This window comes from Aythya ferina (genome assembly GCF_964211825.1).
Source record: "Aythya ferina genome assembly, chromosome: 2".
Lineage (NCBI taxonomy): Eukaryota > Metazoa > Chordata > Aves > Anseriformes > Anatidae > Aythya > Aythya ferina.
Genome location: NC_140297.1, coordinates 37,449,144 through 37,568,876, shown reverse-complemented (window position 1 = coordinate 37,568,876; position 119,733 = coordinate 37,449,144). Strand labels below are relative to the sequence as shown.

Genomic DNA, 119,733 nt, shown 5'->3' with positions numbered 1-119,733 from the left:
ATTTAAGGCCTGAACGGAGAAGGGGAATGGCCAGGCCAGAGCTTAACTCCTCTACCTGCAAACCTGGCCAGCGGTGGAGGGGCTGGGCATGGGAGAGGCTGACAGGGAAATTTGGCTGTGGAGCCACCACCTCGATCTCAAGCTTGCAGGGAAGGGGCAGGACTTGTACCAACCTCTCCCAGCAAAGCCCCAGCTCCTCCGAGCACCCAGCCGTGTGGGCTGGTGAGTGCCCGTGAGGCGCTGCAGCACAGGCAGGTGGCCCTCTGGTGTTTTTACACGGGTTTTAATGCTTCCTTGAGCCCACAGAACCCACAGGTGTGGAGCAGTCGCAGGAGCTGCCTCTCGAAGGAGGGTTACGCTGGCAGGAGGAGCTGTGCGGGCTGGTGGCGCTCAGAGCGAGACAAGTGGCAGAGAGGGTGAGTTCAAAAGGAACAGACAACTAAAGAAATGTAAAGGCTGAATGAAGATGGAACGGAGGACTGGCTAAATTCAACGACGGATGGAAAAGGGATTGCTGAAACTATCCCTTGATTTTGAAATCACAGATATTGAAATTGATACAGTTGGATATTGAAACCAGCACCAGGGGGTCAGGAGAGAGGGGTTGAAGGTGGGCTGGAAGTCCAAAATGTTCAGGTGTCAAAATAGTTTTAGGTGAAGTTTAAGACAGGCCAAATGCACAGAAGTTGTATCTGGCGCTTCATCTTGTGTAATTGCTTCAATTGGTCTGTGTACGTGCAAACAGTTTCATTGAAATAATAGCGCACAGTTGCATTCACATACGCATGGAAAATGCTAGAAATGAAGCAGAAAACAATACACAATGTACATTGTTGGTTTTATTTTTTTCTTAATTTGCCTCCTAGATCACCCTCAGTTTCTGAGGTGAGCGTTTGGATGCCCTGCTTTTTCACTGTAGTTTCTGTGACTCGGTGCGTTTGCCTCAGGGAGCCAATTATAGGGCAGAACTAAAGCCCTTCCCGATTTTCATGCAGGATTTTCATCATCCTGTAACTGAAAAGCGTAAGAAGAGCAGATACTAATTTCTTGCCGATGAACGCTCCTCAAAGGCATGAAGAGTGCTGGCTAACAATGCCAACGCACCTATGAATTAAGAGTTGTATCCAAGGCTGTCAGTGGAAACGTGCTTCAGGATTTAAAAGGCTATCCTCGCAAAAGCCTTCATCAGCAGAAAGGTGCCTGTGGTGCTCAATGTGGCAGCTGACTCTAATCAGTACCTTACCTATACACTGAAGGGCTGGAAGAAAAGGCTTTCAATGTAAGTGCTTTCTTTTATTCCCTCTAAAAGCACCCTACTAACTAAAATGATGTAATAACTGAATAGTCACTATTTTCCAGTTAATTAATGCAAATCCAATCGGAATGCTTCATATTCGTTGTAGCAGACGAGCACACAGCACACTGCTAAAGTAAATGTCACAGGAGGACGAAAACGATTCAGCCCAATGAAGCTGTAACACCAGGTAACTCACAAACCAGCTCACGAAGTTTAAATCCAAGTGTGGAGATGAACACGTAGCTCATGCTACCACTTCTTCTCAGCAAAGAAGTAATCGTTAGTCTACTTTTTCTCCTAAGAAGTCTTTCCTTAGTTGATAGCACAAATATGAGCAGAATAAACATTTTCTCAAATGATATATTGCGATTTGACAGTGTGAAGAGAATGTTTCTCCAACTCAGTAGCTGCGGAACAGCAGGGGTTGCTTTCTGTTTCCTTCAGCCTAGAGTAGCATCACATTTATTTAATTATTTGTACAGCGTATGTTTATATAGGTTAATTAATTTTCCTTTTTTTTTTTCGTCCCGCATCAATTACGATGGAGTAGGATCCAATAAAAGGCTGTTAAGGTGAAACTGATGTTTCACTGCAAGACCATTAAAGAAGAGACTTCCAAAATATTCTTGTGTGTCAACAGGAAAGATGTATGGAGGCAGGGGGTGCTGACGTTTATTACCAATGTATGCACTATGGAGTTAAGATGTTCAGGGCCTTTTGGCAGGATAACTTCCAGGTGAGAAAAGGACTTCTTGTTCACAGTAACGGAGGTGACTGGTACGGCGGGGTGTGTGTGTGTGTGTCACCTTTTGCTGTAGAGGGGCACGTGGGTGAGTTTTTAATACCCCTGCACAAGCGTATGATTAGGGAGCCGTGTCTTTGCCCCACAGCTCTCTGTCTGAGTGTAACAGGGGATGACAGAAAGAGGTTAGAGGGAATGAGGATGATTACAGCAGCAAAGGGTTTTGAAATGCCTTTTGTAAAGTGGCCATTTTGGTGCGAGTGAGGAGTGGTTTATGAAAGATGTCATTTGGGCTGAAGAAAGCATGTGCATTAAGGGAAATAAAGGGTAAAGCAGTTTATAATACACTTAATAACTTCAAAGTCATAAAGAAAATGACATTTAAAGGTTTCTCAGAGTCTTTTTATCATTACACTGGTAAAACACAGAGGAACCTCGTCAGGTTTTTATTTTAGGGCACCGCACTTCCCAAGAGCCCCGTTTATTGCACTTTTCTAGGGAAAAACCCTGCTTCCTTCAAGCATCAAGCTCTGAGCTGTCAGTTGTGATCTTCATGAACACAAAACCCCTTGGTTTTATTCTTCGTGACAAGCACACTGTCCTATTTACATTCTGGAGTGACTGAACAGGGAACTGTTCCTTGAAATAGGGCTACTCGGGAAGAATCCTTCCCCTCATTTCAGCAGGAGGGAATCTGATGAGACATTCCCCCTGGGCTGCAGGGACTGCTGAGGGGAGAAGCAACTGCAGCAAGGGCTAGGAGGTTCCTCGTTCAGCTGTCTATTTGTTGAGGATGAGATGAATGCAGATGGGGCAGGAGGCATCCTACAACCTGTAAAATGTATCCGAGACTGATGAAAGAGGTTAACAGTGCCGAGACTCAGCTGAAACAATTTTTTGGGAGGAAAACTACAGCTGGGCTGATGACAGGCCTTTTTTCCCAAGCACTGGGAAGGGATCCTTGAAAAGTTGTTTGACACCAACAGTGCTGTGACAGGCTGAAAAGCAGCTGATGGGATCAGCATATTTGCAACCTCCCTTTAAGGCAAAGTACAGGGCTGTTGATGGCAGGAAACTTGCTGCGTTATCTATTGACCACTGCCTGAAACATTTAGCTCAAGAAAAAGAACCACTAACAAAGAGGAGGCCTCATCTGTTTCAGATTTTAAAATAATCCAATATCACTTAGTATTTGTAGTAATTTATATGTTCCATTTTGAGGTCTTCGGGTATAGACTGGGAATCTACCACTTAAGGACCTGAACTGTCTATACAGATAATAAATTCTCTCTCATTATAGCTTTTTAAATGATTATTTTCCACATTTTTATGATGAGATTTTCTACAAGTTGGGGGAGGGGGGGAACTTTGTTCAAGAAGGGCATAGCTCTCAGCTCCTAGTGGCACAGACACACCTTAAAAGAGCAAGGTTTCTAGAGACTTTTTTTCCCAACCAAACTGGGAATGTCCTGGAACCTTCTAAAACTCTACACTGAAGCAGGATTAAGCAGATTTCCTGCCTCAGCTGTTGCTGATTTTGCTGCTTTTGAGGACACGGCGCTTGCAAGCACCAGCTGGGTGGCCTCAGCACCAGCAAAGGGATGCAGGTTCACAGGAAGAGCTCTGTGCAGCTCTGTTGGGGCTCACAGATTTTTCACACACCAGTATTTTTAATGCGGGTCTGAATATGATTATGAAGAAAATGTCTCCTACTGTCAACACAGTTGACAGTGACCTAAGTAAACCACATGAAAGGGTTTGTTTATTTTTAAACAAGAATGGCCAGGTGTAGGAAGTCACAGTGCAGTACCTCTGCTTCTATACTGCTATTACTTTAATGTCTAGAACTGTGGAAGGGAGTGTGTTCACTCAGCAGCACAACAGTTCAGCAGTGCTTCGGAAGTCATGGCCTGAATTATTATTTATTATAAACTGATTGGGCACTGCTGCACAATCAGTTCTCTACAACTACGGAATTGGACACAGAGTCTTTTAAAATGTCACTAGTAAAACAAGTGCATAGAGTCAAAATATGCTGCTACCATAAGAAATAAACAAATCATCCACAAACCAGAACAGTTAATGTCTTTAATATAAAATCACTTTTTTTTTTTTTTTCCAAAAGCAGCAGCACTGTATTACAGTTGTATTATTGTTAAATTAAAAGAACACCATCATGATTGAAGACAGCTTCATTTATGAAGTGAAATCTCCCAAGTAATTCAAAGTCCGTTTTCTGTACATTTTACTACATCAAAAAACACTGAAAACAAATTATTTTCTCTTCACTACCACCATTTCTCAAAGAAAACACAGTTTGTAGGAACACCAATGTTGGACAGTAGTTTGGATACAGATTCTATCATTGGAGGTGGACCACAGATGTACCATAAAGTATCCTTAGATACATGTTTTTCTAGATCCTTTTCAGATATTCTTCCCTCTGATGAAAAAAAAAAAAGTAGGAAATGAGAACAGAGATATTTACTTATGTAGTAATATCAAAAAGAATGATGGTTGGGGGCATTTTAACCGCTTATTTCTTAAAAATGTCAGGCCCAGTTAAGGGTAATAGGTATCAAGTTTTGAGGCCTCCAAACCCATTTGTGCTTCTGGGAATCTAGATCAGTACTTCCAGCTTGGAATGCATGGGATATTAGTCACTGAACAGAAACATGGCTTACATGCAACTAAAAACCCCATATTAAGATGAAAAAAAAACACAGATAAGTATCTCTAAGACAAATACAACAGAAATGGAAACATGATGAAGTACCTCTTGCAAACAGTCATCTTATCCTTCATCAGTCCTGCCTTAAGCAAAGTAAATACTAGTTTCTGGAATAAATTTTCAGTGGGAAATACCAGTATGAAGTTTAGATTCAACAGAGGTGGTTCAGTAGAAAAGCAAACAAAAACTGCAAAAGTATAATTTTTCTCTGAAGCATAATATGTACACTGAAATTACTTGGGTTTAGCTTGCATCTCATTTTAAATCTTTAACTTTAAAAATACTAAATTACGTATGTAAACATACGCTGCTACTAGTTATGTTAAACTTCATCTCCAAGGAGGCAATCAGGCGCGGAGGAAGGGGCGCTGTGCGGTGCCGCGGTGCTTACCTGTGACGTGCGGCTGAAGCTCTTCGCAGATCTGCGAGCTCTGCTGGGTAACGTGGAAACGACACATGATCTTTCCAGGAAATGCATTCATCAAACCAAGAATATTTTTCTGTAATGTTAAACACACTTGCTTATACCACAGGCCATTAAATCAAAGCAGATGTACGCATACCGTCCCAGTGATTATTAGCCAGGACCAAGACTCTTGCTTTTCAGCACTGAGGACTCAGTGGGCTCCACTTCAAAGGACTGATCTGCACACGTACAGAGTTTCTGTACCTGGAATCTGGATATACTACCAGCTATGTTATTAGAGCTTTTCTCCTTTTTTACAACAGGTTGTAATTTCTAAGATTTGAATCTAACAACCAGGTATGTGCTTTCCAGGTTTCCTACAATTCCCATGTGGGTTTTCCATTTAAAACAAACAAAAGAAAACCACCATGCAGCAAGTGTTTATCATCCCTTAGATTTTTTTTTTTCAAGTCTCAGATGCTTTATCTGGTAAAATTACTAGGTCCTTTACTATTTCTTCTCCCCCACGTAAAACCAACTACAGTGTAATGCTAACACTATTTTTACCAGAGTAGAATCTCTGATTTTGAGTTCAGTAATTCACAGCTGTGGTAGTTAGCACCACAAACCTAGCGGCTTTGGTTCAATAACCAAACCAAACCAACAGAAACGTACAAACAAAAAACCCCTGTCAGTCAGATGCTATACTTAGTTCTGAAACTAAGACTAGTTTACGGTCTAGATTCTGTACCAACTGGGATTTTCATTGCTGGAATTGACACTGGAAATAGTTTATTTTCTGTGAATAGGTAAATTAGCTCATTTTGCTACGTGTTTCCTTACTAAGAACAGACTGCCATGGACTGCTTAGCAAAAAAAAAAAAAAAAAAAAGGCAGACATTTTATTCCCCAGCAAACCTGTTTCTGATTCCCTACAAAGACGTGGAATACAGAGCAGCACGTAAGGCACTGCTGTACACTGCTGCACAAGTACCTCTAATACTGGCCTGCCTGCACTGTTCTGAGTCCAACTCTAAACTTCTGTCCCCTTCATATGGAACTATGCACAATTTCATAGCACTTCTGGAACAAATCCTGTCCTGGGGAGTCAGAGTCCTAAGACCTACCCAGATGGCATGCCAAAACCGTTTTAAGGCAGGACTTAACCTGCTGAAATAATCCTGCAGTCATTCACAGCACCTACTTGTAAATCTACCACTCTGTAAATTCAGACACATGGGTAGTGGCAGGTATCACACACGTGTGGCATACAACACCAAAATAATTTCCTGTGCTATCCTGGGGCGAGGACAGGCTTGCTTTAACTGAGTGAAGGAGAATTTGAACAGCTCAGCAGGATCTTTGCAGCCTGGTAAGTCAGTGAAGCAGACAGCTGAGCCATACAGACCTAAGGGAAAACACCTATCCCAGCGTCCCAGCCACAATAAAGAAATAAGGATCACATTCAGCCCTAATGAAATGAGGAAACCCCAGCTGAACGGCATCCTGGAGTAGCAAAGTTAATATGCTGTTCTATTCTAAGATTGACTGCTTCCACCATTTTAAAGAATGAGATTTTCAAAAGCAGCGCGTATAGCTGTGAAACCAAAGCACATCCCAAACCAGTACTAACCAGTACAAACCAGTCACACTAGGCTGAAGGGATGAAGGACCACACAGAATGTACACTGCTGCAGGAAACAGATCCTCCAAGGCACCAGCAAAACCTGAGGAACTCCTCATGGCGATTTATATAGATGTATCTCACAACAACATAAAGACTCTAGTGATCCTATTCCCTCAATCACATACATAAAGACATACATAAAGCACAGACATAAAGAATTTTCTTATAAGTGCTCTGGAGGGACATGAAAAATGAAGGGAAAGATCTATTTTAAGCATTGCAACATATCATTGTGTTCTCTTCTGTTCCAGAAGCTCTAATACAGCTCTGCTGTCATAACACTACTGAACCGGAACCCAAGAAATGCTGGCTCCTGCGCTGAAAAATAGCGGGCAGGCTCAGAACAGGATGGGAGATTAGAAGGGCCAGATGGAAGAATAGATAGGTTCCAGTTTGTTATGCTGCTTCTAACAACAAACAAATGCCTCTTCAAGAAAGCAAACATCTTCGGGTCTCGAAATAAGGTAGGAGTACAGAGGAAAAACTCATGATGGATCCTATATACAATTTCAGGAGTCATCATAAATTTTCACCTTGATCTTGCAATCAAAAGCTTTCAGTTCTTCAAAGAAACCTAAATCATTAGGGATGCTTCATTACAGAAGCTGTGCTGACATGACCATAAAACACTGTCAGTAACCCTTAATGGCCAAGTGCGTGATAACTGATCTTAAACTGCTAAGGAAATGCTGATGAAGTACCGCTAGAAGCAGTTTTATGAGACCTGCTTATAAAATCCTTCATTCATACACCCACTAACTACTAATGTCGTATCAACAAAGGTTCCCTATGAGTTTGGAAAGTGTTTCCTTTTGATATAATTGCTCTTGCTAGTCTTTACGTTCAATTCAATCTGTTCTGCAATTACGTGGTTGTGCTATCACGATATATAGCAGTATGCATACTATTAGTGTGTCTGTACACAGATATGTTACCGTACGTGGAATCTCTGCTATGCTGTGATGCTCTTACAAGATTACAGCACACCGTAGACATGCAGGGCTAATCGATTGATCAGGGAAGTCGATGAAAGCAGGTATATGTTACAGCATCCAAAATTTGTACACCAGTGTAAGTAATTAAAACGCACATGGGATTTGAGGCAGGAAGTGATTTGGCCTCTGTTTGTATGGTGTCCTGCACAGAGGAGTTCTCTGTAATTTGGCAACGGAATGATACGCACACTAATAGCTGAATAGCTGAGTTCTATTTTTTTTAGTTGTTATTTACCTTAAATAAGAGTTCCTTTGTATTTTTTGCACTGTAGTACAGCTTCACCGTTCCCATTTTGTATTCGTTTCCTTTACCCTCTTGGTATCCATGAAGATCTGCTACATGCAGCAGTATAGAAAACAATGGGTTAATTCCAACACCCCCTGCTATCAGCACTAGTTTTACAGGGGAGTCACCAGGCTGAGGATCAAAGAAGAAATCACCTCCCACTCGCAGAGCCACTTCTGAGTCAACAGTACACTAGGATGGAAAAGAAGATATTTAATTTCAAAACCAAAAGCAAAAGCTGAAATTATTCTTCTTGTACCTCACCATCACAAGACTTGCTGAACTTCGGCTTTTTATTCTTAATGACCAATGAGGGAAAACTAACATATTTTAAAATAAATGCAGTTTCCAGTTAGCTGAAGTCATCTGTTACAGTGTCTCTAGAGATCAAGTTCTACTTTCAGAAGTTTCAGTCTTCTGCTGAGGCAGGATGGTGACTCCCCCTTCCCACCCACGTAAGAGGAATGATTCACCTGACGGCTTTTCAACAGCAGTATTTGGCTGTGAAAACCCGAGGTTAACATGCAAGGATCACAATTATACGCAATCCCAGTCTCATGTCAAAAAAGGCCTTGCTGTGAGGCCTCATAGCAAGTCAGAATGAGCTGCACAGACTCAAGGTTTTTCTTTCCCATTCCAAAAAATAAGAAACGACCCAGAAGTGATGTCAGTAGCCACACCATCTCCTGCAGGACCACTTCTGCATTTGCAGCTTCAGTGTTGCAGAAGAAAAGGGGGAAAATCTCTGTACGGAAAAAAATAATTTCTTACAGAAATTTGCCAAACATAGAAAACAAAAGTACAATAAATAAAACGTGGGTAAGTATCTTCGTGGTAAACTGGTACTGCTTCTCTATATGAAGAGTGAGAATGCAGTACAGAGGAGCCAGGTGAGTTCTCCCACATCTCCCTGTAAGTAAACAGAACCAACAGCAGCAGAAAACAGCGCTCGTTTCAGACAATATACAGGGTTTTAAAAATAAGGAGAGGTAAACAAAATGAGGCAGGAAAAAAGAGAGAAAAAGAAAAGTTGAAACATTAGAAGTGAATTATTTACAGAAAAAAGCACTTCCTCCAAAGAAATTGGGTATGATATTCTTTGTGGAAATAAGCATTTTTAGAGTGCAACAATCTCATTCCTGTCTGATCTAAACTGCCTTAGAGAAGCAAAGCACATTACACACGCATTGTTCTAAAATAAAAGGCTATATTTTCCAAAAGCTATAAGGTACACTGTATTGAAATTATTGATTTTATATTCAGAAATATTAAAAATTAAATGCCTCTGAACCCGTACTGGTCCCATGACATCTTTTACCCTGAGATATTAACTTCCTATATAAGTAACTTTTAAACAATTAAGTACCAGATTTTTTTCTCCCGCTATACAACCTTTTCAAACTCTAGGTTGATTTTTTATTTTTCTTTCTTAAGGAAAAAGCATGCACTTTTGTTTAGGTAGAAGAGTCAATACACACCCTGCAGGTTTTTCTTTAGCATCACGGGTGAACTAGCTTACCTTTTCACTAAAACTTTTCCTATAAATTCAACCAGAACATTCATCAGCAGCAAACTGAATTATGACATCAAAAATCCTAAAAGACAGTCTTCAGAGACTGGATATTGTGAACTTAGGCTCTCATTCTCTCTAAAGAGCATTACCAAAACAACAGGCAATTCTCTTTTAAGTACTACGTGGTCTTGCTGGTATGCCCACTACATTTCCTACAGAACACCTCAAAAAGGTTATTTTGGGTAAGTTCTGGTGGAGATGAGTTGATACGGCACCAGCTGAAATATTGTGGATGGCCTAGTACTGGATTAAGTACTAGGTGAGCATCACTTTGGATGTTTTCAACTCTAGTGAAGTTGCATTAATCTTTACTGTATCTGTTGTACGAGGAACAGTACTGTGGTATTTGTAAACCTGAAAGAATCTGTCAATTTAAATCCTGCGGCCGCATTTAAGCAATTTAAATACCAGACAGGAAATAGCAAATAGGACAGAGCACTGAAAAGCACAGAAGTTGCTAAGACGGATCATCAATGAAACAAGACCAGCAGTAGTGCTAGTACACTTCTTACTCAACAGGATAAACAGATGGACAAAACATTGCAGGAGGTCAATGCCAGACCTCACATTTAATATAGGAAACAAATCAAGTTTTAGATTATGTCAATACTACAAAAATACTGCATATTTAAAAGAACGCTATAGAAATGCTGGATCGCACTGCATAAATTACAAAGGAGCAAGAACCCTGTGATGAAGATTGCAGTATCATTAAGCCTACCAAACACAAGTTCCCTAAAATGATCACAATAACTAAATTACCGTATCAGTATCCTATTTCAGTTTCTCACCGAATAAAGGTTTTAACATTTATATTGTATTAAAAATGCTCAAACAAGTCAACAGGTGTTTTTCAGTAAATATAAGAAGTAGTCTAACACTCCCACCCTCCCCAACTGAGAAAAAGAAAATGAAAAACTAATGCTAAATGTCACAATCAACAGCTAATCTCGTTTACCTCAGTGTGAATCCAGTGAGCAGGAGGATGAGCAGTGTACTTAACTGCCAGTTCTAATATTCCTTCTCGTTCCAACAGACCAGGGCTTGAACACATTGAGAATCCCCCAACTACAGATACTCCAGGAATAAAGAAATCAACCCTAAAAAGTGATGAGAACCAAAAATTAAAACAAGCAAGCAAACAAACAAAACCAAAACATGGAAAAAGGTAGGCAAAACAGAAGTGCTGGCTTTATTTCTATTACCCAACCTTTACAAAGACATCTTCACTTCCACAACATAACTTTTCCAATAAGTAGACCTAATCTTGAGTAACACCATTTTCTTAGATTTATTGTCATCTGGAAACACGTCATCATCATTATTATACCAGCAGGTCTTTAACTGTTCTGCCTTGAGCGTTAGATGCAATGTCTTACAACAGACTAGAATGATAACTGTTTAAATAAATTAATTGCATATTAAAACAAAGCCAAAACACGATATGGCCTGACGGAGTAGCTTAAATTCCACTCTTTTCAGTGCCTTTGTTGCTCTCTTCGATTTTGAAACAAAGGAAGGGTGGGAAACTCATTTGGGAGAAATTTGAGGGTTTTGAATAAACATTTTTCTTTTCTTTGGAAGATGAAATATTTGAATTAAAAAAAAAAATAAAAATTCTTTATGTACACAGTCAGCTACTAGAATAAACAGCATTGCTTTACCTATTGAGCTGCAGTGCCCTCTGGTGGCAGATATCTTTTTTTCTGGTTGGTAGAAATTAGGACTGGAATAAGTAACAATTTCTTTCAAGCAAAAGTAAACCATGCATCAGTTGTTTCTACACACGAGCAGGTAACATATGGCCAACCGTTTGCAACACCAGCAATTAGAGAATACGGAAGGCAAGTCATTAAGCTGTAATTCATTTTCATAAATGCAAGGCTTCCGTGCTCAAATAGCATCTGAAAAAGTTTTACGTCAGTGTGTGAACTAACATTTAAACTCCTCCGGGTTGCCAAATCTTTAAATCCTTCAATTTTCTACAGCACATAACAATATCCTTGTATTTCAAAATAAAACTAATGTTCAAAGCCAATTGTGCTGCTCCGCTTAGGGAACAGCCACGCTGGTAAGCAGTGCCAAGTACTTCATCGTGATTACGCAATTCAAGCCTCAATTGAGCTGGCTCAGTATTAGTGAAGTGGGAATGCAACATGAAATGTAGACCAGTTTCCACTGCATGTTGTCTTTAAACAGAAAGGCTGTATTCTTCATGGAGAATTCAGAATCTTGAGGGGGGAGAGAAGTACTTCGAATAATTTACTACTGAATAGAAAATCTTGCCTGGTTGCTCCCTACAAAGCTTCAGCCTTCAAAGAAAAATATTCTTTTTCTCCTGCAGTATGCACAAAGTGCACAGTGCACAATAATATAGTGAAACAATTTCCTACTTTATGCTAATAAACTTGTTGACTTACAGAAGTATCTGACTGCACACGAAAGGCAAACAAACAACAAAACTTGCGAAGGCTGGCTGATCTGCAAAATCAGTCACTTCACTAATTTCGCTGTCCTCAGCTTCTGCAGGCCCACTGACTGGGGCTCAGCATCCCTGGCAGTAAGGATCTAGAGACAAGGAAGGACGATTCTCGTGTTGCAGCGCGTATCATATCAAAGAACACCTCAGTAAGCTACCAAAGCTCTTTACCACCCTCTGGTGGAAAATAATCTCACTATATAGATTAATGAGATGAATAAGAAATGACATTTATGCTGTAAAGTAACAATTTACATTCAAGTTATAATGTTCTCCTTGACCTATAAAGGGAGAAATTCGTCATGCCTGGTGGAGAAACTTAGATACAAAACCAAACATTGCTGTAAAGCCTAAACTGAAGGTAGTTCTTCCCTTCTATAGTACTAATGCAGGTGTGCTTTTCCTTCTATGTATTTCTTTCCCAATTACATCATGATGAAAGATTTCAGTGCCTAGGATACTATAATTTGTGGACTAGCTTGTATTTCTGATGACACGTCTCAGCTGTGCGTAGGGAGTGTAAGAGGACAGAAGAAATACTATCTGTGACAGCTTCGGTGAAAGGAACTGTAGAGAAAAGAGAAAAAAAACACAGCATTACAGCCTCACAAAAAGGAGAGGCTGAAAAAGATGCAACTCAGAGAAGACCTTAGGGCTGTTTTGCATTTCCTTCATTTTACAGGCTAAACGTTTACTAAGCCAAACGTTTAAGAAAAGAACAACCAATAGCAGTCGCTAATGGTTGCTGGAGATTAGAAACAAAACTATAAAGCTACTTCTTGTAGGTTATTTATAACACGCACATACCTCACCACATGTTTTAGGAAATCAAAACAGATAACAAGAAGTCTTTTCGTTATTACTTGAAGTCAGATGGAGACCAACGTCTACCAGCATGCTTGAAAAACAAATTAAGCTTTGCTTCTGAAAAACTGGGTGATTAAAACACTTTCAAAAATACCTATATTTTTTAGTGATAATCGTTGGCTGTAACATCTACAGCGAATTCTAACAAGTTAGCCTTTTCTACTCAGGAAATTGTGGTCTGGTATTTTGTATGGCTCATCAAAAAATGTTACCACGGTTTATAGCTACAAGTATAGAAAACTTGTTGTATCCCTTACAATAGCATTAGAACACTTTAAAGGAAGAAGAAAATGAAAAAGAGTAATTATAATTAAAGCTTTCAGTTTTCAGCAGGATAATTGCTACAGCATTTTTGGAGGGTAAATGCACTTTCTGAGTACTGGCAAGCAAGAATTTAATATGAGTCACTGCACATGTGCAAAAACTGCAGCAAATTACTCCACAAATACAAATTATTGCAATCAACATCTTGTGTTCTGGTTCTAAATTTAAAAGCCAGCATATTAACACTACAAGAGTAACATATGCTGTTAATACCCTCACAGCTATACTTTGATTCCAGCAAAACCACTTTCAGATGGCCTAAGCCAATAAAAAGTTTAAGAACCATTTAAATGACCGGTGCCAAAAGCAACTACTCATAGTTTTAAATTAAGAGAGAAAAACATTGATGAAGCGAAAGCATTTTTAATAAGAATGGAAGACAAACATGAAAATCCAGTATGTTCTGGGAGGGGAGGGGGGGAGATGGAGAACAACAAAAGCACTGCAAGGTTGCTTAAACAGGCAGCTAATTTTAAAGACTTAATAATTCCACATTATTTTCAAGTTTGCAGATACATAGTTCTGTATGAAACTGACTTAACAGGCTCTTCCTTTCAAAGAGGAAGCTTTGGGTGGAGGGAGAATAAAAGATACCAGGCAATTCTGATTTAATTATACAGTTAAAAACAAAAAATAAATAACTTGCAAAGCAGCAGCAGTCCCTGCTCCACTGTAAGAATGACTAGTAAATAAAAGCTGTAAAGACAACTTGCAGAATAAAGTGCAGGGTACTTCAAAGGCAGTTGAAATCAAAGATCTTTGCAAGTCCCTTCCAACTAAACAATTTGATTCTAAAGTTCTCTTGAAGAAATCTTGTAGCACATATAAACCAGAGACAAATAATGAAACAACCAGACTGAACATTTAAAATTAACATATTTAATAATGTTTTTAAAAAAAAAATACCAGCACTTTCTCAGCCCTTAATAATAAAACATCCTCTTATATAAACTACTGCATTTTTCCAAGGCACAATTATCAGAGGCCATTTACCATTTGTTATAGCGGACCTCTGCTAGTAATTTCCCCCTTAAATATCGGAAAATCTTACCACTGTCCTGCTTTGAAAGTAAAATCTTTATTTGCAATAGCCAAACGGAGTCTTTTGACTGTCTCTGATTCATTGGTGATTCCACACACTTTGGCTTGTGAAATTACCTACCAAAAGGAAGATAAGCCACTGTAAATAAGTTATGTCAACAGTATCTGCAGGGAAAGTAGTTCAGGATCTGTATAGGAGATATCTATCACTTCCCATTACTTGCAATAGTTAATTACCTAAAGCACCAACATTTTTGCACTGTGATAGAGAAACAAGAAGACATCGGCCTACAGAGTGAGCAGAGAAATAGTTTTCTACTTATAGACCACCACGTCTGTCACTTTTGTCAGGGTTCATCTAAGATTGCATATCAGCTTGTTTTACTTCAGCTACAGAGAAGCAGCTGCCAACTACCACTTTTCAGATTCTCTTGACACCTGCACAAAGCAAACCTGTATCTTTCCAGCAATGAAATAAAAAGATCTCTGATGTGAAGACTGACAAAGGAAACTTGCAAAATATCAGCTACTGTTGAAGTCACTGTCAGAATTTGGGATCTACATCTAGTTTTACTGAAGTAAAAAAAAAAAAAAAAAAAAAAAAAAAAAAAAAAAGAGCCTTGCATTACTCTATTTATACACGTACCCACTTGACCATGTGTGTCACCTGCGAACACAGGGAAACTGAGACACAAGCGTTCATTACTGGCTAATGTAAGAGTTTTTATTTTGCAACCAGATGGAAGGGGATGCACAAGTCATAGTTGTTTATCTGATACCACTTCTAAAGAATTAAAAACCAACCAACCAAACGCAACAACAAAAGACCAAATACAAATAATGAAAAATAGTGCATTTCTAAATGAAAAACAGATCTAGCAACAGAATCACTTGGGGAGGACTGCACCACATAACTTTAAACTCTTTGATGCCTGTAAGCGCAACATAGATTATCATCCCCTCCCTGCCCTTCTTCTTTGGATATTTCTGACTTTTAATTATCAATTTTTTTATCTCTACAACAGAAGTAGTACCCCACATATTGTCCAAACAGGCCAATACCATAACCCTATTAGAAAAAGCTAATGACAAATAAAATAATAAAATAATAAGTAAATACTAGTAATGCCACCACGACTTTATCATTTCTTATTTGTGTAAGACTAAATAGCAGAGGAAAGGGAAAAGGAGGAAAGAGAAAAGGAAAAGAAACTGTGTTAATTTGAAACACACGGCAGGAAATTAATTTCTTCATAAAGCAACATCTGAACACATCCGCTGTCCCACAAAACAGCAGGACATTTGCCAATTTAAAATAAAGTAGCATACGTTTCCTTTCCGTGTTAACAGATAGCATTAAATGGGAAAAGTGATCATTCTACATTAACAAGACAAAATGTCAAATACATGACTTAAATGGCTGTTTTAACGGGGAAACTCTAAGTGTAGGAAATGGTCTTTAAGTTTGCATCTTCTTTCTTCTCTTCTTTACTCTTTTGAGCACTCCCTAATTTGTTCTTTGGTCAATGCATCTGACAGGGCCCTGGAAACATAACTCATAATCAGAATAAAGTTATTACAAAAATGAAATTTGCCAGGGTGACCAAGGATGTTCAGCCAGTATTTCGGACCATCACAAGCATATCCGATCAGCCCTGAGCAAGGCGGCAGTGAGAGAGGAAGCCCCTAGACTTTGCCACTGTATTTCAAGAAAGTGTCAGGCACTTTTTCTTGCCCTTGCCCTTCGCATTACCACACTTCAGCAGGTGACACAGTGTGGCATGTACGTTAATACAACACAGACCTATAATTCTTTAATCTTTCTAAAGGATTGCGCTGGCCAAATAAGGCAATACAGGCCGAGAGCAGCAAACTGCTGATTACACGGAATTTCAAACCAAGTGAAGGATTTAAAATAAACTGATTTTAAAGTGGTCAGAAGAAAAGTAACAAAATATAAATCAAGCATTTTTAAAAAAGAAACAACATAATCCTCTAACACGCTGAGAATGTGTTAGCAGAACTGAGCTCTGCTCTTCCACCTAAGCCATACAGCTTCCTTCTTGCCCTCAGACCTTACACAGTTCTCTGCACCTACCCATTTGCTGTGCAGTAACAGAAAGCAGAGTGCCTCAACGCTGTCAGTGTGGAGAAGCATATGTATAAATGGTGGACATAGGTGTGCTTTCATTACCTATTATAGTCCGTATTTGATTAGAATTAAATTTCTTGTCTAACATGAAGTGAACAATTATGCATATTGACACTTTTTATTCCTTGTTATATTTCATCCATTCACGACAAAATCCACCCATTTTACAACAATATAAAATATGAAAAATGAGGGGAAAAAAGTGAAATATACTCTAGTAGAAGAGAAAGGGAATCCTAAGAATCAAAACCAATTATCCAATTTCTTCACATGAGACAAAAAAAGTTTCTAACACCCCAAAGAACAGAACACTAACCTCCTGGCGAAAATTGCTTGCTGTTCTCTCTAGATGATCCATTTTCCTTTTTGATTTTAGTGTGCTGCAACACAAAGCAAACAAATTGTCATTTTGACAACTACTACTGTCCCTCACTGACAGGAATTTCTGTTAACACAATGATTTGCCTGTGTAATCCAGCCTACGTTTCAGAAGACATAAGTCTAAGCAGGAATTAAATAGAAAAATATAATCAGGAGCTAGCTAAGTATTTACAGGTCTGTAATAACTTGTCGGCTTCATTTTGCAGTGTTATTGTGACGTTCTCCTTAAAAAAAAAAAAAAAAAAAAAAAAGTAGATGGATAACCTACCCATTCGCTGTGCAGTAACAGAAAGCAGAGTGCCTCAACACCGTCAGTGTGGAATGCGCAGGACAAATTCTGCTGGCACCTCTCAGGAGCTGAGGAATAGTCACACCCATGTGAATAGTGGCATGAGCCATGATGGCTGAGCTGTCTTCAGAATCTCCAGCTCCTGAAAAATCCATATAAATATTTGTTACGTGAAATACCCACTGTTTGACACTGCTTGCCCTCACCCTTTACTTCCAGGAAATGAGGAAGGCCAAAGCTCAGCTGGAGCTAAAATTAGCAACAGATGTACAAGGCAGCAAGAAGGAATTTTAGAAATACAAAAGTATAATAAAGAAGTGAAACTGCATCTGTGAATAGAACAGGAAGGCAACCCAGTCACAAATGATGCACAAAATGATGAAGACCCCCCTGTTTTCACCTCTGTCCTCACAGGCAGAGCCTGCAGCCAGACCTCTGCTTGTACCGGGAGTGTTCGGGACAGAGGGCAGGTAAGAGTGGGGCAGCAACAGTTTCAGGGACTGCTTAGGGGAGCTGGATGTATCCAAATGCACAAAGCCCGGCAGGATATAGTCAAGGGCACCATGAGACACAGAAGACATGCTTGTGAGACCCCGCCTGTCATCTGTGAAAGGCCACAGTTAACAGGGAAAGTCCTCACCTGACTAGGACAGGTGCGTGGCCATCTTTAAGAGGCAAGCAGCAGCGTCCGTGTCCAGTCAGTACCGCCTGTGTCACCCGAAAACTGCTCAGAGCTCGCCCTTTGGGAACCTGTGTGAAAGCCGGGAAAGAAATCAGGGCAATTGAACAGGGATGTACCAAGGGCAAATCCAGTTTGACAAAGCAGGCCGTCTCCTTGTGATGACGTGTGCTGGGGCAGCCAGGGGATGGCAGTGGACACAACGTGCTTCGACTTCCCTGGGGTTTCTGACACCACCTCCCACACCACAGCCATTAGGAACCAGAGGCTCGGTGGCCACTTGATGTTGTTACCTGCATCGAGAGCTTGGCTGATGGTGACAGAATGGATCGTGAGCAAACCTGTGGGTGATACCAAGTTACAGGGATGGCGTCCCTTCCCAGGGACACTGAGAAACTGGGCGACAGAAACCTCGTGAACTGAAGCGTGAAGGTCTGCACCTGGGGCTGGCCTAATCCCGCGCTGGCACCCAGCAGGACTTTGACCAGGTGACACCCAGCAGTCCCCCCGGCCAGCGTGTCTGTCACTCTAAGTGCTCGCACAGTATTTGTGTTTGAAAAAAAAAGGTTGGACAAACACTGGAAACGTATTACCTTTTCCCAGCCAGAATTTATTTTCTAACAGACATTTATAAACATTAAATAAAACCGCTTATGGGTTAAAAACACATACACATCTCCTATTTCCTGGTTAAGGGGCTGATGTAGAAATACACGTCAACGCAGCAAATCATACACCCTACAAAATACTTACACCTCTAAACAGTTAAGCGGCTCGAGGAGACTTAGCGCACACTCCTGTGGAGACACAGCGTGCATTTCAGAGCTGCGTACCAAAACGGAGTGTTGACAGAGAAATATGAGCTGACGTACAATTTCCAAAACAAGTCGGAAATATCCTTCACTCATCAAGTGTAGGAAAAGGTTCACATTGAGCCCAAAGACATTTCCCATTGCTTGTAAATCTGCCCTCGTTTTTCCTAAAACTGATTAGCATAATTCTCCACCATGTTACCCTCACCTAGCAAGTTATCATACTGGCTCTATGAAGCTGTCCCTTGTTTCTTTAAAACACTCTTGATCCGTTTCTTCCATTTAAATCCCCTTTTCCTGCATTCTTTTAAAGCATGTAATTTATTTTCAAACTGTTTGTTTCTCCTTTTGAATCCCTTTAAATGGCAATGATCCAGCTTGTTTAACTAATCAGGCCTATACGCCAGGCTTTCACAGGCAGCTGCATGGCTGGTCACTGGGCAATTTGTCCTGTTTGTAATCTCGTACAAATGGGAGGCAGAGCTTTGGTAAATGAGGCTGCTCAGAAACAGAATACATTTACTATAACTGCTTAAAATGCCCACTTCAAGCATAAGAAATACTTCCTGTCCGTAATTCGTAATAGCTTCTTAGCATTTAATTACACAGCAGCTTGCGACTTCTCAAAGCGGAATTATTAAAAACTCTTCCACCACCAGCAGGCAAAACTGCTGGAAAAAGTTTTTGCCGCAGCACACACTGAGTACTTTGTTGAACAAAGTATTTCTGTGGTGTCTACATGCAAACGTAGAAAAGGTATTGCTAAAGTATTACCATTCTTTAAGTAGTCTATCGGGCCAAAGTACACATCTCATGAAGAAATCACATCCCTCAACTGAGATCAGCACGTTCAGTTTGTAAACCCTGCTCAGAAAGCACTGAGTTACTCAAATCCACGAGATCAGCTTATGACCTAGAGTTGTTTAGGTACTGCAGCTTGCTTACATTCATCTGTATCTCCTTTTTCAGGCTTCCATGTGCTTTCTGATTCCTTTTTTCGAGCTTTTCACTCTATCACACTAATTAAAAGTGAAGTTTGAAAGAGGACATTTTTATGTAAGCAGTTTATTCCAATAGCTGGGACTTTAAATAAATCATCACAGAAAAAACTCCAATATTTTGCTTTGGAGGCCCAGAACTGAGAACGAAGATTAAATCATTTTTTTTTTTCTTTTGTAAAGCATCTCGCACCCTTCAAAACCTCTTCTGGGATTCACTGCTGCCAAGCACGGCGACACCTGCTGGTCCAACACGCGGCCTAAATTTAAAATCCAACAGGAAGATTCTCAACTGCTTGATTTACATCCTTGGTTTGACTTAATCGTTGTGCTGCTAGGGTTGGCAGGCCATTACAGCTAGCCCTATTTTGACAGCTGTTCATTTAGGATATAAACGTGTAGTTCTACGCGTTAAAAAAAATATACATTAAGAAATAAGTTTAAAAAAGAGTGGGAGTGCCCTAAACCCTTGACTCTTGAGCAGCAGCTCTCCCTCAGATTTGGCTGATCCCACCGCCGATCCCTTCCCAGCCCTACAAACCCCACTAAACCCGTTTGCGGCGGTCACCCCGCGGCTGTCAAACCCCGGAACCCCTCACAACGAGCCCCGGCCGTGCCCTCACGGACCGGGTCCCCCGGCTGTGACCCCCGCAGTGCTCGGCGAGCAGCCTGAGGGCGAGGACAAACCCGCAGCCCCGCGGGGAGCCTCCCCTCAGCCCCCTTAACGACCGTTACCGACCGTTACCGGCCCAACGGCCGCCCGCCGCGCGCGCCCCCCCCTCCCCAACGGCCGCCCCGCCGTGCCCTACCCGGCGCCGCGTCACGTGACGGGAGGGGCGGGAAGGAGAGGGGCGCAGGCGGGTTCTGCGCATGCGCAGCCGCTCCCTTTCCGCCCCGTCCCTCCCCGCCCGTTCCGGGCCGGGCGCCATGATGGCGGTGTTCCACGACGAGGTGGAGATCGAGGACTTCGAGTACGACGCCGAGAGCGGCACCTACAGCTACCCCTGCCCCTGCGGGGACCGCTTCCTCATCACGCGGGTAACGGCGGGGGGGCGGGGGGCTCACCCGTGAGGTGATTGGGGGGCTGTGAGGTGAGGGAGGGGTCCCTGGGAGGTTGGGGGGGAAGGGAGGGGTCCCTGGGTGAGGGGCGGCCGCTGTCTGAGCGTTTCCTGCCCCCGTTTCAGGAGGACCTGGAGAACGGCGAGGAGGTGGCCACCTGCCCCAGCTGCTCGCTCATCCTGCGCGTCATCTACGACCAGGTGGGTGCGGGAGGGCGGTCTGCGCCTCCACGCTTCGTGCTGCCTCAGCCAAGGGGGGGTTGGGGTTTGTTGTGGATTTTTTAAAGGCCTTGGGAAGCCTGGGGTGAGGCTGGCAGGGAGCTGGCTGAAGCATCCCTTCTGTTGTGGCTCCCTCTCCTGCGTTGTTTTCTTTCCTGGAGTCCGCCAGCTGCTGTGTCTGAGCTTTATATCGTGCCTGCTCTGGGTGAGCATGGGGCGAAACGTGGGCAAAACAGCCCCAGAGATGTTAAGATGTCTGTGACTCCAGCAGCACAGTCATCTAATTTAATTTTTACAAGTAGTAGGCATGCTACGGCTCTCATCTTCTGGGAGACAATTTGATGCCGTTTACATCCACACCAGAAAGCAAAATGGTGATCTGATGTCTTCTGGGGGAGAGGAGACGCAAAAATAACGAAATCCAACTAAAACTCTGCTTGCTGTCTCTAGGAACAGTTCATGCGTGATGAAGTCATTGCAGAACCTTTGGCAAACAAGGAACTGGTTAAGTGCTGACGAACGCGTCATGAACTGTTGCTGCTTTAGGATAAGAAATTATGGGAATGACAACTTCGGGAAGAGATGCGGTGCTCCGCCTGGAACTTCTTGCTGCTGTGAGAAATGAGTGCAATAAGTGGCTGTCATAATGACACGAATAAGAATTTTCTTGGACATGAACATGGATGGGTTTTGTTCTAAAATGTTGCACATTTTAAGAAAATAATAGCTGGGTTACATATTCTGGAAGACTTGGAATATGATCCGGATTGACTTCAAATCAGTATTCAGAAGCGTGCAGAGTGACAGTACAGTTGGATGTGGTAGAGAGCAGTGAGCATATGTGAGTGCAAAATGGCACAGAGAGATGAAATTTTGGGAGACAAGATGTAAAGGCCTGTGGGGCGTGGTGCCATACAGAGTTGCTGTGTTGGTGTGTCTCGGTGTCACCTAGGAAGTGGACCCTCATGCTTCCAGCCTGTGCTGAGCTTAGGAGGAACGGGAGGCCCAGAACCGCTGCTGCTGGTAAATTGTTTTCGCTACTGCAAGCGCAAAGAAGGCGCAGCACGTGGATTGAAGCAGATGTGTTTGATAAATTGCAGTTGCTTAGAAACAGCTTTGGTAGCTGTATTAGTGGGATATCTGAAATAATTATACACTTCTGGTGCATGAAATGAAACAAAAGGAGTCCAACTCTTCTACCCTTCAAAGCTAGTAATGTGCAAATGGACTTGAACTCACAACTGGATTTTAATATGCCCATATTTTCTCAGTGATTTGACTGTTACAGCAAATATAAAGCAGTCTGCAGTTCTCTGTCCCATTTATAGCAGTGCACTTCCTGAATTTTTCGGTCTCACTTTGTTCTGTCACTTCCCAGAGAAGAGATACCCACAGTTGGCTTGATTTATGAATAAAAAAGAATTTTAAGATAGAGTTGGAAGAGTATACTCTGAAAGTACCTTGATTCTAAGACTACTTCTTGTATTACAGGCCACTGTGTATAAGTATTTATTGAAAAGAATGATCATTCATGTGTTTTGTTGGATTTGACATCTGTGAAGTTAAATTTGGGGGGAAATATTTGTGCAGCGTTTATATAATTACTTCACTCCAGGCACTAGAGATAAACAAGTCTTACTGATGTCCTTCTTTTAATTATTTTTGTTCTTACAACGTTCTGTGAATGTTGGAAATGAACATTCGAGTTATTTAGAAACAAACAAACCCTACACCCTCTAGCTAGAAGTTTTGAAGGCACCGTGCACAACCCGAAGTGTTTTGATGCCGAAACCAGCAGGTGGCACTCGTGCCACTTAAATACCTGTGCTTCAGAAGATGCTGTGGTAACTGGTTAGCTATTTCTTAGCAAATATTTATTTCTACTGTTTATTTAAATAAAGATTCTTGAAATTGCACCAGTGGTTATAATGAGCTGTTGCTTATTCTGTTATTCTGTTTGTGCACCGGCCAGAATAGTTTCTGAAGGTGTTGAGCTGCTGCTGCAGTGCTTGTGGTTCTGAAATCTCTTCAGGTTAGTTAAAAAAAAGTGGTCAGGTTGTCAGTCCAGCAGTAGGTGCTACAAAGGAAATTTACAGGAACCCCATTTAAGCTCATATTCAGACTGCATAAATATCAGTTGTTTGTTTTTTTTCCGCCCAAGTCTTATAAATAAAATCATGCATTTTATTTCATCCAAAGTGATTCACGTAGGATATCTGAACGTGCATGCATTTTACAGAATTAATTTGGCCAGATTTCAAGGGGGGGTTCTTTTTTTAATGAAGGTAAGGCATTGCCATGAAGATATGTTTTTTGAAACTTAAGTAGAGAATTGCTTATATTCCACGTGGTCGAATTCCGACAAGGTTGTAAGGAAGTGTTTATCAGCTGCATCTTATTTGGATTGCGTTTATTTAATAATGCCACTTATGTATGTGCTATGGTTATGTTAGGTAGTACATATCAATGCTTCAGTCAACTATTTTGTCTCCCTTTTTCCTTTTCCAGAGCTTTTTCATAGGATAACAACAGCACAATATCATGTCTGACTTTGTTAGAGCAGGATGTGTCCACATTTGCCAGCAGAATTTGCTTTCAGCTTGGTTTCTTTGCAGTGTCTTAGAGATCTTGAGAGAACAGTTGCTGTCCTTGGGGGAGGAGGGAGGGAGAGACAAAGCAAAGAGGATGGATGATCTCTCTCCCCTCTTTGTTGCCTTTTAGGAGTCTGAGAAAGATGTTTAAAAAGTGTTGAGCCATTTCATTGCTTTCCCTTCTGTTCTGCAGAGAGGGGTGGAGTTCTGTAGCAGTGGAGTGGAGCCTTAATAAAAGCTCAGTGATGGTAACGTGCCCATTTTTGTGTTTTCCTAACTGGTAAGAAGCTTTTGACTCCGGCGATAGCAGATGACTTTTTTTTTTAATTCCTCTGTGCTGTGTAATTCCAAAACTGCAGGCAGGGCAATCTGAGTAACCCATCAGCAATGTTCCTGTCTTGCAATTCAGTCACAAGATTTCCTCATACCACCGTGGGCTCCTGCCCAGTGTGTAGGCCCCTTATCCATCCCTTGTGTGCTGCGTGCTCTTGGAAACCAAGGGCTCGCTTGTCTGCTGCAAAGACAGCTATGTGGGGCACAAAGAAGGCTTTGGCTGCTTGCTTGTCTCGGACAAGGAGATGGGTTGTGTAATTGATGAGGTCCTTGACTCTGCACAGAGGGGTCTGATGTATTTGATAAAGAACAGCATTGTGCGGACGTTAATGCAGACGCCGCTGGAGTAAGTCATGCTCACTGGGGGTTACAGAGGGTGGAAAAACTTGTGATCAGTTTCAGAGGGCCAAGCTCTGAAATTGCAAATGCCATCAGCGCTGTTACACACCACTAGGCTCCCATGTCGTATTGAAAACAAGCAATACCCTGTTGCCACAATGTTAAAGGAAGAAACAGGAAATAATTTGCTCTTTGTTAAGCTGAAGAGGCTCTGCTCCTCCAACAGTCAGGTTCTTGTTTGCATTTCAAAGAAACGAGCTGAGAAGGTCATGTACTGCTAACTCACTGTGCCTGTGTACCAGGCAGACACGATTAGTTCTCGATTAGTTCTGAATAGCTGCTCTGGCAGTCTGGGGAAAAGACCCTGGACCTCTAAGACCTGAGGTCTGTGGGTCGCCAATTACAGCTCTTGCACTCCCTCCCTGTGCCTGTGTGGCAGGGAAGTCGTGGTGACCTGAAGGGCTGTCAGGCAAATGCCTTGTCATTCCTTCCTGCCATCAAAATTTTTAATTTTGATTCTCAGCACCGCCAAAAAAAACTCATCTCCTTTGCAGAGCATCATGTGAGTGAATAAAGGGGATTGTGTGGACCAGCTGGTCTGTCCACCAAGCAGCAGATTCTGGTTAGTTTCAGATAAACCTTCAAGGTGTAAATTAAAGTGAGCTGACAGCTATGCATTGTCACTAGGAAAAGTAGTTTCCTCATATCCCATTTCCATCCCTCCTGCATTTGGGTGTAACATTCAGATCAACCTTGACTGCAGGGACAGGTATTTGTTACGCTGAAAGCTTAGTGGAGTGTTTTTATCAGAATACTTGAAGTAGTAACAAATGTTGGCCGTGAGTTTCTCGTGGATTCCTTTCTCTTTACAGTTAGCTAGGATATAGCTTTGATTCTGCTTCATGGTAATTTAAAACGCTAATTTCTTTGTGTCTCTCTGTGGTGGCCATGGCATAGAGGAGACAGGGAGGATCTGGGGGATCCTGTGTAACCCTGAGGATGCTGCAAGTGGTCAGACTGTTTGAGTGACGGTGGCAGCAGCTGAAAGAAGCTGTGCCAAGCTGGGAAGCAGCTTTTGGTGTCACATGCTGTCAGGGAGGAAATGGGGCAAAAGGGACTAGGGAAGAGGGTAAATGCTAACCAGGAGGGTAAATGCTTAAGACCTGTCATCACTCCTTCCTGCCCCTTTACAGCCCCGTTTCAATCTGTTTGCATCTCAGGTCAACTCTGCACAAATCTTGGCAGCTCGCCCGCCTGGTGCAGGCTTCTCACCGTGTCCTGGAAAATCATTGCTCTGCCACGAACCCTGCCACCGAGCAGTCACAGCAGAGAGTGGGTGGCTCTGGGGGCATGAGGCCAGCTGCCCCATCCACTGGTGCCTTTATGCAGCCAGCAGGCGGTGACCATAGCTCTGGGAAAAACCCAAAATCCAAAGAAAAACCCTGAACAGCAAAGTGGTATCATCTGCTTGAGGTTATGTGCCATGCCGTGCAAATCTAGCTCTTACAGCAGGTAAAGCAGAAAGTGGAGTTCTTTTGAGCTGTACCTGTGGGATTTTTCCACAGCCACAAGATCGATTGTGCTGTCCACCAGCACAATCTGAGGGAGACTGAGGGAGGCCCAGCCCCCTGAACACTCCTTGTTTCTTGTTTTCCACCCTCATTCTTGGCTTTCTTTTCCTTCCCTTGCTATAGAGAGGGAAGAAGCTCTGCTAGCACAAGGTGATGTGAGGGAACGATTCAAAATGTACGTGATAGTGGTGTCGGCAGCGGTGCGATTGAGAAGGAAAATGTTGGGACCCTCAAAGTCTCATAAAGACTTGTCAGGGGTTATTGTTGTGAAACATGTCTGAAAAGCAGCTAGACTGATTTCTGAGTGTGATAACCTTCTGTCTGCTTTCTTCCTTCCAGTGGAAAAGTAATATAAGGTGGATTCACAGAGCATTAATTTATTCATGAGTATTTGCCCTACATATGTTGTTAACTAAGCATCTTTTCTTTTTGCTTTTCTCTGTGTTTTCAGTTGTGCTTGCAGTTAGGTCATTGACATTGCTGAAACCAAGCTTTTGAAATCTGTGAGTTAGGCCCCTGTAAATTCTAAGTGAGGCTTAAAATCATAGTTTTAAAAATGTATTTTAAAGTAATTCTCAACTATTGAAACTTAGGGGTCGTGTTTTCATTTTGCTATCGTGATTTCCTCTTTTTGTTGTTGTTGTGTGGTGATGATTTTTTAATTTGAGGTCAAAGTTCAGGTTCTTGCCCGGCTGCTTGAGTGCAGCAGCTGTTCCTTTGGGGAAGGCTCCAGCTATTTCAAGTCTCAGGGTAAAATCAACAGGAGCTGTCCTCTAAGTCATTCCTGTGGTGCCCTCTTCAGGCTCTTTCTGTTCCTTTGGCAAATGATTTTGCTTTGGCCTCACAAATGCTGGACAGGTTAGTAACCACCTATTGACATGTTCCGTGTTTCGAGTAAAAGTTACTCTAGCCCAGTAGCTGTCTAAATAGCTGCAGCATTTCGGAGCTTGATGCAGTCCTACTGTGTTTAGTCCTATGTTTGTAGGACTTGTGTGTAGTCTTAACAGTATTTACACACAAGTTTGTTGATATAATCTTAGAAATAACAACTATTTCATGCTCTCTAGGAAAATAAAATACATTTATCAGGGAGGATTTTTTTTTTTAAGTACATTGACATAGTTACTGCCTAGCTGTTCTCATTTCTGCAGATCTCTGACCCGTTGCTGGGTCTGTCTGGGGAAATTCTGCACCCGTGCAAAGCCGATCCAATCATCTTATGGCATTTATTGTATCTCTCAGATAGTGCTGTACAGATCTCTGTACACTGTGGCAAAAAAATTATCATTTTGTGTCATTCCATACAGATTAGAACTGATACTGTGGCTTGTGGCAGATGTGAAGATTAAAGTTTGATTTAATTAAATATAGTGGAGAAAAAAAGTAGATAAATACGAACCCTAAGTTATCCTTTTTTTTCCCCTCTCATAATGATGGAATACCCTTGGCTTTGCTTTTTTATCATGCAGAGGCTTCTGTAACCCCCAGTGCATTGCACTGGCGTTAACACACTGGTGGATTCTGGTGTACACCCCAGAGGATCAGACTTTGAATTTAAATGCAAAATCAGGCTGGAGGCAGAGAGAAACCACCCATCGGAGTGCTGTTTCAGAGCCAGTGATGAAAATTTCTGTCCCAGGGGGTGAGGTGACGTGTGGTGCCAGCAGCAGTGGCTGTCCCAGGTCGAGGCATGGTGCTGCCTGGCCTGCTGTCCAGCCGCAGCACTGCCCTCAGCTAAGGAGGAGTCTAACAAGGAGCAGGGCCGGCATTTGGGGGTGCTTCCCCACAACACTGCCACACAGTTGGTAAGTTACGGGCTTCTTGAGCCTGATATACTAGTGGCACAGTCTCAGAAATAAGTATACCTTTAGCTAATCACTTGTTGAAGTTGTGTGACCATTTATAATCACTGCATCCCGTGAGAAGGAGTTACATGGTGTCAGTACACTCTGTTAGGAGAGCTGCCTCGTTCTGTTTGTGGTGAACCCCACAAATGAACCTTGCTGGTTCCATCAGCTCAGGTGGCCTTCCTGCTCCAGCTGGGGTGTCTTTCTGCTGCACTCCCCTCGCAGCAGCTGATGAAGGGGTGGAAGCTCCACGCATTCTGGTGGGACTTTCAGGCTGGTTAATGCTCCTCTCCTCCCAGCATTTAGCTGACTTTGTTTAATTTTGTAATTTGTTTACTTCCTTTCCGTGTGCTTTTTAATTAGCCATATTGCCTTTCTTATATGGCTTCTTTCTTTCTTCAAAGCCACATCTGTGTGCCTTTTGTATTTCCCAGCCTTTGCTGCAGTGACTTCCCTGATGGGTATCTGAACTTTCCAGGCAATAAAGCCCTTGGCTGGAGTGATGGTGTGTTTCAGGGTGAGATATCTTTTAAAGTTGAACACACTGCATTTACTTTAATCAAAGGAATGTGGATGCTGCCCAAGATGCACATTTAAAGTAGTGTCCTTTTTGAAAGGGTGAATAATTTTTCCATTCAAAGGCACTCTGACCTCGTGACTTTATTTTTTAATGCTGGTCTGGAAAAAAACAATCTTACCATGAATAAATAACAAAGGACGGATGCCACAGAGTGAATAATTCTTGCTCTTCCTTTTGAAGAAGGGGTTAATCGTAACTCAGCCTGTCTGCTCTGCCAGAACTACTCAAGATAAAGCTCTTTCTTGGAAGAATACCCTTAGGAAGTTGGTGACCTAGAATGAGCTTGGCACAGGATTGCCTTTTAGCCTGAACTGTGATACTCACTGTGCTGCTACAATCTCTGTACGCAGATAGTTTTCGACAGGCTGTGCAAACAGCCTGGGGTCAGAGCCTGCAGGCTGTCCTTGGGCAAGCAGAAGCTGCGGAAGGGGGAGCTCAGTCCCTGTGCTGTTGAGACAACCAGCAAAATTCCCAAACCCTGGTGTATAGGGCACAGGGGGGCACTTAGAGGCAAACACAGGTCCTCCTTATGGGGCGGTGAAAAGGGCATGGGAAGCAGCAGAGCAACAAACGGGGGTGATGTATGGAAGATGTGCAGCGGGAGAATTTAATCTAATGCCTATCAAACAGTCTGATCCTTGCAAATTTTTCCCCTCCTTATGGTTTTTTATGAGTCTAGGATTTTCCTAACTGAAGGAGAGGTCAGAGAAATCAGCAACCAGAGAGGATGTCAGCTTCCACGGCGTTTCAGACTGACGGACCCCTTCTCGAGGTACTACACGTCGCAGGATTTGATTGTGCTTTCTCGGCCAGAGAATTTCTGTCAGTACCTCTGCCAAGTGACGGATCTGGGAGGGTTTGCTGGCGTTCCAGGCCCGGCCGGCCTCTCCATTCAGCTGCCGGTCCCACACAGGCTGCAGCGAGGCCACCCAAACGCCGAGTTTCCACTGAGGCAGGCCAAGTTCCCCGCACTCTTCTTATTTTTGCAACTCTAGCAGGGGCCGTGTCCTTGGTTTCTTTCCATGCCAAATAAAGCGTCTGCACATTTTGTCTAGTTCGCTTTTGTGCCGCTGAGGCGTTTGTCCCAGGAACACCTGCAAAAATAGAGTTCTGAAGGCACGGATCCCTCTCCGACAGGTTAATCAACCCCGAGGAGTAAGAAATTATCCTGCTAGGTCTGTGAACGCAGTCGCAGGTTGCCTCGCAAGGGCAGCTTGTGGAGATGAAAGTGGCTGGGGGTAGCTTGAGCTGTAGGCACGCAGACAGCTCATATAAAATGCTTTCTGAAGGATGCTCTGGGGCAGATCCTGCCCCTCAGCACAGCGGCGTAAAGCTGGAGTAACCCAGGCTGCTTTGGTGAGGTTACCCCAGCTCTGCTCCCCTCTACAGCAGAACAGAATTCGAATGAATTACCCCTGAACGGAGAATAAAGGGCATGCACGGTAAATAATAAATTTCTGGGTTTTCTGCCCTCCACGGCTGCCTTTCATAAATATTTCAGGCTGCAGCTCATTTCTGCTTCGCTGGGTCAGCCATCAGCTCAGGCTGGGCAAGTGCATTTCAGCGTCACTTGTGTTTGAGGGCTTGGGGGGAGGCAGAAGCACAGAAAACTGATTTCTAGGAGAGGGAGACTCTGTCCTGCCCAGGGCCCTGTTTGAAGTACCCCAGGGCACTTTCTGAGGCTGTGCATGACCAGACGTGGCGTCTGTTTTATTTATCTCTTGCTGAACTGAGAAACAGGGAAGAGAGAGGGGAAGGAGCATTACAGTCACAAAAATTAGGCTGGTGCAGAAGTGTCAGCTGAGGTGTTTCAGCATTTCGGAAGCGAATAATTTGATTCTGAAGAAGTCAATTTAAAATATTCCAGTAGCTCTCACCCCATGCGGTCCCACCCTGCAGGCTGGCACTGGACAGCAATCTGTGAGGAGTTTGGGTTCCTCCAAAGCTTCATTTTTTGGGGGACTTTGGTTAATGAGAGATGAGGCTGGCTTCTTTTTTTTGTACATCACTGCTGAACTCTGTGCTACTCTGCGTCATTCAGCAGCTATTGCAGTCCTGTCAGGACATAAGACACCTGTCTTCACCACGCAGACTCTTTCTGGTGTTTTCCCCCAGGTGCAGCACGTTGTAATTCACTGCCTGTGACTGCCAAGAGATGACAATGCCAGGAGTGTCCGTAGTTCACAGTTACCTTGCTGGTGGAAATTCCTCCACTTTTTCTTTGTAGAGAGTTCAGCAGAAAGCAACCAGAGAGCTGAGAGGGATGAGCCTCTCCCGTAGGGCCGGGAGGAAACCTCGATTGTGGATTTTCACATATTTCCGAAACGTCCAGTCAGGCATTTCCTGGGGTACAGACAGCTCATGGTCTCGGTGGAACAAACGGCCACCTGCACATTGTCACAGCCTCAGCAATAACCTCCTCCATCCTGCCACTTCTGCTGCTGCTCTCCTGTGTTCTCCATTAGGTTTGTCTCTCTGCTGCCAAAAAAAGAAGGATGTGGCTCTCCTGGGTTCCTGCTGGAGGTAGACTTTGTCCTCGGCTAGGGTTTTACTCCTTTCACTGTTTATTTTTCAGGTGTGTTTAAAACATTTTTAATAACATAATTGCACTGATGAGACCTAGTACAGGAGCAGGGGTAAATAGCTCTTTCCCCTTGTGCAGCTTTATATTTTCTTGGGTTCGAGAGGGAAATCAGTGGCCTGGCAATTGGAGGGATGAGACGAGACACTTTGTGCTGTCACGGGTCAAAATGAGGGTTACCTGGAGGGAAAGGATTTCATTGTCTGCACTATATTTTCAGTATTAACCATGCCAAGAGTGTTCCTGCTGAGAAACAGAAAACTTAAAGCTGTCATCCACAGACTCACCTTGAAAACCCATATTGAAATATCAATAATTGAGGATAGCTGTTCGCTAAAAAGGTTACTGACAGGCAGTACTGATCACTGATAGCTGTAAGTGTATTTTATGCCTGCAGTATTTTCCTGGCAGACTTTATTCTTTTGCAGCATCCTGTATGAGAAAGGAGAAGATAAAATAACTTTTCCTGGAGAAGACCCAGAGTGTTAATTAAGGAAATGGCGCTTGGACATCCCTTCCTGACTGGCTGGAGTTCATAGGTATTTGATGTCTCGTCCTCTCGTGAAGAGCTTTCCAAGATGATTTTCTCTGCAAACACTTTTATATTTTTTTTTTCTGCCACTAGAGGTCCTAAAACCAATAAGGAGTGGAGGCACAACCTGTGTGCAGGTGGCACTGGAGCATTCTCAACAAGGTGGGCCTGAGAGCTGGGTCCGTGCCCATGTCGGCTGCTGGCGTGGGCGAGTGCTGCAGGCAGGCTGGAGGAGCTGTGGGCGTCTGACCGTGGGGCAGAGGGATGAGCTCAGCCTGCAGCCCAGAGCGATTTCGTGGTTCCTGCCACATCCCGGAGGAGCGGGAGGCAGGCTCTTCCTACGCTGCAGCCGTGCTCTGCCAATCTGTCACGCCACCCATGTGCGTCCCGTGGCGCCGTGTGCGTGACGGCAGCAGGGAGGGCTGAGCTGCGGAGGCAGGCCCCGAGGCTGCTCAAATTGAGCTGCTGAGGGAGATGGTAGGGAAACGCAGCAGGGAATCCACTGCCGAGGTGTTAAACAGCTGGGCAGCTGCCACCAGCTGAAACAGCTTCGAGGATTTGTTTCTGGGTCCTTAATCCCCAGCCTCCCAGTTTGCCCTCTCCCCTCCAGAGCTTGCTTTTGCAACCAGAGAGACAAAAATCACTCCAGGTGCCAGGGAGAGCAACAGAGAGAGCAAATGGCCCGAACACATGAAAACGTAGAGAAAAGCTTTTCCCTGCCAGGCATTGCAGTAGGGGCCAGGATTTGCAACATAAACCTTGGGCTGCTGCTGTTGTCGTGGCCGTGCTGGATTGCTCTGCCGCGCCGCGGTGCTGTAAAAAGAAATGGATGGAGGTACTTGGAAACTGGAATTGAATGCAGCTTTTCTCATTTTCAACTTCTCTCTCTTCTTTCTCCCTCCTAAGAAATGAATATTGATTTTCCTCCTTCTGCTGAGTCTGCAGTCTTTGCTAGCATTTAGTTGCTGTAAACACTCTCACTAGAGCTGGCTATGAAAGCGCCAGCAAACCAATCTTTATCGGAATTTGCCAGCTTGTTGAAAGCAAGACATCTCGGAGGCTGATGCTCTTTCTTGTGCCGGGACGACAAGGAGGCAGAGCCTGGCCCCTTGCCATGGGCAGCCCAGCCCTGCCACCTCCCTCACCGTGCCTCTGGGGAGAGCCCCAGCCCTGCTTCAGAGTAAAGGAAGCATCGCTTCTTGTTCCACACGGAGACCAAGCTGAACCCAGGAACCTCGGAAGTTCTGCAAAGAGGAATTCCCGTCCTCCGCGAAGCCTCAGCGTCATGTTACAACTTCTACTGCTGAATGCAAATGTACAAAACACTGTATTTTTCAGAAAGGGCTGTCATTTTCTAGTAATTGGCAAGTGATGGTCTCCTTGTACTTGTTTTGCTTATCGAGTTATTTTTCAGTGTCGAGGCCTATTTTGTTTCAGCCTCCCCTCTCACTGCCAATTTAAGAGTTGTTCCTGGCACCAGGGCCGCACGCGTGAGGCTGTTCCGACAGCGGGAACTGGAGCTGAAACAGCTCGCTGTTTGCCTGGAACTAAAAGTTATTTCCTTAGCATCAGCACCGCTCTCAGTTCTTGAGGTTGTTTGCGTGCCTGTCTACAGGGACACCACGGGTTGGCCGCGGCTTGCTCCTCTAGGAAAGTAACGTTTCCTTTGCTTCTGCAGGGAAAGGAATCAAGGCACGGGCATCAAGGCACGGCCTGTGGGCTTGCTGTGGCAGCGTGGGATAGACTGACCTGCAGGGGCTCCATCAGCGTCGCTGCTGCAGTCGGATAAGCAGTCAGCACGATTTGTTGACTGATCTGTAAGTTAAAACATCTCCTGGCACCGCCGATGACAAGTTTTCCACGGGTGTGACGTGTATGCAGATTAGGTAAGGAGACAAAAAGCCCGTGTTTCAGCTAGACAGCTTGGCCAGTGAAAATTTCTATGTGAGGCTTGTTTTTAATTGACTTGATGAGTTTTATGCATCTGCCCACTCGAAATATTCTGGTTATGAAACCGTCTCTTTGTTCGCTGCTTGGCTTTTGGTTTCGAAGCAGGCAAAGCAAGCAGCGTGTGCTAATGAAAAGGACACAGAAAGAGAGAGATGTTAATGCAACGTACTGCATTAAACATTTCGGTTTGCCTAGGGCTTTTCGACCACTTTTGGTTTGTTTAGTAATCCCAAACCATATGTATATAGAGTGATTGACAAGATCCATTGTGTTTGAAGCAGCTTCCCAATGGATTGAACGCAGATATAAATATCTGATGCTCAGAATCTTTAGAGATGAGCTCCTGATACATCAAAATAGCATTTGATTTTCTTTCATATCTGCTCTGAAATTTTTCTTGCAAATGTCAAATTAAAATGATGAAAAAGAGACTCTAAAAAAACCCAATGGTTTTAACTTCATAGGATCCTAACTTAAGAAGTTAAGAAAAAATGCTGCGAAAAACATAAAACCATAGAATCAGAAAAACCAAAGGATGTAATCCTTTGAAAATCATTTGTGCATATAACAACATAAAGGACATTATTAGATTAATTCTTATCTGTCTGTAAGACTGAGAGTGATAAATAAATGGCAAAGAATGGAGATTTGTTAGCAATCTTCTGAATAATTATACAAAGTAGGCTACAGTGTTTATATCTAATGCATATTTTAAAAAAACGATAGTTTTCATCATCTTCCGAATTTGTAACACAAACTACCTTCAATGTAAATAAACGTGATGGTATTATCAAAGGTCATGGACTTTACCAAAGGTCGTAGTGCAGCTATGTAGAAACCGAGTGATGGGTTCAGCCTTTAGGTTGGTCTGTGCATAAATTGGGGTCAAGCTGAAAAAAGAGAACCTTGCTAACCATCCTGACACCTGTATCTGTTTTCTGTCATCAAAATTCTGTTGTGTCTGATGCACAGTAACCCCAGCTGGGCAGCTGTTTTACAAAGTCCACCATTTGCAGCCAGAAAGACAGCAAAAATGCTGTGCCTGCTATCCAAAGCAGTGGAGCCAGATTGCTTTTGTGGTGCGCCTTTCCAAGCCACCTGGTGGAGAAACGGCCATGGGCTGGAGGCATTAGCCAATATTGTAGCATAGTAAAGAATAAAACCACAACATTTCACTGTGCACTGCTATACTTTATTGAGGGCTAAAGTGGTGCAGGTTGCATAGCTTAAAAATGTGAGCCAAGAAGTTACCGATATTTGCAAAACGCTCCTTTTTGACTCTTGTGTAAGACTCTCCAGTATGTTTAGAACCTGAATCAAACTGCTGGAGATAAAATGAGATACGAGGTGCAAAGGCAGAGACTGAAAGCTTTCACTCACATGTCACCATCCAGATGTCATGAGAAGAAATCTAGGCTGCTGCTGTTGCCTTGGTTGCCTCAGCATAGTCCCATTCCATTTTAGTAAGCAGCCAGTGTGACAGCTCAGCCAGGGTCTCTAAGGGAGGACCTGCAGGCACTTGCACATGGACTGGGAGATGCCCTGAACATTTCTGTACTGCAGGATTTAGCTTAAACCTTGCTCCAACCATCCCCGAAGTTCAAACTTTGGGTTAATGCACAGATTAAATGCTTTCATTCTCTTTCTCTGTCTCAGTGATGATGTCCTTACCCAACAGGACCAGCCCCAGACTGCTGCCACTACCGACTTCATCACTGGGCCTCGGTTTACAAGTTGAATAATACTTGAGGCCTTCATGTTCTTCCATTTCCAGTTAGCTGGAGGAGGAATAGACCAGGCTCTTTAGGAAGCGCTGTTAACCGTGAGGTGACCTGGTCTTTACTCTGACCTTTTAACTCGTCTTCATGGGTGGGTTTGGCTCCAAGCCTATGTTATGCCTGGGTTGCCAAATTCAAAGAAACAGGTGGAGTTGGAATAGAAGGTGTTTATTCGTGTTATGCTGGAATTCCTTTGCTTTTGCCTGAGGCTCTACTAGAGAGGTCTTCAGAGTTAACAAGGCTATTCCATTCTTGCCTGAAACATTTTGTTCTTACATTTCTCTCCTGTCGATTGGAATTAGAGGAACCAGAAATGTTGTGCCTGTCTAAATACAGAGCTAAAAGTAATTCCATGTTCTGTGATGCTTGAAGCATTTCTTTCTGCTTGTGTTGTGTGAAAGATACGCAAGAGTGTAGAAAAAAAACAAACTAGCACCCTTAGTAGAGACCCTTTATTGAGCTTTCTGTGAAACCTACACGAGAAAAAGGGTCTCGTTCATAGATGTGACAACAGGGGCAAAGTGTGCATCACCTCCGTGGGAAAGCAATCAACCAAATACAGGGCAGGCAGGAAGGAAACTAGGAAAAACAGGAGACAGGTGTTTTATTTTAGCATGTGTGCACCACAACAGGTAATGTTTATATCAGAGGGAAGGGCTCTGCACAGTATGGCCCACAGTCCTTGTCCCCTTGCTGTCCCCATGTGGAGGCCCCCTGGACCATGCTGTGGCTCCTTTCTGTCCTATGCTCTGGAGTTTAGTTCCCTTGGAAACCAAACACACATTTACACAGTTACTAAATGCAACAAGTATAATAACAATTATTCTTTAAATTGTACTGAGCTGTATATTTTCATTTTATTGTTGGAAAAGGTATTGTGTAACATATTATTCTATTGTACATATATCTACAGCAACCCTTATCTTCTAGGCTTTTATCATTATGCTAAAAAGCAGTATATGATGAGGATGTCCACATCTCTGAAGTTTTATTCCAAACTCTCCCTCTCTAAACAAAAATATTTTCATTCTCGGTGATAAATCCCACTTGTGATCAGTTCTAGTATTTGTATAAACATTTTTAAACGTGAAGCTAAATGCTGAAGGAATGATATTCCCAGTGCAGAGTCCAAAATAGAATAAATAATACATAACTTAAAAATCTGGCATACTTATAATTTAAAAAATAGAAAGGAATCACATTTCGTTAAAACATTTCAATCGCAGCTTTTCTGCAATTTTAGAAATTTTCTTTTCTCACCCTAGACTTGGGCAATGATCAGTGATCACTGTTGTTCTGGAAGAAGTTGTTCCCATCCTTGCAGCTGAAAATTGAAGCGTTTTCAAGAACGTCGCAGGAAAATTTGAATGGCACAGCAGTAAATGGTGTTAGGTTCTGATGCTATCAAAGGAGTGAGTGGTGACTAGGGTGATTGGAGTGATGCCCGAACATGGCGTGGAAACTGCAGAACTCAAACCAAACAGGGACCCGACCAAGAAATTTTTTGGACAACATAACATGGAATGCTGTTCATGTCTTCTATTAAAACTAATTCTATATGCTTGAAACAAATTTATTATGATTTACTAAGAGCCGGTGACTGGAATACTCTGGGCAGAGCATTCTGGTATTCTTTCCGTTGTCTGAAGCACACACATTATGCTGTACATTGTCCAAAAAAAGCTATTTTCTGTTGTGAAAGAAATATCAATAGCTAATTAGGTTTCATTAATGATACCCTCCCCCTTTAATAAATATTTGTGTTTGTGATTGGTTTATATTATAAATCAGGTGTGGAGCTGACCTGGGAAAACTCCCAGATCTTTGTTCTTCTGTCTTACAAGGCTCTTGGAAAGTGTCCTCATTGTTTAACTCCAAAATTGAAAGTGCCCGAACAAAATACTGATAGAAGTTTGCTCTGCTAGTGCACACTGAGGCCATTCTCATTACCTAACATGAGCTCCCGTTGACTTCTGCGAAAGAGAGGAGGTCAAAGGGGATGCAGGCTCTACAGCAGCTTGTTTAGAAGATTATGCATGTTACTGTCTTCTGAGGATTGGCGCGGAGACCCATGACAGCAAGAGTCTACAAATCTTGTTGGCTAAAACTGACAGTGTAAAAGACTTACTCAGTGTAGTAGGCAGCAAGCAAGTGGAAGCAGACACCAGTATTTTCTTCCTATGTAGCCATTGTTGAAACCTGTTGTTTCCCTCCATTTGCTCTCCCCAGCCATGTTTTTGTCACTGGAATAATAATGAGCTCATCCCACGGCTTTTCAAGAGCGAATGGATGCCACCGATTCTTTCCATTTCCAAATAAGCAGGGGAGCTGTTACTTTTCTCTCACATCTAATTCAGTCTTCTTCCATATTCCACAAAAGGTTCCTGAAGAGTTGTTCTTACGTTGCATGAACACTAAAAAAAATGTTGTTAATAATTCAGTCTCCTTCTCCCATCCAAATTAGACTCTGGACGAAGGACGTAAGGAAGGGTGTGCCAAATGCTGAAGACTGTTGGTATTCCAAATCAGTGAGAGCAGTTTGTGCCTAATTAAGTGCTAATTTATGCCCTGTGCTATCTCATGGAGGGTAGAAATTTGGCTCAGGATGGAAAATTCGTTTTTTAGCTGTTAAATATTAAAACATCTACTACTTTTATGCATACAAGACCTACTTTGTTTTATATGAATTGAGTGCACTGTACAACACGGTTAAATTCTCATCTTGATTTGGCTGATTTCCTCTTAGAGTTTGAAAAGTTTCACAAATATTCATTTTCCTGTATCCTCAGAAGTCACAAGAGTATGATAAAGACAAGTTCTCTGGCAGCCAATATTCCACGTTTCCTTCAAAGGGCAAACTCGACTGTCTTCTGCAATAGCAGAGTTGAGAATCCATTGATGCTCACAGTATCTTTATTCCTTGCTTCACAGAATAAATGGAAATTTTAGCTCAAGCTGAATAAACCAGGAACTGGCGGCAACTAGTTGAGCCAGGCTTTGAAGGAGAGACCTTCCTAACTTCCCTGTATGCTACAGCAAACACAAACATCTTTCTTTTCTGTGTCGGAAATGTATCTTGAATCCCGAAAGAGAAGTAATGCTAAATGTTGGTGACTTGATTTCCCCACAGACCTGTCAGTCATCTCTGACGTAGCCCATGGGAACGTTCAAATTGCCACAGCTGGTTTGCATTCTTGTTACATACACACAAAAACAAGTCCTCTTCGTCTTCACTCTTCACTGCCTCTATGCATTTGCCAGAAAGGACATGGACGATCAATCCATTCTACAAGATGAGAGAAGGGGAAAAAGAACGAATAAAAAAATAAGGTGAAAACTAGGCCATGTTTCTGAAACTTTTAATGTACAATAGGCCATCAATAATGACTTGTTGTTCAAAAAGGTATTGAACATGATGACTAAGTTTAGCTCTGAGCCCAGGACATTGCGAGAACACAATTCCTTTGGAAGCTGACAGGCTGCACAAGTGCAGAGCTCACTTTCTCTCTTTTCCAACGCTATTTGTTTCCTGTAGGTAACTGCTGTCAGCAGCACCAACTGCAGTATTGGAGGGCACCAAATTTCAAAAGGACCAGTGCTTCCCTTAGGAATCAAAGCATATTGCAGTAGGCACTGTACCCGAGGATTGCAGCCTGCCTATGACTACAGTAACCGCTATTTTCCCAGGCCGTCCAAGAGCATGACATCTTTCAGTCTTGCAGAGGAGTTCCTACTCTGTTGGGTGAAGTCCACTAAGTAATACTGAACTCTTCTAACAAGGGGTTTGTCCTTCAGCAATACAGGAGGAATTTTAATGATTCCCCTGCTCCCGAAGAGCTCTTATTTGGGAGAGTTCAGATTCACAGTGCCTTCCCCCATCCAAAAGAAGTGGGCAAGGATTTGTCCTGCTCTTACTTACACAACCTCTTACAATTCTGATTCTATTCTGATAAGGCCAGTAAATTAAACAGATAAAACGAGGGCATGTGAATTTAGGTAGGATTTCTGTACTTTGTATTTTTTTTTAAAAAATTGTTTTGCACAGGCAGTGTAAATGTGTAAACAGCATCCTAAATTTCCTGGGTGAAAATGGTTCAGAAATGAAAGTTGCCCTTCAAATATGTCACCCCTTCCCTGTGCATGCATGCTGTCAGGCACCCAGTGATGGCACAGGTGCCCTCAGCAGCCCTCCCCTCATGGCAGTGTTGGTACGGACCTCCTGGACGTCCCAGTGCTGCTGGCTGTTGCCTGTCTCCTTCGTACAGTTGTGAGGGACAACCTTCCCGTGGCTGACATCAAAGCAAAGCAGCGGAGCAGACCCAAGCCGGATTTCCTTCATGCTATTATATTCAAAGTGCTGGAAGAAAGAGGGTTTGTTTGAACAATGACAGAAGGGCATCCCGATGCATTTTTAAACGTTCATTCCAAAATTTCCCACTCATGTTTCTTAATATGCAACCCAAATATGAATGAAGGAGAACCAACAGGCCTGATCCTGCAAGGCAATCCCCCCAGCTAGTTTTGGCATAGCTACATACCTGAGACTATTTTTTTGAGGAAAGGCTTTGTGGGCTGTAATTATGCATAAAGTAAACCCATCCTACAAGAAAATGTCCTAGTTTAATAAATATTTGAACAGAAGGGAGTTTCTGAAATTGTCTGTACAGATTGCAGTTAAAAATGTGCCTGCAGCTACCCTGAGCCCAGTGTAAGCAGTGGAACTTGCTTGGGACTTAGAGTAAATATCTGCAGTCAGTCTGTACTGGCTTGACTTCTCTCAGTGCAAGAACTTGCTAGTCTAATGCCAGCTTGGGTACCTACATGAATTTTCTTCCTGTATTTGACTGCAGTTTAGACACTAGAACATGGGAGAAACCGCCCCTGTTACCAAATATACTAACAAATAACCACTTAACGATGTCTGCTGGAGCAAAGTGCAGGGACCAGGCCTCAGTGGAACGTGGAACATTGCCATTTTGCAAATGATAATCATCTGTACAAAGACGGGCAATGTTGCCTTAGCACACATATGGTATGTCAATATTTCCCCTAATGCCAACCCACCCATTTACACGTTGGAATCACTATTTTCTTAGCAGTTCCTTAAATCCTGTGCAGTACCCATATACTTGAGGTGTACGGTACCTGGCTGGGGCTGTCACTGCAAGGAGAGAGTTCGATGGAGCCGTCTGCAGTGGCCCTTCCAGGTCTGTAATCTGCACAGAAGCCAACACCAGTATTGTAAAGCTGTAAATAAATGTTTATACTGAAATAAAGCACAGTCAGATACAAAGAAAATATTCACCTAACTTTTTTTTTGGTGTGATTACATCCCCTTACAATAGGTGTTTTTGCCTGCAGTTCAAACAATGGATTTATTTTCTTTCAGACTAGATCTTGCATTTTGATCTTGCAAAGTGATCTGATAAACAAGGGAGAGTCTCACCAAAGGTCAGTGACACCCAATGAGTTTTGTTTAAGTTAGTTACCCACTTCTGGTTTTAACTATTACAATGGTTAAAAGAAATCAGCCAAAGCTACTTTTATGATAATGGCAAGTTGCACTTCATCATGAAATTGTACATGTAATGAGAAAAAAATCAAGTTGTTCCAGAGGGAAAAAACGTTTCCTTTGATCCACAATCAGTTATTATGCTCTTCTCAAGCAAACTTTGGTAATAAGGAACAGACAAAATAGTAAAAGGACACAGTAAAATCTGGCTACAGATACCAGGATGTGACTTAATCAGTAGGCCTTGTTTCCTGGTTGGGGGAAATCCCTTCCAGTAAGGCTGCCTGGAATGAATTCGTATTTTAATTGATTATAATTATTCTCTTACATGGTTTTAAAAATCGTTGAGAATGTCACCTCCTGTACACAGTCTGCCAAGTAAGTGCTATTTCTACCACCTCTGCCCTTGGGGTAAGTGCAGGACTGGAGAAATGCTGCTTTATCTCCTTGCACATAGATCATCATAGAGATATCTCACCTGCTGTTGCAGTTGCCATCCGTGTGAGGCAACACAGTTCTTTTTCTTTGCTAATAGCACCTAAAGAATCTAAGGTTAGGATCCTCTGATCAATGACACCAAACTGAGACAGAAAATCTGGGTTCATCTCCTGGCTGGAGTTCAAGGCTTATGTGAGAATTTGGACCAGCTGTTTGTCTCCTCAGTCCTTTTGCTTCTTGTTCCATTCTTGTTGTGTAGCCTGTTTGTATAATAAGCTTTTCAAAGTGGCAACAGCCACTTACCGTACACTCATCGAGTACCTAGGACACGGAAGCAATACAGGGATCTTTGATCAATACAAAAATAATAATCCTTTTTTTTTAGTGTATTTTCTCTTACTTTTCCAGAGAATCTTGGCGTGTCTTCAGTCTGGGAGAGTTCAGGATACACATTTGACAGAAACCACTGGAAATTTCTACAGCCCAATCTCTTCTGTAGCTGAAGACGCTCACTGCAGTCTGGCTTTTCTGCCTTCATGGAGAAAGCACAGGGCAAACAAGGTTAAGAGTGTATTTGTGTTAGAAATGATAGAAATGAAAATGACTGCACAGGAATTATTTCCACTGCCTCTCCTATCCTGCTTGTTATAGATACTGATACATATCTCTCAAGATCAAGCCCAGGAGGAGGACCAGCTGTACCCTTTCTCCAAATGTGTTAAAACAGCATTTACTCTGGTGTTGTGACAGAAGGTAATGTTTCAGAAATAGCACACACTGTGAAAATTAGTATTTCCTTTAAAATTATTATTATCCTGCAAGATAAGTCAGATCTTTTTAATTAAAAAAAGTCTGGGTCAAGTTTGATACTTGTTGTACTGAAATCAGTGGGACAGTATCAGATTGTCATTAAGTACAGAGCTTGACCCCCTCCCCCCCCCCCAAAAAAAAAAAAGATTAAAATTTGATTTCCTGACCTTTAAGAGTCCAAATTACCCAGTCATTGTCAGTCTTCCCTGATGAGAAAATGTAAATGAAAGGAGAATTTGGCCTAACATTAAGCCTATCGAATCATTACCTGGCAGTTGCTAAATGTAGTGGGTGAATGTGTTTTGTGGCTATAAAGGCATAGAAAACTTTCCTTTGATTTATGTCTTTTCTTAAGTTACATACACATGATTGTCACTCTTCACCCTCCTTAGTACCAACTCTTGTTCTGAAAAAAGACAGGTACCTTCAAACCTCATTGCAGCTATGGGCATCATTACTGCAAAGGCCTGAGGGTCTCAGTATGTGAGGTATGTAGCACCTGAAGACGGCCAACAGGATTCTGAAAACCTCCTAAGCAGGTAAGTGCCTAATCCTTTGGTTTCAAAACCATGCAAAGCACTTTTCTAAATCTCTTATTGCTCACATACTAAAACAAAACAAAACAACAACAAAAAAAAACCACACCACCTTTAAGAGTCTCCTCTTTCTTGCCAGCAATACATTTCCCCCTTCACATTTCTACATTTAAAAAAATGCAGTTTTAGATTCCAGGACAGTGGTGTGGATTCCTCTGTCAGAGATTAAAATTGGTAACATAAGCAAAGAATTGCCTGTAAGTAACTTTGCTCAGCTCAGTCATTTCTCAGCATCCATAAGAAAGAAAAAAAAGCCGTTGCCACATGGCTGAAAATCACTGACAAATAAAGAGCCTTGGAGATGAAGGGAGAGGTATTAGTTTCTAAAGATAGATATCAATCATGCCAGCCCCTGTAAGCTTCACAGGCAAACATCAACAGTTGCAGTATGTTAAAGAGAACCTTATAGTCTAATATCAGTCCTAGATTCAATAAGAGTAACAATGAACTTCAGCAATTCAGCACCACACAAGCCTGGCCCCGAGAGGTTTCCTTGGAACAGGAAAACAGAGGAGTAAAATGCTTCCCCTAAAAAGAGGCGTTCCTTGAGAGGCTCTGCTTTGGCTGAAGAAGGCAATGGTGGTAAATCTCATGTTGTCATACTAGTTTCAGCGTGCATTTGATGCTGAATAAACAACGTAAATATTGTAAAGAAAGTGATTATCCTTGTAAACCAAGCTGAAAGGAAACTGTGCTTGTAGGTTAAATAAACAAACCACACACAGACCAAAAAAAAAAAAAAAAAGGAGAAAAAGAGGTGGCGGCTGAAATTGTGGAGCCCGGCAAAGAACCTTATTCATCTATATTAATGCTCACGCCACAGGCATCCTGTGCAGGATGTAATTTCGACCGTAAAAGGGGAAGACTTATAAAGCAATCTAAACGGGGGTCATTTTTTATTTTCAGTAGTAGGCTCGCAGAGATTTTTGTAGTGGCCAATAGGTGGCTCCGCTCGCCCTTGCAGTGCAATAAATCCCCGCTGGGCTGATCTGCAGCTGTGGCAGCTGAGCGGCAATAATGTCATTGCTTGCTCGTGTCTTTTGAATAGCAACCCACTGCACTGACATACTGAAAATATTGGCTGTGAAAGAAAGGAACGGAGAAAAGGGCCTTTTATGTTATGGTGTGTTGAACAGAGATTGTAAAATAGGTCACTTGAAGGAGCATCATACTTAGGAGTACTAGAAGTACCCTGGCTTGAACAAACTCTCAGGCAAAAGGTCATTGTACTTATAGCTGGTAAACTGAATCATTGATGGCTGTAGTTTTTAGTTCAGAAAATTGCTTCTGAGTTGAAAAGAAAGGCCTTCAGGAAATAATTAAATGATTTAAGGAACTAACTGCCCATCTGAAAAGACCTGGCCTAGCATTCATTCTCCTGTTACATTGCTGTAAGCCTTGCAAGTCAACTGATGAAATCCTGGCCAGTGGAGTTAAAATATACTCCACAGACAAGAACGGAGAAGCTTTTTAAAAAAGAATAATGAAAGAGAATGTGTCTCAGGCTCTAGGATGAGCATAGCAGCTTGACTGGAGAGGCAGATCTGATGGAGCCTAAGGAGGTCAGACTAGGTGACAGGAGAAAAGCCACTCTGACACACAGCCCTTTTTGTCTCCCCACAGTAATGCAGCTCCTGCTGGATCTCCTTTCCTAGATGGTGCCCAGAGCTGCAATGCAGGCACACAGGACTGAAATGCAGGAGCAAAACTGAATGGGAAACTGCACACCCCTTACACATGCCATGCCTAGCCGTTTTCAGGGAATCTTTTCTCCTGAAAAGCATGGAGTTGGTCAATGAATAGGAAGGTGAATGACACTTTTTCATTCAAAACTCCTCACAAGTTTTTTCCATTTCCTCGTAGAAGAGGGTATTTTTACAAGAAAAGGTATGGGAGCTGAAGAATTCTGGAGAACTGCAGCAAATTAACAACTTTGCTGCCAAAGCTTTTAATACAGCACCCAGCAGTTTGTAACACGTGGGATATACAGTCCCTTGACTGACCCTGAATTACAGTGGATTACACAGTGGCATAAAAACAGGTATGGCTGTTCTGCAGTTGTTGGGCAGTGTGTAGCCTGCAGACATTTCAAGTGTGGCTGTATGCCAGGGCTGTGTCACACACCTGGCTGCAAGCCTGTCTCCGTGAGCAGGCTGCTGGCAATCCAAATCTCTGGAGGTTGGATTGCTGTCTTTGGGGCCTTCCTAATGAAAAAGTAACTTGTAAACAGTAGCTATGGTGAGAACTGAATTCCTCAGTTACAGATGGTTACTTCTGTCAATTTAGGAAGAAATTGCCTTTTCTGATGTTCCTGCAGTAGGAGAGACAACACAGCTTGCCACGTGCCAGTGAATGTTACTTGAATCACACGAGGAAGACTGTCAGCCATGAAGAATGAATCCTCTGGAAGGTCCCTTCAAGCACACAGTGCAACTGGGTTCCATTTCAGATGATCCCCCTGTACTATCAGTGGTGGAAAAGCAAACCACGACTTGTTGGGCAATCTAAAGAAGGAGTCATTTGGTGAAGGAGTCATACTCTATGAGATTTGACAGCTTCAGCAAAAACAGGTTTCTCTCTTTCTTTCTTGATGTAAGAGCTCTTGTACTTGGTAGGTTTTACAAAAAGAAAAACTATCCCTGGCACCTTGCCCATTGAATGTTTGACTGCACAGAGACACCCACGCTGCCATCCCACCCCTTTCACCTACCTCAACACACACTCCTACCCTCGTAAACAGACCGCTGCTGATGTCTTTACCTTGCTGATTAGGAAAGCCACTGTATCGTGCTTGTAGAAGTTCTCTTTGAAAGAGCCCAGCCAGGTCTCTGCTATTCGGATTTTGTTCCTCACAATGGCCTCGTCATAGGAGAACGCACGGGGGACGTGATTTCGATAGACATGTCCAACACGGGAGCATGGAATGATTTCTACAGAGCCACCGCAGAGCCAGGTCTGAAACACAGGTGAAGGAGCAAAAAGAGATCATCTTTTACTATCTTCTACATAGCTGGTAAAGCACAACTAGCAGCATTGAGTAATAGACCAGCAATTTTAAGAATGCAAAGCAAAATGAGAGTCACTCATTGAGTTAAATCCTGCTCTGGGCAGTGGCTGAATGTTAATTATCAGTTCAAAAGCAACTAAAAAGGGGAAGCTGCTTTACTACAGACTCCAGGAAATTCTAATCTGCGCATTGCTGGAAACAGATAGAGCATCATTATGTGCTTCTTCATACACTGTTCCCCACAGACACTGAGACACACAGATACTGGGCGAGATAGACCTTGGAGTAGAACCATTTATATGCTTTTATGTTCTCCTGTGCACAAACAGTGCAGTATAGTGAAGAGACCTGGGGGCACACCTTCTTTTGCCTTGGACATAAAAGACTCTGTACCCTTTGTGTCTGCATTTTCCATTGCTTTTTTAACATCAGTTACTCTTTGTATTGAGCAAAAACTAATGCACACAAATTAATATAAATGATTTGATATTTAAAGTACATATTGGCAAAGACATGAAAGCTACTCTTCCTTTGGTGCATGTTACATGTCAGAGTAGAAGAGGTGGATTTCAGAAGGTGCCTAAACCAGTGACTTTGTCCTCGGGCAGATACTCATCATAGGATCACAGGATTGTAGAACAGCTTGGGTTGGAGGGGACCTTGGAGTCTAATAATAGTGAAACTTCTTGTCCTGCCATAATGCTCCTAACCCACAGCAGCTGTGTATTCCTGTATAGTCCTGACAGATCATGGAGCATGGGGTAGAACTCTGCAAGTGAATTCTCCATACTTCAAGAAGTTCTGCACTTAATTGCTTTTATAAATCACTTCTTGCCTTTTCATTTAAGTCCCTTTCAAAACCCATTAGTTACCAGTGCTTGGTGTTTTAATTAAGGTTCTTACCCTTATAGATAGTTCTAGATTTTCTGCTCCCCACATGGTCATGTCAGAATCATAAGCTCCAGTGTTTTGGAAGTGATGTCGATCCATGGCAACTACTGCACCAGCTACCACAGGGCTCCTGGATAGAAAATAGTTTGGAAGTGAACAACTGTTTTGGGTAGATAATATGAAGGATGAAAACCCCATCATTTCTGTGATGGAGATAACATTGAAAAATGATTGAATGCCACCCCTTGTAATCTCAAGTTAAGTGTTTAACCAACCAAAATTAAGAACAACTGGAACTGAATTCTAGGATTTGCCTGGGGAAGAGGGCCAAGCACTTAGGTATTGAATAAGGCTCAGACCAGTGAGAAATGTAAACCATCCATGTACACCCAAAACAACAGACAAACATAATGATTAAGACATCTCTTTTAACTCTGTATGATCCATCTTCTGCTTTCCCTACAAATTTCAATATCTTGTCTGGTCGGGTTGTATACTAGTTGCTTCCAGTTGCATGGAAAACATTTGTCATGTTGGCAGTATGACTGCAGCCTACTTAGAATGAATGCTAAAGGCCAGATAAACTCAATGTAAACCAAAAACCTGTCTCTTCAAAACACATTAACGAAGCAAATGCAAATAACCATGTCTCACTTTCATTAGCTGGAAGCTTTCCCAAATTGTACAGTTTTGCTGTTGAGCTGAGTGGAGGCATATTGGCTAATGAACTGTTACCTGATAGGGCTGATGGGAGACTGTCGTACCTTCTCTTCACGCTCTGGCACTGGTTCCCAGTGAAAATCTAGTTTCCAATCAAAAACACCTCGATGCAGGCCCACAGAGTGATAGTACTGAAAGGTCTTCCAGTCTATGACATCTATGACAGGGGAGACGACACTGTTTCTGCAAAAGACCATATAATTTCTTTTCAAAGCCAAAGCATAAATTCAGTACTGTGTTAGTGAACAGTGGTTCTTCTTTTGATATTGTCAACACAAACACTCCTTTAGATATTGAGTGCCCTCGTTTTCCCTCCTGACAGAGCTCAGATGCTCAGTGCACGGGAATGCTGAGCCTGCAGTAACGATTCTAAAGATCAATAATTTATTGATAACCTATACATTACATTATCATTTTAAAGCTATTCAGGATTTTATTCTGAATTTACCATCAAAATTCTTCTAAAGCTCTTTCACACGGAGGTCTCAACCTCTGAGGTTATAGGATCTGTATGGATGCAAAGTTTACACTGAAAGATGATTCTGGGCTCACACACTTTATCATCCTTTGATTTTCCTCTAGATGTTCCACACTTCATGAGTTTGTCACTTCAGGACAATGAAGCATGAACTTACCCCTAGTTTGTTCTGCTGGTAGCTTTGCAAAAACATTTATCACTGCATTTGGAAAACAGTTTCTGTTTGTATTGCCTTCTACCCCACCTTAACGTGTTCTTGCAAACGCACTGAAGAAAAATAAGAAACATTCACTAGGAATTAAAGTACACTGAAAAAAATACTTTTATTCTTGAGTATCTATATAGGAAGTTATTCCAGAGTAGCTCTTTCCTTAGAAAATAGCTTCCTGTTGAAACAGAAAGAAATTAAATGGTCAGTTTTGGGGCGAAAAGTAAAAGGTTTTATCTCCCCTGTTTAAAGACATTCATGTTGGTCAGAGATTACTCTTGAGAGAAATATGTTTGAAACATACTCTAGCCGATGGAGGAAGGTCATCTCAGAATGTTTTCATGCAGTGGGCCATAGGTTCTCTTCCATGGCAGAGACCAGAACCAACTGAGGAAGCTGGCAGCCCTCAGTGATGTTCATGTAATCCTGTCATATCTTCTCTGCCTTTACAGTATCCTTAGTCTTTTTTTTTTTTCTCTTTTTTCTTTCTTTCTTTTTTTTTTTTTTTTTTTTTCCCAGTAACAGGGTGAGGGGAGCTCAACATTTTGGTTTATCGTAGTTGCTCTTTCCCATAGAGAATTTTCAAACCCCATGGAGAAAAAGAGATTAGTGATCTTCAGTGAATTGTATGAAAATGAACTGTGCAGAGGACAGCATTAAAATGATTCAGTTACTCCTTTGTCTCCTAATGTGAGCAGACTGCCCTGTGATGAGTTAAAGGCAGAAAGATTTAAAATAGAGAAGTGATTATATTTCTCCATTCGGGTATAAAACCAGGCCTTGCAATATGTTATTATAAGTGCTCTTAGAAACATGCATTGAGTTTATAAATAGATAGTACAATTTTATGGTCACCTGCAACATCTGTAGGTTTATACATCAAGGCAGTGATTTGCTGTCATTCTTCTGCAGGACTCAAGAAGAAATGCAAAGAAATGATCTTAAAAATAATAAAGCTGATATCCTTCCCTGACTCTCTTGATGAAAACCCAGTGATACAGTTTTGTATCCAGGACAGGAACAACCTGAAATCTCAAGCCAACAGGAGTCTTTCTAGTGAAAGCTGTATTTAACCTTTACTCACTAACAGCATGAAAAGGAATCTAACTACTTCTAAAAGTTACTAAAAGGTAGTGCTCTGTTGGACTCACACAAGCAGGTGGTTTTTTCTTTGACATGCTGAGAAAAATAGTGCTAACAATTTAAATGGATTTTCTAAGACTAAACTTCAAAAAATGAAAAATCACTATAATTTCTACAGCCTGCTGCATTCTCCAGTGCAGACATCACTGACAACTGTCTGGGTAGGAGTGTACTTGGAGCTGGATATTTCCCACCTCACTTTATTGCTCCTTGCTGAAATGCATATTATTGCTGCTTGTCTGTCCATTCCCGTCCAGACAGGACTGGGGAACTAATGACTCCAGGGTAGTTTATTTTACAGTTTCAGAGTCAAGTGGGAAAGATCAGGAGGGCATGCTTGAGTGGAAGCCAGCGCAGGCAATGTAGACTAAACCATTCAAAACCCTTGGCCATGAAGACTGGGCCACATGTGTGTAGCCACTATAGCTCAGGGAGATACAACGCAGATACTCGGAGCTATGCTCAGAAATATACTGGATCAGATATTCCAAGCATTTCAGATGATCCCACATTTTCATATCCAGCCATTTCAAACCCATCCTTCTTTTTGTATCCACCTTAAATTAGTTGCCACTTGAAAACTCCAAACCCCAACGATGCTTCTAGCATCGGTGCCATCGCTTACAAGTCGGCACCACAGGAACAGTTCCAGCTGAAAGAACACCTACTTTTTAATGCATGCTTTTACTTCACTTGTTTTGGGGCATGGTTATTCAATGTAATTCAAGAAGAATACCTGCACTGATGTCAGGGATTCTGATGGTTAGGAAACCAAGCAATTAGCCAAAATGTCTACAAATTATGGCATGGAAAATACAGTACCGGATAGGTCATATTCTTACCTGGGTGGATAAACTGGGTGATCTTTAAGGTCCCTTCCAACCTGAGCCATTCTATGATTCAATTATATCATTTTGCATTAGGGTTTTTTTTTAATAAAAGATCTACTTTCTGCACATTCAGTGATGGTTCCGTGTTTTGGTGGCTCTAAATGCAAATTTGCAGCAGAAGGTAATTGAAATTTGGAAGATGTTCTTAGCTATTCTTTTTTGTTTTTAACTGAGTAACTGGCAGACAGTCAGCAGCTTCTCGGCACTTTGAAATGAAACACACTGGCAAACTACTGTTAATTTTACTCTGTGGAATCCAAGGAAAAGAAAAAAACAGGAAACTCAAATACAACTGGCAGCAAGGCTTTGAACTGTTTGACTGTGGTGATACTAATTTGTGAATATTTCAAATGCTTGGAACACACAGGATCTACAAAAGGTCACAATTCCATGAAAAAGAGCAACCCAAACAAGAACAATTTCCTAGTTTGGGATTTCTCAACCAAATACGACTTAAATGAAATGCCTTCTCATGACCCTTTGCAGTCGCCATGGACATTATGTTCCTTTCTGTTTTTAGAATAAGTAACATGAGAAGAAGAGTTAATTAATACATCTGTTTTGAAGTTTTAGATATGATATTTTGAAAGTGTTTTTTATTGATTTATCTTTTTTTTTTTTTTTTTTTTTTTCTGGGAAGGGAACAGATTTTAATCTGTTTAAATCCTCCTTTAAATAAGGGGGATCAACAAAAGCAAACATGAAAATGCTGTGTTTTCCTCAACCAGTTTCAGAGTGGATCATTCCCTGCAAAAATAAAATAGCTCAGAAATCCAGGCAGCCTGAACTGTCTGGCTCTGCACATAGTCAAAGCTTCAGCAAGTAATTGAGAACACAAGCTTGTTCCACGGCACACTTAATTTTCCCTGAAATCACATTGCTTGCTGAAGTCTTCAGGGAAAAAAAGTAATTCTAAACACTTGAAATTTAGTGGGATTAATAAAAAGAGAAAATGTAGTGATCAGGAATGGTAAAGCTGTGGGATCCAGGATTGCTTACATATGGCCTCACAGACCAACTTCTGGCTGACCGAAAGCATAAGGACAATATCCTTGAACTGATGTACTACCTACATGCTAAGCACTAAGCATGTAATTCAAATCTCGGCTAGGCAGAGTCCTAAGAGAATGCTTTATAAAATATATACATATATATTTAAACCTGCTTTGTATGTTAAAATATTCAAATCTGTATGTGGGGTTCTGAAATCTGTAGGAGCTGCCAGTACCTTTTTACACTGGGCAGTCTGGGCACCGTGCTGCGAATCACGCCTAAACCTTTAAATCTTCATTGCTCCTACTTTTGCCAATAATGATTACTTTTGGCTTTAGATTCTCTTCAAGTTTCTTTACCTCATCTTCTTTAAAATAGGTCACCTGCTGATACTGATCAACTGTGAAAGATTGTCAACTGATAACGTATCTTCAGATAACATACCATGTAAGTGCAGAACTTTATCTTACTGAATTTGAAATTAGTGTTATCGACAAATGGATCAGGCTATAAAAAGATCAGGCAAAAAGAGAGGTCCCAGGAAGCAGGCTGCTGTATGTGAAGTATATGGAAGGTTTTCAAAACAAGGAAAGTAGCATGGAAATGCATGCTCAGATGCGTGACGGGGTTGCTTGTCCTCTGGATGGAGAACATAATGCTTCCCTAAGCCTGTAAGAAGGCAGAAACCAGATGGTTTATGGATGTGATAGCTTGAAAAGCTGGGGTGTGGGCCACAGAGAAGTGGAGAGTCTGGCAAAAAAAGATGATGGAGGTGTTCAGTGCAAAATATTTCCCTTCTCCCTTGTGCACTGCCATAAAACCAGCACCACTCAAATGTTTTGAACAGAACTCTGTATCTATTCCTGTATCTGCAGAGGCTCTGCTCACCTCCTGAGCTGATGAGATAGCTTTCCATTGCTGTGCTCATTTCTTATTCTGTTTAACAGCATCTAGTGACCTAGAATCATGGAGCTAAGTAGAGGCACTTTGAATTTTAGAAACCAAAGAGGCTTCTTTTAATAATACTAAAGGCTCCAGTTTGCTAACGTAATATTTGAGCTGTGGTACAGGGAGTGCACCAGAGGGCAACAGCCTTGGTGATGAGGAGCAGGGGAAAGGTCCTGAGGGCAAGCTACCCCTTTGCAAGCCATCTCTCTCTGCACCGTTATGGTGCCCATGCCTCTTTTAGAGCTGGAATTCCTTTCCAAGAATATAATCAAGCCTTATATTGCTTCCATGCAGTATTCTCAGGAATATGAATTTCAGGAACCACAATTTGAACCTTTTTTATTTATTTAAATCACCCTGCTGCAAGCAAGGAACCATACACTTCAGCGTGATGGTCACTATGTTTAGGTTAAAGCAACAACCTGTTCAGGGCTTTAGGCAGAGTTCACTGAATGCTCCCCCTGCCTTTCACTGCCCCTGGACTGAATAGCAGTTGTCTCCTGCAGTCTCCTGGAAAAGGCAAAAGCCTCAAAAGACGATTGTAATAATTGCACAGCGACATTCCTCCACACCATGCTGCTCACCTGGAATTAGGCTGGAACATAAACAGTTGTCAAACGAAATGATCTGTGGGGCATCTCATCTAGTTTTCTAATGTCACCCAGGTGACTGTGGTATTCATCCTTGGATAATCGAAATGTCAGGGGATGCTTTACAAACCGCTGAACCGTTCTCAGGTGATACACTAAGCTGATGCACAGCATCCCAGTCAATTTGTTAGGCTTGGTTCAAAGAACAGGTCCCAGGCAAGGTGTCCATAAATGCACATGTAATGATTTTAGAAAGACTTAATACTTCTTGGGAAAACAATTTTGATTGGGTTAATGAATAAAACCCTCATGCAGGGAGATGAAATGCAGTCACCCAGAGCAGTCAAATGTCTGACAGATATATCTGTACCTGTAAAAATGGGATAATATTTCTCATGTTTCTCTTGTCTGTTACTACTACAGGCTGCTCAAAACTGATGATATCTCCCTTTTGGTGAGTATGTTCAACCCGCAGCGGGGTCTCAGTTTGCCCAAGGATCTCTGTGCATCACTAAGATCATACTAATAGTGGTAGACCTGCTAAGGCATCCCAAAATCAGGCTTGTTCACAGCTTTCAAAGCTAAAATCTCTCTCCCGGCTCCCTTAAACTCTGGCAAAGGACTGAGATTTGGAAAGGTTGCATTTTTCCTTGCCAGCTAACAATTCACTCACTCTACATGATTAAGTGTTTTCCCATCCTGTCCCTGCAGCACAAGAGCGCAGGTAGCAGCTTGATTGGTACGTTAAGAAGAGGAATGGGGGTATTTCACTACTCACTATAAGCTTTTTTTCACTGTGCTTTCCTCATTTGGGCAGTCTTAGGGAGTGGACATGATTCAATTTAACAGCTCCTCGGCTGCTAAATGAAGCCAAGTTGCCTATGCTAGTGCTTTACATCTCCGTAGTGATCTCCATGCAAGCATTGCAAGCACTTTAGGAAAAATAATGAGTTAACTTCCTTATCAAGTCAGTGTTACTATCACCATTTTTCAGTTAGGGAAGCAGGGACAATGAGGGAAACTGACTGCCAGATGCCTTCGAGCATTTCTCTTCGTGCACAGGAATGAATGGAACAGGTTCCCCGCACTAGGGTGGCAGAACCTCCAGCAGCAGACACAGTGCCTGGTACGGCAAGCAGAAAGGGATGATTTAGCCCATACTATTACCCAAATGCCCTTCCACCTTTTCTCCATTAGTCCAATTAGCCATTTGCTAATTCAGTGTTAAATTCTATCCTCGTAGAGGGATGAATGAGCGTATGGGCCTTGCAGGGAAAAAGAATCCTTCTTCCTCAGCCCCTGGTGAAGGTGTTACAGAGATCTCAGAGCTCTGGTAGGCTCGGTGGTTTGGCATCCCCTTGGCAGGGAGAATTTTTGACAGTGAATCCCTACACTTGGAGACCTCTAGGTCCCAGCTGCTCTCACACCATTGCAATTCTCCTGAAGTAATACTTTATAGTTCTCCTTTAAGGCTTTTTGCAGCTCTTTTTGGTTTCAGCAATATAACCTTAAATAAGGACTGACCAACTGATACAAACAGGAGTTTTGCACAAACATCAACAGTTGGCTAGAGCTCAAGGCAGAAGAATCTGCATATTTTTAATAAGCCATCCATTAAGTCAGCAGACAAAAAAGAATCTGCTTTTCCAATGAGAATCTTTTAGAAGAGACGAGTCATGACATCCTAGGACTGCATTCCACTAGCTTGTAGTATTTTTCATGTTTTTGTATGAATGACGTAATCGTTTCTAAAAGCTCAAATTAATTCTCTTATGAGCAAACATAATCAGCCATAAAAGCAGTTTGTTCCAGTGCCTGGGAACAGCCTTTGAAGGTCTTTATTACTACTATTTAGTGGTCTGGTAAGACTTTTAAAGATATATTTTTCTTTTACCCCCTCAAGCAATTATTCATTTTTTCTCAAGTGGCTTATGGGTAATGATAGACAAGTTAATGTACAAACGTTTCTTTTAGAAAAGTCCCTTTAATAAAGGATTTACTTCCATGTAATTCTAGAACCATTTTCAGTGATTTACTTTCTTTGATGGACTTGGGTACTACACAGATGAGCTCAGCTGTACATTAGAGAGGAGGCCCAAGTACCTACCTAAACCTGAAACACTCAGAAAATATGAATCTGTACCTTTTCCTGTGAGTTTGGTGTCTGAAAATATATGAGATCAGCTAGAGCTGTCTAGGCTGCCCTTAAAGTCTTATTTTTCTGTGGAACAGAGATGGTGCAGGTGACATTGGTATGTAACCAAGCAGGCTCAGGAGGACAGAGTAATTTAAGGAAACTGTCCCATTTTATCCTTGGCTTCATGGCTGAGACAACTGAAAAGCAAAGATAACTGTGGAGTGCTGCAGTAGTTTCTCTGGTGGGCATTTCTCAATTTGCAAACGTCTTGAGACTGCAGCCCTTTTAATTCAGACCACCAGGAAGCCTTCTCATAGCTCTAACAATGGCTAGATGCAAACTCTGACAGTTTAGTGACTCTGGGTGTAAAATGAGGGTCATAGCTGCGTGACCTCTCCTGCTTCCCACATATCACGGTGACGTACGTGGTGTGAAAGTAGAAAATAAAAGCAATGTGACCCGCAGGAAGAAGGTAACCAAGCAAGGACGGAAAAAAATAAATCTAAGTGTTTCCAAGTACATCTCTTTCAGCAGAAATTAGAAAATGCAGAGAGCTGAGAAGTCACGAGGACAACGGTGTTGGACAAGACAATGTGTAAGGGTCCCCTCCAACCCAGACCATTGCGTGCTCCTACGGATCCCGAGGTTCTGTATTTACCGGTTGCTGGACAGCCGGGCCAGGAGGGGCTCCAGCCAGCCCTTCTGACACTCGCAGTGCGAATCCATGAAGACGAGCACGTCCCCAGTTGCCCGTGCAGCTCCCAGCATCCGACCTCGGATGACTCCAAGCCTCTTGTTGCTCCGGATCAGTTTCACGCCGTCCAGCTTGGAGATGTATTCACTCAGGGCTGACTTCAGGGGCCCTGTCATGAACAGAAAGGTCATTTTAGCTTTGATTCAAGCTCTTACAGGCAAACAACAGATAGTAGGAGATGTCAAATGTTTGCTGGTAAAATGTTTTGGGGGCATTTTTTTTTATATATGGCCAAGCAGGCCTTGTTCCAAATACTCCCACAGCAGCGTAATGTCAAAGAGAAGTAAAGACTAATGGAAATTGAGATTCACTAGGTGTGAAGCTATTCCTCTGGGAAACTTAATATCCTCCTCTCCTGTTTGCACCAAAAGGTGGATACTCTCATCATCTCATAAAAGGCACAGATCAGAGTGAGATACTACAGGTGTTTGGCTTCCCAAAGCACTTGGGATTACTTCAGCAATGTGGAGTTTTCCACTCCATGCTTCAGCCAAAGTCCACGTCTGGAAATTATTACGGCAGATCTGGTCCAGTGGGAAGATTTGCATACTGTGAACTTATTTTAAAGTAAGAAAGCTGAGAGTGATTGGAAGTGATAGGGAAAAAAAAAAAAAAAAAAAAAAAGGAAAAAAACCCAAACTATTTCAAAGTTGAAAGGCTAAGCTGGATTCAGGGGATGGAAGAGCAAAACCTGGCAGTCAGCTCATGGCTACACTTAGCTCTCTTGCGGGTCTCATTTGCCTTCTCCTCTCTTCATGCAGTTCTCGGAGGAGGACAGTTTCCTCCCTGCAGCTTTGGAAAGCAGAGCTCTCGTGCAGAGAAGTGTGGGCTACCTTGCTGGCTCAGGTCGTCTACTAGGATGATATCCTTGAGGGAGGCCTTGGGGGCTGTGTCCATAATGCTGTGCACCGTTCTCAGCAGGGTCGACCAGGCTTCGTCATGGAAACAGATGATGACACTAGCAGTAGGCAGGCTGGAGTCATATTCTTGCTGCAGGCACCTGCATGGGATCAAATGAGGGAGACACTAGAAACACTGGTACACCTGGCTGCTTCTTCCTCAGACCAGTTACAAGCTATAGCTTGGTCTTTGGGGATGGAAAGAAATTGAAGGTCTCAGCTCAGGAAGAAAAGGAAATATTAAAGTGTTCCAAGACTGGACCACAAGATAAAAATATGAGAATGACATTATAATAATTGAAATACAAATATAGGAATGTTTTGCTGTATTCTGGGGTTCTTCTGTTCTGGCTGAGGCAAGGAAAGAGAAACTGAAGACAACTACAGCAAAGCAGGGAGGGGGGATAAAGCAGATCAGTCATCCTCCCCCCACACCCCTTCCATATTTCTCCTATAACAGAGAAAAGAGCAAGTTGAAATGCAGTACCTTGGAGGCTAAGAAGTAAAATAACTCATCTGCACAACAGATAAGTGTCTCTGTGGCCTGCCTGACCAGGAGCATAGTGAATGAAGCCAGCATCTCATCCCGGTACACAAAAGAAGTGGACCCTTACGTAGGTAATGAAAACAAATACAGATACACTTCAGAAAGTAAATCCTATTTGCAGACTATAGAGCCTGTGCACCTTGCTCTTTCTGACCAAAATGGGTCACTGGTGAAAGAGACACCCAGGTGGGTGGATTATCCCTATGCCTTTTTCTGCTCTTTCCTTTACAAGCCAGGTACTGCTACAGTCTACAGCAAGAAACCTGGCCGCAAGGGGCTCGGTGTGGCATTGCTGGAGAGGCTGCAGAGCCCCAGCGGGGGCCCACAGCTCCCCAGCCTCTCCTGGTGCCAGGATTGCACCCATCACATCAAAACAACAAACACCAACGTGGCACAGAGTGAACGAGCTGGTGGTACGTGATTTTGGTTCCACGGTTGTTTGCTGATCCAGCTTTGTCCCGGGTGTCAGTTCATGAAAAGCCGTCGCACGAATCTGGCCCGTTGTTGTTTCAGCGTTCTCGTATCGCCAAGCAAATCATCGTCTAGATTTACAGTGCTCATTAAACAATTAGCTGCTCAGCTAGCTCAGCTGCAGCAGAAGCTCATGTAAGGGATATCATGTTAATAATTGCTGTGTTTATTGCCATTTTACTTAGTGCTTTCGTTCAGGGAGTGAGGCCCTATCATGGTAGACACCACCCAGGCACAAAGCTGCTTATCATTTAATAGCATCCACGGGCTGAATGATCTAATAACAAATACAAATAAATGAATACTACAGATACACTTCTGGGCATATCAATTTTAAACGGCCACAATACTTTTAATATTTTACGCTAATATCCTCTTTATGGAGAGAAACATTTTTCCTGATGATTTTTACATTGTAACTAATGTATTTTGTTCTCGTTTTACTAATCTTCTGTAATCAACAACACTGTTTCATTATTGCACATGGGAGACTTTGTCTATTTTTTAGCAGGATGGAGAGAAGGATGCTCTCATGACTTGGCAGTATCTGTCTTTTCAGGCAGAATAATCTGGAGATAATTAAGAAAAGCGAAGGTCTGATGCTGTCCTTTCACTAACAGGCAGCTTCCAGACAGGAATACACAACACAGCTATAACCACCTGTGCTTTCCACCATCATGCTGCAACGCTGTGTTGTTAGTATTGTGGCTGTAGCAAGAAAATCAGGCTGTTGTGGAATCTTAATTGGAAAATAATTGAAAATAACTGTACTTGAATATGTAGCCTAGGTGGCGAGTGCCTAGTTGCCATGGAGATTGGCAAAGGCTTGCAATGTGGGTATCTAATCTTCGGAAAAACGAGCAAGGGTACTGGTGCACAGAAATGCCTTCCCTGTAATTTGGAGCAGGTCCACAGGCTGTCTGTCAGAAATTGACATTTCAGAAAGTCAGGGCCGTGACTGGTATAAGACGTAGGGATTGAATCCAATTTGTGAAAAATAAGGAATTGTCACATGCAGCAAGGAACGGGAGAGCGATTCTGACAGAGCACAGGCTCTGCCAGCGAGGACTCCCACTCACCTGCAGGGAAATAGCTCATTGAGATTCAGCTCCCAGCTGCACTCCAGTGGAAGCTGCGCTTTTGTAACAAAACTTAAAATCTTTTCAGATACCTGTGTGTTTGCATTTTCCTGCATACGTACGGTTTGATGCTCAAGGCCAAGGGAGGAAAATGGACCTTTTTTTTTCTTCTTTTTTTTTTTTGCAGGCAGAATTCAAAGAAGATACATTGACAGGCTTACTTCAGGTCCACAGTCCCAGGAGGGTGTCAATGGCAGCTGGACAAACTGATAGCACCGTGAGGGATGAAAGTACCTTAGAGGATGAATTTTGGTGTGGGAGAACAACTCTGTAGCACAACAAGACAAGTTCTAAGGCTTTTTCACCTGGAGACCCTGGCTGTGTCAGAACAGTTACTCGAAGGAAATAGGACAAAACCAGGCACCTGGTTTGTCCACCGAGGTATTTTTTACTGCAGGATCAGTAAGACTGCTGGGAGAGATGCAGCTTTATGCATCTACTTTCTGAAAGGTAGCATAAAACATTCACCTGGAAAGGCATGCAAAGAGATGTGGGCTTTGTTAGAAGCTGCGGTCTGGTGAAAGAGGTCTGAGCTATCGCTTTCCAGCTGGGGAGGTTGGATCCAGGGCTGTCAAGGCAAAGCACAGCTAGCAGGCTCTGGTTTACTTCCATCAGAGCTCTGCACTCTTCGTATAAAAAGAAACTGTAGTTGTGCAGCTCAGTGCTCCAATGCAAAGCACAACAGACCTTTTTATGTGAATTTCTAAGGAAGAACGGCTAAGTATATCTTATGGCATTTACGTTACATCTTGCACTCTGGTTTAACAGTAAAAAGGCAGTATGTAAGTGTGAAGCCTGGCCAGCCTTATTTTACAGTATCCAGAAGTGCTTCACAATTAGTAGGCACAGTGTCTGCCCTGAAGGATTTGTCTTTTTAAGTGAAATGAGAGAAACTGAGTCTGTGCAGCTGACTTGCTGAAATTTCTCCAACTGGTTAGTGTCTCTCTGATAACTAATAATAGACATTATTACAAGCAACATGATTCAAGCAGAATAGGCTAATAGCCATTCTGATTCCTTACTGTTTCACTCTCCTTTTACATCAGTACGAAACAGAACTGGCACAGCTGTGAGTGAGGCCCCCAGAGTAAATTATGTCCAACAAATATCACTGTGGTTTGCATGCTGTGCCATGAAGGACAGGACTGGCTTAGAGGTAGACCTCTGCTGCAGGTTTATGATCTGGATTTAGATCTGAACAACTGCAAAGCCTCAGATGTTCAGATCTGTGGTTTCAATCTGGGCTTCTATAAGCTGTGGTGTTGATAGGTCCTTAGGCTGTCACTAGTCAGACAGGAAAACTCATCCAAGAGCTCTGAGACCATGGCTTAAACCTGAGTTGAGATTAATATTAGCTAAAACCACCTCTTGTTGGATGGCCCTTCAGCTGCCAAAGTAAAACTGTTTTTTGGCTTACATCACAGGCAGTAAAATAGGGTCATCATTCCTCCTTTGAACATTACATAGTTCAAAGAGCTGCCAGTGAAGCATGGTGAAAAATTACCGAAATAATATTAGCATATCATTATTCAATGGAATTATCCAAATTAACACTGAATCTAGTCAGTGAATGTAGAAAACAGTCCCTGCCTTTCATTTCTCTTTCCTTAAGATTGTGCTCTTAATTTAGCACCACCATCTGGTTTTAGACATGGGAAAATGACCGCTAGAAAAATGACTATATAAATTCTGTGCCTTAAAATGTTTTCTGGCACATCTTTCCATTGTGTCCTAGGGGAAGGCTGCAATAGCTTTTGTTACAGAAGGCAAGAAAGAAAGATAGCCACCTGCATCTTATTGCTTCTCCCGTGGGCAGGGGAGCACTGATATGCCTCAGCCCCTTTTAAAGTAGGGTGAACTGCTCCTCCTGGGCTGCAGGAATAACTGGCTCACAAGCCTCCAGGCTCCAGACACAGTATGTGGGGCTTCAAACACAACACGCGGGGCTTCAAACGCAACACGCGGGGCTTCAAATGCAATGCATGAGGCTTCAAATGCAACACACGGAGCTTCAAATGCAGGATGTGGAGCTTCAAACACAACACAGGGCATTCCAAATGCAACACGTAGGACTTCAGACACCAAGCTTCTTTGATGTGGCCTTGCAGCCTGGCTGCTGCTAGTTACGGTGCTGTTTGGCGAGCCCGGTCAGACGCCCTGCTCTGCACCTCCCTGCCTCCCTCCATGGTCTTTCTTCTCACAGAAGGACAAAATGGTTGAGGTTGCAGCTCGGCCGGCCCAAACCCCTGCTCAAGCAGGGTCACCTACAGCAGCTTGCCCAGGCCCGTGCCCAGACGGCTTCCCCAAGCGGGAAGGGGGCTGCTGGGCTCCGTGCCCCCCTCAGGGCGCTGCCCTTGCCCTCTCCTCACGGGGCCGGCCCGAGCCCTGCCCCGCGCCCTCCCCTCGGCACCTGCCGCGGCCGCAGCCCCCGCGGCCCCCAGCAGGCGGCGCTGCCGCCCGCCCGCCCCGCCTGAGGGGACGGGGACCGGGCGACGGGACCCGATAACGGGGACCCGATAACGGGAACCCGATAACGAGAACCCGATAACGAGAACCCGTAACAGCAAACATCGCCCGGAGCCCGTGCTCCTCTTTCAGAGCTGGCGTCCCCATAAAGCCGCACCGCCCCCCGACACCCACCCTGCCCCTGCGCCCCCATTTCTGCCCCCCGTCAGCCTCTCTCTCCCGGCTCCCGCTGCACCCAAAGCGAGGGGGCAGGTTGGTGAGGGAGACACGGGGCTCACAGGAGGAGAGAGGGGTTCACGGGGCTTTGGGGCAGCGCCAGGGGAAGGTGCGGGTGTTCTCCCCGAGATCAAATAGGCTGCTTTACTTACAACGGGTGTCGTACCTCAGGCAGCTCCCTGCGCAGAGACAGCCGCTCGCTGAGCGCTTCGTTGAAGCCGTGGGTCTCCAGGCCGAGTGGCTGCTGCCCCACGGCAGCCCCATGCCCGTCCTCCAAGGGAAGGGGTTCGAGCTGGGACTCCGGGTCCCCCTCCTTCGCCTCCGGCCGCCGGCTCTGCTGCTTCACCACGCGATAGCCCTTCCTGGCCTTGCTGTGGTTCCTTCGTCCCGCGGGCGACACGACGGCGGCGATCAGCTCGTCCTCCCGCAGGGAGATGAAAGGCGACAGCCCGTCCAAGGGGTAGTACTGCTGGCTCTCCTCCTGGGTGTCCAGCATCTCCTGGGGCTCCGCAAAGCCCATCTGATAGCCTTCCCGGGGGTTGAACTCCACCGGCTGGAAGGTCCCGTCCTTGCTCTGGTTGCTGGGCGGTGGATTCAGCGTTGTGACCATCAGCAGCAAAAAGCCCAGCATCAGCAGCAACAAGAGAAACTGCAGCTTACGTGATCCATATCTGCATTTCTTCCTCAAGAACATGCTGTTGGTGACAAAATGATACAGATGGTCATGTTAAACACCACTTGGATATCGCTCAGATTCCAGTCCTCGGGTTGCAGCAGAGCACTGGTTTTCACTATCTGCCAAGAGGATTTTCTGTTCCCCTCACATTTCACTGATGCCGTTTCATGCTCTCCTCTCTATTTACAGACAAAACAGAAAAAATGCCTATTAATATTGCACTTACTGTAGTAAAAGGCAGCATGGATCCAGCGAGATGAAGTAGATCCGTTATTATTCAGTCCCGGCTTAGTTAAGAAAGAGCATGTTTAGCTGATGAAAAAAGTAGCTAAAGTTTTGATTTTTTTCCCTTCTAAATTCTAAGTAAAAAGAAAATCCATTTCTAATAGCTTCCTTGCAGAGTATTTCCTGCTCCTTCAAAGTTTCCCGTTGCTGCCTGGTCTGATGTGCCTTATCTCTGAAAGCAGATCTGACAGCTTTCCCCCGTTCTGAGGCTTCGAGTTCGCTGTGATCAACAGATGAGAGAACTAGTCAGTCCCTGACTTTGTTTCACACATAACTACAGCACTCAGTCAGGAAGCACTTTGCCAGACATAATACAGAGCAATGTGTGCGTCTTTCTCTTGGTCCTAATGCCCTCACTGTTCTTGTCCTATCAAATCAAAACTTTGCAAAAGCTGTCAGAGGAGAAATATAAGAAGCAAAACGCCGTGTTATAAAACAAGTCAGGGCGTACCACGAATCACCCGACTTCTGAGTAACCTTATTAAGCTAAGAATGCTCAGAGTGAGAAGCAAGAATTTCATAAACTGAATAAAAGATGGAGTGCGCATGATTTATTTAGTGTTAGATTTATTCATATGGTAATGTGCTAGCTGGAGTATATGAGTATATTTCATCTGCAATAAATATTTACAGCTGTAGGGATTTTAACACTGACATAAGGATGCCAAATTATCACCTGGCAGACTGAAGTTGTCTCCTCATCCATAAATTTGGTGTTGCACGGGGAGCAGCACTTCAAGTTTTCAATAGTCCAGGAATAACATGTAGAAAGCCTGGGCTGGAACAACGACTACTGACACTGAGAGAGAACAACTTCTGTGAGTAAAAGGGGAGCTCAGTCTCTGAGGTCTGTTTGCTAATGCTGCTGGCAAGGGTGCTAGTGGGCACTGACTGTGGCATTTTTTTGCTGCAAGACAGATGATTGTCCAATGGGAAAAGGGTGAGACAGTCCACATGCTTCAGCATCACATGCCTCTTGGTCTGGCAGAGATCAAATATAGAAGACACTCAGGTGTTACCAACCTTTTTGATGCTGGGGACATAGGATTTTTTTTTTCTTTTTTCTTTCTCCTATATCCTGTAGCATTTGATGATCAAAAAGCTCCGACCTCCAGCTCTAGGAGGCATGTGACTACCGGAGAACTTCCATATTCACCTTTTGTTAAAAAGTAGATTTCTAGACGTTGTAGGTAAAAGAAAAACCTGAAGACATGAATGCAGTACACTTTAAAGGAAGCCAGGCATTCATTCTTTCTTTCCTTTTTGCCCATTACTTCCCTATAGCCTCTTTGCTTACTCCTATAAGTTCAGTCTATGGGTCCTGGTAAACAGCTTTCAAACAGCTAAAAAGGAAGGGACACCAACTTTTCAACTAAATTGGTTTCAAAAGGAGGGACTGGAGAGAGCACCTCATGGTTGCTGCAGGCACGTAGCATCTGGCACTTGTGTGTACTCCCCTGACTGTCTTATGCAGAATGCCTTGAACAAGTGAGACCAGTCTGCCGTGCCTTGGCACCTTGCCTACCTCAGCTGTTCTTAAAATGATATAACACTGCTATATCCTGGGTAGATGGAAGATTTAGCCAACATTTTGATACTTCACCATTGTGCATGCCTTCCCTTTTTAACTTAAATTCACAGAAAAGTAACATCCCAACCCACCTTCTGTCTTGAGAATATTGCTCTTTATCCTTCTTTCCTTAGGAAAAAAAAAAAAAAAGTGTTGATGTTTTCAATTCATTAGGGAAGCAGCACACATTTGCATTAAAAAAAATCTGAGTTCAAAAGCATTCATTTAAATAACAATACATGTCAGACATAGAAAGACAAAATGAAATGGAAATGAAGAGACCTGTCCGAGATATTCTGCAAAATCTGGCACCAGTGACTTGCAAAACGTGTGGTTTCACAGAGTACTAATACCAGGCAAATGGAAGAAAAGGAGAAACTTAAGGAAGATTGCGTGTGGAATAAATAGGAGAAAGTGGTATTTTTTTCTTCTTTTTTGATCTACCCAAGTATTTTGATTTAATTTAATTATTATTATTATTATTTTGCCTTGACTAAAATAGTAAAACAGGATGCTTTAGCAACGCTGATCAAGGTAACTCTAGCCTGCAGTGGTAACTGCTGTATAAATTCTGTCCTTGTGTGTTCTGTGTTGCTGAACAAATCCACCTGGGTCTCTTGTGCAACTGGGTTTCAGCTATAGATGAAACACAATTAACAAATTTACGGAAATATTTGCTCCTTTTGGGACAGAGCTGATCAGTAATGTTATCATTGAAATATATGCATATGGAACCTTACCTTTGAATATATCCTTACAATTTTAATGAAGAAGAAACGAACAACTGCAAACAATCGCAGATATTAGGTGTCTGGAGATTAGTCCAGTAAGATATATGTATAAAAGTATGAAATATCACATGGCACTGTTCCAGCAGACCTTACTCCCCATCCAGCATGGACTTCTCCATTGAAGCTTTCCCTCAGCCAGCCCTAACGCTGCAAGATGAGTCTTCCTAAACCATTACCTGTCAAGCAGTATGCCTTACCTCTTAAAAACAAGCCAGGACAGTCCTGTGGTTTCCTACTGCCAGCATACAGAAGAGAGATTGACTTTCCAATGCGTGAGGTTTTTAGTGTTTGGGAGGGTTTGTCTTGTTTCTGAATGGCACTTGAAGAACAGCATCACTTGCTTATCAGCTCCCCGCCTAGCAGTAATGAAATTCTTCACCTTCACTCTCTAAGTGCTGTTTCATACAGGTAGCCCACAAAATGGACTGCTCACGAAAGATGTTGTTGTCCTTGGACTGCTGTTGGTGCAGCAGACCTAGAGGCAGCCAGAGATAAACGCATTACAAGCTGTGCCAAATAGATCAGCAGCTGCTCAAGAAAGGGCCAGCCTCCAGCACCAATATTGACCAGTGCCAATATCAACCACTGCCAATATCGACCAGTGCCAATCTCATGTTGGTCGTCCTGCTGGTCAGTCAACCCATGCAGATGGTGAAAGGCTTCTCAGCAGTCCTGCTCAGGCAGACCCTGTTGCAGAAGGTATAGAAACCTTAAATACTAGGTCAAGTCATATCGACTCCTCTGTTCTCTAATGCTTGCTTGTGCCTCTGACTGGAAAGGAAGAAAACATTCACCATCCTTCACTGTTGCAAATTTTGCTCGCTAATTGATGAGAGCTAGGACATGAAATCAAATCTAGGTCTTGGTATTCATTTCAAACATATTAGGAGTATCCAGAGTAATAAGCCTTTCAGTCACTGTGGTGTAGCTCTTTGTACTTACCCTTTCCTCCCCACCTCATTTCTGTTTTGCAATTTTGTCCAAACTGTTCCCCATCACATACTTGTTAAATGTTACAGGACATGTTTTGTTATCCGTACGTGAAGAAACAACGCATACCTTCAATGTGCAGAGCCTGTGTTTAACTGCCAGGAAAATAACAAAGAACAAAACCAAGGCTGGATGGAAGAAAGAGCACGTGGACAGGTTGTTATTTACTCTTTAATAAACATCTTGGATTGATTTACACTCCAATGCCAAAAGCAGATGTGCCACCTTCCATTTAAAGACTCAACAAGTAACAGCACTCGTGGTTTCATGGCTGCGTGTATTATGTGCCACAGCTCTTCATGCATTTTAACAATAGCTTTATTTGTACAGATGTGAAGAAAGTCAGTGTATAAAATGTGACTGATTACTTGGTGCACAGGATTTGTGGGGGTTTTATAATCAAATTACTTTCCCTGTTCTTTCCAGGATACAATAATAAGTACATATTTTTAGATTATCTTAACGTATTCTCAGGTATTGCAGGTACTTTGAGTACTTGGCATTGTAACAAATATTGTTAGTTCAATGACATTTTCCAATAGCAAGTTAATAATGAATTTGAACAGGGTATTATGGAACTTGGTTTTAGAGGTTACCAAAGCTTGATAAAATCTCTTTGATCACTGGCAGGGATTTTGGCACTAGTGATGTGATTTATAGGATGTTTGCCAACCTGTCAGTGAAGGAAATGCAGCTGAAATTTCATTTTTACAGGATTTCTGCTCATAAATCATGTGACCGATGCAAAACTGAGCATGGAAGCCATTGACCTCTGCACTGCCTTGCAAAAGCAGTTGTGTGGACATGAAGGTCAGCAGCCCTTGATGGAAAGTTAAGGGAACCTATCACCGGAGTGACAGCTTCTGGATTTACTGCACCACAGCCACTGTGAATAGCTTACAGAACTTTATGGATCAATAGCAGGTACTCCCTGAGTGAAAGCTCACCTCTAACACTACCTCAGACAGTTACCAGCTATCTGTGAGGGGTCATCACTGGAGGGCTGAGACTTCTGATCATCATTAGCCCACCTAGAAATGATACATCCCAAGTACTGCAGGCAATGCCATCACAGCCTCCTGCCTGTTGTACTCAACTGCTGTTTATATCCTTAAGCTGGAGAGGGTTCTGTATACCTTCAACCCCCAGTTAACCCAAGATAACCTAAGTCCAGCTCTAAACTGGTTGGGACTGTGTTAGTGTCAACATTCCTTCAGTTGAAAATCATCCCATGTTGACCGTGAAATCTTACCCAACGTTAGTGGCTATGGGGCAGGTTTTTAGCTGGCTCTAAATTGTTGTATCTGTACAGGTACATGTATAAATGGAAATAAGGTGGTTTACGCTTTTGGAGTGGCTGGCCCAGCATCCTTGGTTTTAGAAGTAAAACAAATGAGGTAAGGGAATTGGATCCCTCACATAACATTAGCAATGTCAGTCAAGTTACATCAGGGATAACTTCAGCCCTAAAGGTGCAGGGTCACAATAAGGCAATCTCCATCATAAGATCCCCCTGAGAAACTCAAGCATCTCATCTGTGGTTAGGAAATGTACTTTATTTCTACAGAACAGGCCACGAAGCCACTCGTGAGCAGAGCATCTCTAGAGATTTGGGAGATATTACAGGAATAGAGAAAAAAGCCTTTTGCCTCACTACATGCTCTTTCCCTGGTGTGCAGCCCTAATTTCAGACCTACTCTATTTTTTTTTCTGTATATATGGAAGATCATACACGGCGTATGCTTCCCACAAGCTCTAAATGCAGACAGAATTTAAAAGTCACAATATTCATATGGAGAGGCTGTCCCCATAACAGCTATTTTTAGTTAAAATGGTGTTTAGACTATGTGAAAAAGAAAAAGCTTTAAATAGTCCTTCCACCTCCTTCTGACACACTGAAGTATCGAATGACTTGCAGTTACACAACTGATTGCACCTGTTTTAGTGCAATTGTCATCCACAACACCTAAGCTGGAAAATACCTTTATTATTATTATTATTATTATTATTATTATTATTATTATTATTATTATTATTATTTGTGTGTATTGGTAGAGTAAATAGCTGTTTTTCAGCTACCTACTGAATATTAGGAGTTTGATGAGTCAGGGAAATTAGCAGAGAGTATCATAGGTGTGAAAACCCTGAGGAGAAGACAATATTTAATGACAGCATGCAGAGCAAATGCTTTTGCTGATTCTGGGCTGAGTTAAAAGCTGAGTAAAGCCCAAGTTAAGTCACTGCAGGTGTACAGCTTAATGAACTGCACTTGGGCAGCAGGTGAGCATAAATGGAGAGCACAGAGGGCAGCTTTTGCAGTGCTGCTGCAAGGGAAGAGCTGGAATAAATGTAGGCTGGATGTATGAGGTAACGCTACAGTTGAAGATATTTTTCCATGCTTTAATTTTAATAAAAACTAGGAGGAAAAATTAGTGAGGAAAATACAGAGAAAATGGAAGTAAGCTATATTGATATTGAATGTGTGTATGTTGGGCCTGTGACTTCCCTCCATATCTTCTAGCCTGGACTTGTATTGATTAAATATTTAGAAAGCAGAACATGGAGAATATTTTTTTTCCAGCCTGTTGCCTCTATTTGTTTTGTTCTCTTTTTAGAAATGGAGTTTTAAAATACATCATACTTGTAAGAATTAATACTGAAGTTATGAAGCAATTCAGCTGTGTATGTGAAAGTGAACTTTCAGGATTAAAGGCCTGGGTGCTATTTATTTATTTGTCTTCTCCATTTAAGTGCAGCTCATGATGGGATAGGTAGTCTATAAGACTTGAAGCATTTTTAGTGATGTAGACCTTGAAATCTTTGTTTAAGAATCCAAAACAAACCCTGTGCTTTTCTTTACGTTAGTATTCATGTCGAGTGGATAGACTTCAAATGTGATGTATAATTAAAAAGTGAATCTGGGCTGTATGCCTCAGATGTTCTAGGTACGCTAGGTTTAGCCCAAAGATACGCACATGCACTGCCACTGATATCTGTGGGAGCTGTGTGTGGCCTGTGTTTAGGAGCAGGATTGAATTTAAGAGAAAGAAGGAAAATGTGTGTATGCGTAGAGAGCTCCAGTCTGTATATTTAATAATATAAACTTAAAATAATTATATCTGTAGATATAAAAAAGAAAACCCTTTTTGCTATAAGGGCATTTCAGCATGAGAAAGGGCTGCCCGGGGGGTTTTGCTGTCTCTGTCCTTGGAGGTCTTTGAGAACCAACTGGATAAAGCCCTGAATCAACCTGCTCTTGTTTTACTGCCCTGGTTTATTCAGTTCAACAAGGGAACTAAAGACAAGGTAAAACAACTACTGGAGATGCTTCCTTTCTTTTTGTGTTTGCTTGTTTTGTTTTAACCAAAAGAGGTTAAAAAATCTCCTACCTTCATCACTCTACCAGCCTAGAATTGACTTCTGTAGAGCTGAATTTACTACATGATTTTAATACTTGTAAAACTCCCCATTTATGTATTTATTTTTGGTAAGAGGTTAATGCTGATGCTTTGGAAAGTTGCTTGATAATGGCTGAAGCAATTCAAAGCAAATTCTTTGGCAGAAGCAAATCTACTTCCATGTTGTGTCAGTCACTGAGTCCTGGTTTGTTTTGGATCACCTATTTTCTCCTATCTTAAAATAAGATCTAATAACTTTTTTTTTTTTAATTTGCTGAGGGACATCAGATCCCTTTGTTCCTTTGTTTACTGTGTAATGAAAGTATCTTCACATTGGCAAGCCATTAAAAAGTATAACAGGATAGAAGGAAGCAGCATGACAGCTAGGATATGTGTTAAATTAACACATTTCTTATGCAAGTTTGTCTTTCTAAAGGAACCCTTCTGGGTGGAGGGAAAAGAGCATCCTCTTCCAAGTATAGCCTTTGAAGGAAGTGATGCATGGAGCAGCAACCAAAAAACCTCTTTCATGCCTACACTTCGGAGGAGTTTTGTGTGGTTTTATGAACTTTTTTTCCTATCTTTAACAGGAACTCTTAGGCAGGAGTGGGGGTTTTGGAAATTTATTTGTAAGAAATAGAAGTTTCAGAGAGAGAACTTGTGACAATGCTGACTTCTTGGCAGTTTAGGAAAGGGGCAGGTGTACTGGCATGTCCAGGCTGTGGTCATTTGACTGCCAGACAAGAAACAAAAAGAATAGACCTGAACAGTTTTTATTGCTTTGATTGCAAGCAAGACACTTCATTAGCAGACATGAAATTATCTTCTAAGACGTGCAAATATCACTCAGGTTGAATTGTCATTGACAGCCAAATGCTTGGAGGAGTCATGTTCATCAGATTCTGTGTTGTGCAGCTCAAAGCATGCTCAAAGTGAGATATGTGGCTGACTATTCCAGTTCACTTCCAGTGCTTGTGGCTGATGTATAATCCTTTTCCCCTTATTTAATAGTTGCATGTGGTGCAAGACAATCCTGATGCTTTTCACCAACTCTCTTCCTCTTCACGTGAGGTCTTGGTGTATTTTCTATTTAGGAGAAAGGTACTCTAGGTACAAACAGGACACTTTGTGAAGATGATTAGCAGCCATAGTCTGAGATGCCAGTTGGCTGGTTCATGCTCACAGAAACTGAAACAAATGATAGAGCTGTTAAATAGGAAGGAGGAAAAGTTCAGAAAAGTTTGCGGTTAATAATCTGAACAAGGCTTTTTTTGAGGTCCTTAAGTACTGCTCAGAAGTAATGCAATTGGCATTTATACAATGGAGCTTAAAAATGCTGAGCAGGCTATTTTAGAAGAGGAATACCCTTTTTAAAGGTGCTTATCTGGACTGCCTGATGTTTTTGAGGAGCCTGGTGATCACAGACTTGTATTGTGGTATGCTTGCAACCAGGTAGTAAAAACCTGGGATGTGCTTTGCTAATGTTTCTGTCCTTTGAAACCTCAAAGGAATAAACTTGTGTGAGTTTTGGTACTTCACCCAGTGACTGAGAGATTCTATACCAAAGGAAGAAGTTTACACTGCAGAAATCTTTCTTTTTTTAAAGGAATTCATCATGGCAGGGGTAGGTATTATAGGTGAAATTATCCTGGGAGACTTCTTTGATAGATAGTAAGAATTAGGCATTGCCGCATCCGAACCCAAATTCACCAGCCTATGGTCTGGACAGAGTCAAGATCAGCATCTGACTCTGAACCTGGGCTCCTGGATCATTTCCACCTATTAAAATGCTCCATCACTTCTAAGTTATGGTAAAGATGCAGTTCAGCACAGCTGTCTGGGTTATAGGAAGGCTGATCTATAGCCCTGAGGTATACAAGAAGCTGTATGTCAAGAGCTGGAAAAGTGGCCTACGATTTTAAAGAGGAGTGCTCCAAGCCAGAAAGTAAAGTGTGTTTGTGGGGGGGTGGGGAAGGGGTGCTGTTAGACTTCTGGAAACCATCACTCAGCAGGTACATGAGCAAAAATAACAAGTCTTTATAGCAGCTTTAATAAAGTGCACGTTATAGCACTTTTCATCTTCAAAGAGCGAACCAAATTTATTGTTGGTATAAACCCACTGGGACCCATGAAGTTAAAGATGGGGGTGCAGCTACCCCATTACTAATCAGGGTCACAGTTTCACAGGACTATTATTTTGTACCTTGTCAGTAACTATTACAAAATCTGTGAGGCTGCGGTACAAATTTAGCAGCAAAAGGCAGACTGAATCTTGTGACTGCAGGCTTAATGGCCATCATTAAGTATAATATATGCATAGCTGCAGTACACTTCTTTTGCCAAGTTTCTGGAAAGATCAGTTAAGCAACTGACTACAGGGGTGTAAAATTTATACTTCATCTCACTAATGACTATTTTTATTCCTACTGCACGCAGCGTGGAAGTCTGTAGATCATGTTAAGTACAAAGCTGCACCTCGCTGTTGTGCAGCATCACTTTCAGTGCATTCCTCGACAATATGGAAGCTGTCAAACCTTCAAGTTATGGAAAGCAAATCACTGGACATCATGCAGGCACCCAAAAAGCAGCATTGTGTTTACTCCTGTTCTATTAAAGCAGAGGCCTTGGGACACAAGGATACAAGCAAGCTGGCCTGTACAGTTCAGCACGGTACAGAGAACATTTCTTCCATGCTGCCTTAGTCATTTTACGGTGTGGAAAGGGCACAGGGCCAATAAGTGAGTCTAGCTTTCTGTTTGTTTTCCCCTTGGCCATACATAGTGGGAGTGCAAGCTAATGCATTTTGCTTGGCTCCTGCTAAGGAGTTCAAGGATCCCCTCTTTATCTGAACAAGCTTTGGCAAATCTTTGTCCTGCTTTTTTTTTTTTCTTTTTTTCATGGGGCTTTACACAGAACTCAATTCAGATTGCTAATGACTGGCAGACTAATGTGCTGGAGTTCCTCAGATGTGACTAATCTGTGTTACACCTTTTTTAAAGTAACACTAGCAAAGGAAAGGAATAAATTTATATTACGTGCTTAAATGCAATATGCAGAACAAGAACCATTCAAGATAGATGTGAATCCTATCTGCATAGTCTGCAGATAGGATTCTTTAAAAGAAGTATTGGTCTCATTTCATGTGACACAAATGAGTTCCTGGTGGAAAAAGTATTACCCATATGAAAGTAGCAGGTCAGTGTAGGACTTTCAGCAAATACTGTGCAGTTCCACCTTAATGACAGAGTTGTGTGGTTAAGACTGGATTCCAGCCTTATCTTTCAAATTACATTTTAGAGTATAATTCCCAAAAATATGGGTGGCCATTGTCCAGCATGGAAAAAATTTATTCCTAAAAATAAATATCAGCTTGCACATATTTCCTAAATGCTTAAAATGCTTTGATTTAACCTACTTTGTAAGTATAATGTGCCAAATTTTTGTCTCTATACTGTAATTTGTCTCTGCACTTAGGCTCTTTGGTTTCTATGAAATGATCATCTGTTCTTGGCATATAAACATTGCAAAGAAGTAACCAGGAAACCATATGGGTATTATGATAACCACGGAGTAAGCAACCAGGAATTCCTTTGGAAGTTGTACAGACTATGCTGTTAATTGTCGTACTGTAAACAACACCAGAGCGTATGTCTTGTGGTACTGTCTATGCATGGAGGGATGTAGAGGGAGTCAGCAAATGCCTGGAAAGTTGCCTTGGAGAGGTGTAGCTAATGGTGACAATGCCCTGGAAACTGCATGAAGTGGGACAGGAGGAGGTATGGATTCCTCCTGGTTTTGCCATTGCTGGCAGATTGCTTACCTTGGTTCCTATGTGTCTGTCTGTTTAGATTCCCACCTTCCCCAGGTGGAAGCTGTTACATCAACTATTCCTACAGCACTTCTGCAATGTCAGCCTAACTTTAATGGCAGCCATGTAAACCCTGCAGTTAGTATGGACAGCAAATTGAGGAAATGCTTAAGTTCAGGGGGAGCTGGTCTCTGCTCAGATCAGAATATCATGTCACACAACACACAGTAGTGTAGTATTGGATATATTTCTAGCTGTAATGAGGATATTTCACAAAGCTGGAAGAGTACCCCAATAGCTGCACGTAGCTGGAACTGAGTGGTGTAAGCACCTGTTGCTCTGAGAGCCAGTTTTCTTATAAGTGGAAAACTTATTGGCAAAATTGTCTTATTCCTGCAAACAATCAGAGGACTGCACAGTTTGTTCCCCTCTCCTTCTGCAGACAGCAATCACCACCACAGGACTGTCATTTCCACTGTCTCCTAACAGACTTCTGTATCTGTTTGCTAGTCCCACACCACCCTCTGTTTTCACTGAACCCAAAACAAATCTGCACATTTCCAGGCTACCTCAGCTGCTCCATGCTTCTGGCGTGATGCAGAGAGATGAGATCTGAGGTATGTGAGGATCTTGCCTTTGTCTCCAAATATTAAATGTTTGGCATGGAAAAAGTGTCTGACCTGACGAAGATGCCAGCCTTCAAACCAGGATATGAGCTTGAGTGTTGGCAATAAATAATACTGGATATTTTGCAGTTGTTGATTCATGGGCTGCCTGCTAGCCCAAGAGACAGCTATTCATAGACTGAGGGATCGCAGCCCATGCCTGGAGGGGTGTGCACCCATGGCACATCTGCCTCTGTGGCTTGTGCTCTGTGTTGAACCTGTGATAGTGGAAATATGAGATGCATGCACTATTGCTCAATTATTGCTTAGTGCCAAGGGAGGACTGAGGCAGAAAAATGAGTCAGAAACAAAGAAATAAACAGCCGTAAATTTCCTTGGCTGGACCTGGTACCTCAGTTGACAGGAGGGGAGTGTTCAGTGGCAGGATGCCAGGCCCAGCATCTGAGGCCTACAGCTGTGGTGATGTGGCAAATGGGAAACACAGCTTATGTTTGTGGTGACAGCTCTTTAGGCTCATGGACACAGATTCTTGTTTACTTTTGGGTGGGGACAGTGTGAAAAGTGAGGGGCAAATGGCTTGAATCCTGGTAAGTGTTGTCACTACTGGTGCCCTATATTGGCTGCACATCTCATTGAAATGCTCTATGCCCATATTGCCTTATGCTCCTTAGATACCCTTATCATCCTCTGCCATCCTGGACTTGCTCTATTTCCTTTATCTCAGGCCAACAACCTGCACATGGCTGCATGATTTGCCTCTTGTTACCCACAGTTGCTCCATCCATGCAGGTAGCAGTGAGGCAGTGCAAGCAGTAGCTGGTGTGCCTCAGCAGCATGTGATGTATTGGCTTATCAGACAGCTGGGGATGTGATTCCTGCCTGGCCTCTCGTGGGACATGCCTCGATGCAGCACGGATCTGAAAGCTGGAGAATCCAGTGCCCTCTGTACAGCTGAACATCCTCAGCCGTGTGTAAAAGCAGGCTGCTCCTGGTGCAGATGGAAAGGAGATGTGGAGCTTTGGGGTAGGCCTCTCCTGGTGGGGTCAGCGGCGTGGCTGGCTGGACTAGGCAGAATTAGTGTGAGCTTTTATTATTTTTTCCCGCTCTGCCTAAAGGTGGCCTGCTTTCCCGTGTTAAGTATGTGTATCAGAGATTGCAGTGGTTGGGAAGGAGGGTGGCCTGTAAGGAATGGCTTTTCCAAAACCTGCATGGGGCTAGAGATTTGAGGTGTGCCTTGTGTTATGCACAAGGGTTTCTGTTGTAGCCACAGTGCTGAGATTATGGTCACTTAACGTGTGTCTCCAGACAGCTGTTCAGTGCATCGGTGTTGGTGGAGAGCCATGGGCTGAGTGTTTCTGTTAACATGAAGCCTTTGGTGTTTCTGCTCAGACAGACCAAGCTGTTCATACATAACAATATTGTTATTACCCAGTAGCTACCTGCCCATACCTTGTCTGAACAGTGCTGACAGCTGATAACCATTCAGTTTCTCTTCAAACTCTTTCTTGTCAATTGATAACTTACTAATGGGTAAAACTTACTGTTCTGAAGTGCAAAGCAGCTTTTCTGGGAGCCACCACTATCTCCTTGTAAAGAACACCAAAGGCTCAAGCAGATGTGACTAAATTGTATATAACCCACAAATCTGAAGTCCAGAATCATTGAAGCAAATACTTTCTGAAGTGGTACTTATGACCTCAGAGTTGCACTGTTTGTAATTCTTCTTAAAAAGAGAAAAGGGTGGTGTGGGGGAAGCAACCAGTTCTGAAGCTTTTTCTATTCTAACAATGAGTAATGAGCTAGAGGAGCATGTGTTTCATGGTATATGTTCTGTTTGCTCAGATGTATTAAAGTGCTTGTGGAGTTCATCTAGTGGCAAATTAAGTTAACACAAACCTATAATGGAAATGAAAGATCTCTTACTGTGACAGAAATTCCTCCTTGCAGGGAGGTTTTATCTGGAAATTCTTGTTTCAAACAAACACCAAACTCCCTGCAAACAATCACCATATTGCTTCATTTGTTTCCCCACTTGTGTTCAGTAAGGGTTCAGTCCAAATCTCACCTAGGTGAATCTCTGGAAGTGTTTCTGTTGATTTCAGTGGATGTGAGAACTGGTTTCTACCTGGGAACTCTAAGGCTCCAGCCAAATCATGTTCTGGGCATCATTACAGGCTCATCTGCCAGGCAAAATATACCTTTGTCTTCTGCTTGTGCCAAGCTCATCTCAGTCTTTTTTTTTTTTTTCCTGCCTTGAATAAATGCCTGAATTCTAATGGTGCTCTTCCTAGAGCAGAAGACTATCACCATCTCTCTGAAATGCTCTTTGACTGCTTGGGTCTTGTCATGGGTACATACAGAATCATTCCCAGACCCTGAGAGGTCTTGTAGGTCCTGATTAGACCCAGGGCTTTATTTTGTGTATTTACAGTTCTAATGAAAATGGTTCTTACACTGTACAGTTTTGTAATGTTTTGCACGAAGCTGTAAGAGCAGTACTTCTTATCCCCACATCAAAATATAAGCAAGTCTTTGCCCATGTTGTTCTTGAAGTGAAGACGGGCTTGTTTACCTCAGCAGATCTGTTGTTGCAAGAAATCTTGCCAAGTTTTGAAGACTTCTAAGTCCAAAATAATTAAGATCTGCTTTTTTAATAATTAAGACCAAGACCTAAGTCCAAAATTCTGGTTCAGTCCTGGTCTAAGCTTTGACTGATTCTCTCTGACTGTAATGAAAGACTGGATTTAGAGCATCAGCTAGGTCTTAAAGGCACAGTCTTCTATACTTGCTAGGGACTTGCCTAAGCTTGGGGATACCCACACTCTCTAATCTTTTAGATCAATTAGTTTGTCTGGTTCCTACCCAAATCTGAGAGATGTTTGCTTGGGCATACAGTTCTTAGCCTTGTTTCTTCTGCAGGCTTTGAAAGAGTTGAGAATACTCAAGTCTGGCTCCTCTGTGCTCCCATGTGCTGTACCATGGATTTTGTTTGCTTCTTAGGTGAAGTTTCCTGTTTCAGACTGGGGAATCTTCAAGTTTCTCAACCAAGTATGGAGTGAGAGAGGATTAGAAAGAATGACTATAGTTCAGGTTTAAGTCTCTGTATAATTCTCTGTAGGTTTGAGAAAAATATTCAATATGAAATTGTCACTAGAGCATTCTACCCTTTCACAGGGTTTCAGCTCATCCAGGGCACCACACTTGCTGTCCTCTTTCCTCTGTGGAAGAGGACATCCTTGCTGTCCTCTTAGGGATATTCCAGTAGCTGCTCTCAGATAGTTATTCCTCCTGGAAGATGGTAGCTTTCTTTAGCAAAAGGTGCTATCCTTTGAATGCAAGAAGCTATCCTTGGCCACTATGTTGTCTACTTCCTAGAGTAGTTAATGAACTTAACAGTGAAAACCTCAAACTTACAAACACTGTCTTGGGATGTAGAGCCCATGCCAGTGTTATTATGCAGGGCAATTACTTAGTCGATTTTGCTTATTGACCTTCAGTCTTGGTGTTCTTCTTGTTTTAAATCCATGGCAAAATTTTCCTTATGTTTTGATGCCTTCAAGAATGTCACAGTTGTTACCTATATTGTTTTAGATGTTTGATTTTAAATAGATAGGTTTGACCCATGGGAGACAATTTGTTAAAATAACCCTGCAGTGGATCTTTAGACCTTAGTATTCAAAAAAATAATAAAGGGAAACCTCCAGACAGGGGAAATGTTTTCCTATTACATCACAGGGATTACAGGTTGTCTGGAGGAGAGAAAGCTGTTGAAATGCAAGGGGATAACCTGCTTGATCCTGTTTATGTCAAACATCATCATTAGCTGCATCTAATCTCTGTTCCTGCTGGTCTAAATGGTTCAGTGCTTCATCCTGCTACGGAAGTCTGCTTTTGCTCAAAGATGTTGTGCCAACTTCTTCATTATTTCAAGGGCAATTCTGCATGAGTTGGGAATGCTGTACCTCAGCCTGTTTGGATACGTTCCAGTTCTTAAAATCATTCAGAGTTCAGAATGCCGCAGTGATGCTGGGAGGTTGTGGGACCCATGTACGTCCTTCTGTATGCAACTGTGGTAGCTGCAAAGACTTGATTGAGCTTTCTACTGCAGAACCAACATGACTTTAAATTATGAGTTTTCTTCTTTTTAATGTAGCCACTCTGTCGTTTATCAGTTCTGACTCCTCTGTGCACAGTTGTATCTGCTTCTGATGCTTCATTTTACTAACAATTTCTCTCTATGTGAATTTATGTTACTTGGAGACACTCAACTGGGTATTTATCTTATCAGCTGAGTTGCTTAATTTCCAAACACTTGTGTAAATTCACTGCAGTTTGCACAGCTATCAGAAGGCACAATATGAAATGACAGTCTATACAACTGCAGTGAGAAGTACGATTTGTGGTGTTTTATATGTAATAAAAGCTATGCTAAGTTAGGTTTATTTTCATATTTTGAGTGCTTATAGGAACTGCAATTAAGAAAAAAATCCCTAAAGAACAATGGTTTGGACAGAAATGGCAAAAGAAATGGAACTTTACTGTACCACATTAAGAGTTGGCAATCACCCTTTGTATGGGAAGGCATATTTCAGACTTTGATCTACCATGTAAATCAAGAATAGGAAAATAATACTTTGGCTGATGATAGAGGACACTTAGGAGCTCCAGCTGGGCCAGTGCAGTATGGTTTGCCTGCTGCTTTAGCCTTTGTTTAAATTGACTGTCTTTTATTTGTTGTATGCGTTCAGAGCAACTATTTACTGAACTCTTAAAAGATACTTGATATCTTTCCCAACTGAGAGAGATGTAGCATACCTGCTGGCACTTTTCATCTGTTCTTTCATTAATGTGTATATCTTTTCTATTTAAGATTAGATTATCTTATCTAAGTCCATCATAAACAGTGTTGTTATAGTCACAACCATCTAGGACACAAGAGAAGCAAGCCTCATCTCTTCCTATAAACTGGAGTTTCTTACACAGTTGTTAAATGGCTTGCTTTGCTCCCATGAAATTCTTATTATTTTGACAGCTGAAATAATTTGAGATTGTAGTTTTTAGAATAATATCTCTGATTATTTTAAGAGGGTGTTTTCTTGCACATAAATAAAATCCTGTCACAGCAGCTGTAGTTCCTCTTAAAATGCCATCTACATAGCAACATGCTCAATGTCTAATTAGCCTTGCCATGTTATTAGCAGCTCTTTAATATTCACTCAGAAATACTTGGCAGTTAAAACGTAGAATAGCTAATGTATACATATAGCTTATTTATATGCATAAAGTAATGTAAACATGAAAAATGTAGGCTAAATGCCCAGAGAATCATCTTTGACAGCCTGCTTTACTAAATGATGGAAGTGAACCTCCTTGCAGGCAGCCTTGGTCATGAGGAGGTGCCCTGTGGGGCAGAGGGGACAGAGGTCTGGATTTGCTGAGCTTTGGGCTGGGTGACCGGGCACTGCTTGCTGCTGTAGTGACCTGATAGCAGTGCTCAGCTGCTTGACTTATGAAAGGGCAAGACTTGCTGCCTCTGGGTAAAAAGTGATTTATGTTTTGTCTGACCATCTGTCTGCTGGGTTGGGAAGAGTATCTGACAAGAGACGACCAGCAGTCCCTGGGGTAGAGAATGTCTATGAAAGCAAGCAAAATTGGGAGTGGTGACTGTAGGAAAGTCTGCTGTTATTGCAGGAAAAATTTCTTCACTGAAAGGGTTGCAAAGCATTGGAACAGGCTGCCCAGGGAAGTGCTTGAGTCACCATCCCTGGGGGTATTCAGAAGACATGCAGATGTGGTGCTTAGGGACGTGGTTTAGTGGTAGACTTGGCAGTGCTACCTAGGGTAACAGTTAGGCTTGATGATCTTAGAGGTATTTTCCAACCTAAATGGTTCTGTGATTCTCTGAAGGACACATAACACACCGCTCAGTGTGGTGATATCAGGAAGCAGGCCCTGTTCTCTGGGAGAACTTCTCCTGTTTTATGTATTTGGTGGTATTCCTGTCCTGAGCCTGTCTTGGCTTATTCTGAATGTCCAGAGTCTTCATAAGAAATTCTTATCCTACCAAGCTTGTGCTCAACTTCACTTTGCCAAAGATCTGTTCAATCAGTGAAAAGCTGCTGTTTGTGATGAGCCTGTATCTCATTCACTTCCCTTGGAATAAAAGAAGGGAGAGCGACTAATGATGAAGAATGAATTGCAGGAGTGGTATTCAAATACTACCACAGGTGGAGAACTCTGGAGAATCAACTGAGAAAAACATTTTGTCAAAGCTGAATGTAGAGTGGAGTGGGGATAACACTGTAAGCAGCAAAGTGGGAGAAAGAAATGAGCTTTACATCAGATCCTGATTTCCAAAACGGAAGGTTTCCAGAAAGGAAACCTTTCTGACCTCTTGGATACTGCCAGGTCTCCTACAGCAGCTGCTCATGGTGAGCCTCTTGCTGCCTCCAGCCAGCTACTGTCTCCTCTCCTGCGGAGTGGCTGAGCTTGGAGGAGGGGAATATAACTGGAAATAGTTCCCCTCCTTTCTTGGCACAGTAAAGAGACATTCAGATTTTCTTCTGCTGTTCTTCCTCTCATATTCTTCCTTCCCTTTCATTCCCTTTAATAGGAGCTATGGGGAAGAAGGATGGAAGACTCCACTGGATGTATTTCCAAAGCAAAAATCAAAGTTCACAGGAATTGGGGGATGGGAGGGGGGCAATGTCACTGCATTAAAAGAAAAAATTATGGCTGGAGGTCAGAAAGGCAGCTAAGGTACAGGTAGGTGGCTGAAGCTATCTGAATTATGAGGCAGAACATGCACTATTCATATTGGGCAGGGACTAATTGAATGCATGTATTTTTAAACTCATTCTGAGAAAAAAAATTGCACAAGGGTTACTGCAAGGTAGTAGGTTCCTTATTACCTTAAATTTCACATTTTCTTTGTATTCGTAACTGTAAGAACACAACACCAGGGCTTGGTTTCTACCTTTTACTCAGCTGCTGTGATTCATGAGGTACATTTGGATACATTGAGCTGTATTACTTCAGTGCAAAAAGCACATTCAAAGGTCCCATTTTGTGCAGACTGGAAAGGTTTTGTCAGCAAAGCATGAGACTAACTGGTGTCCACTTAGAGAAACAAGAACAATTATAAACTCATATCATAATATTTATTAGTGAAGCCTTGGAAAGCCTCTGACATAATTATTTGCTGCTTTCACTCTGGAGGCAAAATGCTGCGAATGTTCCCACACTACTGTTTGACAAGGCAAAATTGTGGCACCCACAAGGCACAGATAAAAACTGTTATCCTTGCAGGCTCTGGTTGTACTGAATCCCAGGCTTGCTGCCATCTCACTGATATATTAAATGCCAAGCAGTTGAGAAGAAACTGTTACTTCATCCATCTTTGTGACTGAATGCCCTTGCTCCCTTGGATTTTGTTTAGTCATGAGTATTTGGAGACATTCCTCAGTGTGGGCTGTGCAACAGCAATTAGGTCTCCTTGGAGTTTGCCTCCTGTCCACTTAGTTCATTAAATGTTGCCTTTGCATTTAAGGTGATGCTGTTTATTACTTGTTTTACGGCAACCTGTTTTAAGAAAGCAGAGGAACTATAACGAAAAGAACAAGTACAAAGATGTGGGTGTGCAAGAGGCAAGGGGAAAAGGATTGCATGAGCATCTGTTGAAATACATTCAAAGAAATGGGGGGGCGGGGAGCAAAGAAGGGATATGTATTGCTGGGAAGGCATGGGGGAAGCCAAAACCAACTGTCTAAAATAGGAAAGTTGAGATGGTGGAAAAAATGTGGATTCCTTTGTTAGAATGTAACCTATTTGTTGGCAGTTTCATTCTTGGGTGGCGAGACATGGCTGATACTGGTTAGAGGGAACGAGAGGGGGAATGGGCTGTAATGGCTAGGCTTAGAGTGAAGGAGGCTGGTTCCCATTCTGGTTAGCCCCTGTGATAACACCAGGAGCTCTCTGGTTTTCAATCCTTTCCCATCCCTCAATATAACCAGTGGCTCCGGTCAGTCATGCATGGAGAGGACTAATAAGCTTTGCTTCAGTGTAAACTGTTGTGACTGCCTCTAGAAGCGTTAGCAGGTTTGTAGTATGCAAGACGAGATATTTATTTATTCTTTCATCTGAGATTGATTTGATTCTTATTTCCAGCTGTTTTGGGAAACCTAAATACCATTAAATAGTTGAGAGTCAAAATACCACCCACAAATTCCAGCATAGTTAGTGGAGGCCTAAGGGCTTACTACTGGAAAAAATGATAGGAGTGCACCAAGAGCGTCAGGCAGGCGAGAAATTAAAATACCCAGATTGAATGGAATTCCAAGTTATTTGCCTCTGAAGTTTAAAATCAGCTTACAAGTATGCAGAAGTACTTGACCCCCATTTCTGATAGATACTGAGGTAAGCTGGATGCCTGGTTTATATGGAGGACAGCAATTGTCCTGCTGTTTCTCTGGTGCTCTGTGGGCATTTTGTGTTTAAAGAGTATTAGGATAAAGAATGCAGGATAAAGCATACCCATTGAAAGGCATCAGGTAGGCTGGGGGGCCTCCATCCCAGCATATATGCTGAGTGCCATCAAAGCATGATGAAGTAGAAAATCTTCACCTACTTACAGATCATCTACCCCCATATCTAGTATGTCAGTATGTTCCAACAATGCTGGTTTTGGCACAATGAATACCATCATGGCACACTTGTTCTTCTCTTGAGTTAACCATCTGGGTTGGATTCTGACTTTGGTTACAAGGATTTAGGTGGTGTATATGATCGGTAAAATCCAGCCGAGAGGCAGGATGAATATTACACAACTGAAAAAAAAAATATGCTTAAGTGTAACCATAGGGAAGCCAAAATTTGTCGGCTATGGAATCGTGATAGATGAGGCTGATTAATGCTGTGAAAATGGCATGAGTTTTTTGTAAACAAAGATGTGAAAATACAACTTGCCATAAAAATAGCAACCACTGTTATTCTGGTGCAGACAAAACTGACACCAAATCAACATCAAGCAGAAAAAGAACAAAATGCATTTTCAGAAAACAGTTGAATAGAAATGAAAGTTTATGCGACCAATAAAAAGTGTGACTCATCTGTACTTCTTCCACCCCAACTGTGGACTGATGTTCCAAAAATCTTTCCCAGAATTAGTATGTAGAGGGTGTTTATAAGTTGAACTCTGTTTATAAGCTTAAAACTTAAGAGCAGGCGGCTTGCGCCTAGAGGGGTTTGTTCTTTCATCCTGCTGGATGTGTTATCCACAAAGAGGATGACCATCCAGATCAAGTGGTCTGTAATGGGTCTGTGAAGATTTCTGGCGTGAGACCTAGCTGAAGTCTCTCTCTTCTGATGGCATGGGGTTTACTAGTGTGTATAGGAAGTAATGGCGGTGCAGCGCATCTGTGGGCTGACTGCACCATGCAGCCCTGCCTGCCACCAGAATAAACCATGCAGCCTGCCAGGCAGGAGAGGGCTGTGCATTGCTGGGCTACAACTTGCTCATCAGCATTTCGCTCTACTTCCTGCTGCTCTCAGTGGAACTGGTGTGCTTGTGGCCATGTGCAACCATCAGTAGGAAAAATATATTGATTATTCAAAGCTGGTTTTTGTCTCTTATCCTTCCATTTCCTAAGACAAAGAACTAGTGTAGTAGCTACTTCCCCAGCTCCTGATAAATTGCAGGTCACTCACTAAAATGTCTTTCTCAGGTTATATTGCAAAAACTTTTTTTATATTTACTTAATATTTAAAGTTGTTATGTAATTATTCATCATAGAACGCTTCTTTTGAATCGTTAAGCCACCAGGTGTTACAGTGCAAAAGAAAATGATCACATCTGAAACCAAGCTTCCAGGATACTCGTTTTAATGCAGATATATATATATATATATATAAGATTTTTCTTTGTTGGAAACATATGTGAAATATTGGAGGGTAAGAGGTTTGTTTCACTGATTGAGATAATAACAAAAGGATATTGAAGTAATTGCTCCTAACAGATTAGATCACCAAGAAGTAGCGATAAGCCCTTGGCTCATGGAGGTTCTTCATTCTGATATAAACTGGAGAAACAAAATGATCTTTTCTTATTATGAGCAAAACTGTTTTCAGTTGGTGAGGCTTCTAGTTTTTCACTCCAGAAGGAGCCAAAGCAATGCATCAGCTCAATGGAATGATAACCGCACAGTTGTTCCCCTTTGGGAACACTGATACGTGGAGATGAAACTTGGGTTTGGCAAAACTCAGTTATTCGTGTCATTGTGTTGTGGTACCCTTATGCATGTACTCTGACATAATTTGTTTATTTAATGATGGCCTTTTTAGAAAGAGAAGACATCAATTTTTCTTAATTTTGAGTGCTTTTTTTTTTTTTTTTCAGTGCAAGCGAGAGAAACCTTTCTTTTGCATGCTTTTTACTGTGAGCATAATCCTCTCTAAAACCATTAGCACAATGAATTAAGCATACCTATGACATCTGCCTCTGGCCAGATCAGGAGTTCTGATCTACAGGTATCTAGAAAGGTAAAATCAGCAAATACAAAAGCTTTGGGCAGATGTCATTGATGCTAGTTTCTTAAGTTCCTTGGTTAGAAGATTATGTGGCTTGAAAGAGCAGGAAAGTTTGGGGAACTTTACAAAAACTGTGCCAAAATAAAGAAATTCCGTCCAACTGAGGCAAGGCTTGGTAGGTAATGCGTTCACACAGCAGGTATATTTTATCTAAACCACATAAATATTTTATATAATCCTTTGTAGAATTACTGCATGCTCATGTATATAAAAAAAAAAAAAACACACCTCATGAATCATTTACACAAAATAGATAATAGAGAATGGGAAAAGAACTGGCTTAACAATCTCATATGCACAACTCAGCAGGTTAACTGGTGATTTATTGAGAAGTGACTTTTCTTGCTGGTGGAGAATACTCCCATAAGATTCATCCAGTGCTCAGTGCGGAGCAAAAGAAATGGCATTAAGATGGGTTGAAAGGGGAGTCAAAGTGCAGCTGAAGAGGTTATGCCGTGTTACCTCTACTGATCTGGAAGAATGTGTGTTATATTGGTTTTGAACATGTAATAGAACTGATATCTCAGCATCAGGCCTACTGTGTGTAAGAAGAGTAACTTTTGTGAAGAAGCTACCTAAGTAGTCTTCTCTCCTTTTTTTCTGACTGTATTGGCTTGAAAATTCCTGGGTGAAGTGTATTTCAGTAACTAAGCTAAATCAAATTGATCAAATTGTGTGTGTGTGTGTTCTTCCCAAATATATTCAGTGTCCTATCTAAGTTACTTGACTTTCTAGTTGAGTTCATTCCAGGTGGTGGAATTTCTAGGGTTTGTGGGGTTTCTGTACCAAATTCTTATGTAGCTTTTGGCACCATTTAGTTTTAGTGTGGCTGTGATCCTGACGTTGTGCCAGATTTGCTGGATCTTTAAAATTGTTCTAGCAATTGAGTGGCCAGGCTGTTGTGGAGCACTCTGACAGAAGCTCTCCATGCCACAGAGCTCTTACTCTCCTTCCACCCCACACAAGAAGATGCCAGGTCTGAGCTACTGTTGTGTTATATTGGGGAATGGTGTATGTTAAGTCACTACAACAACTGATTATATTAATATTTTGCTACTGAGTTCATCTTAACTTGGTATTCCCCCTACACCTTGCCCCACAATGGGCTTTCTGATGCTGCAGCAGAATAAGCTGATCCATCGCAGTAGCAAGTGATGTAAAGAACACTCCTGAGCCTGCTTTTATTTTGTCCCTTAGGAAACTGCAGCATATGGGAAGTTCTCAAACTGTGATATAATACTAATGTTGTAAAGGATCGTAAGTGTATCTGAGTTAACAAAGCAATAAGGTTTCCTGTAATGGCTGGAAACTAGATAAACACATCAAAAATGTATTCAGGATCTTCCCTTTTGAATATTGAAGTTACCTGGTGGAAGAAGAGGGCTATAATCCTAGCTTGCTTGCTTGTGACTTTCCAGAAGCCAGGCTACTTGTGCTGAGGGAAGGGCAATAGGGTATCTGAGGTGTGACTGAGTTAAGGACTACCAATTTTCCCCTTGGCAGATAGATTTCAAAGCTTCACAGGTCTTTTTCTCTGGCTATGCATGGCTGTGCCCTTTTTTATTTCATCCTTCCCACAGTAAGAACAGCTTAACCTCGGATTTGAGCTCCTTATTCCAGGAAGTGAAATACAATTTTGCCTGTACTGCTGAGAAGTCCTGAGGTAGGTATGTTTATAGTCAGGCCTTGCATGGCTCTACAGATGTAGGGAGCGTCTTGTAGACCTTGTTCAGTCTCTGTGGGTCTGATACAAATTTTTCAGGAAAAAGCTCGGTGTTTACTCCCATCAGAAATAAAACGTGAAGCGTTTCCCCGAATGTTTTTACAGACATGGCTGATAATCTCTCAACACTTTTCCTCATAGGGGTTCCTTTGGAGGCATTTCTTAGGTATTAATGATGGAGTTTGCAGAAGATGTTGCAATTGGATAGGAATGAAATCAAGCTCTGTGAAGTCCTGGTCTTTTCTGTTAAGACCTGAAAAAAACAATTCTTAAACTGTGTAAGTGAGAAGGGTAGTCAATGATTTGAAATATTGCTCCTGGGAAGGAAAAAAACAAACAGTTACACAAATGGGCATAGGAATATAAGCAGTGACTGCACTGTTAGAGCCTGAAGTTGTTTTCAACTTGTTGCTTTTTTTTTATTGAGGAAATGTTGTTCTAACTCTAGTGCTGCCTGTCCAGGGAAGTGTAACCCAATAGCATCTGGTCCTTTGCTGTGTACAGATCACTTTATACCAATGATTTCCTTGGAAAAAATACGCAGCTGTAAACTGCAGATTTAGACCAAAATAATGGAGACCTTTCCACTAATCATGCACACATCACAACTGCCTTTTTTTTAGCTTGTCATAACAGAGCATCTGCCACATACGAGTTGGTCTCATTTCATGTTTCTGAAGTTTTGTCTAGATAAGAGGGGGGAGAAATAATCTAAGCTTCCTGGGAAAGTAAAATTGATAGACTCTAAAGAGTATTTGCTATAATTCCCATTTTCTATATTCATTTCCTTTCCTTTAAAACTTCCTCAGTTTCATTTGTGAAGTTCTTGGAGAATTAAAACCAGAAAGGTGAACCAATTCTTTTTTTTTTTCTTGATGGACTTTGCTCTGGCTGAATTTGTTCTGACTCTGCTCTCATGCAGGCCATTACGTGGGCTGTTGACTCCTTTGGTAATCCTGAACCAATTTAAATGCACCTGAGTAGGAAAACAGACAGTCTCAGGATGGACAGCAGCCAGTGATAGTATGCTCTGTAGTAGTTCTTGAAATGAGCAGATGCCTGGAGGGACCCTGAGCAGCACCAAGCACTCCTGTGGGCAATGCAGGGGCTGGTGCTGCACTTGGTAGTAAGCCCCATGGATATTTATTTTGGCATGTAGGTTATAATGAAATGGGATACAACACTGTAGATTTGTACAGGTACTGATAACCCTGATGCCAGTGTCCCCAGATAGGTGCCTGTTGAGCATTTGCTAAGTGTTTCCTAGGTCACATTGATGCTGCAAGCCCTTGAGCCCTTGTCATGGCTCTCAAATACAGTATGGCCTTGATTCTTCTCAGCTCCTCATCGTGGGCTGGAGAACCCAGCACATTAGTTTCATTAAAATATATTAATTTGATGCTTCATACAAGACTGAAGTTTGCTGACCTCTTCAAAAACCTGGAGCCTTTCAGGTTCCATGCAGGAATCCTTTCTCAGAAAGTAATCCATTGCTGCATTCCCTGTGCTTCAGCCTCAGTACCAAGACTCTGGAAGTAGACCACTACTTTTTTATCAGTAATTCTTACCCACTTTCATTGTTGTCAGGGCAATGGAAGAAGTAACCTCATTCATTCTCCTCTAGGTTGTACCAGTCATTTCAAGCACTTCAATCAATAGGGACTGGGACTCTGCAGTCCTAACAGAACTAAACCCAGAGACGATGCCCTTGCTTTTATCCTTATCTTCTAAGAGGTCTGCCTAAAGTAATCTGCAAGCTTCTGGAGTGTGTTGAATTCAAGTTGTAAGTAACTGACACTATACACACAATTATGGGAACTATAGAAAGCACATGTAATATTCACATATTCCCCATATACCTGTTAAAACACTTCCTCTAGTCAAGATCAGCATGCTCATAAATTTAAGAAAAGGCTTTTTTTTAACCATAGAGGAACTAGTGTGTTCAGTGGTGCTTTTATAGTCTACTTCCATGACTTGTCAGCCCTGTCTGGGTTGATTTGCAAAGAGCAGCTCATGAGCTAGGGACCTATTTTCTACTGAATGAGGCATACTAAATAAAATAAATACTGAGCCTCTTTGTTGTGAACTCTGAAAATAGAAGTATGCTTTTGAACTCCAACTGGAACACTCAGTGAAGCTCTGTATTAAATTCCCATCCAGAAAAAAAATAATTGAAGCTCCAGCAAGCATAAATCTAAGTGTAGGATATAAATCCCTGGTTTTGAGGCAAATTGATGTTGTTCCAGTTCAGACTGAAGGACTTCTGACTTAGACTTCCCTTGAGTGTCACTTTCTGGTGAACTGGAAAGATGAGCAAGCAACAGAGGTTACAGGGTGGACAAAAGTGCTAGGAAATGTCAAATAGGAAAAGGTGGTGCCATTGAATAAGTGGCTGACCTGTTTGTTAACATCTGGATGCTGTTTGTGAAGAGTTGGAATGATGGCTGATGGGAGCTGGGAAGGGAAAGCAATGAGAGGCGTTGCCTTTCGCATGTCTTTGTGCAGGCTGAAGCAGCACTTGACTGAACTGGTGCATTTTACAATACCTGAAGCAGCAACAGAACAGCCATAAAATGCATGCTGTCAGAAAAGGGTGATGGAGCTCTGGACTTCTCTTCTTAAAGTGAAATGGAACATTACTTCGCACAAGAATATGCTGAACATTATGTAGTCTGTCTTACGGGAGGAAAACACCCATTCCTTCCAAAGGCTTCTCTGGACTTGGGCATCCATTTCAGCATATGAGTCAATATTTTTTTGTTTCCTACTTGATAAAAACAAGCAATTAAAAATGTTGAGAAATGAGGTCACTACAAGCAGAACAATTGCTAATACTCCTAGCCAAAGGTCACAAGCAAGGTGAGGTACCAGCAGATGCACAGACATCAACACTTACTTGAGTGCAAAACACAGACAAGAAGAAAGCTTGGCAAGATGAAATCCCTAAGGAGTATCTCATTCTGTTACTGTTTGTTTCTGTACAAAGCAAAGTCAGAAAACCATTGACGTCTCTAGAGTTGGATGTTTTGTTGACCAGGGAGTTGGTCACTTGACAGGAGATCACAAAGGGCTGGCTCTAAGGACATCTAATTCTGCATACCTCTATAGTAACAAAGTTCATGAACCCTGACTCTAGATATGCATTTGATGTGCACTCACTGCAAGCCTTTCCGAAAGCAAAACTACATGAACATAAAATTCCTCTGTCAAACCACAGTTTGGTGTTAACTGCTGTGCTCTTATGTTGGTTGCCTTGTCTTACCAGTTAGAAATACATTTTGCCGATGGGTGCAATCCAGGCCATACTGAAATCAATGAAACTTCTGTGTTTCAGAAGGGCCAGGATTTCACTCTATATACTCTCAATGCAGATTAGACTGTGATGTTGCCTTTTTAATAACTTTTGTTCCTTGAATCAACAGTAGCTTTGCCTATAAATCATTGCTGAGAAGAGAAGGCCCTGGGGGGGACACCTTATAGCAGCCTTTCAGTACCTAAAGAGGACCTACAGGAAAGCTGGGCTCTTTGTCGGGGGTGTAGTGATAGGACTAGGGGGAATGTCTTTAAACTAAAAGAGGGGAGGTTTAGATTAGCTATAAGGATAACTTTTTTTTTTTTAATTTTTAATAATGAGGGCAATGAAGCACTGGTACGGGCTGCCAAGAGAAGCTGTGGATGCCCCATCTGTGGAAGTGTTCAAAGCCAGGCTGGATGGGGCTTTGAGCAACCTGATCTAGCAGGAGGTGTCCCTGCCCATGGCAGGGCATTGAAACCAGATGATCTTTAAGGTCCCTTCTAACCCAAACCATTCTATGACTCTATGATCATGAGCTCAAAATAAGACTGCAGTATGCATAAAGAAAATAGGGAAAACCATGAATTCTAAAAGGCTTTTATATGCCTATAACCCGCAAGGTGTGTTTTCTTTTATTATTTATGTGACCATAGCTTATATTAATATTTGTTTCCTTTCCCAAACTCCTCCTGCCATCTGCATGATAGACTGGCTTCCTTATAGTACTTCCTTTTAGTAGTTTTAGTAGTTATGCCTGTGAACAGGATATGATAGCAGTCACCTTGATGTCAGTCAAGAATGTCAAGGTTGCAAAGCTCTGTTTTAATAGATAAAAACCCAGGAAATGGAAAACATCTTTCCAGATCGGAACGTGGTGTCTCTTCTGTGTAACATGATGCCTTGCTTATCCTTCTCAAAAATGCAGGTTAGTGCCCAAAATGACGATTTAAAGGGCAACGCTAAATCACCAAAATCACCACTTTCTAAATATGTATGCACAGCAAGCAACAATGTTGTTTACAAAAAATGGCTGCAGGTTTTGATTTCTATTATGAGCAGTTCTAGATCTTACTGTGGCTTATTGCTGAGGAAAAAATGTATTTCATACAGCAGGCTTTATTGTGATTAAAAACTGCATGGCCTTGTACAGGGGAGGAATGTAAGAGGATGCTCCTTCTGAAAGAGGTGCTTTAATTTTTGAGGATGTTTTAAGTGAAGTGATCTTTTTCCCCCTTTTCTCTATTTCTTCTTTCCAGATTTAAGAGAATTGTATGAATATGAATGATAACATGAATAATCTCTGCAATTGTCTTTTATATCTTTCTCTGTTCCTAGTCAACAATCCTTGCAGGAGCAATAAAATACATAATAGGCAGAGGGAATTACCACAGAGTCAAAAATATCGACCTCATTGCCCAAGATGTGATGCACAATCATTTGGCTATCGCTTACCCTCTACCATTTCACTCTTTTTGGATGTAAGGCATATTGCTGTTATGCAGATAACGTATATTTAACACTTCACTCTACAATGGGTGCAGTTTGCTTGTTTTTATTCAGAGCATGATTCATTTGGTGCTTTATGAGGTTTTGGTGCGTGACTTGTGCATACGGTCTCATGAATTACAACCCTGCAGGAATGTTGTCTATTATTAGCTCTGCGTAGTAGACGCTGACTCCCTGGGAGGCTGCTGTGATAAAGAGCCTTATCACAGAAAGGTCATGTGCTATTTCTATTAACTCTGATGTAATTGAAAAAAAGGCGAAAACCTAATAAACTGAGGATGAGACTAGAGCTGGGACTTAATCTTGTCCCTGACAGTAACTCTTCCAGTAGTCTTGCAAGGATTCACAGGCCCAGATCCTGTAAAATGTTTTAGTACTTAAAAACCCACCAAAATTGGACTAAATGAAATCAAAAAGCATTTGGTACCTGAATCCTTTTTGAGTATCTCATTTTCTAAGCAGTATCTATGGATTCAATGGCATTTAACATCCATAGAAACACTATTAGAATAAACCTATACATGTAGTGTTTTTAAGGTACCTTAAAAATAGTTGCTTTCAGTGCCAGATATTGATGTTAAAATTTAATTCCCATCTTATATTTACTGGAATTTTCTAAAAATCAAAATTGAAGTCCAATGATTTAATCTGTTTGGAGATAATGAAGTGCAAGCAAGCATAAGTCATCAAGAAATACATGGGAGAAAAAAGTGGGCCTGTAGACTCCAGGTTGGTTTCTCTGACTCAGGCCGATGTTTTCCAAATATATTTTAGACCTTTTATTTAAACATGTATTTACATCCACATTTGCATTGAGCTCTACTTGTTGGCTTAGAAACTCTGCAATTAAAATGTTACAGAATGTGCATCACTTTCACAGCAGTTTGTGGCAAGAATCCCTTGAGAAATGGTTGAGAGGATAAGCTTATTGCCATATAATAAAGACTTAAACTGCCATCCGTTATATAGAAACTTAAATTGGGCTCTGCATATTAAAATAGGCCCTGAAATATCTGCAGTCTTCCTCTTAGTTTTTGAGCTAAAGCATCTGCCTAGCTTGAATCTCTCACCCTATCCTCAACCCTTCCCCCGGAGGTATTTGTTTGTCATGGCTGTCTGTGCACTGTTTTTATCCTACCATCACATCCTGACAACCATACCTGCACTCACACTTAGCTCTGATTCCATGCTCTTAAACTAACGCTTTCTTCCAGACATGGTAGCCCAATGCTTCTATGGTGTTCCCGTGGTGAAGAATTATTATCTTAGTCTTGAAATCCTGAGTGGGAATTAAAGTTGTGCCACCTGTTTGGAGAATACCTGAAGTACTGTATGCTCCAGGAAGGCTGCTGTGCAGCCTTCTGTGGAGCTGCTGGTTACTGGATGTTGGCTGCCTGCTTGGTGCCTCTCTCAGGATGCACTTTGGAGGTTGTATGTACCCCTGAAAACATACTGTGTGAGCATCTTGTAAATTTTTTTGCCCTCTCACCAGTCTGACTCCAAAGTCTTCCCACTCAATAGTCAATATTAGGTCTGATCTTGGTTAATCATCACACAAGCCAAGCCGTTTGTTGTTTTGTGCAACACAAAAGCAACCTTAATCCCAGAACCTGAGAAAATCTGAAGGAGCAGAGTAAGGCTTTGTGTTAGCCCATGCGGTGTTTGGTAGTGCCATCTTTCTTGCATTTTGCTGTTCTGGCATGAAGTGTCCAAAACTAGTCCCTGCATATATGGACCTTGCAGGCAGAGGTGGGCCACAGAAGTCTTCCCAATGGTCAGCATAGCTTGGCTTTCAGCTTGATTTCCTTTTGCAAAGGAAAGAGAAAGATGAAAGCTGAAAATACCCCTAGACCTGACACAAGTACAGATGTGAATGGGGGATGTATTGATGCCTGCGTGTCTGTAAATGTTGTGCACACTGTGCTTCTCTCAGGTAGGTAGCCATACAACCATCATTCCTTCAATGTTTGTGTATAGTTTCGATGTTTGGGCTTATTTTCATGCACTGAAAATACAAAACTCACGGACTCGAGAGAGAACTCTGAATTGTAGGTCAGCCATGAGGAATGCCTTTCCATTTGTTTATTCTGTAGTTGTTCCAGTCAGTATGAAGACATCATAGTCCAGGAAAATGTCCTAATGCATTTGTGTGATATGATACTGGCTAAGGATGGGAGTAATCTACAGCAACACGTTAGTTTTAGCCAGAAACCAACCTTGTCTAAATATTACCATGTGATTCAAGTATCTTACCAGAAGAGTGGTTATGTCTAAATCTCTTCAGAAGAGAGAATAGAGAGATTTTTGCATCTGATGTTACAGAGAAATAAGATCCCTATAAAGGAGTAAATTCCATCTGGATTCCCTTGTGGACGAAACCAATAATTTCTCTGAAACAGTTTTACATGATAGTATATACTCAGACATGTTTTTAACCTTATTTTTGATTACTTAATGCAGAAGAAGACAATTCATTCAAACAATTCTTTATTTTGATATCACAGGAAAATTTTGATTTGAATAGATAATGACTCATGGATTAAAACTCACTGAGAAACTTCCACCTTCTGTATCACCATTGAAAATCCATATTCTACTGTTTTTTGCCTGCTTGCTGGTGGCATGTGTTCAGTATGGGCAGAGTGGCAGACCAGTTTAAGCTGCTGGGGCAGGTTTGCTTTGAAAGCACAGGTAGAGGGAAAGGTACAAGAAGAGGGCTGAAACTGGGCACCATGCCTCAGAGCTGTGGAGAAGTGAGATTTTGCTGTGGTCCTGGGGGCAGCCATGGGAAAGTACTGAAACATAGTCCCAGCCTACACTTTAAAATTTTTCTGGCATAGAAATGTCAGCGAGCAGTGAGAGCCTTTTGCTGATGTGGCAATAGTAGTATAGCCCCAGTGCAAATGCTGGCCAAGAAAGCCATTTGCTACTGTAGCATGTTTTGCTTAAGGACTAGATACAAACCACATGGAGAGAGACATTTCTTTGGCCAACTCTTAATTGTGTTTACTGTAGGAGGAGTTGCTCGTATGGCTATAGCTTTTAAACACAGGCCATGGACCAAGAATAAGATGCACGTCTTTCACTTATGCTGAGGGCTGATAACGGTGTGTGAATTGCAGATTAATTCAGGGGTTTATGCTGAGCCAGCCCTTGGGTTAGTCTTTGCATCACCACTTAGTGCAGAGAAGTAGGACTGTTCAGTTTATAACTACCTTGGTACTGGACTGATTAAAAAGTAGTAAATGTGGTTTCAGTATATAAAATGGCTTTTCATGAGGCTCTGGGGATTAGTTTTCCTAATACAGGTATTTATTTGGTCACTCTATAAAGTATAGTAAAAAATAGACATAAATAAGGTATGATAGGAAAGAGCAGTCATTGCTTTTATAGAAGGTTATCATCCCTTGCAAACTTATTAGATTTATTTTTCTAGAGTAGTGACTAGCATGTTTGAAAAGCTGATACAATCTGTCTGCATTTCCAAAACAGCTTTTCCTAAACACTTGAAAAGAAACAAAGCAACTGAGCAACAACTAATTGTTCTTACGAGTTTGTAACTTAGGAAACAAAGGGTTGGATTCACTGGCCTAAAAATAGGTACTTTGTGCCATCTGGGATGCTCAGTGATATCCAAGATATCAGCACAAAGCTGACAGACATGACCTGGGCTTTAAGGGAAGCACGTGCTCATCTGCACATACAGGCTATGCCATGAACAAACTGCATGAGATGCCTTTCTTTATATACTGCCTCTCAATGGAAGTGTAGGAAGATGTAATGAATTTTCATAGGGAAGAAGATCACTGCTAGAGCCAGCACTAACCAAATTATTCATGGGTGGCCTGGGGAAGGGGGATAGAGAATGATTAAATGAAGCTTCAGAGGAAAAACAGCTTCCAAATGGTGAAGGAAGATCTAAGCTTATATCTAAGCGATAAAATGCCATCTGACAATGTTGACAGAAGTAAGTAGTGTGCTTTGGAGAACAGCCTTAAATTCACATATACAATGATAGACTGTGAAGTAGCTATTAGTAATCACAAAAGATCTTGAGCCTTTTTGGACAGTTATATGAAAGTATCAGCTAAGTACCCAGGGAGGCTCAAAGTGATGAACAGATGCTGGTTCTTAGAAAAAGAAAAGAGCAGGAAAATGGTAAAAACACGACTGTGCCACTGTAAGAGCTGATGGTGTATTCACATCATGAGTCCTCCATACTCAGAAAGGATGCGTAACCAGAAAATACACAAAGAAGGAAGGCAGTGATGATCAAAGGTAGAGTGACTTCTTCTCTGGGCATGACAAAGTAGATTCAGCTCTTCAGTACAGGAAAGAAATGACCTGGAGGGAGCAATATGCTAGAGATCTATCAAACAGTAGCAGAAAGGATAGACAGAACATTCACTCTCTTCTTCTCTCTCTACTTCTGTTATGTGATGCCCAGTGAAATAAAAGGCTCAGAAGTTCACAATGGGCAGAGGAGTTTTCTTCTATGATCTGTAGTTTAAGCTCTGGCAGCTTTTGCTGCAGAGCACTGTAGGAACCAAAATGCTGCCAGGGTTCAAAAATTCATAGAAGAAAACGCCATTACCAGCTAGGGTACATGAGCACACGCTTCTGGTTTGGGAAGTTCTGAAGCCCCTGATTGCAGGGAGTGCATGCTGGCAGAGCACTGCTGTGTGCTTATGGTCTGACTGCGGCATCTCTTACTCGTCACCGCCCAAGGAAGGGCACTGAGCTGTGCTCTGGCCTACTATAGCTCTTCCTACCTCTCTAATCCATTGATTTTTTTATTTTTTTATTTTTTTTCCTCTGAGAGAAGTGCCTCTTTGGTTCAATGGCTCCCCTGAGACTCAGGAGATAACAACAAGAACTTGCTGTGTCTGGATGTGAATTAAGCTGAAATCAGCGGTGTCCCAATTTCTTGTTAAGCAAACCTGGTCATGTTGTGAGGTGCTGTGAGACTGCAAACAAACAATACAAACAAGTACAGGATGTTAACTCTTAGCTACTACTACATTTGTGAATGTATTCTTTTGGAGCTTTGCTAGTCCAGTCGAGAGAGATTCTCCCTTACTATATGCATTAACATAAAGTGTGGTTATTTCATTGCTTTTCTATGTGAGCTTTGTAATCCCCATAGTGTTGACTGTACTATCTGCTATTAACTTCAGACACTGCAGTTCCAAACAAATTTTCTTTGTGTCTCTTTGCCCTCCAACTCTTCAGTTTCTGGTGCCCTTGGGGTGTGACACAGTGTTTTCCAACTTCTAACTTGCTGAAAAATAAGCTGGTAATTATTAATCCACTTCAGAATAAAAGGCTCACATAGGTTTGGATAATTAAAATGTTTTTGATTCTTATTTTTTTCCTCAAGCAGAAGACCTGTCATAGAGTCTAAATGATGAAGGAAAATGTAATTACTAAGATATAGATAAGATGTTATTAATAAACTAATGTCGTCTTCATACTGGCATGGCTTGGACTAACTAACATTGCTCTTGGAGAATAATGTTAACAAAATTCTCACTGTCATGGCTGGGTTTCTTTTCTTTCGCATGTTGTCTGCTTATGGCAGAGAATCAGTTAGTAGTTGGCCCTACCTACAACATATTTCCATGGGCATAAATAACTCCAACTTGTCCACTCTGAATTTTTGTGTGTTTGTGTGTGTGGGTAATTTCAACAAGTTTAAAAATTCTATTAGAGGAAGTTAAAATCCAGATTAAAGCAGGTGTCTCAAAGACCATAAATCTGTGCAAAGCCAAGCTAAAATATTTCAGTCTCTTCACAGTTGTGTAATATTTTTCTTGATCCTGGACAGTGATGGTGGAAGGCTGACATGGAAGAGATTGAGCTCACTCTATCACTGAGTGATCCTCACTTATCTGAGGTCAGAGCCCTGTAGAAGTAAATATAGATGCATCCTTTCCCTGGGGCCATATGAGGGCCAGAGCCTGTCGTGGTTTTCTATTATCCAAGCATTTTGGGGGAAGCTTCTGCCTTTCTCATATTCCTATCAATGTGCTTAAAGTAGAAAGGGAACTCTCACAGGTTTAGCTTCTTTCAATGGTTTTCTTGTCTTACTTGCTACTTAAATATATTGAGTGTTTTGGCAGGGGGAGAAGGGGCGAACAACCTCAAATCTATAAATTGAGCTGGAAGAAAAGAAACCATTGAGCTAGAGTAGTCACATCTAGGTCAATCATCTCAAGAACTACAAGTGAGAATTTGGCACCAGCATTGCATTATTGGTTTCACACACTCATATATTGCAGAAATGATCATTTGATGCTTCCCCACCACATTCCAGAGGATGTGAAAAAGTTTCTGGAGAATCGAGATTGCTAGGCTTTGAAATGAGGTGGACTCAGGAAAGGTATGAGTTAACTGTCCTCTCATGTCTGTCATGGCTGGGAGAGGAGTATTTGGAAAATCTAATGGAAATAAGATATCTGCTCTGCTGAGGATGGAAAATGTAAGCATGGGCAATCAAAGTGCTATTTTCTACTTGACTGCTGTGGTCAGATTGGGACTGCTCACTAGGGAAGGTATATATTGAATAGCTTCAAAGTGGCAAGAGGACTAATTGTGTAGGAAGTGTCTTGGAGCAGAACAAAGTTGCAAACACCCTTGCTGTGCCATCACCCACACTACAGAAAAGACCAGAAGTCTGACCTGTTTCTCTTTCTTAATTAAAATTCGCTTCCATCCCAAAACATGGGGAGAAAAACAAAAGTAATCATAATGAAGAAATAACACCTGCAGGCACTGCTTGCTGTTGTGGTCTTGTGCAGAAGGCAATGCCCTGGTGGCACTACCAGGGTCCCACTGGCCATGGCCACCTGGCACCAGGCATTTGTCCAGGCCTAGGCCTGACCTTTCCTATGGCTTGGGACTCCCAGCCCTGGGATGTCTTGGCCTGTCCTTGGTGGATCAGTGTCAGTGCAGGTGGTCTTATTAAGGCCATGTTCCAGGCTAGTCTCTCTGACATGCTTTGGAGACATCACATGATGCATCTCCCCTGGGCTTTGCTTTAGTACTGACAAGTTGGGATTCCAGCTCCTGTTGGAATGCCAAGTTCATCCCTGGTATTTCCCTGGCACACCTAGTAAGGTTATGGCATGTTGGGATATAAGGTCTTTCAGCCTGAACATGGGTAGAATGTCTTTGGCAGAGGAAGTATTTGTTGTTGAGGGGAGTCAGTAAATTAACAGATCACCCTGTGCTGGCACAGGCCATCACTAAATCTCTATGTTGAGTCTGGATATGGCAGTTTTCCATTAACTTTATTTCCCAGGAAGTTCACACAGGAGGGCTCAACCCTATTTTTCTTCTGTCCCAAAGGCTCCTAACTGCTATGGTTCTGGCTCTCACCTTGTGTTCTCCTGTTTAACCCTTCCCAGTTTGCACAGTGGCAAGTAAGTGGTTTATGATGCCTTTATAGCCAAATGCAGTTTTTATGATTCTATGGCAACTAAAATCCTTCTAGAGAATGTGGAAAACTTATGTCCATTTTTGACAAATATCTGTCACTTGGTTTGCCTACTTGTTCCCTCATTACTGCCTACGTAGCCTTCAGTTCTGCCCTGGAAAGAAATGGAAAATGCACAGAGGCAGAAGAAAGCCCACTCGTTAGTACTGACATTTAGGAGCTGGGGGTGTATTACACAATTTGTCAGCTTTGGGGGGAGCAGCTTATGACACTTCTGCTTCCCTCAGCCTCTTGTTCCTGTCTCTGCCCTGTGCTGCTTCATCCCTGCTTCTCAGTTTTACCAATAAGACTTATTTTTATTTTTTAATCCTCATACTTTGCCTGTGAAGGGTTGGCAGATAAAGAGCTTGTATCTATGCTCAGATGCCAAATAAAGAGTGCTGGGCCCAACAAGCCCAAGTGTATGGATTTGGTGGTGCAATGCAAGATAACAAAATGTTGTTTGTTCAGAGCTGGATTAGCTGCCTTGAGCTAACCATGCCATGCTCTGTCCATACACACGTTCCTGGTGATCCTTCACCAAAATGCACAGAACAACTGCACATAACCAGGGAAAACGTACTATCAAATGGGAAGGTGATGGGTGAAATGCTTGGTTGGAATAGTTAGCAGGTCACCCAGTAGGTAGGTGTCCCCGTGGTAATGTTGTTTGTGTTGTCCTATTGGTAGGCACTACTTGAAGCCAAAAATCATATTAGTGGTATCAGTAGGATGCAGAAAGGGAATGATGTATAGTGAGGATGATATCCATCACTTTAGGTGCAGGTATGTGGGTGTTAGCCTGTACCCACGCTCACAGGCTGAGGATATTATTGGTAACTGCAAGCAACCAGTCACTGAGCTTTATTTCTGTCTATGTTTGAGTAACTCTTCTTGATTAAGAACTCTCTGTGCTGACATATGGTGTCGTTATCTGGCAGATTGCAGAGCTCACCACTTTGTGGCAGAGAAGCCCAAAATCTGCTGATGGCTGAGGGTAGGGCAGGCTGTGTTGGATTGCTTGGCTAGCCTCACATGGAAAAATGTCTTTTTGTGTCTGTGAGGCCATTTCATTGCATGCTCATAGGCGAGGCTGGGTGGGTTGCTTTTAGCAGACCTGCTTTACCTTCAGGTGGGTGTCAGGCAACTGTCAGCTGTGACCACTGCATCTTCTGCATCAAAGCGGTCTTCTGCTTTGTTGATGGTTGTGGTTGTGTTCCCTGGCCCCAATCCAGATGGCTTCTAGGATTTTCTTCTTCTCTGTGAGAGGCTGAGCATCTCTGAGATTTTCCACTTAGGTTAAGTACAAATACAGCTAGGTTATGCTGACTATGATGGAGGGTGAATATAGTCATGGTAGAGCACAGTAGAGTTGTAGGGCAGCCTTTGGGTTGACTTGAAGGTAGAATTCATGGAGGTGTCTGAGCAGTTATTTCCCCTAGTTCATGCCACAAACCTTTTTTTTTTTTTACCCAAAGACCTTTATCGCTGCTGGAGGCACAGCCAAGCAGAAATAAAAGTGATGATGAGCTGCAGCTTGTAATGAGCGCAGAAATTTGAAGTCAGTCATTCTGGTTCATGTTGTTGTGTTAGGCCATAAACTGTGGCAAGTAAATACTACACCTGGAAGGCTCTTCTGCATGAGTGGCCACATTTAAAACATGGTAGAAGGAAGCGGATTGTGCTGACCCACAGCTTTCATGCTATAAACTGAAAGCTTTTGTTCTACAGACAGGCAGATTAAAAGTTCTTGATTATGGATTGGGTTTTAAGATCACAAAACGGGTTCTCTCTTTCCAGACAAGCTGATATTAAACTCAATACTATTTTTCTGGCAAAATATGGAAAGCTATGGTCTTTGACCTGGCAAGCAACCTGTAGAATATATCCCATTAGAGCCAAAGTTCAAGGAGATAAGGCCTGCAAGATCAGGCAATAGCTGTGAATTTCAGTATGTTTGGTGAGACGAGACTGCCTTTGAGCCACATACAGTACATAAGTAACACCAGTCTTGGGGTAAGTTAAGCAGTCTTACGTCCTTGTATCTACTGGCATTAAGAAAATGCCCTGTACTCTGACAGGTTACGTTCCTGGGGTGCTCCCAGATTCTCATCTGGGATGGTGCTGCCTCAAGCTATGAATATCAAAGCAGGATCTCTGTGTACATGCACTTGGCACAACTTGGTTGGCTGTAGGAAGGATGCACATTCACATACCAGGCTCTTCCAGGCACTTTTGGAAAAGCCTTTGCAGAATATTTCCAGCCAGGTTTTGCTTTGAAAGCTGCTGCAAAACACTAGCTTTCATGGATTTATACTGCTTTGAGTCATTTGCCTGTCTAAATATCAAATCCAGAGAAATGCTGTAAACAAGTGAGCAAACAGCCACATAACTATGGTTCCCAGGAGACAATGATCTGTTAGAAGGGAAAAGTGCTTGTTTGGTCACAGCTGAATTACTAATATTCCTATAAATTGCTTCTTTAGGGTTGTGTAACATGTTTGGGAATGTGGCAATAAGAGATGTTGAAATGGGGAACAGACTTAGAGGAGTAGAAATGGAAAGAAGCCAAGCCAAAATACACAGTGAGCCTTTTCCAGAGACAGGTCAGCAATGATCCAAGTGTATTCCCACAAAATGGAAGTTCAGAAGGGAACCGTAAGCAGTGGAAAATATTACATGCTCAGCTTCTGTTACGAACCTCAGTCACTCCAAGTTCATTGCAGAAAAAAATGTTCCTAGAGTTTAAAGACCCTTTTACAGTTTTTTTTTTTTTCTTCTATGTTTAAATATCTTATGGTTAAGTAGGCTAAAACTAGGAAAAAAGATTAACTGTTTTTCTAACATAGGAAACTTTAACAATAGAAATACTTCAGCAGTTTTCATTCATAGCGTTTTTCAGAATAGGACTTTTGTTTATTCTTAGGAATAAGGCAGCTCCAAGGCAAAAAGGTTTGTGGAGTATGTTTCATTTGGGCTCTTTTTTTTTTTTGCCTTAGGCTTAAAAATTACCTCCTACCTTGCATCTTTCTACCATCTTGGCAGTTAATGGACATTATTCTCTATAAACAGCTGCCCAGGCAGGGACAGGTAACACCTCTGAGTGCGGTGGCAAGGGAACCCCCTGGCCTGAATTCTGTTTGTCCTCGGTTGAACACTTTAACTGGGGAGCATCATGCAAGCAGTAAGACCATGTATGTGTAGCTGTTGCATTCATAACTCAGGTTGTTTCCAAAAGCACTTAGCTTGGTAGCTGTTGTTGCTTTTTTAGACATGGAGAAGAGCATGTGCAGCCTGAAAAGCCTGATCAGTGCATCAAGCATGTGTCCCATGGTCTAAAAAAGGCTGTTACAGCCTTGCCTCCTCTTATTATATCTTTTTTTTTTAATTTTTTGAGATGGGCTACCTCTTGTCATCCAGCCAACCATCTGGCGGAGTGTGATAATCTTTTAGCAGAAGGTGGGATGTTTTTTTTTTTTTTCGCTTGTGTGTGTGTATGTTGTATGTATGCTGGTATCTATATTTTGAGTGTTTTAGTGTCCTGGTGGCTACGCATTATCCTAGCTACAGATCAAAGATCACTGTGGTCTGCTTTGCTTGCGTAGTCCTATAAGCTGTTTTCTGAGAGCAGGCTCCCATGAAGAAGATTTTGTGATGTTTATTGATATTTAGTTTGTATTTCATTTTAAAACTGTTTTGTGTGTATATCCTGAAGCGTGTCCAGAGCAAGGCTATGAAGCTGGTGAAGGGCCTGGAGCACAAGGCCTGTGAGGAGCGGCTGAGGGAACTGGGATTGTTTCCTCTGGAGAAGAGGAGGCTCAGGGGAGACCTCATTGGTCTCTAGAGCTACCTGAAAGAAAGGTGTGGGGAGCTGGGAGGAATCTGCCTCTTCTCACAGGTAACCAGTGATAGGACCAGAGGGAATGGCCTCAAGTTGTGCCAGGGGAGGTTCAGGTTGGAAATGAGGAGACATTTCTGCTCAGAAAGAGCGGTCAGGAATTGGGATGGGTTGCCCAGGGGGGTGGTGGAGTCACCATCCCTGTGGCTGTTCAAGGAAGGGTTGGACCTGGTCCTTAGGGACATGGTTCAGTGGGTGACATTGGTGGCAGGGGGGTGGTTGGACCAGATGATCTTAGAGATCTTTTCCAGCCTTTATGATTCTATATCTGGTATTAGCATATTGTTATCCCATCCCAAACTAGCTGCAAAGTGATTGTTTTGGAAGCAGGCAGGAACCTTTAGAAAAGATTGGAGAACAGTCAGAGCTCTATAGCTATGACGCTACAAAGAGAAAAGACAACCTTATAGTACTAACAGCACCAAACTTCTGGCACTGATTATGCTCCTAGGTCAAGAACTAGACTCTTTAACATCACTAATGGAGAGAGACAGAGATGCTTCCTCTATTCAGAAGGTGATTTATAGCAGGAGTGTAACTTAGATATACTGACTGACCCTAGGGAAGTGCATACGTCTCTCCCTCTATTACACAGAACTTCAAAGACTTATGGTAAGTATCAACAGTTGGTTCATACGAATATCCACCTCTGTCTCAATTTTTCAGTTGTTAAGAAAATCCTGTATCACGCTTGTGGAGTTCTATTACTGTTCTTCCTCAGAAATCCAGTTGGACACCTTTGTGGGTTGTCCTTGCTCATGATTTCCCAAAAGGAAATAGGTCAGAAAGCCTCCTCCATTTTCTGCTGTTGAAAGAAATGTGCTAAGAAAGGTTCATTATTTGCCTGTTTGTTTGAATTACACACACCAGTGTGTCCAGCTGCTCTGGAGAGCAGCCTCCCAGCTGCACGCTGAGTCTGCCATCCAGCCACTGCTGCTGAGCAGGGAGAAAGGAGCTGCTCTTAGCAGATCTCATGGGGCAGTGGACTCTTGTCTTATTTCAAAAGCAAAAATGTTCATTTAAGGTGAAAGGCATGAAACTCTACTTCACAGAACGGAAAGAGAAGGAAAGCATTAATTTAGATTTGTATTGATGGTGATGATCAAAATATCTTGGAATAGTAGGTTGTACGGAGTTGAAGTACTTTGTTTCTAGCTCAGATCAAAATGAGCCTATATCCCCTCTGCTGTTGCAGTGCCTCATGAAATTGGTAGGCTGGCAGTCTCACGGTTCAGGTCTGTATAAGCACTGATCTTTGGCAGACCTGCACTTGTGCTGACTGGTGATCAAGACTCCCATGAAATACAGCATTGGTCTGACCACACAAGAAACCCCAATGTTTCCTGGAAAATATAAACCCAAATGTATTTTGTATAAAATACATCGGAGTAAAATGGGAATGGATGTCTTAAAGTACAGCTCCCCAAACCTCAAAATAACAAAGACCAATTTGATTTTAAAAAGAAAAAATCAGATGTATGTGATTTAAGTTAGCCCACCTGTTAGATTTTTTTGTTGTTTTCCCAATGATAAAAGAAAACACAAAAAAAACACTGTGGTGGTGATGATTTTGGTTGAAAACTAAATTGAAATAATCACTTTCAAGCTATAACACCACTCATCAAGCATACCATGTCTGAAAGGATTTCAGTTTGCGATTCAGACCTTCTTCTACTCAGAAGTATTTTTTTTTTCCAGATAATGCAGAGCCTTTCTAACCTTTTTGTCATTATGGAGGATCTGAAAATGGCATCTTGTGGCAGAACAGATCTCTTTTGTGGCCAAAAGATCATGAGATCAATGCAGATGATTTTTTCTTTTCACTTTTGTGAGCTGGAGAATTTCAAAAAGTAACAGCTTCTTGAAAACTCTGATAGACCTCAAAACAAAAATAACAACACAGTTCTTGAGAGTAAAAAGGGGAAAATAGCCAAAACACCACAGGTGTGTGTGTGTAAGTATAATATGGAGAAAAAAAGATGCTTTCCAAGGTCATGTTAAAGCAGAGGTGAGTTTTAAAAAAAAAAAAAAGTTAACATGGGTTCACCTCTGCTTTTTTTTTTGTTACCAGGGTGAGATACACAGAGAAGTACAGCTAGAAGAGTACAAATTGTATACACAGGGTGTTCACGTGGAAAACTGTACAGCCAAAGCATCCAGACAAACCGCATATCCTGCTGAGTAAGTTTAGAGTCTGTCTTGAGGGGCAAAAGGGATTAAAAACTCCCCATGCAGGTGTGTGTAAATCTCTTCCTCTTCTCCTGATGTTAGTGGTTTCATCTGCTAGCAAAGCTTTCAGCAGGGCCACACTTCACAGCCATTCATTGGAAAGAAAGGACCGTCCCGGGGCACCTCTACGTGCTTCAGGGTTGGTGGCTCGTGGGCTCTTTCCCTGATGTGGTTTCACTGAAGGGATTCTGAACCTGCTGCCAGTCTTGCCTGCATCCACAGTACGAAGGGCAGGTACTGGAGTGCACCAGGTGTTAGTTTACATTGGTAGAAAATCTCATGGCTTCTGAGTCATGCTCCAAGGCCCAAAGGGGCGTTTCTTGCATCGCTTTACCAAGCCCTTTCCCAAAGCAACAACTCTGGAAGTGTTAAACTTGAGATTTTAATTTGCTTTTTAATAATAGTAATGAGTCGAAAGTGTTTCTGCATTATGTAATCATACAATTCTCTGTGCCTTTTCTTTTTTTAAAGAAAACCTAGAAACTAGGACCCTGAGTGCTGTGGTAAATTTATCCCTTGAAAATTAGTACAGCCAAAAGGATGAGATTGGATGATGATTACTTAAAATTAGTCTCCCCCTGAGTCTCTGGCAAAGAATTGCAGAGTGTAATTTATGCAGCAGGCTTTCTAATCCACCAGGTTTCAATGACGTAGTAAAAATATATTACTAATGTAGATACATGTGGCTGAGCTCAACTGTTTCTACTGATTTCTTTCCCAAAAGGAAAAAAACCTTTTGCTTCAACAAGCTATGGAATTTACTTTAAGGATGGTGGCCAAATCAGGTATTTTGGGCTTGGTCAGCAGATCTCTTGGGGAAAAAGCTTTTATCTTCAAGAGACATGAGAAAACTGCCACAAACACCTTGAATGTCATCTGAAAACAAAACCTAATCGTGAGCCGAGATCTTGAACTATGGCCTGCAGTCAGTGGGCCTCATGTCCTTGTGGCTGTGGGCCATACAACACAAGTATCTGGCCTGTGCAGGTACACACTGAATGGTGCTGGTGCCAGGCCTGCTCTGTGGTCTGTGGGAGTGTGCCTGACCTTGTGAGATCTATTGCCTCACTGTGCTCAGCAGTCAGGTCAGGCAAAAATGACAAACTTCCACCCATGTCAGGCTTCTAACAATTCATAAAAGTGGCCTTGTCTCTTGCTCAATGTTTGAAATTACCTCAGTGCTGGGGCTGCTTCAGCTCTTATGTGCTGCCAGGTCCCATGGCTGGTAGAGGAAGGGACTCCCTCAGCGTTTGTCTGGGGTGGAAATGTTGAGCTTGTGGTGGCCAACCCCTTCTTCTCTGAAGTTGTGCAACAGGACCTTGCTCAAGTGTGGTGTTTTGCTGTACCCAAGTGGGATAATCCAGGAACACATGAAAGACAGAAAAAGGTTGGCTGCAACCACCACCTTTTAAGGGAAGAGACCTTTCTCCTATGTCACCTCTACAGCTGGTGGAGAGAAACAGAAGAGCTGGTCCTGGGGTGATGGAGAGCATCTGCTCTGTCACCTGGGGAGACCAGCCTCCCAGTTCGCTCTTGTAGGGTAGGTTGTATGGATGCTTCTCAATGAGACCTGCTCTCCTGCACAGCAGTAGTCAAATCAGAGAATGGGTCTTTCTGCTTTCTCCTCCAGACTGGAATAAAAGAAAGCATTTTCTTCTCAGTCACAAGTATGGCCTTGCAGGTTGAGCTGCTTTGGTTAGTTTACCTGTGGTAAATCCACGTGCTTGCACAGACAACTGTATGTAAGCCTGGCTGGCTGGCAATGTGGCAGCCACAGGAACTGCTGCTCTTCCTGTCTCTGGTCCTGTGCTCATTGTAGGGCTGTTCATGAATCCTGTTTGTAGATGTGACCAGAGAATTGGGCTTCTAGCCAATAAGCCTAATGTTTTATAAAAGGACATATCAGGCAATGTAAACTGCCCTCACAAGGAAAGTTTACATGTCTACAATGTCTAAACCTTTTTAATCTCCTGCTTCACCATATACTGCCAACTTTCTCCAAGAGAATCAAGCTTCCTAAGCCATTCTTTCCGACAGTAAATTATGCTTGCGTATCTAGCCAACAGACAGACTATGCAGTTGCTGGCGTTTCTCAAACTGATATATCAGGTAATTATTAGTCTCTATAAACAATTCACAATCAGCAAAAGAATTTGTTTTAATTGCATGCATGACAAATGAATACATTAAACTTTAATCTATTTCTAGCTGTTCCATACGCAGCAGAGGTTACATTAAACGCATTATGAATTATTCTAAATCCTCTAATCCTGCAGTTTGCAAGGAACTCAATTTTCCTCTCTGACCATATCCTATTCTTTCTACACCTGAATGAAACATCACACACCAAGGTGATCTTGATTGTGTCCTACTGGGAAGCAATAGTAAAGCAGCGTGCTAAACTTTCTTAGTTCTACCTTCATTCACTGCCATTCCCAGATATATTTTCTTTCTCCTTTGGCTCACACTACCTCTCAGTTGGGGTTTATGGAATTGCTTTAGAAATTAGCTCATGCTGCTGTTGCTAGTGAAATGCTTTTTTTTTTTTTTTTTTTAAAGATGTAATATATGTATGCTTAGGGACTCAGAAACCTGAGGTCATATTATTATGTTCCTCTGCTCCTGTCACTGATGCACAGAGTTTAAATGCTGGCTGTTACTCACATGAAGCCTTCAATGCCACACTGACTTCCACCTCCATCTCATCTGTATTGTGTGGTGTTTTTTTCCTGCAACAATTTTCTGGCTCAAGTCCTTGTTTAGTTTGTTCTGGAAAGCTGCTTCAATTTACTCAGTACCTTTGGGAAGCTAAAATCCATTGCTATGCAAGAGTTAAGATACTGAGCTCTGGATTGTATTCAGGACCAGAGCAATCAACTCACATAAGCAGCTTCATTAGAGACAGATGCCTCTGGGACTAGGACTATGTTTTTGATACTATATATGTGCACAAACCTATGTCTGCATGCTTTTCTTTGTCTCACCTTCTCATTGTATTTGTATGAATTTGTAAAACTCTTATTTTAGCATTAGTGACCTGTTTCTAAAAACTTTCATTACACGAGATTTTAACAGATGATAGTCTGAGCTTTGTTGCCCTGCAAGTTAGTTCTCCCTACTTACAAAAACTTAACAAGTTTCTAAAATGTCACTTTAACCCTTTTCCATACAACAACTTAGTTGTAATGGCCTGGTTATGAAGTAATGTCACTCAAATCATAGCTGTTCCAAAATATAATCAAATTGTGATCCAACTGCTGCCATTACCCTCAGCTAGTTTGCTGCAGGTACCAAATATAGAGGTTATACATGTGATCATGTATTGTGTCCTTTAAGGAGATCTGGATAGTGGCAAGAGGAATGCAGAGCTACTTCCCAGAGTTAATATCAACAAGTACATCCAGGCCAGACTTGTACCACAGTTTTAACATTTGCTTGCATGCATTTGTGTGTGCATTCAGACTGTTCTCATTCTGCCTTTTCCTTTGTGTGGCTTTAACAATTCTGGTTTTAAGAAATTTTCTAACATTTAAAAAAGGCAATGGAGTATCCATGTTAATTCTTTATTTGTAGGCTGTTTCTTCTGTTGGCATACTCTTGCTCACGCTGGGTTTTACATCATGTTGAACGTGGTCTATCCACAGGCTGCCACAATACCAGGCAGCCCTCTCACAGCCCAGGAATTGTAAATGGCTCTTATGTGGCTAGCCAAGGCAGGAACCCAATCAATGAACTGATTCAACACCAAACCAACCCACCACAACAGCAAGCAATGCTATGGGAGATGATCAGGCTGGGCAGACTGACCTGCACAGCTGAACCAAAGCCTGGGAGGATGGCAGCCATCCTAGCCCCAAATGGGGACAGGGAAGGAGGTGGCCTTTGCCACCTCTTGGTGGCTCCCCATAATACAGTAAATCAGCTTTCATGCAGATTTGTACGTTCTTCTTTCTCTTTATAGATGCACTTTGCATTTTTAAGGTTTTAATGTGCTTTACACTGTAAAGTCTTTAAAGTTAATAAATGCTCTGAAACTCGGTATTCCATTTCCTCAGGCAATTGCAAACTTTTTCCTAAGATTTTGCTTTCCCTTTATAGGGAACAATCTGCCCTGTGTACACCTTAAGGTTTATCCATTTGTATTGCCCATGACTCAACTTTCTTTTCAAATTCTTTCGTCAGCTGTCACGTTAATCAGTTGAGATTCAGATGTCACATTAATCAGTGTAGTCATGTCCCATTTGTAGTAATCATCTCACCTGAGTCCAATGTAATATTCCAGTCAGTGGATTTATCTAGCTCTTGAACTCAGATAATTTTTCCTTTCCATGGATGAATTCTCTTTTATTCAGAATGTGTGCGCTTTGGGCTGGTCTTGGGTGTATTCTTTTCATTTTTGCAGACTAACTTAAAAACACCTGATTTTCCTACAGCCAAAAGGGTGTTTTTTTTTTTTTCCCCCCCCCCCAGTAACTGGACATACTGCATGCCTGTGCTTGCTCCCACTTGTGCTCCTGGTTGTCTGGTTCTGTTGGCAGGTCTGTTCACAGGCTCTGTAGAACAGGCTCATTGAGCTGCCTGTGCTCCTTGCTGTCTGACGGCCTTCCCAGAAAAACCTGATGTGGTCTGATGGGTATGTTCTGTATATCAGATTAATCTTCATGTTTCTTCTAAGTTTAAATCCAGCAAGTCTTAAAGAAGTTTTGGATCTCTGGTCTCTATTAAAATACTGACATGACTAAAAGACTTCATAAGTGGTTGAGGACAAAGTGTTTGACTGCACAACTGATATCCTTTGTTTCTCTGTACCATAATTTTATATAGGCTACTTGTAGGAGACTAGAATAGTTCAGTTGGAAGGGACCTTCAAAGATCATCTAGACCAACTACCTGACCTCTTCAAGGCTTACCAAAAGTTAAAGCATGCTTTAAGGTATTATCCAAATATTTCTTGAATGCTGAGAGGCAAGGGGCATCAACCATCTCCCTAGTAAACCTGTCCATGTTTGATCACCCTCATGGTGAAGAAAATTTTCCTAATATCCAGTCTGAACTTCCCTCACCATAGTTTTGTGGTGTTCCCTTGACTTGTGATGTCTGTGTTCAAAACTTCTTCCATTACTTGTTGCATTTCTGGAAACATCAGGATGTAACAGATTGTCTTTTATTTTATTTTATTTTTTTTAATTTTTATCCCCAAATAGAAAACCCTTAACAGTGAATTAAGCAGTGTGGCTAGGCGCCAGCTCATGAGAACTGAGCACCAGAACTTGTGACTAAGATGGGCTGTTGATATAACTAAGAAACACAAAAAGGAAGTTTTTTAAAAGGGAAAGATAGCAGAGCGTGTCTGCCTTCAGAAGTCTCAAGTCGAAGCTCTGCATGGCTAACTGAACTGGTTCTTCTACACTGCTGCACTTCAGCTCGAGAGCTAAAGACTGGGCAGCCTTACAACTTCAACAAAGAATGGGGTAGCTCTGCTATTGATTTGTAAAGGTGAAAAGCCCAAACTTGCTTTTGTTTCATCTACACTTGCAAGCATCTGATTAGCTCTTCAGGAATGGGTGTCACAGCTTTTCTCAAGGACAAAATAAGAACTGAGCAATGGTTTCAGTATTCAGCTCCCTGTCCTACAGTCTTGTGGCTGGTGCCCCCATCTATTACTATGCATTATGGCTTTAAAAAGTGACTCAAAACTAATAAAATAGTAGTTTCCATGAAGTGGTGTGCTCTTGCTTTTCCACTGAACAGACCCAGAAATACTTTGGCTCATGTTAGATAACATAGTGAAAGAGAAAATGCTTTTCCTTTGATCCATAGAGTTTGAACTGCAATGTAAACCAGATGGAAAAATCCCATAGGATAATTTTCCCTTCTTTTGACCATTGAGGGCCATCAATCCAATCACATGAGCTCAGCGAGCCCTTGAACAGCTATGGCATATTTACAAAATGAGTTGGACTGAGAATTTTATTGTTTGAACACAGTGGCTGCATGGAAATAATTTAATGATATACCTATCATATAGTCTGAGAAAAGGCTGAATTGTATAAAAGACCTTTCACTCTAACATGAATCTGAGACAGGGTGACTGGGGCCAGGAAATCAGGAAATTTGTGGAATTCATAGCTCAACATGCTTTATTTTTGGTTGCCTAAACACCATAGGCAGCTCGGCACTTCAGTGTCGGCTGTACTTCATATTTTTGTCATGCCCTACTGCAAACAATTTTAATAAAATGTGCATTAAATTAATCCCAGTTTTACCGAAACAGTTTCAAAGGAACATAAAACAAATTGTAAACTGAAGTGGAACAATCCTGAAACACAATAAGCTTGTAACAGGCTGTTTATCAGATGCATATGTTCCACCTTTAGGTTTTATGTGCTGAACAGGTTTCCTACAGGTATATCTATGCTGCGGAAAAAGCACTGATAGAGAAGGAAAACAACACTGATAGGTAAACAGTCCATGTAAATGCTTGAACCACCTAATGAGAGTGTCTACAGAAATAAGGATTGTTTGAAATACCTCCATTTACTTTTTTCTTAGCACTTGTTGTTGTTGTTTTGGTATACTTTCACTGCACTGATGCTGAAATTCATAGCAGTGTGCTCATAAACCTCCAGTCAAAAGTGAAATGCAAAGCCTCATAGCTCTGGTTGTATCCACCATCCTTCTCACAGCCCTCCTCCACCTCATCAGACATCATCCTAAAACCAGTTCCTGCTGAGATATTTATACAGATTGGTACATCAGGAGACCTACAATTAAAGTCTATTAAAGTTAGTTTTATGGAAAAATTTTACATAAAGGGGTGCTTGCTCTGAAGCTGATGCCCAGCCTGTTTCTGCCCTAGCTGTCTGGCCACTTCTGTAACTTTCTGATCATCTGATTGAAGATTCAAAAGTGAAGACATTGGCTTCACTTCCATAGCAGGTATGGATTTTTGTTGGTCTCAATAGCGACTGAGTGACTTCTCTTTTGGAGAGATGGCAGCTTTGTGCTGCTGAAGCTCTGCTCTTTTAAATGGGCTTACTCCAAGGCTGGTGTGAACCAGTGCTGGAGAAGATTCAGAGCCAGACACAATCCTGCATAGTGAAAATACTTTGGTTTGATCAAACACGTTCTGTGGTTGGTACAGCTGCTTGTTGACAGCACGTAGATTCAGATCTTGGAGGGGTGATCATAGACAGGCAGATGTATTCATTATAGAAACTGCCAGGCTTGACACTCCTGAATGGTGTCTATTGTCTTTGCCAGGAAGAAAAGCATCTTCACTTTGATAAAGCTTTCTGATTCAAATTCTGTATCAGGTTTGTTCACCTGGAGTGCCTGCCTTGTGCTCTGGTATTCAGCTCGTCAGTGCAGGGAGAGCTGCATTCCCTCGTTCCCGCTCATTAGATAACTCATCTACCTCTAAAGTGATCTTGGCATTTGTTTTGGAGGCTCACTGGATTATGTGAACGCAATATCTCTTAATGCTGTCACGCTTAGCTGTTCAAAATTCTTGCTACTGCATCGTGGTGTGGATTGCAAAATTTGACCTTTTGCAATAAAAAATGAGTTTTGTCCTGCCTGGATCATAAGAGACACTTTAAAAAAGCAGCCTGTGTTCCAGTAAACCCTGTTCTGCGTAAGTAGATGTAAATGACTCTCTAGCAGGTGGCTTAGTTATCCAGTGCAGCCAGCATTTGCATACCTATTTTGAGCTAGGTTTCTGCTTCGTGACTGCTCTTGTCCTTGCAAGTGGGTTACACTTCTGAAGATGCTGCGTAAGGCTGCAGGACTTTGGTCTTAAATTGTGCTAGCCAACTGGTTTATTAACTTAAACAAGCTCTTCAACTCCTTCAGCCCTTTGGAGCACAAGAACTAGAGACTGAAATGAGGAAATATTTCATAGAAAAAATGTGGATAAAGCTTACAGATTAGAAAATAAGTTTAGGCACACATTTGTTACTGTATGGGTTAGTGATACCACCAACCCATTGGAAGGGAAGGCAACAGCACTCTTTGTAGTTATATTATGACAGATATGAGCTTGTGTGCATACAGTCTTAAGATATTACCCTCACCTTGTGTACTGTACACTGAAATTAACACACTTTATTTTCTGCTTGACCAGACAAAGTTTGAACAATAAGCAAAGATTCAGAATAATTTTAACTTCATTCGCTCTTTCTGCAATTGTTGTCATAAGATTGAATTATAAATTGGGAATTATAAATAGTCCAGGTGTTCAAATGAAAAAAAAAGTTAACCTGGCTGTAGTTTTTCCATGGTAGGATTACATAGAAAACCTTGGTTTGTTTTTTCTCTTACAACATCCAGGTAGTTCCCAAGAATGTTGTGAAGAAAATCAAATAGCAGTTCAACCGTGCTTAAAGAACAACTTCAAGCTCTTCAGGTAGCCTGTCAAAGAGAGAAAGCAGGAGACAGACATGCTGTATGAACAAACCAAGTAAGGTTGCTTGTACTTTCACACCCTTCTTCTGGAAAACGTTTCATTCTGCTGATCCTCCATTCTTCTTGTTCTGACCTGCATGATTTGAACACTGCTGCAGATCAGATCTGGTATTCAGCAGGGTTATGAACATTATGATTTGAGATTTGTGAGGAAGCTTTTTGGTGGCTTTTCTCTTCAAGGTAATAAAGCGATGAGTCATTGGAGACAAGTTTTTACTGAAGTCCCTGCTATTTTGCAATTCAGTCTAGGAAGTCTTAGAGATAAGTCACGACATCTTTGCTGTTTTTATTTCTATCAACACCCTAAACTGCAGTTGATTTCTTACCCTTCCAATTGCTGCAGCAATTTGGTTGGGTACCAAATTCAATGGACAATTATAAGGGGACAACTTAACGAGGAATAGTGGTCTCTGCAAGCTCCTCTCCATTGCGTTTCAGCTAGCTTGCTTGTTTGGGTAAGGACGAAGGAATAAAGTGTGGTGAAGGGATATGGATTCTGCTTCCATCTGTCACCAAACAGTTGCACAGTTTGGAGAAAGCCATTTCACTCTGTGCTGCCCTTTATGGCCTACAAATTAGGAAGCTTGGCTTCACTTTCCTTTGGGGGAGTACACTGAAACCCACAGGCCTCAGTTTCTATATGGGAGCCCTGCATGAACAGATTCTCTGCTATGTATTTTGTAATGTGCTGATCTCAATAATTTTGCTCATTTGGAGAAAAATGAAAAGGAGAAAGGAAGGTAAAGGTAGGTCACGCTTCACAGCAGCCTTCTCCATTAAAGTGTCTGCTCTTCAAGGTCTACCTCCAACTTACTACAACTACCTGTAAAAAAAAAAAAAAAAAGGCATAATTTGAAATTCTCATCATATATTTCAGTGGTTTAGAAACAAATGATGTGTGGGTAGCTATAACTAGCCTCGGAGCATTTATATACTTGTAAAGTGGGTGTGCTTTTTACAGCTTATAGGAAGAGGATTTGTCATCTGGGGAGATTTGTTTGTAAAAACAGGCCTTGAAATGAATGTCTTCCAAGTCGTGATTCAAATTGTTGTCCTCCTGCAAAGAATGTTGTCCCTCTCCTTTGCCCTCAACCCCCACTGAAACTTTTGATTTTGACCTCTTGAACAGTGAGATGATCTCTAAGACCTTGTAAAGTACAGGATATACCACTGTGTGGTTAGGTACTTTGTAAGGTAGTTGAATTTAACCAGCAACTTCTAATTGAGTAGTTAAGGCAAAATCAGTATGTGGAATGATTTCAGCAAACATGAAGACAGCAAAGTTAAAGATCAGGCTTCCAAAGGCATCTAGTACTGGGAAAGTGGGGGCCAGGCTGTGGCTCTGTTTAGTAATTCTTCATCTCACTGCACTGAAGTCCTAGAAGAAATAAAAGTGGATTTGGGTAACCTCATTTTCTCTCTGAAGATCCATTTGTGTTTTGCTGCAGCTTATACAGTGAGAAAATACTTATGCCCCTAATACTTTGAATACATTGATCATATGCTGAATACTAACTTTTCATATTCAAACCTGCTCTTCTCTGTTGCATAAGTGAAGTTTTTCTTATTCTTTAAGCAACCACAAATAGGGAGCTTTTATTTTTTTCCTTTATTCTTTGATTCCTGGATTCTCACATAAGGTTGCCAAGAGTTCAAAAAAACATTTCACTACTTAGACACTCAGTGTATTTTATTTCTGCTTATGTTTCTCTTGGTTTTCACTCCTTTCTCAGGATTGAAGGCAACACTCTCTCTTTCTCTCTCCCTCTCCCTCCAGCCCTAATGTGCGTTTTATGGATTTGGCCTTTCTTTTGGCAAGTTAGCAGGAAAGGGATTTTGGAACACTTTTGCTTGAGTGTTAATTGTCCTTCACAAATTAGCCAAGGTCACTGGCTTTTGAATCAGTACAGTCTGCAGGAACAAGTACAGGGCCAGAAGTAAAAATGAAAGCAAAATTCTCTTGGCATGGTAATTGTCTAATATACACATAGATGTAATATCTGAGTATATGTCAGTGGTGTAACTTATTAACCCCTTTGATACAGGGGAAGGCTTCAGATTATGTAAAGAATTAAGTCTCTTGGGGAAAAATCCCATTTTTCTTTGGTATTCAAATACCTGCCTCTCAATTTTCAGGTGTATCTTTAGTATCTTAGTCTATCTTGTATCTTATTTGTAGTGTAATTGCAAAATAAAGACTTTAGTTTTTGACCTGAATTGTAGCACCGTTGGTGTTAGGCAAACATGGAACAGAAAAACTTTTTGCTTCAAAAATCTTTAAAAGTAGTATTAAGAACTATTGTTATTTTTTCCACAAAGGAACAGTGCAAGTGGTGAAGAAACCCCAAAATTACAACTCTAGTAAATGCTGAGAGTTCAGAAAACTGTGTCCCAGGCACCGTGTGCACAAGCCTACCACTCCAAGCCGTTCCTTCAAAATCTATGTGGTTACTCAGTGTAGATCCACATATCCGGGTGTGAAAACAGCACAGTTTTCTCAGCAGATCTCTTCCTAGGGGGAAAAAAGGCCCTCATTTTAAAAGGAAATGTTTTAGAAAAACAGTTTCAGTGTAAGGTTCTAAAAATGCTTGGATAATTCTAGATGATAGCTGAAAGTATGTAATTTTTCCTATTTATGATAAGTACTATTGTAACTTTGAGGTGTGAGAAAACAGTGGAATTTATACAAAGAAAGAAGTTACAAGAAGGTGAAAACAAGGAAATTTCAATTCGGTGTCTTAGCTCAGTTCTAGTCACGAATAAAGGAAGGAAATAGTATACAAAATCCACCTTTAAATTAAATACATGTGGATGTGTGTGTGCACTAAGTAGATGTTTATATACATTTAAAATGTTATTTTTGTACGTGCTTTAATGATTCAAGTATGTAATTAAAAGCTGTGCATAAGGCTTTCTAAGATCTAAGCACCTTAGATCTTGTTTTCAAAAATAACATTGGCACTCACGAGCCTTTATTTCATTCAGAGTTAATGGAGCATACAGTCTTATGTGTTTGGAGCATTCCTGTTTGCAAAGGGAATTTATTCATACTCATTTAAATGTTGTTCGAAAATGAGCGATGAATCAAAATATACATGCACAAAGAAGCAATACTAAGAACATCTTTTACATGAAGAATTTTTTTTGGCTGTGCTGCCACCTCATCTCAGTTGCACAAAGCAACCTGAACACAGCAGAGACTTGGGAGCTTCACCTTTTGGATCCACAGGGACAATGGGACACCTTTGCTGGTGTACGTTGTCCTTTCTCAGCTCAAAGGGATTCAGGGAATATCGTGGGGGCACTAGGATCCTTTCTGTAGTACAGAAGCCAGCCGTGGAAGGCCGTACAGAAGTCCAGTCCTTTGAGGAAACGTCACAAAAGGCTTCCACTGTGTAAAAGGACTGTGATCCCACTGTGCAGAGGGGAAAAACAGAGCAGAGTTGGTATCAGTACAAATCAAAATACTGTGCTCGCTGCAAAGGTTGCTAAAATTATCATGACACATCCTCCTGGATCTGTCAATATGGCAAAAATGTGGTTCACACCATTCGGACATATCTGCCTGGTGATTTGGGAATGCAGAGCTGCTCCACCACTGCATGCATCACTGACCACGGCACCAGCCAAAAAGAGTTTTTGGCACAGCGTGTACCATGTTGTCTCTCCCCTGTATGGTGAGAGGACCCCTTTGAGGACCACCAGCCTCACCAGTGCCTGGGCCACGTGGCAGGAGTCTGAGCTTCAACCCATTCTTGCTGCCTTCAGGGCCTCAGTAACTGAGACCGGATCAAACTCAACTGTGCATGCAGGAGGGGCAGGTGTTGGTACCTAGCTCATCAAATCCACACTGACTGAATTGAGAAGAACCATTGATGAGGCTTTGTGATGCACCTTTCTAGCCTCACTGTCACCTTGCTGCCAAATTCCAACCTCCTGCCCCAAACCTTCACAGTGATCACTAGCTGGTGGGGAAAGCTGCCTCTGCTACTTGCTTTTGTTCTGGAAAGCGACCAGCCTCTTAGGGATATTTCCTAATCAACCTCAGGCAGAGGAAGGGGCATGGAAGTTTTCAGCCCTTAAAAGTTAAAGGTCTGACAGAGTTATAAGCAACTGGAAATGGTGTGTATGATGGAAAGTATTACTCTGGTGTAACAATGGATGGAGCAGTAGCAATACCTATAATTATAGTCATAAGTGACAAAACAGAAAGGAAAGCTACATTCCAAGTGATTTAAAACCAAGTGATTGTTTTAAACCTGGGCCAGATCGTCCCCTCCCACGTTAATACACCCAGGAGGGGATTTCTGCTTGGAAACTGCTATGTGGGGATCCACAGACCTCTCCTGGACTGACTCATCCCAGAAGCACAATCTCTTTTTGCTCCCCAGAAGGAGTAAATTTTCCCTTCTAGGTGGGCATGCAGATATGTGAGCTAAATCGTTCTAGGTCATGCCCCAAGTTCTTTCTGATCCAACCCCTCTCTTCACTCCTCCTCCCAGTTATCCTCTTTTCTTTGGAGACACCCTTGTAGCTATGTTGATTTGTTGGGAACAGTTTCCAGAATAGAAAAGGGAGAGAGATGGAAACTACACAGCCTCCAGCCCTTGGGGCTGATCCCACCTCCCAGTACAGGTTACACAAAGAGGGAAAGGGGCAGTAGAGATGGGGTAAAAAGCAGGTCTGGCTTCAATGAGGGGGAACGTCTGTTTACTGTGAAAAATACTCACACCTGGCTGCTGGTTTGTTGTCTTCTTGAAATATTACAACTGCTGTTCTGAGGTAGCTAGGAAAGTAAATAAAAGCATCCCTATGCTATATCAATATCTTATATTACGGTATCATATTTTTAATATAACATTTTGGCAGCACGTGCTGAGAATCAGATTTTCACCAAAACAAGGGACCTCAGAAGAAAGTCTGTCCCAAAGTGGCTTGTTGTTTCATGACCTTTCACAGATGTTTTGTGAATTTGTCATCCTGAGCTACAGAATTGCTTTTGTTAGGATGTAGAAATCGCTCTGTGCTTGCAGAGTTGTCAGTGACGTGACTCTCAGTCCCACTGCATAGACCTGGATTGGGGCAATAACTGGATAAAGGGGGAGGATATATAGTTTTTTGTAGTCTGTTTTGGTAACAAAGCAGAGGAATTGCGCTAACCTTTGCTTTCTCTCCCTCCAACTAGTGGTAAAAGTCTAAGATGTATTCATAAGACAAGTGAGTGATGATCTGTAGTAAGGATTTATTACTTTACCAGTTACTTGAATTTCTCCCTCAAGATTACACAAAAGGCAATTAGAGGGCTTTTTTCTCAGTCACAGAGAACGGTTGAGGCAAAACCAGGTAACAAAGAGTGAAGTACAAAACAAATGATGATACCACAAAAGAATCTGAACCCACAACTGGAAATCCCTTTAGTACTGACCTCTTACCATTGGTCAAGGAAGAGTCCTCACAAAATCATCTAGTTTATCATGAAAACAGAGTCTGGGATTTATTATCTAACAAATGTTTATTATTTTTATATCTAGTGAGTGTTTTTCAGATAGATGTCCTAGAAAATGAGGGAAGCATGCCTTCAAGCACTTACTGAAATTCTGTTTGGACAGTACGGAGCCACCTCTATCATCTCCTCACAGACAACAGCTGCTTTTTATTTAAACCAGCCATCAGAGATACTTACAAATACCTCTCCTATCTGTCCACAGTGCAGGACAGAAATAAAGAGAAATAAATTGGGTACAAGGCTCAGGAGTGGAGGGAAGTCCTCATACCCCTCAGCCAAACATGAAAATGAACGGTCCCCAGTACCTGAAGGCCCGTGCAGGTGTAGTGACAGGGCAGTGAGGGGAAGGCCAGCTTCCCTCTAGGGAACAAGTTCCTCTGGCATTCCTGTGACAGACACAACCCTTCCGTCCCATGTGGGGGCAAGGCTGCTCTGATGCTAACAGGGTCTGGTGTTCCCTGACACCCCCAAGAGTAGCAAACACTTTCTGTATGAGGCCTAGGACCTCTTTCTGTAGCTGTGCTCTGTTTTGGTTGTTTTAAGCTAAGAAGGTGGATTAACTAGACAGATGATGGTCCCTATAAGAAGAAATCCTTCCTCTTTTGCCCCTGTGTATTCCTGAGAAAAGGGAATGAGCCACAAACCAACACCAATGCTGTAAATGTTCAGCAGCTCTCAGGAGCCTAAGGACTGAGGGGAGGAGGTTGCTCCACAAGGAGATCAGCAGCAACCACAGCCCAGCCATGAACATGGAGGGTCTGCCCAGAGCACGTCCTCTTTCTCCTGAGGTTTGTTTGCAAGTAGCACAGAGAAAGGCTGGTCTGAAAGCCTGTGTTTTCCTCACTTGCCTTGTTGCTCTGGGCCAGGGCACCCCCCCGCCCTCCTCACCTCCAAGGGCTGCGTGTCCTGGAGAAGAGGTGACGGGAAGACCAAGCTACACAAGGGTGGCCAGTACACAACCTCACACAGGCATTATGAAGAGAGATCTATCACTGCTATTGCTGTTTGCTACCCCAGGCACTAGCTCAGCTCTGGCTTGCCAAATTCAGGCCGGCCTGTAAAGCTTTCCGCCTCCCTGGCCGCTGGTAGCTGCCCACCAACGTGCAACTGATTCATGCAGCATGGAGGGTGGCTGGTTGGTGCCCTTATAGCGATAGCCAAGCACATCGTGTATTTTACAGCCCATTTACAGTCTCCAAGGTGACTAATGCTGATTTATGTCTTCACACTGTGAAACCCTTGCCTTGTGTTGTTGAAATGGCAGGCCGGCTCCCAGGATGTTATTAGGGCCCTGAGTAAGCATGGTCAGCTTGCCACAATGCACCTCTCTCAGTTGCCTTTAGGGTACAGCTAGAGGGCAAAGAATAAAGCTTATTCATAGCCTGTCCCCCAAACCTTTTAAATGCTTCCTAACAGAGGCAGCAGAGCGAGGAAAGCCATGGATGTAGGAATCCTATTGCTGCCTGGCTGACCCTGAGTTGTACAGCCCCCCCAGTCAGCAGGAATTAGAGCGCAGTGTCAGGCCTGAAGGGTTTTGGGAGACAGGCCTCTTGATAGCAGGACAAACCCTGTTTATCCTTGCTGCTTGGAGCTGTTTGTGCCATATGATGAGGCTCCTTGTCTGGGGGACATGGGTGGGGACGTCAGGGACTTTTTTAGCTGCTTTGCTGTGCTGCGTTCCCCGTGCAGCACACCACAAGCACTCAGGCAGCGTTGCGCATGAAAGGGTTTTTAATCCAGTCCAACGAAGATAAGTCCCTAGGGCTTTCCCCCTTGGCAGCGAGTACGGCTATGTGACTAGGCGGTTAAGAAAACATAAAAACATAAAACAAGCCCCGGGAACTGCTGCGGTAGGCTGAACAAAAATCTTTCTGTTGTGAGAAAAGCAAAGGTACTGAGAGGTGTATGGCGGTGTTTCTCCTGTGTGTGCT

General features: G+C 42.1%; 3 protein-coding genes and 1 long non-coding RNA gene across 15 annotated transcripts; 2 read left to right on the top strand and 2 right to left on the bottom strand.

Annotated features, from left to right (window-relative positions):
• Window positions 1–4,113: 4,113 nt before the first annotated feature.
• On the bottom strand, window positions 4,114–20,631 carry OXNAD1 (oxidoreductase NAD binding domain containing 1). 3 transcript variants are annotated; one of them, XM_084507569.1, is made up of 10 exons: window positions 19,687–20,149; window positions 18,683–18,726; window positions 17,891–18,000; window positions 17,230–17,392; window positions 16,897–16,960; window positions 14,439–14,545; window positions 10,676–10,817; window positions 8,094–8,336; window positions 5,162–5,270; window positions 4,114–4,482 (listed from the first exon to the last, which is right to left on the bottom strand). In XM_084507569.1, exons 4-10 carry the CDS (start codon window positions 17,358–17,360, stop codon window positions 4,328–4,330), a joined length of 951 nt encoding a protein of 316 aa, XP_084363695.1. In that variant the 5' UTR covers window positions 17,361–17,392; window positions 17,891–18,000; window positions 18,683–18,726; window positions 19,687–20,149; the 3' UTR covers window positions 4,114–4,327. The 3 variants fall into 3 exon arrangements, with proteins under 3 accessions (XP_084363695.1, XP_084363693.1, XP_084363694.1); XM_084507567.1 differs by lacking the exons at window positions 18,683–18,726; window positions 19,687–20,149 and adding an exon at window positions 20,549–20,631; XM_084507568.1 differs by lacking the exon at window positions 18,683–18,726.
• Window positions 20,632–20,638: 7 nt separating this feature from the next.
• Window positions 20,639–36,905, top strand: DPH3 (diphthamide biosynthesis 3). Of its 6 annotated transcripts, XR_014689000.1 has the most exons (7): window positions 20,644–20,777; window positions 20,924–20,998; window positions 21,467–22,039; window positions 31,287–31,397; window positions 33,069–33,276; window positions 34,997–35,073; window positions 36,384–36,905. XR_014689000.1 is itself a non-coding variant. In XM_084507570.1 (3 exons), the coding sequence occupies exons 1-3, from the start codon at window positions 20,667–20,669 to the stop codon at window positions 21,530–21,532; spliced, it is 252 nt and encodes an 83-aa protein (XP_084363696.1). In that variant the 5' UTR covers window positions 20,639–20,666; the 3' UTR covers window positions 21,533–22,932. The 6 variants fall into 6 exon arrangements, 1 of the variants encoding a protein (XP_084363696.1); XR_014688999.1 differs by lacking the exon at window positions 31,287–31,397; XR_014688997.1 differs by lacking the exons at window positions 21,467–22,039; window positions 31,287–31,397 and having other exon boundaries at window positions 35,019–35,073.
• GALNT15 (polypeptide N-acetylgalactosaminyltransferase 15) lies at window positions 35,557–62,750 on the bottom strand. Of its 3 annotated transcripts, none has more exons than XM_084507564.1 (11): window positions 62,609–62,748; window positions 61,124–61,666; window positions 56,067–56,233; window positions 55,138–55,342; window positions 47,108–47,275; window positions 46,385–46,502; window positions 45,235–45,429; window positions 41,469–41,600; window positions 40,264–40,365; window positions 39,335–39,475; window positions 35,557–38,404 (listed from the first exon to the last, which is right to left on the bottom strand). In XM_084507564.1, the coding sequence occupies exons 1-11, from the start codon at window positions 62,632–62,634 to the stop codon at window positions 38,258–38,260; spliced, it is 1,944 nt and encodes a 647-aa protein (XP_084363690.1). In that variant the 5' UTR covers window positions 62,635–62,748; the 3' UTR covers window positions 35,557–38,257. The 3 variants fall into 3 exon arrangements, 2 of the variants coding, with proteins under 2 accessions (XP_084363690.1, XP_084363691.1); XM_084507565.1 differs by lacking the exon at window positions 62,609–62,748 and adding an exon at window positions 61,874–62,349; XR_014688995.1 differs by having other exon boundaries at window positions 38,265–38,404; window positions 40,264–40,334; window positions 62,609–62,750.
• A 4,761-nt stretch (window positions 62,751–67,511) lies between these two features.
• Window positions 67,512–112,505, top strand: LOC311430734. Of its 3 annotated transcripts, XR_014688993.1 has the most exons (4): window positions 101,254–101,601; window positions 102,053–102,213; window positions 103,673–103,782; window positions 112,162–112,505. It is a non-coding gene; the product is annotated as an uncharacterized lncRNA (long non-coding RNA). The 3 variants fall into 3 exon arrangements; XR_014688991.1 differs by lacking the exons at window positions 101,254–101,601; window positions 102,053–102,213 and adding an exon at window positions 67,512–67,563; XR_014688992.1 differs by lacking the exons at window positions 101,254–101,601; window positions 102,053–102,213 and adding an exon at window positions 67,603–67,650.
• Window positions 112,506–119,733: the final 7,228 nt, after the last annotated feature.

Excerpts from the sequence above, each read along its gene's own strand:
- OXNAD1 (XM_084507567.1), bottom strand. The coding sequence starts at position 17,360 with ATGGCTCATGCCACTATTCACATGGGTGTGACTATTCCTCAGCTCCTG. Across the intron at positions 16,961-17,229 it reads TGTTACTGCACAGCGAATGG|CACACTAAAATCAAAAAGGA; the intron begins GTAGGTTATCCA and ends TTTGTGTTGCAG. Across the intron at positions 10,818-14,438 it reads ACTTTCAAAGCAGGACAGTG|GGTTGATTTCTTTATTCCTG; the intron begins GTAAGATTTTCC and ends ATCACTTTTTAG.
- DPH3 (XM_084507570.1), top strand. The coding sequence starts at position 20,667 with ATGATGGCGGTGTTCCACGACGAGGTGGAGATCGAGGACTTCGAGTAC. Across the intron at positions 20,778-20,923 it reads ACCGCTTCCTCATCACGCGG|GAGGACCTGGAGAACGGCGA; the intron begins GTAACGGCGGGG and ends CCCCCGTTTCAG. Across the intron at positions 20,999-21,466 it reads TGCGCGTCATCTACGACCAG|GAACAGTTCATGCGTGATGA; the intron begins GTGGGTGCGGGA and ends TGCTGTCTCTAG.
- GALNT15 (XM_084507564.1), bottom strand. The coding sequence starts at position 62,634 with ATGAGGAGACAACTTCAGTCTGCCAG. Across the intron at positions 56,234-61,123 it reads CCTGAGGTACGACACCCGTT|GTGCCTGCAGCAAGAATATG; the intron begins GTAAGTAAAGCA and ends GATCCCATGCAG. Across the intron at positions 40,366-41,468 it reads CGCCAAGATTCTCTGGAAAA|CTTTACAATACTGGTGTTGG; the intron begins GTAAGAGAAAAT and ends ATTTATTTACAG.